The following is a 144,179-nucleotide window of genomic DNA, read 5'->3' on the forward strand; positions in this document are numbered from 1 at the left end:
ACTGATAATCCAGCATCTATTTGGTACCAACGAAGCAGGATTAAAATAATCTCTTTCACTCTCTCAATAGAATTTTTTAGATTTTTTTTTTGCACAATCAAACAATCTTGAATAGTAACTATACAATTATGTATTAGAATTATTACAGCTCATTTAATGTGGGTACAGTATATGACGCATGAAAACAAAAAAGTAAAATAAAGGGAACAATATAGTTACTCCACTTCATCATTCTTCACATGTTGTCATTGACAATATAGTGTAGATTGAATACTAAGGACTTTGGACTAGTGGTATATTGTGTGACATCATCTGTATTCATCTGCAAAATATACCCTCCTATGGCCTTGCAATGTCATTACCATACTAATTTTGTTATGTTATAAAAGTGAAAAGTATTTTTTCAAAGTACCGTCAGGGTATTTTAACACCCAGCACTTTTTAGGAAAAGTTTTTTATGATATTTATTTTTAGAGTTTTCTACAAGTTTTTTCTATATATATATATATATTATGTTTTTTTTTCACAAAAACAAAAAAACCTTGGGACCAGGTGCTATGTAAAGGTCTTTAGTAAACTATTTTCTTTGTGATATTTTCTGATGTTTTATTGTGGGAATGATAGCCTATGTGGAATTTTTCTATTGGATTCTTCAGTACATAGGATTTTAAACAAAAACACCAGGACAAGGATGTGTTACACGTGTAATAAATAGAAAACAAAACTCCACCAAAAATTGAATTCTTAACATTTTTCTGAAAAGCAAATAATTGCGTCTTCATGATGAATATCAATGGATTTTGGAGAACAAACAATAAATGATTATGCTGTAGCAATAAAACTCAATCTAAAAAGATTTTTTAAAAGATTCTATGATAAGAATGAAATTACACACCGCATTTTGCTCTGTTTATTATGGCTTCTTCATTGACAAAGTTCAAGTTTTTCTGTTTTAAAATGCTGAGACTAGCTAGGGTAAAGTCTATGATAAAATATTGAAAAATCTGCTTTGTATTTATAGTGTCTACTTATCTATCTATAAGAAATCTACGACTGTCTATCCACCTATTTGTTAACAGTATCCTTTAAAGTATCATCTATCTGCCTGTCTACTATATATATATATATATATATATATATATATATATATATATATATATATGTATTATCTATCTATCTTACTATGCTGCTTGAAAAAGGTTCTTGTAGAGAATCGGCGGTTGCAGTTTCAAATTTGATTGCATAAAGCCCTGTTCACACTAATCTCTTGAGTGCTGCGGTGAATCATTTTTCCATTTATCTATCATCTATCTCATATCTATCAGTTAGTCTGGTATTTCTATCTGTGTATGACTGTGTATCTTGTGGTCATTTTTAAATAATATGACATAAATAGAAGCTGCTAGGAGCTGTACTGCAGATTATTGGACGGCCATAGACAACTGCTGTATATAAATCAATTGTTTCATTACTTTGAGGACATTGAAAATCTTGAGTCGGTCTACCTTTGTACCAATGACATAAACTTAAAGGGGTTGTCCAGCGAAAATGTTTTTCTTTCAAATCAACTGATATCAGAAAGTTATAAAGATTTGCAATTTACTTCTATTTAAAAATCTCAAGCCTTCCCGTACGTATTAGCTACTAAATGTCCTGCAGGAAATGTTGTTTTATTTTCAGTCTGACACAGTGCTCTCTGCTGCCACCTCTGGCAGAGACAGGAACTCTGTCTCAGTTTTCTATGAATCCCCATAGAAAACCTCTCCTGCTCTGGACAGTTCCTGTCTCGGCCAGAGATGTCAGCAGAGAGCACTGTGTCAAACTGAAAATAAAACAACATTTCCTGCATGACATTTAGTAGCTGATAAGTATGGGAAGACTTGAAAATGTTTAATAGAAGCAAATTACAAATCTATATAACTTACTGACACCAGTTGATTTGAAAGAAAAACATTTTCTCTGGACAACCCCTTTAAGAAATTTCACATCAGGGCAACCTTTGTCTAAACGCTTTCTTGGAGCATACAAACATTATAGAGTGTTCCTTTATCATAAAGTACAAAAAGCCACGGACAAGCATTCCGCTACTCCTAGCCGTCACAGAGCTATAATCAGTGCAGGCTATTTAACCATTTAAATGCCTCTGACTACAGCATTGAAATGGCCTTTACATACCAAAATGTGATTTTGCTAATTTTGGGGGGTTTCTGTGTTTACATAATGCACTTTACAGTAAAACTGACATTTTATCTTTATTCTTTACGTCAGTCTGAATACAACGATAGCCATGCTTACATAGCTTTTCTAATGTTTCATTATTTTACTTTTTTGCAAATAATTATGATTAAAATGGCTGTATTGTGACTCTAATAACAATTATAGTTTTTTTTTTACCTCTGTTTGGGTCATTTTTATTTGCCCCATTGTCACTAATTTTTATTGGTATGAGATTTATGTTGATCAGACTTTTTGATCACTTTTTGTTAATATATATATATATATATATATATATATATATATATATATATATATATATATATGTCATTAGGGATGGTCCGAACCTGATTCGGTTCGGCTTCGTACAAACACGAACTCTCGGAAATGATTACCGCTCTCTGCCCGCTCCGTGGAGAGGGTGCATACAGCGAGAGGACCGCCTGGAAAACTGGAATACAGCCATAACCATAGGCTGTATTCCAGTTTTCCAGGCGGACCTCCCGCTGTATCCACCCGCTGCATGGAGAGGGCAGACGGCGGGAATCTGATGCCGAGCGTTCGAACCCGAACCTGATGCCGAGCGTTCGGACCATCCCCACATGTCATGTAAAATGGTGTTTTTTTCCTTTTTTTATTTACGCTATTTGCCAAGTGGGATCGGACAATTAAGCACACTACAATATATAATATGTTTATTTAATAATTTTTATATGTTTTATTTGTAAAATGGGAAGGGGGGGTAATTTAACATTTTATTGGGGGAAGGGTTTTGTCATATTTTTAAAAACTTCCTTCCTTCCTCCCTCCCCCTAGGGCACTATTGCCAGCAATCACTCGATTGCTAACACTGGTCAATGCTATGACATTGCACAGCATTGACCAGTGTTATCTGCAATCTTCCCATAGAGTCTACCTAAAGCACTTTATGAGGAGATCAATGATTGGACCGCTTGGAGGTAAGTATTTTACCTCCGGCATCAAGGGAAAATGATCAGGACTCCCTCAGTGACACTTCAGAGGGTCCATATCAGACAATGACAGGAGCCGCTCCTGTTATTTACACTTGCATTTTAGGGGTTAATGACGGCCAGCAGCGCAATTGCTCCTGCCCGTTATTGATGGTGAGGGCTTGGCTGCCATATTGTTGTAATCATACACTTTCCATGGATTGGTAAATATCATCATGCAGTAATGATGTTTCCAGGAGTGAGAGAAAGAGAGAGAGAAAATCAGATTCCACCTTTCATTTTTCAAAGAATCTGTGAGGAATGAAAGGTGGAATCTGATTGGTTGCTAGGGGCAACTGAGCCAGCACTACTTTACACCAGTTTGATAAATCTCTACCGAAGTGTATTAAATAAAGGACGTCAAATTAATGATGATGACAGTTATTTGAGGACATTATTTTGCAAACAAAGAACTTTTTTTACTTGTTCACACACATTTTATTTTTCACCGTCCTCTCACTGTCTTTACTACAATTTTCAATGGACCTTCAAAAATTAAGCACACCCAAAAGGACCTGAACTAGAATAATGTACCAACAGGCGCCCAATGTAATGACAGACATCATTTTGTACTCAGAATGACGGACGTCATTTTTTTGGGGGAAAAATGGACATAAAAAACGTCATGTGAATATAACCTGAAGTACACTCCATCCTAGTAAAAGGTCTCATAATGACCCTATTCTTCTGTATCCAGTTTAACCCCTTGAGGACCAGGCTAATTTTTGTTTTTGCGTTTTCAATTTTTCCTCCTTGTGCTTAAAAGGCCATAGCAAGTGCATTTTTACCCCTACAGACCCACATGAGCCCTTATTTTTTGCGTCACTAATTTTACTTTGCAATGACAGGCTGAATTTTTGCATAAAATATGCTGTGAAACCAGAAAAAAATTATTTGCGCGGTGAAATTGGGGGGGCTTCGTTTTTACACCGTGTGTCCTATGGAAAAGCCGACATGTTATATATGTTCCTCAAGTCGTCCTGATTACAACGATTTATAACATAACTATATATATAACTTTTATTGTATCTGAGTGCCTGTAAAAAATTCAAACCATTGTTAATATATATATGTTCCTTAAAATCGCTCCATTCCCAGGCTTATAGTGCTTTTATCCTTTGGTCTATGGGGCTGTGTGAGGTGTCTTTTTTGCGCAATGATGTGTTCTTTCTATCGGTACCTTGATTGCACATATGCGACTTTTTGATAGCTTTTTATTACAATTTTTCTGGATTTGATGAGACCAAAAATGCACAATTTTGCACTTTGGGATTTTTTTGCACGTACACCATTTACCGTACAAGATCTGGAATGTGATAAATTAATATTTTGGGCGATTACGCATGCGGTGGTACCAAACAAGTTTATTTATTTATTTTTATTTATAACATGAGAAAAAGGGGGGGGGGATTCTGACTTTTATTAGGGGAGGGGGCTTTTTTATTAATAACACCTTTTTTTTACACTTATACTAGAAGCCCCCATGGGGACTTCTAGTATAAGCACTTTGATCTCTCATACAGATCTATGCTGCATAGATATGCAGCATAGATCGATGAGATAGGCACTCGATTGCTTCCGGCTGCTGCAATCGGAATCAACCGAATGCCGAGCCGGGATCAGTGCCATTACGGCGCAGACCTCAGCCGGCACCAGTCACGTCACAGTCACGACAACGTCACGGGGGAGCGATCTCCCCACTAGACACCAGGGAAAAGCTGCTCTGAAGTCTTCAGATGCAGCTGTCAACTTTGACAGCTGCATCTGAAGACTTAATTAGCGGGCACGAAGATCGAACCGCGCCCAATAATAGCCACAGCCCCGGGCTACAGGCGGCACCCGCAGCCCCGCTCTGAACGCCCCCTCGTCCTCATGCGGGAAAGGGTTAAGGTTATGGGCCTAACATTAAAAAAAAATTACATCCTATACTTTAGTTTTTATTTTTCCATAACTCTGGCTATACCTGGAATATAAAACTTTTTGACCAATCACGTATTATAGTATATCAAATTGTTTTACATTGTACAATCATGCCGATTACTGAGATCATTAGGAGAAAGTAATGACTTAAACTACAGAACACAACATATGTTCAAACAGAGAGAAAAAAGATTTGTCATCCCCTTACCCAAACAATAGTGAGTAATGTTTTGAAGGTGCAAAATATAAAACAATAAGTTTCTTACACTTCTCTGCAGGTGTGGAAGCCTGTGCACACATGGTACATCAAAGCATTTCTCTGCAGACATTTACATTACTGCTGAATGAGGCCTGAATATGTAACGTATTAACAACAGTAAAGGTGTTGCTGGAGGCCTTTCATTTGTTCCTAGGCCACCACAAACATCTTATACCAGATGGGGTTCCTTCTCCCACACATATCATAAACATGCTAAATATGAACATGCTATATGTTTGGGGGCACTGATAACCTTACACCTCTAAAGCATAGTGGGGGGTCGGTAACATTTACCTTTAAAAAAAATGTTAATTCTTGTTAATATATAGACCAGGAAACAAAATGATTTGTTTAATTTAGTGAATTTCTCAATATCTCAGAAAGATGTTATTATGCTATATTTACTTTATTATCTTAAACTGGACTCACATTCCCACTTGGCCTTTGTAGGCTGGATGGCTGGACCACTGTAGAATTGAATTGACAAACTTTTTACTTGTAGATTATGGGCTCTTGCAAGCGGCGCCCTCACTTCTCTGTTTGACTTTATGGTTAAAAATATATCAATATACGAGTATATACCCTCAGAATTATGAAGTGTTGAGGAATATGATGGTGCTATATAAATAAAATTATTATGATGATAATGATTATTTTTATCATTTTTACCAATGTTCCCAGTGTAGCATTGGGTATAGAGGATGACTTAGAGTTGTACCTCGGCTTAAGAGTAACTTGGATTAAAAGCATTTTGCGAAACTTGCTCACAGTTTTTCAAATCTGTGACTTGGTTTAAGAGCATTGCTTTGATTTAAGAGCTCCCTGTACTGGGTGGGGGTGTAAGTGGAGGAAGGGCAGGGTGTGCATAGTGGGGTCTACAGCCCTGTACTCTGACCCAGGAAGTCTCCCTTACCTTCCAAATCATAGCAGATCCACTTCAGGCTGGGGCTTACATCAGGGGACAGGACTGTGGAGGTAATCTCTTCATAGCTGTAACCCCTCTCTCCAATGGGTCTCTTACAATGGCTCTATGCTTGCAAAATATTACACTCTTTAGAGACTGTTAAGCTCTATATGGAAAGGTATGAAATGTGTAAGTACTGTTTGGCTTTTTTCATTGCCTTTCCTACAAAATTGATAGTCACCGTTCCACAGGATTTAATGTTATTGTTTGTTAGTAGAAAGATGTCTTCAAAATATGCATTTGTCTAGAAAAACCTATTTGTCTTAAAAATTATTACACTCTTTAGCTGTAGCAATCATTTATACCATTTATTAAATATTCTGAAATGTCTTCTTTCGAGCCCTTACATTCACTTCCACTCATGAAATCTGTTTTTCATCAGACATGAGAGCCAAACAAAGACAAGTAAAAAAAACAAAACACTTTGGCTTAAAAAAGCTGTCTGGATTGACCAGTACTATGGATAGAATATTTTTTATAGCCAATCCAGTGGGAGAATACTATACAAATATTATATTGGATTAAATAAATGGCTGACACGGGTCTGTTTGCCAAAATGAATCTATGTGTAGAACAAACCTTTTAGGCAGTAAATTTGTAAAAAGTACACGTTTGGTATTTTCACATCCGTAAAGACGCTGGCAGTAAAATTATCCCATGATTTAACGCAGTTAACACAGAGAATTTTTCACAGTTTTTTTCATGAAATGTCTGCATTTTTAACAAAAAAAAAAAATCATAAGGATAAAGTGAGACTGGTCAGATTTTTAAAATGGGCCCTGGTCCTTAAAGGCGTGTCCAGGATAAATTGATAATTTAGCATCCTACCAGGACTGTCAGTAATGTATATTTACCTGTTGGCCGTTCCGCACACCTCTGTCAGTATTTTGGAAACAACCGGTAACATACTGCTCCTCCAGTCAGCATAGACAGTATAGGATCTACACTGGCTGCCCATTTCCATAGAGAGAGGCATGTCACCAGATGTTTCCAAAACACTGACATTGGCGGAGAATAGGTGGCTTGAGATTCTGCAGCCGCTGTGGGGAGCGGAACAGGTAAGTATGCATTACTGACATGTTCCATACAGCAAAAATATTATGGATAGAAATTGGTGACACTTCAAGACATAACCTGTGAGAAGCAATATGTTTTCTCAGTTCCATTCTGGATTCAACTATATCTGTATGCTTATAAACATCAAGTTGTAACGAAGCACCCATAAATCTGAGAGTAAAAATATTTAATAAATGGTAATAACATATAAAGGCAAACTGACGGTTGTGTAGAGCAATGTTTCTCAATTCCAGGCCTCAAGTAGTTTCAACAGGTCATGAATTTAGTATATCCGATACAAAGAATGCTTATAGTGATCCCTGATGCATTGGCTATAATAATATCACCTATCAAATACTAAAGAAATCCTCAAAACATGACCTCTTATGAGAAAATGAGGACCGGAGTTTAGAGGCTCATCGTTGCAATATGTGGTTCACAAACTATTAGGAAATGTAGACTCATCAATGCATTTTTCTGTAGTGCCACTGATTTTAAAGGAGGTATCTGTTCATTTGCACTTCAAATCCCAAGGTATTGTAGACTTTCAGTAAATGCTTGGAGTTGTAGTGTTTGCACCTACACCTCCCAATATAAGTGATGAGTGAATACTGTTCGATCGAATAGATATTCGATCGAATAGTGAGATATTCGAATATTCGATATTCGTACGCGAATATTCGATAAATATTCGATAAGAGTTCAAGTCCCCCAGCTTCCGGTTTCACATTCCAAATGGTCAAATAGATGTTTTTCACTAATCGAATACTTGTTCCCATAGACTTTAATGGGATCGAATATTCGATCGAATACTCAAATATTCGCGGGATATTCGTACAAATATCGAATATTCGAATATCTCACTATTCGCTCATCACTACCCAATATGCAATGAAGGTTTGCAGCTGTTATAGTTGTAGTTGGAGGGTGATAGATGCATTGTCCATTGAATGCTTTGTGGAAAACCAAAATACATAGTTCTGTGGAGGCTTACTGTGTAGAAGTGGCCCAAGAACAGCACTAAAAAGGTATATAACAAAAACAAAGCATTAAATACATTAAAAATAATAATATATATAGTCCCCATACATATCACCATATCTCCATACATATCCAGAACACCAAAACCAATTTTACCAACAATACTAGTATATAAGAAACAAACACCTTAACCACTGCCATTACCACCACATAGTGACTAATACATCCATATCATTACTAAAATTACAATGCAAAAACTAGTACAGTGGTACCTCGGTTTAAGAGTAACTTGTATTGAGAGCGTTTTGCAAGAAGAACTCACAGTTTTTTAAAATTGTAACTTGGTTTAAGAGCATTGCTTTGGTTTAAGACCTCCCTTTACTGGGTGGAAGGGAAAGTGGGGGAGGGGATGGTTGGCATAGCAAGGTACTTTGTACTGTACTGTACTCTTACCCAGGGAGTCTACCTCACCTTCCAAATTATAGAAGATGCACTTCAGGCTGGGGCTTGCATCAGGGGACAGTACTTCATAGCTGTAACCACTCTCCCCGAACAGAGAGCGCTGTATTTATGTGTTCGAATCTGCCCTGCTCATTCCTTTATGCTCCCTGCAGTCTCTGTCAGCCCCTTTGTTTCCCATCCTCTCCATTACTTTTCAGTGATAAATGCCAGCTGTGTTCCCCACTTGCCTGATGGGTATGCAGGAGGGTGCGTGGTAAGGCCTAGCGTAAATCATAGCAGAAATCTACACTTACTCCTGAGCACCTAGCGCAGGGCCGGCGGATTTACTAAGAGGTGCTTGCCAACTAGTAAATCATTCTGGGAAACCGGGGGCTGGCCTTTATATAAGACTGTGAGATGATCACTGCAATCGCCATGAGCTTCTGCCCCGAAGTATGTTGCGGAATCTGCCTTTATTAACCCCTGGACTAAAGCAGATGCCAAAACGGCCATCAGGGCATATCCAGGGTGTGCGTGGCGATCCAGGGCATACTGGTAAATATCACTGTATGAGATGTAATCCATCTTTCTGTGTATTTTGTCATTGTTTGCATAGTGCACTGGTCCTTTTATTCACACTTGGGAATTATATTCAAATATATCATATAAGATGTTATGCTATTTTAAAAAAATTCAAGCCTAGCATCAATAGCAGCTGCTGCAGAACATCTTTAGACGCAAAACTGCCAATCACCTAATTGCTGAAATAGGCTAAAGTGTAACATGAAGGGACTCATTTACGGTGCCTTCAATGCGTAATAGTTACCCTTGGGATTAATAATGAATCCAGCATTACTACAGCTGCTGCAGAACATCTTTAGAAGTGGACTTTATGTGGAATTATACAGCCGAAGGACAGCAAGAGGGGCAGGATAGAGGCAAGACATCTTCCAGCACAGAGATCATGTGGTAGATGATCATAAGACTGAAAATCAGAACCTCAGCTGCTGCAGAAACTCTCTGGAAGCGGACCTGTCAAACACCTGATAAAAGTGTAAAATGAGACAAAAAATATCTTTTTTAAAATTTTAATGAGGAATTAAAACTATCAGAGCTCAGCATGAATAGCAGCTGCTGCATACATAAACGCACTCACTCCGCTGCAGGTCTCTCTCTTTTTTCTTCTTTGTGTGCTGCCCCAGCGGTGCCTGCCCAGTAGGAGTCGGCAGAAGGGGAATCTGAGGTGCCGGGCTCCCTAGGCGGGAAGGTGGGGCTGCAGTAAACACCATCCCCGGAGCCGCGGCCGTACTATCTATTGTGTGCTATGGTTATTGGAGTGCAGGCACAGCATTCAAATTAAGAAGAAATGAAGTTCATCCAAACGATACTGCAATACGGCTGAGCATGGCAGGATTCCGCGGGGGAGAGCTCTACTGCTTTTGCTCAGTGTGAACTTGGCCTTAGGGTGTATTATTTGAGCGTATGGTCTATGTCAACTGCGAAAATAGTTGTAGACCCATTATTAGGGCACTGACAAAATGAGTTTAGGAAGGTAGCTAAAACACAGAATAAAAGGGGATATCTCTTTTACAAGTTTTTAAAATTGTTAGGTTGTCTTGCAAAATACTCTCAGACCAAGTTACTTGTAATTTTTCACAGTTTTTCAAAGTTTTCACTGTATTTACAAATTCTTACTAATTCTTTCAGCTTCATCTATTGTTTCCACTACAATGTACACATCTCTACAATGATATAAAAGGAATGTGTATTTCATGGGAACACTGTTCTCTTTTCCCTAGGAGCCACATCTTGCCTTTTGCAGTATAGCATTGAGAATTGTATTGTTTTAATACATGATAATGTAACAGACAGAGTATCGTAACTCAAGAGTCACACCTATGTTCCCACAATGTTTTTTCTTGTCCGTTTTTTTTTAATGATGTCTGTTATTTTGAGTTCAAAATAATATTCGTTATTTTGAGGTTTGGCCGTCCGTCCGTTATTGCACTGACGGGCATTACATTATTCTAGTTTAGGTAGACTGATTGGCCTTTGGCTGTGTTCACACAACGTCTTTTCATCTCCGTTTAAAATGACGTCCGTCATTTTGAGTCTAAAATAACGGACGTTATTTAGCAGCCTGACCTCCCCTTGGTGCACTGACGGCTGTTGTTACATTATTCTAGTTTTAGTTACTTGGACTTTGGGTGCGGCTTAATTGAAAAGTCCATTAAATTTAATAGTAAAAACGGAGACAGAACGGTGACAAAAGCAAAACTGTGTGTGAACTACAAATAAAAAGTGTCCGCTGTTTGCAAAAGACGTCCAAAAATAATGATCATGTTCATTGTTTTGACATCCGCCGCAAAAACATCTGTTATTTAATACGCTGTGTGCATTGGACGTCTGTCTTCCCATTGACTTTAATGCATTGCATTGCAGTCAGTTAAATCTCGGCAAAAACGGACGTTATTTTAAATATGAAAATCGGCCGCCTTTTTGATATTTGTGACGTTGTGTGAACATAGCCTTAGGGTGTTTTTAATTTAAAAAAAAAAAAACGTTCATTGAATTCAATAGTAAAGATGGTGAAAGAATGGTGAAAAAAGAAAAACTTCGTGTGAACAATTAAAAAATAACGTCCATCGTTTGCAAAGGACGTCTGAAAATAATTGTCATTAACATTATCTGACATCTCCCTCAAAAGATGTCCTTCATTTATTACACTGTGCAAATCATTAAGGTCAATTAAAATGATGTAATAACGGACATTTTTTTTTTTAAAGCAAAAAGGCCCCCCCCCCCTTTTTTTTTAACTTAGTGTGAACATAGCCTATTAGCTATTTTTAGAACATTTAATACTTCATTTTATTTTTAAATAAGTTAAAGACCTTTTTAAAGAGTTAATAGAAAAAATATAGTCATTGCACAAAAAAGATCTGGTAAGAAACAAAAATGTTAAATACTATTAAAAGTAAAAGGTATTCTTTGGCATGATTGTAAACGTAAAATTCAGCAAGGCTTCAATGCTATGCTAAACTATCATTTAGAAAGTGTATAAAAATGTCCAAACTGCTAGGACAAAAATTGAAAGTCTTGCTTTAGTTTGTTTATAGAAGCAAAGAAAAAGTACAGTGTATCCATCTGTAAACCAACATCAAAGACCTTTCACTGCTGAATTAGTATATTTGGAGTCACAGTATGACATCAGACTGTTACTGAGCCACAGGGTTGTGATTTTCTTTCTAAAAAAAAAAAATATATAAGGTAAAGGCTAATTGTGGTCCCATCACACTCTGCTTTGTATTATCACATCGTGCTTAACATATGTCTATGAATTGGATTAACGCCACATTTTTGGCAATGAACACGAGTCTCCCTGTTACAAAGGTAAATTTGGAAAATGGCAAGAAATGGTTTTCCTTTTCATTTAAAAATAATAATCTTTAGGGGATGACCATTAGTTTAAGCATAGTAACAATGTAATGTCAAATATTAACACTAATATTGGCCTTAAACTTAAAAAAGTCGATAAACTTTAATAAGTTGATTTAAACCATTCCACAGTATCACCTAGATTGCCTAGATTGCTTTTCTTTTATTGAAGTCAGATAATAAAACATACTTTTTTTTTTGCTTGATTCAGTCTGTAGATGGTCAGTTGGGAAAGCACTATACACATTTTACTGAGGACCACAGCCCTTGCAAGCTGAGGGTGCGGTTGACTAAAGTATAAGTTAGGGATGAGCTAAGCAAATCCAATTAGCAAAAATTTGCTTAGATAAGGAAGCTAATTTTTGCAAGCTTGCAAGCTAAAATTTGTTCAAGATGGGAATCATACAGTACATCTCTGATGTATCCTGCTAGCTCAGCAAATTACTCACTAAAATGGGACAGTGCCACACCAGTGATTGGCTGAGCAGGCTGTTAATCTTGTCTGCAAAGTGACGGCCTGCTCAACCAATCACTGGCCACAGCACAGTCTCTCAGTCAGTGATTGGTTGGGTGGGATTTTAACCTTGCGGGACTCTGGAGACTGAGGACACTAGGGAAACACAGACAGATAAGTAGAGATAAGAGAACCACACCAAATCAACTAAGCACCTGTATGTGTTTAGCCAGTTTAGCATAATTCTTTTAAGGTTCACACAAATTTTACTGCAAAAATTAGCGAACGTGACGGACCAAACTTTTGGAAAGTTCGCTCATCTCTAGTATAAGGTGTATGAAACCTTTAGACTTTCCTCTACTAGACTTAGGGCCCTATTAGAATACACTAAGTATGCTGTAAACCAGTGCCAATCTTGTAGATCAGTTCTCGTATACAGAGCCCATTCTACGGCTTAGTAATCACGTAGGGAGGGCTGCGCGATCGCCTCTTTCCTGCAGTCAGCCATCAAAACACAGAGGCGTGCGGCAGATGGCCAACGATCTTAAATCAGCCAATGAATAAGCATTTGCTCACTTCTTCTTCTGATTGCTGTCCCTAATACAAAAGTCAACATTTGCCTGTTTGGCTGATAATCACACAATGTAATAATGCCCCTACACAGTTACACTTAGTATCTGAAGGTTATGACCTCAAGTGTAATTTCACCAGAGATATAGTGAAATATATTAGGTTCACAGAAGAGAGGATCTACATCTGTGGATAACATACCGTATAATTCTACCTCTATAAGTGAATAGGAAAAAGCAGACCTACACATACGGTAGGTATTAAAGGTGATAAAAATGCCAATCTGAACCCTATCCAAAGTGAAATATATTTTTTAATAATATATAATTTAATAAATTACGGTATAGAGGGTTTCCTACATCTCTCTACAATGTTGTCAATGGATGACTGCACACCACTGACACACTAACATGTCATAGCACAGAGAGCCAGGCCCCTGCATAGTCATTCCTTATGCTGCCTATCTGAGGCACTGTATTCTCTCATTGATGCAGTGCTACTCGTGGTGAACCCCTCCATAATGCAGCATGCAGTAAGTCATGTCACCTTTATTTTATTCACAAATTGCAATGGAAAAACTTTTTGTATGCCTTTGTGTAATATTGGAGGTAAGGTATATGAGGGTATGTTATGGATTCACAACAGTCTATGGGAAATTTTTTGTACAAGGATGGCATATAGAACTAAGATTTATAAACTTACCAATAAAATAAAATGGATAAACAAGCAAACAAATTACATAAGACAAGCTGTGTAATATAGCAGTCTTTGGCCTTACAAGAAACAACTAACTGAAAAAACAACTCAAATTTTCGACCATTGGGTTTTTGTGTTTAAAAATCAACATATGTTTAAGGCTATGTTCACACTACGTATATGTCCGGCCGTATATTTTTGCGGCCGGACATATACGTGTTAAACTCTGGCCGGAAATTTACGCAAGTTGCGGCTGGCTACGTACGGACCGCGAGCTTACGCCCGTAGTCTACTTACGCTTCCCGAGCGCACTACGTAGCGATCTGACAGCGGTCTTTTACTTGGAAATCTTCGCCTAGCCCTGAACACCCCACATAACCTTTTGGATCGGCAAAGAAAAGTGGAAAAATTAAGAAATCGCCACTACGTACGGGACCGCATGTTACGCTACGGGCGTAAGTTACGGCATTTTCGTCCTCAAACAATGGTCTGGTTCATTTTTTACGGCGCCGCATACGATACGGGCGTAAGTTCTTACGTAGTGTGAACTGTGCAGCCGTACATCGTATACTTTCCATTGTACGCAAACTACGTAAATCTCCGGCCGCTTATTCACGGAACGCGCTACGTCCGGAGACTTATGTAGTGTGAATATAGCCTAATAGTAATGAGCGAACATGTTCGGAAATGTTTGTATGTTCATACAAACATGAAGCTAATTGTTTGTGTTCGGAATGATTCTAATGATCATTTTCGAACATATTCAAACATGCAACTGCGCAGGTTTCCTCCCACCAATTTGAAAGAGCCAATGAACATGTGGGGAAGGAAGGGCACATCAGGTAATGTAGTAGGCATGCTCACTACTGGCATTACTGTGATTGGCTGTGCGATTAGTGTCATTACATACATTAAGTACATGCTATAAAAAAGCGACACTGAGGCGAATTTTCTCACAGTCTTTCCTGATTATTGTGCCGTTCAGTAGGGAGAGTGAAACAAGCAGGCACAGCATCTGAGTTTAGTTAGGCATCAATATTCACATGGTAGTTAGTCAGTGTAGGGAGGGAGAGCTGACCGAGTAGTGCTTAGAACGTTGTGAAGTTGTCAGTGTATGGAGGGTGAGAGAATTTAGTGTTTTAGCACTATAAGGATTCATTTCTTAACCCTTTAGTTACCAGGCCTCCATCATAGTCCATCCTGTCCATTATTTTCACAATGTATTTGAGTTCTCCGAGGCCAAAAGGGAAGGCCCGCTGGGACATCTTGACTTGCTAAGCTGACTGCACACTGTGGGCTGGCTTTTCTCACGCATATTGCATGGTACATGTATGCACATCATTGTGTATATATGCAGTGGCAAATAAAAGATACACTAATGCTATGCACCTTGTAATTGCTCCACTTTTGCGCATCTTACGCTTTGCACCTGATATTCTGTACACACTGAACTGTGCTCTTCTGCTTTTCTTTGTGAATGTTTGAACATCACAATAATATTTTTTTTGATGTTCTTGTTCAGGATCCAAACCGAACATTGGAATGTTCGTTCATCACTAGGGTTTAATAGTGAGTATATATTTTTGTTTAAAAATCTGTATATGTGTGTGTTTAATAGTCAGCATATATGTGTGTGTTTATTCAGCATATATTTGAAGAGTACTGGTCTATCTTGTGTTTTGCAATAACCGATTATCTAGCTTCGCTTCAATTTATTTGGTGTTATATGTATTTCTGACTGACTCTTGAATGCAACATCATTTTGTCTACCCATGCACTACTAATCCCATGTTATTCGCTTGCAATCTGCGTCTAAGCTCACTTTGAAGAACCTTTTCAACCGTGAAAGATCACTTAAAACCAAGCACGGTGTTTTGAGAACAGTGAAATGCTTACAGAGCAAACAGAAGAGAAACGAGAAACGGTTCATCCTTGCCTATCTGATTTTTCTTCTTATGATGACAAAGAAGATGATTTGATAATATTCCCTTTAGTGACGCTTTTAAAAACTTTGTACTATTTTATTTTCAGTTCTGTTTTAGGTGAACGTTCATCTGCCATCGTCATGTCGTTTTTGGATTCATCATTCTGTGCTGATTCATTTCTAAATTGATCTCCCAAGCAGTCAGAGCTCCAATTCTTTGAAGTCTTCACGTCCTGCTCAGCAAATCAGTGCGCTGCGGCGGGGCAGCGCACTGATTGGCCAAGCGTTAGCGTGGAGAAGGGGATGTATACGTTCCGGCAACTGGGGGTTAATGGGGCGGCCTGCAGACATACTCACAGAGGGATTTCCATCCCACTACGAGTTTGTCTGCCTATAGAGTGTACAGGGCAGGGAATTCGCAGCGAGATCCGCTGCAGATCCATTACATGTGAAGGCACCCTAAAAGAGATAGTTACCCAGATGCAATCACAGACAGAATAAACATCTATTAAAAAGAATCTGTCTGCTTTCCTATCAGGTCTATTTTAGTAAATACCTGTATCCTTCACAAAATAATAATTCTTATGCTGCGTTTACACGTAACGATCGAACGATAATCGTACGTGTAAACGCAGCGAACGATCAAACAACGAGCGAGAAATCGTTCATTTTGATCTTTGAACATGTTCTCAAATCGTCGTTGATCATTCGCAAAAAATTTGCAGATTGTTCCATGTGAACAGTCGTTCACCGATTTAATTAATGTATGAGATAGGCTTAAGCGATCGCAAAATGATCGCAAAACTAATTTTCAGTATGATATATCGTACCGTCTAAATGCTGATCGTTATAAAAAAAAAACCCACTTTATTTCGACATTGTTAATCGTATGATCGGGCCAATTATCGTTTCGTGTAAACGCAGCATTAATTATAACTATATCATTATCAGTATACTGTACTGGCAGGGCCGCATGCAGGGGGAAAATGCTGCACAACCATCAAATTACTTGCGGATATAGCAGAGCAGCTGCAGCTACAGTATCCCCTCGCTGCGGCTTCTGCCTATCAGAGGGAAGCTGTATTGCTGAGGTTTATGACAGGAAAACAATTGTGTGCTCACCTGAAATGGTTACCCTTCCACACCATGGGTCCATACTGAGATTGTTACCCCAACACACTAGGGGGCCACACAGAGATGGTTGCCTCACCACACTAGTGGGCCATGCCAAGATGGTTACCCCACCGTACTAGGGGGCCATACCAAAATGGTCCATATTAGAAGGTCATACAGAGATGGTTACCCCTTCACACAAGGGGGCTATACCAAGATGGGTACCTCTCCATAAATGGCGGCCATAACCACACAGTTACTCGATCATACCGGGGGGGCCATACAGACATGGTTACCCCTCCACACCAAGGGGTCATATCTGAGATGGTTAGTCCTATATAACAGGTAACCATACTAAGAGGGTTACCCTTGCATACCAGGAAACCATACCTCCAGTGACCCATAAGCCATACAGTATTAGGCTATGTTCACACTACACAAGTTTAAGCACAGATGTTGTTGCCGATTTGCAACATACGGCTGTGATTAATATGAAACTTACATTGTGCTGCTGTCTATGGAATCACGGCCAGAGTGTATACACATAGTGGGAGATTTATTAAAGAGTGTAAAATTTAGACTGGTGTAAACTGCCCATGATAACCAATGAAAGCTGAGCTGTGATTGGTTGCTGTGGGCAGTTTGCACCAGTCTAAATTTGATAAATCTCCCCCATAGTATACACTTCGTACGGGTTTGCTAGCAGCCACGCAAAAAACGGTCATGTCAGTTTTCTGCGGCTGCTATTCAATTGAGTTGGGGCAAACTCCAGATATTAATTCAGCCTACACCCTAGTATATGCCCCCCCCCCCCCCAACTGTTAATTCTAAGGTATATGATGTCAACAAGGACCTAGCATCATAAATTGTAGATATTGCAGAAAAGACTTGAGCAACCTTTTGCCCATAATTATGAACTGCCAGCTGTCATTAAAAATTACCTATGTCCATTCTGCAGGTGGTCCACATGATTGTTACAATCTCCAGTGTGTTGCAGTTTGTTTTATATCTGCAGTAAAAATTAAGCTATAGATATCACACGCATCTAATAAAAATCTGTTATTGTAAAGAATGTTTTTTATTTCATTAACAGTGGGGAAAAAATGCTTTTTACAGCAAAATAGTTTGAAGTTGCCATAAATTACAGTAATTTTCAATAAAATGTCAGATTGCGCACACTAAATAATGGTTTAAATATTATCAATATTCAATTTAAACAAGAAAATGCAGCCCAGTATGATAAATAGCAGTAAGAAGCTTGAGACCACACAGTGAAAATGTACGGCCATACGTGTGAAAACCCTTTATCAGAGAAGTAATTGTCAGCTATTAGCATGAGGTGTTTTCTTTCTCCATCTGTATTCACATGTCCAGCAGAGGGGTAATAATCCTGTACAATTATCATAATAAACCCTAAATTATTTTCAGAACAAGTCTGTTTCAAACACGCTAAACTGCCCAAAACTCCCTTTGTAGTTTGTGACCATTGGAGCATAATGGAATGTATTTATGTATTATGATGAGTATGAGTTTTCTTATCATTATTACTTTTCTTAGGGTGTTTGCTATACATATTACTATGTATTAGAACTAACTTTAGTGGTACCTCAGTTTCCGAACGCTTCCGGGTTCGAACTTTTTGGCGTTCGACCAAAAATTGACTTGGTAGTTACGTTCAGAAATCAAGCTTTGCTCGGTATGTGAACACCGGCAGATGCTTGGGTCAAAAGGTAGCGATGAGTGAACTATCTGAATGTGTGAGCTTGTTCCCTCATTAACAGTGTTGCGCATTTTCATGTACTGCTTGTCTTATCCTTCCTCCACCTGGTGTCCTGACTCCTCCTGTCCCCCTCTAGTGTGTCCCCATCCCCCTGAAGTGTGGCAAAAGTGTAATTTTTCCGGGCATGGATCCTGGGTGAGTTTAGCACTGGTGAGTCCTACCATACAGTCCAGGGCTATGTTCACACTACGTAAAAGTACAGCCATACTTTTTGCGGAGCGCAACATAACCTTATCTGATCTGGGATCCTGGCCGGAGCGTATACACATCGTATACGCTCCGGACGGGATCCCATAAGGGGCCGCAAATAACTGGCATGTCAGTTTTTTGCGGCCGGAATTCAGTGAATTCCAGCCGCAGAAAGCCCTGTCAGTTCACACAGTGAAGCGAGCGGCTCCGGCTGCTTGCTTCACTGCGCGCTATGGGAAGCTCTGATGCGGGCGCGTGCTGATGCGCCTGCATCAGACAGTGGCGGATTATAATTTGGGCGGCCGCCCGGGGCCCAAGGCTCCGGGGGGGGCCCGCGCCGCCCACATTAAGATCTTACATAGCAGGCCAATGGGCCCCCGAGTGATGTTCTGCTGTGTCGCGCTATTGTCGGAGTCCGCCGCGGCACCGCCCCCTCTCTCCTTGCCGTCTTTGCGGTGCCTGTACTTCTCTCCTGGCGGCGTGATGACGTCACATCATGCGCGCCGCCAAGCAGAGAAGTTCGGGCACCGCGGGGCTGCACTGTGAGCTTCAGGCCTGCGTGACAGGCTCTCCGGAAGCTCACCCTGGCTCCCTGCTGCCCGACTATACCCCCTGCCGCCCGGCTGTACCCCTTGCCCTTTAGCTGCTCTCCATGCCGCCCCATCTTCTCCCCCTGCTGCTACCCCCATCATTTTCTCCCCCTGCTGCTACCCCCATCATCTTCTCCCCCTGCTGCCACCCCCATCATCTTCTCCCCCTGCTGCTACCCCCATCATCTTCTCCCCCTGCTGCTACCCCCATCATCTTCTCCCCCTGCTGCTACCCCCATCTTCTTCTCCCCCTGCTGCGACCCCCATCATCTTCTCCCCCTGCTGATACCCCCATCATCTCCCCCTGCTGCCACCCCCATCATCTTCTCCCCCTGCTGCCACCCCATCATCTTCTCCCCCTGCTGCCACCCCCATCATCTTCTACTCCTGCCTCCACCCCCATCATCTTCTACTCCTGCTGCCACCCCCATCATCTTCTCCCCCTGCTGCCACCCCCATCATCTTCTCCCCCTGCTGCTACCCCCATTATCTTCTACTCCTGCTGCCACCCCCATCATCTTCTCCCCCTGCTGCCACCCCCATCATCTTCTCCCTCTGCTGCCACCCCCATCATCTTCTCCCCCTGCTGCCACCCCCATCATCTTCTCCCTCTGCTGCCACCCCCATCATCTTCTCCCCCTGTTCCCACCCTCATCATCATCTCCCCCTGCTGCCACCCCCATCATCATCTCCCCCTGCTGCTACCCTTCATCATCTTCTCCCCCTGCTGCCACCCCCATCATCTTCTCCCCCTGCTGCTACCCTTCATCATCTGCTGCTACCCCCATCATCTTCTCCCCCTGCTGCTACCCTTCATCATCTTCTCCCCCTGCTGCCACCCCCATCATCTTCTCCCCCTGCTGCTACCCTTCATCATCTGCTGCCACCCCCATCATCTTCTCCCCCTGCTGCCACCCCATCATCTTCTCCCCCTGCTGCCACCCCCATCATCTTCTACTCCTGCTGCCACCCCCATCATCTTCTCCCCCTGCTGCCACCCCCATCATCTTCTCCCCCTGCTGCTACCCCCATCATCTTCTACTCCTGCTGCCACCCCCATCATCTTCTCCCCCTGCTGCCACCCCCATCATCTTCTCCCTCTGCTGCCACCCCCATCATCTTCTCCCCCTGCTGCCACCCCCATCATCTTCTCCCTCTGCTGCCACCCCCATCATCTTCTCCCCCTGTTGCCACCCTCATCATCATCTCCCCCTGCTGCCACCCCCATCATCATCTCCCCCTGCTGCCACCCCCATCATCTTCTCCCCCTGCTGCTATCCTTCATCATCTTCTCCCCCTGCTGCCACCCCCATCATCTTCTCCCCCTGCTGCTACCCTTCCTCATCTGCTTCTACCCCCATCATCTTCTCCCCCTGCTGCTACCCTTCATCATCTTCTCCCCCTGCTGCCACCCCCATCATCTTCTCCCCCTGCTGCTACCCTTCATCATCTGCTGCCACCCCCATCATCTTCTCCCCCTGCTGCTACCCCCATCATCTTCTCCCCCTGCTGCTACCCCATCATCTTCTACTCCTGCTGCCACCCCCATCATCTTCTCCCCCTGCTGCCACCCCCATCATCTTCTCCCTCTGCTTCCACCCCCATCATCTTCTCCCCCTGTTGCCACCCTCATCATCATCTCCCCCTGCTGCCACCCCCATCATCATCTCCCCCTGCTGCCACCCCCATCATCTTCTCCCCCTGCTGCTACCCTTCATCATCTTCTCCCCCTGCTGCCACCCCCATCATCTTCTCCCCCTGCTGCTACCCTTCATCATCTTCTCCCCCTGCTGCTACCCTTCATCATCTTCTCCCCCTGCTGCTACCACCATCATTTTCTCCCCCTGCTGCTACCCTTCATCATCTTCTCCCCCTGCTGCCACCCCCATCATCTTCTCCCCCTGCTGCTACCCTTCATCATCTTCTCCCCCTGCTGCTACCACCATCATTTTCTCCCCCTGCTGCTACCCTTCATCATCTTCTCCCCCTTGCTAACACCCCCATCATCTTCTCCCCACGCTGCCACCCCCATCATTTTCTCCCCCTGCTGCTACCCCCATCATCTTCTCTCCCTGCTGCTACCCCCATCATCTTCTCCCCCTGCTGCTAACCCCATCATGTTCACCCCCTGCTGCTTCCCTGCCTTCCCAGCTTCCCCCCCCCCCCCGGCCTCTGTCGCCCCAGCTTCTCCCCCTGTCGCCCCAGCTGCCTCCCTTCCCCAGTCACCCCCAGCTCCCCGCCTGCAGATGAGTTGGGGTCGGAGAAGTCTTCATGATGCTGTGCCAAATAGAGAAGAAAGGAAAAAGTGAGCGACGGCAATCGGAGAAGACGTCACTTGTGAGTCATTAGTAACTGCACTGTAATCAATTATAGGCTGGGTTCACACACAGTATTTTTCAGTCAGTATTGTGGTCCTCATGTTAGGTCCTCATAGCAACCAAAACCAGGAGTGGATGGAAAACACAGAAAGGATCTTTTCACACAATGGTGTAATTGAGTGGATGGCCGCCATTTAATGGCAAATATTTGCTGTTATCTTAAAACAACGGCCATTATATTGAAATAATGGAAGTTATTTACCATTATATGGCGGCCATCCACTCAATTACAACATTGTGTGAACAGATCCTTTCTGTGTTTTCCATCCACTCCTGGTTTTGGTTGCTATGAGGACCACAATACTGACTGAAATATACTGTGTGTGAACCCAGCCCTATAGTGTGCAGAGCCTGTGTACCATTGGGGTCTAAATGGGTCAGTGTATTGTTTGCGGTAGTGTACTAAAAAACTAGAAGGGGTATACACTTAAAAATTAACCTTTACTGATTTCTATTAAAACTTTAATCCCCACATGACACAACACAAACAAGTTATATACATAGGGTTGCCTCAAATCCACCAAAACTAATAACGTCACTGCAATAATCAAAAACCATCAGGGGTTAAATAAACAAATGATGCAAGGTATTATCTCACCCATCTGATGTCTTGTTCAAGCGATGTTGCTATTGAGTAGCTTGCAGGGGTAGAGAGAGTCCAGCATCCAGGTGTTAGAGAGCCACTGCTTCCATAGTGTCCTGGCTTGATCATCCACATGTACCCCTATAGGCACGGACACCATACCGGAGCCTTATTGGTAGTTTATTTTGATAGATTTTTTATTTTCCCTGTGTGCCTTGCTTCCTTGATAACCCCAGTACACCTGGCAGAAACGCGTCGGAAGGTGGGGGACCTGCACGTTAGGAAGGGAAAGTTAGGGTTTTCTTTACAAAGGGGTAGTTCGGGGTAGGGGTCGCCCTTTTTAGGGCGAGTGCCCCGCTGTTCCCTGTGCGAGCAGGGGTAGTACGGCCTATAATCCATCTAGGGCATAGTAGGGCCAGCAGGTCTCTAACACCTGGATGCTGGACTCTCTACCCCTGCAAGCTACTCAATAGCAACATCGCTTGAACAAGACATCAGATGGGTGAGATAATACCTTGCATCATTTGTTTATTTAACCCCTGATGGTTTTTGATTATTGCAGTGACGTTAATAGTTTTGGTGGATTTGAGGCCACCCTATGTATATAACTTGTTTGTGTTGTGTCATGTGGGGATTAAAGTTTTAATAGAAATCAGTAAAGGTTAATTTTTAAGTGTATACCCCTTCTAGTTTTTTGTTTGATTCGCGGAGGTATAGCCCACTAATATTAGCACTATCTGACTAATTTCTGATTGTTGCCGTAGTGTACTGACACAGCCCCGGGGTCACTACAGTACACTAGCGAAAACTTTTAAACTACAACCCAACTACAACTGCAGGCACTACAACTCCCAGCATATTATGAGGGCTGCAGACTGTCGGTACATGCTGGGAGTTGTAGTGCCTGCAGCTGTTGTAGTTGGGTCCTAGGTGCATTATACACTGGATGCTTTGTGGCATATAAGAATACATAGATCTGTGGGGGCTCAGTGCTGGGAAGTGACCCCAGAACAGCACTAATAGGGGATAGAATAAAAACATCTCCCCTTATCCCCTATTAGTGATGTTCTGGGGTCACTTCTATATACTGATCCCCCACAGACCTCTGTATTCTTATATACCCCACACAGCCTGCTGGGGTGGCTGGGGGGGCCCAGGTTGGGTGGACAGCCCGGGGCCCAGGGTACATTTAATCCGCCACTGGCATCAGAGCTTTGCGGCCGGACGGATCATCCAGCCGCGATGATCCGGGCACAGACGATGATCCGGCGGCGATGATCCGGGCACGGACCGGCCGGGGTCACGGAACGGCCGGTGTAATACATTGTGTGAACATAGCCCAGTACTGTATAAGATTGCTAGAAGGCTTTCCAATGCTAGAACTTAGGTGCTGGAACCATATGAACACATTTGCATTCCCCCATATACCTGCTTTGTTTTAATCACTCTTGGTTGTGACCCACAAGGTGGGCCAGGCATGCTCAGTTCAACTGCAATCTCCAGGAACCACAGGCAGTTGGTCTCAACTTAGCCTTCAAGCAAGAGGGATTGTGGGAAACCATGTACAATGTAGCATGGCAACAGCAGAGTTGGTTCAGAGAGAAAAACACAAATTGCTTAAAGAGACTCTGTCAGCAGGTTTTTGCTGTCCTATCTAAGGGTAACATAAACGAGTATCAAAGAAGCTAAACAGAATGATGTATAACTTACACTGTTCTGTACAGCTGATCCAGAGAGATCCTCCTGAATAACATGGACAATAAGTAGTCCTTTCCATTATATGCATGAGCCCAGTAGTCCTCGATAATAATGAGAAGCAGGAAACTCCGCCCACCAGCTGCTGATTGACAGTTATCTATCCATGCTGTGTATAGGCAGTCAACTGTCAATCAGCAGCTTCAGGGTGGAGAATAGTATTCTCCTGCATATTAGGTGAATGGTGTAAGTAATAGACCGATCTGTTCAGCATTTCTGTCACTAGTTTATGCTGCCCTCATTTAAAGCAGAATAAACCTAGTGAAAGAGTCCCTTTAAATTCATGGGGGAGAAAAACAATACAGTCATATAGGTTACATGACTTAAAACAGCACATTTGTACTCATGTACAAATTTTTATATATATGGTACACATTTGATTTTACCAACTTGACTTCATGACACCATCCCTTTAACAGTTGTACATGTTTAAAGCTCAGGATCAAACACTGTACTTTTATGATGTATGGTCATTAACAGGTTAATGAACATGGCTACAGGTTCCGCTTAAAGTCCCACTTCACGATAATCAGATTTACAGCTCTAAAGCAGTCTTCTTCTTTCAGATGCTTTTAAAAACTGCTTAGTAGCTTTCTTTCTGCATTTATATTGTCTTTTTTATACATAATTCCAGTGTCATTATCAAAAACCATAAAATGCACATCAAGTTGTAAGACCTACGGATACAGTCCTTGACATCTTTTATGAATAACAAAAGTAACGGCTGAGGGAGAGAATAGATAATAAAGGGCAGACTCAATTAGCAATATTACTTTGTGAATGGTTTTACCTGGCACTCCAAATGAATAAACACTGACTGATGTAATTTTGTTTTAAAGAGCATTTATATTATATTACATAGCATTAAACTGGGGATTTGGCACCTTAAGCGAAAAGACATCCATTATGACAAAGCCTTTGTAACAATTTGCATAAATTAACTAATGATAGTTTGTAATTTTTACCGTTTAACCATTACCCTTGGCGGTCTTGTAAAAATATATATCACCTATGTCAAAGAAGATATCAAAATCTACCTGTGAAAAAAAATGATATTTCTCAAAAAGTGCTTTGTGGTTTTGAGAAATATATATATATTTTTTTTTATTAAAGCCTTTACGTATGTATATGTTATGTTTATTTATATGCCAATTGCATGCTTATAATAATATCTTTTTTTATCACATAGAAAAAATGAACCATTGTCCCCTTGCCCACCATGTGCCATGTCTATGACCGGTGTGTTTTCATGTGGCTCCCGTATGGAATTAAGTTAAAGGGGTTGTCAATGAATTTTCAATAATATAACATTGCATTGGCCTCTGTGGGTGTTGTATATTCTATATATACTTTCATTATTTATTTCTAGCTCTTCTTGTGTTCTCAGGCTCAGTCACATGACCACTCTGACCACTCCCTTTCATTTCATGCTGCCCTTTCTGTTATAGCTTCTACTGCGTTCCAATATTAGCTCCGCCTACATGGGCAGGGAAAAAAATTTGCAATTTTAGCCAGCCCATGGAAAGTACCCATGCCCCACCCAACTTATGACTCTACTTGTTATAGTGTTCAGTGGAAGGAAAAGGAAACAGAGAAGTCCCTTTAAAGTGTCACTGTCGTTATAACTTTAAAAATCTACATCAATTTACATTCTTTCTTTTTTTTTTTCTAGTTACCATGGAAAACACTTTCAAAGAGTCAGAAAACAGGTGTTTCCCAGGCTAAGTTATAACGACAGGTACACCTTAAAAATTTGTTCTCACCAGCTATGAAACAAGCTCAGCTCCTAAACTTGCTTCATAGCATTATAGCATATAATGACGTATGTGTATGGCATGGGTCTTCTGGTCTTCTAGGCTCCCATGCTGTACCCATACGGCATTGGTCGTCTAGGGGTTAATCTCCCAATTAAATATAAATTTACACCAACTTACCAGTTTGAAGAGTTCAGTGCTTGGATCAGCACTTAGCTTAGTGTGTACATAGAGTCCACCAAGAAACACACTGATCCAGCACTTGCAGAAATCCAAGATTTATTCCATCATGCAATAAATAAATAAATAAATATACAATACCAATGTGCAACTATTTTTACTGGAAACCAGACGCTTTGTTAGCGCATGAGCACAGTGATCAAGAGTGTGCATACTCTCGAAACGTGTCTAATATTCTGTGGGGTCTTTGCATGTTGGAATAAATCTTGGATTTCTGCAAGTGCTAGATCACAGTGTCTGATGGACATTATTTTGATGTGAAAGACTTTTTGTTACCCTTATTTTTTTTTTTCTTTTGATGTGGTTTATAATAAATGAATAAACATATGGGTAGGGTTTAAATACTTGAAAATAGGGTTGAAATAAGGTTGAAAATAGGCTTGAAATACTGTCCTAGGGTTAAAGCTGAAAGTGTCACTGTCGTTAAAAACTTTCAAAATTTAAACCAACAGTGGAAGTGATATAAAGCAAGTTTTCAATTTACATTCTCTTTTTTATTTATTTTTTATTTTATATATATATATATATATATATATATATATATATATATATATCATGGAGAACAAGGCACTTCCTGTTTTCTGACTCTTTTTTTCTAAAAAAAAAAAAACAGGAAACAGTCAGAAAGCAGGAAGTCATGTGTATCCCAGGCCATCTGAGAAGGCAGTCATGTTACTGATGGACACATTGAGCCGTGACTTTCTGTACTGGCCGGAATTCCTGTGTTTAGTCTGTTTTTTACACCCAGCTCAATTCAGAAAATCTTCCTTCAGGAGACTGGACCTGGGTGTCTGGTAAGTACAGCTTTGTTTTACAAATGATAACATGATAACAACAACAAAAATAATGAATGTATAAGGCAAACTTGCCTTATATCATATTTACTATAGATTTAGAAAGTTATAACAGTGACACTTGTAGCATGCACAAGCTTATTCCTGCTGTTATATATTTTGTATTTAACATGGACAACAGTATTACTAGCTTTAAAAATTATCAGTGAACATAGCTGACTATAAACATACAGCTTGCCGAAGTATGAACATTAACAGTTAATATAATTTAAGTTAAAGGTCTCGAAAATTGAGCAGGTAGTAATGCGAAATGACTTCAAAGTGACCTCCCTTAAAGGATCAATTTTTGTCATTTAGACCTTACAAATTCAAGAATTTTATCGACTGCCAGATATTGATAAAATATATGGAATGCAATAACTACCACTTCTGCAACCTGTTAAAGGGAAATTTTAATATTTTACAATATTAATTAAGTACAAAAAATCCACAAACTAATGGGAAAAATGAGAAATCCAGTCAAGTGCATTTAGAGGGAATTGATGTAGAATAATGGAACGTGTAAAACTAATTTTTCCACTTGTGAACTATGTTTTGGCAGAACTGCCTCTTCAGCATCAGTCACAGCGGCAAGAACCACTCTGCCTTGTGCTGAGCACTTGTTTCATGTGTCATAAATATACTAGAAATAATCTAAAGCATAATGTAGTTCAGAATATGAGAAGTTGAGGTTCATATGCAGGACTACAACATATTTTATTTATTATTATTTTTTAATTATATAGCACCAACAGATTCTGCCGCAATTTACAATTCTGGGGGTACATACACAGACAAAAATCAGACATTACAGAGATATACATATAATTATCCATACACGAGGAGTGAGTGCCCTGCTCACAAGAGCTTACCGACTATTGGGAGGTAGTTTTAGACAAAAGGCAGAAGGCCAAAGTGCTTCATTGATACTATTGTCTTGGCATCTTTATATTTTGGGCAGGGCAGGTAAGGGTGGGTGAACCAATCACCAACCAATGCCTGCATGCTACAGGTCTAAGTGCTTATATAATTGGCCCGCGTGTGTAGCGGTCAATGTAAAGAACTTGATAAGCCTGCTTGAAAAGATGCATTTTGAGGGCATGTTTGAAGCTGTGGGTATTAGCGGTGAGTCTGACAGTCTTGGGTAATGCCTTCCATAGAACTGGAGCACAGGAAGACAGGAGTGAGAGATGTGGATTAAGGAGGATGTTAGGTGTAGGTTATTAGCGGAGCGTAAAGCATGGGTAGGACAGTAGGGAGATGTAGGGAGGTGCAGCACTGTGGAGAGCTTTATGGCTTAGCAGGAGGAGTTTATATTGCATCCTGTGTTTAATAGGGAGCCAATGTAGTGAATGGCACAAGGGGGAGGCATCAGTATAGCACATGGACAGAGAGATTAGCCTAGCAGCTGTATTAAAGGGGTTATCCAGCGCTACAAAAACATGGCCACTTTCCCCCTACTGTTGTCTCCAGTTTGGGTGGGGTTTTGAAACTCGGTTTCAGTGAAGTAAATGGAGCTTAAATGCAAACCACACCTGAACTGGAGACAACAGTAGGGGGAAAAGTGGCCATGTTTTTGTAGGGCTGCATAACCCCTTTAAGAATGGACTGAAGAGGGGAAAGTTTAGAGGATGGAAGGACGAATTTGGAGCACTATCCTGCCCCTAGAGCACCTATCCGGCCAGCCTGCTCCACTGATAATCATTAGAAGGGGTGGTCTGGCCGAGGGCGGAATGGCGCTCTGGGGCAGTGCTCCAAATGGCCTTACTGGACACAGGATTGCATTAAAACTGAATAGGAACAGAGCGGATGATGAAGCTAAGAGACAGCAGGTTGAATTCGTCTTTAACTCATAAAAGTATTTATAGTTAGCATGAAAATGAAAGTAAATGCTTTTTTTTCTAATAAAGCTTTGCAACATACGACATTGGCACGTTAATTTAGTTAGCAATAGATTAAGTGGAAGCGAGTGGACTCTTGACTGAGTCACATGAAGCAGGAATGTGAATTAGAGTATCCGTTTTCTTAATAGTCACATTAGGCCTATGACTAGGGTAAACTGAAGGGCAGGGGACCCTTTAATGTTTAACCTCAGCCCCCAGGACTGGCAATTATTATATTCCCCTACTCTATGCCAACAGAAAAATACCTGATGAGCTCTTAAGCTGCAATCTAAATGACTTAATACAAATGCGGCCTAAAGGACTCCAGATATCAAGTTCACTCATTGATTAAGTGCTTAAGAGGAGCATTCATTTTGGCTGCTCAGCAGACTAAATATGTTTAGCCCGTTCAGGAAAATCTACAAGGAGAGGAGAGATTCTTATAAATCAGAAGAATGAGCAAGACAAGAGCCTGCACAAAGTGGTAATAAGAGCTTGCTAAATTAATCTGGCTTTAATGCACCAGGATGTCTATATTATCTAGAAGAACATATAGGATTAACTGTTGTATCTGTGGGTTAAACATGACAGTGTTCATATATATTTCAAGGTATTTTAACTAAAAGAATATTGGTATCATGTAGTGTGGTCAAGCTTTATATATTTAAAGGGTCTGCAATGTCAAAACCATGCACAGCGCGGACAGAATGGCGTTGTACCGGTGGTGGTGTAGGAGCCAATTGTCCACTCTGTAACTGTTCTGTAGATTTTTAAGGGAAAAGTTATCCATTTTAAACTGGAAACTGAGATCCCGGACCTCAGGAATAACTCTGAATGTTCATGCAATCTCTGTGTTGTCCTAGGAAAACACTCTTACAGGTTAGCAAGAAAGGGGTCAGACTGAGTACAGTTACACATCACTGACCACAGCGTCTACAGGGTTAAGCTGCAGAAACTGACACCAGTTCAGTCTCTGCAGTACCAGTGAGAACATGGCTGTGCTTGATAGCTGGTTCCCATTGCTGTTCAGGTGGGCTCTGCTTCTGATCTCACCCAATTGCCAGGATGTACTAACCAGACCAAAAAATGTAAAATACCTGAATCTGTTAAAGAGGTTACCCAGGCTTAGAAAAACATGGTCGCTTATTTCTAGAAACAGCATCCCTCTTGTCTCTAGTTTGGATGTGGTTTTGTAGCTCATTTCCATTAAAGTGAATAGAGTTTAATTGTAATACCACACACAACCTGAGGAAAGGGGTGGTACTGACTCCCCTAGAGCCTTAAGCAAAGGGGGACATGTTTTTAGAAGGGGGGATCTAGAGCCACCACAGTCTTGCCTGTACAATGATATACACTTAAGCACAGGTGGTTCTGTCTGCTTTAAAAGGGAGGAGTATATGCCTAGTGTAAAACTATGAGGATGGTGGGGTATAGTAAAAGATATAGCTTCCTGTCTGGACTCTCCCTTCCTCTCTCTTACAAGAAGATCTGGAGAAAAACATCCCCCCCCCCCACACACACACACACACACTTTTTTTTAAACCCCTTCAGGACCAGAAAAAAAATATTTCTGCACTTTTTCCTCCTTGTGTTTAAAAGGCTATAGCGTTCGCATTTTTTCACAACAGACCCTCTGTGCCACTAATTGTACTTTGCAATGTCAGGCTTACCTTTTGCCGTTTGCCCTGGGGTAAAACTGACTTGTTATGCATGTTCCTCAAGTTGTTACGATTACAACGATATGTAACATATATAACGTTTATTTTTTTTTATGGCTTTTAAAAAATAAAAACTTTTTAAATAAATTAATGTTTCTTTTAAAATCGCTCTATTACCATGCTTATAGCGCTTTTATCCTTTGGACTGTGGGGCTGTGTGAGTTTTTTTTGCGCCATGATCTGTACTTTCTATTGATACCTTGATTGCGTGTTTGCGACTTTTTGATAGCTTTTTATTACAAATTTTCTGGATTTGATGCGACCAAAAATGCGCAATTTTGCACTTTGGATTTTTTTTGTGATAATTTAATAGTTCGGACGATTACACACGCAGTGATACCAAACATGTTTGTTTACTTATTTATTTTTATTTATAAAATGGGGAAAGGGGGGTGAAAAGAACCTTTATTAGGGGAAGGTTTTTTTTTATTAATAAAAAAAAAACATTTATTTAATTTTTTACACACATTCTAGAAGTCCCCCTGCCTGCTCTGATCTCTCATAGAGATCTATGCAATATAGATATACTGCATAGATCCATGAGATGGGTACTCTATTGCTATCGGCTGCTGCCGATAGAATGCCGAGCCAGGATCAGCGCCATTATGCCGCAGACCCCGGCCGATACCAGAAGCGGGAATCGCTCCTCCTCGACAACATCGCGGAGGGGTGATCCCCCCACTAGACACCAGGGAAGTGGCCAAGCAGCATTTTAAATGCAGCTGTCAGCTGATCCAGTATAAAGTGTTGTAATGCCAGTTGCAAGTCGCTGGCTATTAGTTGTTTCTAGTCCCAGCTCCCCTGCTCCTTTCCCAGCATTCCCTGTCCTAATCCCCTTGCTATTGCTCTACCCGTATTCTGACCTCTTGCCTGACATTTGACTATCCGCTCTCCTTCTGATTTTGCACTGCATTGTCTGTTTGGTTTTGACCCTGCTAGTTGACTATCCTCTATTGTGTTTTGTTTGTCTGTCTACGTTTTGTGTATTCACCTACGCAGTGTAGGGACCGACTCCGTGGTTGTCCGCGACCGTTTAGGGTCGACCGAGGCAATTAGGCAGGGTTAGTGGTGGGTTCAGATTCAGGGCCCACTGTCTCTGTCCTGTCTGTTCTAGCCTGTCTTGACATCTATACTCTACAACTGATTCTTTTTTGTCTACTGCAATAATACATGTGTTATTGTAAATCTTATCTGTTTGTTTATGCAATGACAAAATCACTTTTATTTTAATTTGATTAGTTACAGTTTTGCATTTACCCTCTAGGTCCAAATGATGGGAAATCCTTCAGCCATGGTTCCCTAGAGGTTTCCTCCACAGGGGCTTTTTCCCCTCCTGAGTGCTGGAGGATGACTGTTTAAGAGCTGGAGATTAGATAGTTTTTGCCTAGACTTGCAGTTCTGAGTTATAAATTCATGACATTAAATTAGGTGTGTGTGTGTGTGTATATATATACATATATATATAAATCTTCTTCAGTAGAGTCTTTGGTGCCCTTAAAGCGGCTCTGTACCCACAATCTGACCCCCCCAAACCGCTTGTACCTTCGGATAGTTGCTTTTAATCCAAGATCTGTCTTGTGGTCCGTTTGGCAGGTGATGCAATTATTGTCATAAAAAAGTTATTTCAAAATTGCAGCCCAGTGCCTTACGGGCGTATCTGTGCCCTAACTTTGCACCACCCCCTCCGTCCCTCCTCCCCACCCTCTTCATTATTAGGAATGCTCTAGGCAGATTGCCTATTATTCACCACCTGTGTTACCACAGCTCATGGGCTGGATCATTAAGACACCTGTGCAATGTTCAAACAGAAGTAAAGGTTCCAGTGGCATTCCTAATGATGAAGAGGGTGGGGAGGACGGACGGAGGGGTGGTGCAAAGTTAGGGCACAGATTCGCCCGTAGGGCACGGGGCTGCAATTTTAAAATAACTTTTTTAATGACAATAACTGCATCATCTGCCAAACGGACCACAGGACAGATCTTGGATTAAAAGCAGCTATCCAAAGGGACAAGTGGTTTGGGGGGTCAGATTGTGGGTACAGAGTCGCTTTAAAGTCTACTGGCTCCGCCAGAACGTGCCTCCCCTTTATTGCTGTCCGGTTGGTTTCTGTATGTCAGACAGCTGGGGATCTCACTGTATCTGTGAATCCCAGTGACCTAGCACTTCACCTAACTCCAAAAAATGCATTTTCTGCAGTCATTTCATAGTCTGTGTTTATTGTGGTTGGAGTTGTTTCAAGGGGAAGCGAAGGTCCGTCCCATATCCAAAAGTCCAAAAGTGGCTGTTTTTTCTATTCCTGCATAATCTCTTAATCTTCTAAGTGGCCCTGTAAAAGTTAGTGAAACTTTAGGGGTGCTACCAATCCATCTAATCTATGTACTTACAATTTTTCTTTTAAAGTGACCTCTCTAGTGCTAATATTAAATATTTGCTTGCAAATAAAAAAAAAAGAAAAAAAAGAAAAATAAAAACCGTATGATGAGCATATATATCCTTCACTGGTAAAAAAAAAATATTTTTCTTTGTCAAGAAGCAATTAAACTAACAGAGCTGTATGGCATCTCACACCATGATAGCCAAAAATATATATAATTACCACCATATCACATTAACCATGCAGTAAAAAGAAGCAGCTTCTATATTTTTAATATGGATAGCAATATAACCATGTAATTAAAACGTAATACACCAGTGTGACAGAGTCGTTAGCATCTCTAAATGAAGATGCGCTCAGATCTACATGTCGTCTAATATTTTGTTGTGATTAAATTGCTGTTCATAAAAATTCAGATTTTTTTTAAGAACAAATAAAATTCTAAGTCTCAGAGCAAATGAATGTCATGGAATGGCACAGGATTTTAAACACATAAATGGCTCAGTTGCTAAGGGTGAAATTTAAATAAACACAAATAATGTTAGGCTGTGTTCACACATGGCGTTTATTTTCCGTAACCAATGCAAATGTTGCAGTTGTGGTAGAAGTAGTGCAAATTTTCCTGTGATTTTGATAGAATTGCAGCAAAAAAAATATGCTTTGTTATCACAGCAAAATAGCATCAATAGTTGCCCTCCCCAAGCAGTGAGGTAAAGAACTTAAAGGGGTATGCCAGCAAAAAAAAAAAAAAAAAATCTTTTAAATTTGTATTTTTATTTTTTTATTTTTTTGCCTGTCAGCTTTAGTGTTTACTCTTATTTTGTTGATAAATTTTCAAGGACAGACATTTTCAAAGATAGAAAATATAGCAAAACATGAAGCCTTCACAAACTGAGGCTAATGACATTGCACTCAAATCAGAATTGCTAATAACAAAGTATAACCACCAGAACTAGTATAAGTACAGAACAAGTAAAGTTACAAAAATAGCGCATTACTTCTATTAAAAAAATCTCAATTCAAGTACTTATCAGCTGATGCAGGATGCAGGAAGTGGTGTTTTCTTTCCAGTCTGACACAGTGCTCTCTGCTGCCACCTCTGTCCATGTCAGGAACTATCCAGAGCAGTAGCAAATCCCTATAGAAAACCTTTCCTGCTCTCCAGACTGGAAAAAATATACCACTTCTTGCAGCAAGACATACAGCAGCTGATAAGTACTGGAAAACTTAAATAAAAAAAAAAAATAGAAGTAAATTACACTTTCTGACACCAGTTGATTTAAAAGAATTTATTTATTCGACTTTACAGTGGGTTGTTGGCTGTATATTACACTCACTAGTAATGGCACAGGTATAGCTCCCTCACTCACATAATCACTGTAGTAGTAAGTATACCATTTACAGAATACAAAATAAGATAGTGTAATACTCACGGATTGATGAGCCTGTAAAAAGAATCAGAGGCCAATTGGGAAGTGCATTGTTAATGCTATTAAATATTACTTAGTCTGCTGCCTGCTGCATGTTCAACAATTTAAATTTTAATTGCCAGCTGATGCAGCCTTAAAGCGGAATATATGTAAATCCTGTTGAAAGTTAATGTCACTTTCAATGCTACAAGAATTAGCTGCAGCCTCCACAATTACCAGCATCTGCATTTGAGATTATGATAGATCCACATACAGGTTTAGGTAAAAAACAAAAAACAATAAATTATAACAATACAAAAAAACTTAACACTTAACTTTACACTTAAAGGAGACCTGTCACCCCCCGTGCTGGGGTGACAGGCTCCCGACCCCCCGTTACAGCCACCTATACTAATCCTGTTCCCTCCGGGTCTCACTTTTGGATCCGGTCGGGTCACGGAGATATCAGCTCCCGAAGCCCGGCGCGCGCGTCGACAGGAGAGTCCGATGCCCATAGAGAATGACGGAGCATCGGACTCCCCATTCATTCTCTATAAGCGTCGGACTCTCCTGTCAGTGCGCGCGCCGGGCTTCGGGAGCTGATATCTCCGTGACACAACCGGATCAAAAAGCGGGACCCAGCGGGATCAGGTGAGTATAGGGGGCAGTAACGGGGGGTCGGGAGCCTGTCTCCCTGGCACGGGGGGTGACAGGTCCTCTTTAATAAGCTCATCATATAAATAAGTCCTTATTTTCACGTTCTGTGATGATGTGCTACAAAATGGAATTCAGAGCTCCTGGCATCGTCATTCATTATAATGCCAGGAGCTCTGAAACTGTTTAAGCGTCACGCTACTGTACTGACACAGCATGTTAGGAGCTCCGAACTCCATTCCACCATAGCACATTGTCCATCCATGGAACATGGGAATAAGGCTTAACATTGGGAATACTGATGGATATTAACTATGCAATATACCAACTTTGTAAAAATAACCTACAATAATGTTACCTTTGTACAGGTGAAACAGAGCTGGCACCACTATGCTGACAGTGCTGACCCCACTGGAATGGAGGAGAATATGACAGCCACTATTGGAGGTGCTCCCAATCAGAAAAACAGACAATGCAATCTCGGTGGAAGGTAAAGGATGGGGCACTCACCAAGTCTTCTGGCTTGTTTCACTATATTCCAAACATCCAAAGGAAGGGAGGACAGGTGGATTAGCGGGTGCGGGAGTGCATGCCCACTAGTCCACCTGTCCTCCCCTCCTTTGGATGTTTGGAATACAGTGAATCAATCCAGAAGACTTGGTGAGTGCCCCATTCTTTACCTTTCACCAAGTTGTCTATTCAGATCAGAAGCTTGAGCCCACAATGCTCTGGGACACACTAGTAAAGACATTCTAAACAATTCAATCCTTCCATGTGTCCTTCCGAGAGCAGTTCTCTAAGGCACTGAATGCAAAGTGTGGCTCACCTGGACCAGGTGAGTAGAGAAAAACGTAACCTCCTATGAACAAGCTCATATGACCAACCATTTCTTGGAGGGAAAGTGGCGGTTACAAAGAGCTTAAGGGTTACAGTGAGCCTTCCTCAGGAAGGCCGAGAAGGCTTGTTGTGACCCTCAAGCTGAAATGCGTTGCTTTTACAAATAAAGAATTTCTACATTGGTGGCACAGCCTCTGTGTTCTTGTCCAGCCTGGTTCACATAGATGCGGCTTTTGAGCTGGTTGATCATATGCGCTTCTTCTCTACTCACCTGGTCGATTGCATTGCTACGCCTCGGGATACTGGTGGTGATCCTTCACTGCATTGCTACAGCTGTAAGAAAAAGTGACCTCCTTTGAATTACCAGAATTATATTAGTACAATTCAAGCTACAAATCACAGTTATAGAGAATGATCAGGATTAAGGTAAAACTATTAGCAATTAGTAGAATAAGCCATCTGTAGTGGGGGCAGCATAGTGTACATAGAGATGAATCTAAATAAAGAACACAAAGATGTTACCAGTTAAACTCACTATGTAGTTCCCTACAGTTCCACACTTAGGGGGGTATTTATCAATCGTTTTGTGCCATTATTTTGGCGAAAAAAGTGTTTTTGCGCACAGTGTATTTTTTTCACAGAATTAATTAATCTGTTTGCACTATTTTTAAGAAGTAGTGCCAGCTGCGCAGTTGTTGAATTTTTTTTTCACTTGGAGGGGACGTGGCTTTATGTTAGCTACTTTTTAAGCCAGATTTATCATGTACGATTTTTTGGTTTGGGACAAACTAATTGCAAAAATATTAATCACAAAAAAGGAAAGAGTGTAGCTCACTAATACCTAGCATAATTGCAAAAATATTGATCAGCCGGTCATTGATTGGCTAAGCAGGCTGTCACTCTCATCTCGGAAGTGACAGCCTTCCCAGCCAATAACTGACTGGCTGGACATGACATTGTCATGGCCAGCGATTGGCTAAGCAGGATATCACTCGTGAAAGAAGGGTGACAGCCCACTCAGCCAATCACTGAGACAATGCCATGGCACCCTCATGCTGATACACAATAATCAGCATGAGGGAGACCATGTAGTTCTATAGTATGGTTAGAGAGTGATCCTCCACAATACAGGCTGTAACACCTACTGCGCAATATTTTCTGTGCTCCCTCCCTTCCCATAGCAACATAGAATTACACAAATTTAATTTTTATTAAATATTTTAAATAATTTTTCCTCCCTATTTTCCTCCTTTGAAACCTTGGTGCATCATATTATTAGGTACGTCTTATAAAACGCAAAATACGGTTATTTAACCATCCTTCCTAGGCTGTCTATATTACAGGGTGGATGAAGAGACCTCCTACATCTATACAACACGTTGGAAGTATTTTTTCTTAACTTATTTTATACATTAAATGATAAATGCAATGAATTTTATGTTTCTTTAAAAAGGACTCACAAAGAGTTACAACAATGCCATGAAAATTAAATCAGTTGTGAGTTTTAGATAAGATATTATGGTTTTATGTAATGATTATATGTTGTATTATCACAATGATATAATGTCCAGCATGCAAAGTTCCCATTTACTCAATTCATTTTCTGCTGTTTTATTCATGCAGACGAACAATATTAAGTGATGATGAACAATCCTACTGTAGGTCAATGTACTTTGAGTCATTTACTGCTTATTCTGCATATTATTTTATCATATAGATTAACCAAACCATAGCATTCTGGGAAAGGGTGTTGATAGGAAATAGGAAATGTGTTGTAATGGAAGCTGATCAATGAAATTGAAATGTGAAGGTCTTTTAAAATATACACGGAAGATTATAGGATGATGAAATCCAAGAATTCATAAGGTCGACCTATAGTGCTTTCAATGTGCTGAAAGACAATGGGAGATATATTTAACAAAGTCAATGACATTACACAAAGCAACTGCTCAGATGGTATAAACACAGACCATTTTATTTTTTTTGCAATAAATGTTATGCCCATTTATTGTACCCACAGACATTAATCCCTTCAGGTCACAATGAAGCAATGTTCCTCAGAGCATCCTAAGGGCCATAAGGCTCTTATTGTTCCACCTACAGAGCTGGTTGGGACTCATTGTTTGCGTCACGATCATATAAGTGTCAATGGAAATGTTTGATTTTTTTCCTCTTGTTTTCACTGTTCTTCGTTTGGGATGTGAGAAAAATATTGGTATATTTTAATAGATTTTGCACACTATAATGACAAATATGTTAATTTATTTTTACATACTATTTGTATAATGGGAAAGGGGTGATTTAAACTTTTATTTATTTTTACACATTATAAGTCCCCCTAGGGGCCTTTTATAAGCAATCATTAGATTGCATATACTGATCAATGCTATGCCATTGCATAGCATTGCTCAGTATTATCAGTGCTCTTCTCACAGTCTGGAAAAGTGATTGGGACGCCCCAAGGTCACGCTGAGAGGGTCCCGATCAGTCAGTGACAGGTACTTCTGTCACTGACTCCCTTAAATAGTGTGATAGCTATAGGTCAAAGGAAGCCTGTCACCCCGGTGGAGCCCCTTATACTTACCCCTTACCGGTCCCAGACCCCGTCCTGACGCTGAGAAATCCCTGTCGGAAGCTATGCGTGCGCTTACCAGAGATGAGTCCGACGTCCATAGAGAATGACTGCTCAGTCATTCTCTATGGGCGTCTGACTCATCTCTGGTGAGCGTGCGCATGACTTCCGACAGGGATTTCTTGGCGGCGGAATGGGGTCCGGTACTAGAGGGGAATAAGCATAAGGGGCTCCACAGGGGGTCAGACGGGGTGACAGGTCCCCTTTAAAGTCAGGCAACTGCATAATTGTGGCTGCCTATCATTACCCCTGGCTCCTGGCACATTAGTGTGTGTGTGGGGCTGATTACACTGAAGCAGCCCTGCGCATATTAAACACCTTACATGTTCCTACTGCACAGGGCATTGGCAGAACAAGCGTATATAGCCAGATGGCTGAAGTGAAAGGGGTAAAAGATTAAAAATGCCTTTAAAAATAAAATTATAGATTACAGGCCACATACACCGTTAGCCTTGAATGACCCTGGGTTTCACCTTTCTATCTTCTTCCTTTTATTGCAAGATGTATGGTCTGAGCTGCTCATTGTTTGTGCCCCTCCGATTGCAGTGAATCTACTGCTCAGTGAAACACTGACTTGAAGGGATACCCCTTTGCCTTAGTGGCGTGAGAGCTATTTGCATATCTTTTCTTCCTATAGTATATAGAACACCTTGAAAATTGCAATTGAGAGACATAATGCATAAATTAACGGCAATCATAAGTCAATTTCACAAAATATGAACATTGCCTAGCCTTTTACTTTAAAAACAGAGAACACAGGACAGGAAACACCGAGGATCTTACAAGCTGTTATTGAAATGAAACATTGATTTTTTATTTCCACATGTGCACCATACTATAACAACTGACCATAGAAACCAAACTGTCTGAAACAGATGAACATTACGTTAATTCCACAGTATTGTCAGCAATGGTTACTCTGTATCTGGCAAATGGGATAATTTGAAGAATAAAAATAAACACTTGCTGTAGACTAAAGGCTATTGATAACATGTCTTTCTCACATCAATGGAACTGTAATTGTTACTCAGACCCGGAGCTTGCCAGCTGGCAGCGGAGCTCTCGTAATATTAAGAAAATGTTACATTAAGCTCTGTGGTGTGTTAATTAGGAAAAGCCACATGTTATGAATAATATTTTACACTCACTTTACACATTAATGATAACACTTTGTTCAGCCATCAAAGATTGTAGGAAAATGAGATTTTATAGTTAATGTTAATGACAATGATTTAATGATAATGATATAGGGGTTTTAAATCTGCATTTGTGTCTAAAAGGCGTAGATGAGCAGTTTTTCCATTTTCCAAGTTCCAATTCTAAAAATATGTGGCCTAAATGTTGTAGCTGTTTATTTTATTTACTTGATGGCCATATTAGAGACAAACACTTTCTTCTTGTGTGATATGTGGGCTCTTCTGTTTTCATAGGGGCTGGTGCTGTCCTAGAAATAAAAAAGAAGTTATAAAAACCTTCCCTATTATCTGTGTTAGAAAGGAATACGGAGATTCTGATTATCTAGAACTAGGTACCATCAGGATAGCAGTGCATGTGGTAAGGCAGTTTGCATGTAGACATATTTATCCAATGTGGTTAGCCCTTGACATCACTGGAGGATAGAAACTTGTAATATAAAGTTGGCATTAGAAACTCTGTCTCCACTCCTCTGGCTTTTTCCTTTTTTTCTGAGACAGGGGTCACACGATCTTTGTCTCTTCACCTCAGTAACTCAAGCCGCCACTGACATTACACATACTGATCACCTAGCCAGGAACGGGGAAAAAACAGCCTCTCCTGAGTAATATAGGGGAAAGGAAACACTGTTGCTTCATCTCTCTTACACTTATTCTCAAATCTATCAAGATAGATAGATACTGTGTTTACTGTGCAAAGCAGAAACAGATCGAGCCAGTGATGGGCAGATACTGCAAAACAGGGACGTTGGTTCTGAGGTGCAGTACATGCTGGGAGATGCAGTTTCCCAGCCAGTTTCCTTGATATAAAACTGGGATCATCTTTAAAAGTTTGAATCTGGGGCTATAATATATGGGACTTAATATATATATATATATATATATATATATATATATATATATATATATATTAGTGGGGGAAAAAAGTATTTAGTCAGTCACCAATAGTACAAGTTCTCCCACTTAAAAAGATGAGAGGCGTTTGTAATTTACATCGTAGGTAGACCTCAACTATAAGAGACAAAATGAGAAAACAAATCCCGAAAATCACATTGTCTGACTTTGTAAGAATTTATTTGCAAATTATGGTGGAAAATAAGTATTTGGTCACCTACAAACAATCAAGATTTCTGGCTCTCACAGACCTGTAACTTGTTCTTTAAGAGTCTCCTCTTTCCTCCACTCATTACCTGTAGTAATGGCACCTGTTTAAACTTGTTATCAGTATAAAAAGACACCTGTGCACACCCTCAAACAGTCAGACTCCAAACTCCACTATGAAGGAGAGGAGATCTGCATAGAGGAATGGGCCAACATACCAACAACAGTGTGTGCCAACCTTGTGAAAACTTACAGAAAACGTTTGACCTCTGTCATTGCCAACAAAGGATATATAACAAAGTATTGAGATGAAATTTTGTTACTGACCAAATGCTTATTTTCCACCATAATTTGCAAATAAATTCTTACAAAATCAGACAATGTGATTTTCTGGATTTGTTTTCTCATTTTGTCTCCCATAGTTGAGGTCTACATATGGTGTCAATTACAGACGCCTCTCTCATCTTTTTAAGTGGTGGAACTTGCACTATTGGTGACTGACTAAATACTTTTTTTCCCCACTGTATATAGTTCATTTTGTACTTCTTAGTGGAAAAATAAGGCATTCCCTCAAAATAAGACATAGTGCAGTGCTTCTTTGGGAGCAAAAATTTATATAAGACACTGTCTTATTTTTTTTTTTGGGGGGGGGGTAAATTGCATAAATTGCATAAAAATTGTAAAAATTGGTGAAGCCTTTTATTCTCTATCTGTGACTTTTTCATTTCCGTTAGCGACCCTCTATTCAAGCAGTATGCTGGGAGTTTTAGTTCCACAACAGCTGGTGAGCCTTAGTTTGAAGCCACTGATTTATATGGATAAAGCTGATAAGCTTTCTGAAACATTTCCTGTGATAAATAAAGCACAAAAATTCTGCGACATTCTGCCATTCGGCTGCTGTAAAGTGACTTAGCTGCTCCTCAATGTCATGGATCATGCAGCTTGTCTAGCTATTGACATGTTAACGTTTTCCTGACGAGTATCATGCAATGATAATTTGTTACTGTGAAACCCATAATGACTTTTAATTGTGACTTCTAATATCATATGCTGTCATTTAAATCTCAATGCCTGTCACTTGCTTGTTCTCGCTGTGAAAATATACAGCTCATCTCTCCTTCAAACATCTGCATTAGCACATGGTTTATTTCTTCCATGAGCTTTCAGAGGGCTCTGTGACTCACCAAGTGCAAGATTTAGTTGCTTAAAATTTCACATTAGACTTTAGATTTTTATGTTTAAAATATTTGTATATACTCTGTTTCTATTATTATCTTTTATATCCAGTGCCATTAATTTATTTCTTTGTATGCTTAAAGGGGAACAATCAGCAGTTTAGACACATCTAACCTGCTAATAGCCCCCAATGAGCACGGAGTGCAGAGGAGAAAGGTATGTCTCTTATATTCTACCTCTACACCGTTCCCATGCTGTTAGTTGTTGAATCCTCGACCTGGAGCACCATTAGGAGCACTGCCTCGCCCCCATAGTGCAGAGCTGGCCCGCCCACTCAATTGTTAATCATTAGAAGGGGTGGGCAGGCACGGTGCTCTGTGGGGCCATGGCATTGCTCCTAGCTGTGCTCCAGGGTTGAGGATTCAACTACTAACAGCATGGGAATGGCGCTGAGGAGGAAGGTAAGAGACATACCTTCCTCCTCAGCATCCCATGCACGTCCCATGAATTTTTGGTGTTTTTTTTCTAATTTTCCATTATATTATCTAAGTGAATTTTTAGTGGGTTTTTTTTTCTCATTTTCAATTATACTACCTGTGTTAATGTGAAATCTTCTTAAAAAACAACAATCCAGACAAAATGGCAGCGCCCATAATAATGAAAATAAAAAATGACAATCATAAAATAAAAACATCAGCAAAAAACATTTAGGTGATGCATTCCCTTTAAGGCTGGGTTCACACTACGTATATTTCAGTCAGTATTGTGGTCCTCATATTGCAACCAAAACCAGGAGTGGATTAAAAACACAGAAAGGATCTGTTCACACAATGTTGAAATTGAGTGGATGGCCACCATATAACAGTAAATAACGGCCATTATTTCAATATAACAGCCATTGTTTTAAAATAATAGCAAATATTTGCCATTAAATGGCGGCCATCCACTCAATTTCAACATTGTGTGAACAGATCCTTTCTGTGTTTTTAATCCACTCCTGGTTTTGGTTGCAATATGAGGACCACAATACTGACTGAAATATACGTAGTGTGAACCCAGCCTAAGGCTATGTTCACACTGCGTATGATTTTGTCCATAGTTCGTGAAACTACGGGCGTGGGAAAAATCGACATGCGGCCGGATGCGTACGAACCGAGAACATACGCCCGTAGTACAGTTATGCTTCCCTAGCTTGATTCGAAGCGATCTGAGGCAGGTCATTTACTTGGAAATCTTCGCCCAGCCCAATAAAACTTACAGAACCTTTTGGATCGAAAAATCAAGTTTAATTTGACTGAAATAAGTACTTTGTACGGGGCCGCAAGTAAATCCATGGCCGTGAGTTGGAACATTTCCGTCCTCAAACAATGGTCTTGTTCATTTTTCACGGCGCCGTATACGATCCAGCCGTAAGCTCATACGTAGTGTGCATTGTGCGGGCGTATATTGTATACTTTCAAGCGAACGCATCAACCTCAAAACTACGTGCGTACATTCGCGGTTCGCACTACGGACGGAATCATACGCAGTGTTTACATAGCCTAAAGCTGGTAAAACACATAGAGGACATTTACGAAAACTGCGCCCCTGCTATACGCCAGGGAGAAGGTGCTGAATTGCCCTTTTTCTCTGGCATACGCCAGCTGTATCCCCTGCTCACCTCCTACCACCCCTAATTTACCATGATTTACACCTGCTCGCAGGTGCCCTTTCCTGTTCTTTGTCCTACTACACAAGAAATAAACACATAAACCCAGACTGGTGCAGCCAGTGATTCAGCAGCTTTCTGTTGGATGTAGAACAGGAGGCTCTGAGCAGTGGGAATGCGCCACTTAAAGGAGACATCCGGCAAAATTTTTATTAAAGTATTGTATTGCCCCCTAAAAAGTTATACATCACTAATATACACTTATTACAGAAAATGCTCATAAAGTGCTTTTTTCCCTGCACTTACTACTACATCAAGGCTTCACCTCCTGGATAAAATGGTGATTTCACGAGCAGACTCCTGTTGAGCTGTCTCCTGAAAAAAGCACTTTATGTGTAATAAGTAAATATTGGGGATTTGTATAACTTTTGGGGGGCAATAAAATACTTTAATAAAAATTTTCACTGAACTCCTCCTTTAAACACCAGCATGAACTCCAGAACCTGTTTTTCTTTTTCTCTTATTGTCAACAGTACTTCTATGGCTAAATAATTGGTCTAAGTTCTATTTATAAACCAGTATTCGACAGGCAAATATTTTTTAGATGCAATTTTTTTAATTTCTGCTGTTTTGAGTATTCACCCACAAATTGGCATAGTCCAGGATTTGCGCCAAATTTATCATTTGCACATTAAAAAAAAATAAAAAAAAATTGCACAAACAGGTGCAGGCCTACCAGGGGAATTTTTTGTATTTTGAGAATATTCTATTCACAACTTCCTGGATATTTTGTTATTCATCCCTCAATAACCAATATTATTTGACCTCAAATGACAGACATCCACAAAAACGGCTGTCAAACGGCCGAAAAAAGATGTGTGAATCTAGCCTTAGTAAAAATCAGTTATGACCATTACTCTCTACAGTGTTTGCACTACCGGACAATTTCCCATTGACTTCAGTAGGGCGCATTATTCCATTGAAAATACTACCATATTTTAACCACAAAATTACGGCCATATTTTACATTTACTTTACGGTCTATGAACATAACCTAGAAAGTGAACATTTTCACCACATAATTCTTTTAAAACATCCATGGTAGAAACATTGTTTTAAATTTAAATTAAAATTGTTCCAATGAAGAAAATCTGAGTTCCGGTATTGGAGCATCTATTGCAGTACATTTATGTTGTTGTACAGCTGTCAGCATATTACTTTCGCTGTCTATAGTTATGCCAAGAAATATTCCGATCAGATGTCAGGATCATTTTATGCAAATGGCGCACTGTAGTTAACAAATAAAGTTTGGTTAAATGTCTATAAAGAGAGATGCCATAGCATTTAAAATGAAATGTGAGCTTTTTTCTATGAACTTTCCTGAGTTTTTTAGGAAGCTGAAAATGTATTGCATATAGTCGAGTTATAAAACCTCATTGAATGCTCACTGCATAATTTCCATTCTACTGACATATGGAAGAAATTTCAGAACTGCCGCCCTGGTTAAGGAACAAACTCCATTTAAGATTTGGACAAACTCCAAAGCTGATCTAGACTATCCTAAAGACAGCTGAGCTACTTTTAAACATCAGCTTGTCTCTGACTGATGGGTGGGGGAATGGCAAATAAACTGGCAATCGACTTACACTGACATCAGTTGTAAAACATCTGCCTTGCTTATCAGGAACACGTCTACATATTCATGCACAGTTTCCTCAGGACTCAGGAGACCATCTGAGACACAGAACAAGTGGAGGACCCCGATTCTATGAGTTATTTCCATAATAAGAAGGCTGCATATACTAAGTGTCTCAGTGCACACACTTAACACTACAAAAAGGTTTGTGAACTGCTGGGGGTCTCAGCAAGAGGTGCATGCCATCCACTGGTGATCAGTTGCCCAGCACATGGTCACAGAAAATACTACAATGTTTTTACAAATTGCATGTTCCGCTATATTCACACAATGTCTTTTTTGACTGTTAAATAAAGAATGTTTTTGTATAAAGGACAGTCGTCATTATGAAATAAGGGCCGTTTTTTTACTCAAACGGCCAAAAGAAGACGTTGTGGGAACATAGGTTAAGATTTATCAAACATGGTGTAAAGTGACACTGGCTCAGTCGCCTCAGTACGGAATCCACGCAGCAGACTGCGAAGTTCCGCATGTCCCATTGATTCAATAGGATGTCTCACATGCACTCCACCCTCCGCCCAAATAAGTGAGTTCAGTTTTTTTTCCTAAAAACACTCACTTCCTGAACCTTATTTAGTCCTTTAACATAGTTAGAGGTTTCGATCATGTCCCCTCTTACCCTTCTTTCTCTAGACTATACACATTTAAATCTTTAAGTTATTTCTGGCATGTTTTATGCCTCACACCCGCCACGCAAGTCCTTATGGCTATATTGACAAAAAATAAAGTTATAGCTCTTAGGCTATGTTGACACAACGTCAAAAATAGAGAAAAGGCGGCCGATTTTCTTATTTAAAATAACTTCCATTTTTGCCGCGATTTTACTGATTGCAATGGCAATGCATTGGAGTTAATGGGAAGACGGACGTCCAATTCACACAATGCATTGAATAACAGACGTTTTTGCCGCGGACGTCAAAATAATGAACATGAACATTCTTTTCGGACTTTTTTTGCAAACAGCGGATGTTTTTTATTAGTTGTTCATACACAGTTCTTCTTTTGTAACCGTTCTTTCTCCGTTTTTACTATTAAATTCAATGGACTTTTAAATTAAGACACACCCAAAAGGCAATCAGTATACCCTAAATTAAATTAATGTGCAAACATCATTAATTGCACTAAGGGGAGGCAGGCTGCTAAAAACGTCCATTATTTTAGACTCAAAATAACGGACGTCATTTTAAACAGAGCTGAAAAAAACATTGTGTGAACATAGCCTTATAGTGCAATGATGAAAAAAAAAAAAAAGTTAAACAATGATTTTGATAATGCAGAATTTGAAAGGCTTGGATTCCCATTAGCCTTTGGTGTACCATTGTCTGTATAAAAAAAAAATATTTATAGTGCTAGTTCATATAAAATTTTGGATTCCTCAAAATAATAATACTTTTTTTAAAAAAATCCAATCATGCAACGTTACAAATCATAAAACAATTCATCTTGTTACTCAATTTGTTTCTGAACCAATTACCTCGCACCCTAAGTAGGAGAGAGAAGACACAAAAGAGAGGGAGGGAAAAATAAATAAATATTAGAAATATTATAGATATTTATATTTTACAAGCAGTTTCAATGCAGTTGCCGGCGGCTTAGATATCAGACGTGCTTTGCCAATGCTAACAGCACTTTTCGCGAGCCTGTGCCAGATGTGTTTTTAGATATTGATGAACCAAATTAATGTTCTGCTGGCATTAAAATGACCACAGACTGATGCATTGAGCTGCGGCTGCTGGAATGGAATGGATGGCATATTAATAAACAGGGTGTCGTGTTCATCTTAATGGAGGCGGAAAGGTTTCTGATAAAAACATAATGAATTTGATATCAGACACAAGCTGTTACAACAAACTGCCAATATAATTAATGATCTTTAGATGCTAATGACAAATATTGCAGAGCAGGAAAGGAGAGAGAATGTAATGCAGACGAAACTTATTTAACAGTTACTGCTGACAGAGTTCTTGCTGAGTCATATTTGTACAGATGGAACAGAGTTAACAGTCAGCGTTGAGATGTCTTATCTAGACAGGAGCGAGCCGAGTCTTCTAGACCCAGACTCGTTGTGAACTTTTGGGTTGTTGCCGAACCAAACTTTTTTCAAAATTCAGAACAAGTTTGTGAAGATATCGGCCGCACATTTAAAAAAAAACAATAATAATAAAGATATTCTCACCTTTACACACTCCACCTGTATCTACTTGGTGGTCTTTGGGGTCTTCAGCCTCCTGGGGAGTAAAGGCCGGCTGAGGACAGGACAGCACCACAGCCACCATGATTGGCTGAACGAGCTGTCAACAACAAAGACGAGACAAGACAGAAGGAGACAGACACCTGGGAAGCGCGGACAGGCATATACTGTATGATGAGCAAACTTTCGGAACTGCAGTAAGACAGCTAGATGTCTGCAATTGTTACGCTGTTTTAGTGTGGTTCATTTAAAGTTTGTTTCGGACAAACCCAAATTTTACATTAAAGTTTAGCGAAAAGGTCAATCTCTAGTGTTAAAACATTTAGTCAACATATTATGACTCTGACTTCTAATTCTGCTACATCTGTAAATCACTTCAATAACTAAAAGTGATTCCTTACCCAGGAAAAAAAAATCCTTAAGTGTCTCACATCCCTGTCTTACTTTTACATGCTGTTCACTGCTTGTTGTTGGGGTCACTCTGTCTCTGGTAACAGAAACACCAAGACAGAATATAGGAAGTGGAGGTAGGGCTTTGTCTGAGCTGTGTACCCGCAGTCTGTTAGCAAATCTGCCTTCAGATAAGTCCACGCTGTACATGGAATAAACTCCTTATCTTTCAACACATATTAAAGGAGAAGTCTGGCGAAAAATTTTATTATAGCATTCTCTTGCCCCCCAAAAGTTTTACAAATCACCAATATACACTTATTACGGGAAATGCTTATAAAGTGCTTTTTTCCCTGCACTTACTACTGCATCAAGGCTTCACTTCCTGGATAAAATGGTGATGTCACGACCCGACTTTCAGAGCTGTGCGGGCTGTCGCTGCTGAAGAGGATGATGGCAGGGGGACACTAAGGGATACAGGGCACTGGAGGGACACTGAGCATCCCCTGCCATCATCCTCTCCAGCAGCCACAGCAGATACAGTTCTGGGAGTCGGGTCGTGACATCACCATTTTTTCCAGGAAGTGAAGCCTTGATGCAGTAGTAAGTGCAAGAAAAAAACACTTTATAAGTATTTCCTGAAATAAATGTTTATTGGTGATTTGTATAACTTTTGGGGGACAATACAATACTTTAATAAAAAATTTCGCTGGACTTCTCCTTTAAGTTCTGGCCAGCTTTTTCTTGTTTAAATTCAGGCTTATCATTAATGTCATCATTATTATCATCAGCAGCAGTTTGGTGCTTAGTGTAACCTCTTCCTTGCTGTGTTTCTCTTTTTTTCTGCTCACATTCCTTTTAAACCCAGTACCACCTGTGGTAACGTACTGTAAATAACTCTGCTAGCATGTTCAATTTAGTGCAATTTCATCAACACTATGTCATGGCATTGCAAAAAGGTGCAGGTGCTGTCCTATGTTGGCCAGAAAAGTTAAGTAAAGGAGTCCCTGTGTGAATACTACTGGAAAACAGTTCAGCTTTTGTTCTGTGTACCATAGACCAGGGATTCAATAACAGCACTAAAATTTCTTTCTCATCACTCTGAAGGGTTAATGTAGAAAAATCTTGCAGACTTTTTAAAAACATTTTTTGAAAGGACAGATACTCTTTATTAATAAAATAACTTTTTTATGTCATTTAACCTAAGGCTAAATAACTAACATTATAGTAAGATTGTCATGTATCATGGTGATTGCAGTGTTTCATGATTTTTGCTTTGGGAAAAATATTCCACCACCGTTACTTAAAAGGGTTTTTTTTTAATCCATGTAGCGCTAGCTTTACATAGGCCCAATCATTGGATAAAATAATAGGAATGGAAACTGTTCTACAGAGGAAATGATGGCTCTAGCATCAAGTTAAAAGATTTCAGTAAATATTTTAGATGTCGCACAGTAAGGAGAGCCCTCCGATCACTAGCTATAGCTGGGGGAAATGCATCATAGTGTCTATACTGCCTTTAGTTAAAGAATGGGGTATCCAATGGATCTGCTTTTCCCCCAGAAGCACAAAAAAAAAATTGGTGTAGTGCTACTTTTAACTGTAAACAAGTCTAACTGGCTAATGACAAGCTTGCAGTTAAAGTGTAACTATCATTCTTCACTGGCGTCAGGATACGCTGTCAAAATCCTGTTGGTGCACAACAGAGACGGGATTCTTCCGGCATCGCTGTGGACTGATGTCAGAAGAATTCCGTCCCTGACGCATGTGGTGGCAGCATTTCCTCCCACCAGTGAAGGATGATAGCACTCAATTGAAAGCGTTGATGGAGCCATTACTTTCTTGCCCCATCACTCAGCCGTGTGGCCACAGGGAGTATTTTTCTTCCTAACTTCTGCAGAGGTGCACATGTTGACATTACTCATCATGATTCTGCAGAGCAAGGAAGGAGGAAACGTCACTGGTGTACTGTGCAAGAGCCAGGAGTCAAGGTAAGGTAAGTATGAGTTTTATTTTTTTAATGAAAAGGAGTACCTGTGTAATACAGGAAACTGCCCACCAGGGGTACTAACTAGATAATAGGGGAAACTACCAACAGGGGTAATCTACCTAATGAGGAAAAACTAAAAACTACCTACAGGGGCCACCTATCTAAGGCAAAAATTCCTAAATGGGAAAACTACCTACCTAATGGGTGAACCTCTCTACATAAATAGGAAACTTCCTAATGGGGAGCCTATCTAGCTACTGGAGTGACCTAATGGGGGGTACTTACTCCTCACCTTACCCACCTACCCCCTCCCCTGGATTAGGGGATTAAAATTATTCAGGAATACCCCAAAATATCCTTTATAGGGTGAAATTGCAATAATTTTTTTTTTTTTGGGGGGGGGGGGGGTTCCATGTTTACATAATGCACTTTATGGTAAAACTGACATGATATCTTTCTGTAGATAAGTCTGAATACAGTGATATGCATGTTCATATAGCTTTTCTAATGTTTTAGTATTATTTTTTTTTTACAGTAAAAGTTTTTTTTTTTCAAATAGTTATGATTACAATGGCTCTTGGAGTTTATCTAGATATGTCAGACGGCACATGGTAGTTGAGTTTAGCCCGGGTTTATACATTACATAGTGGTTTAGTGTGGAAATAAAGGCTATACTGCAATGTGATCATTAAATTGCTCACATTGCTTTTATTTGCACCCAAACCAGAGTGATATTTTACACAGAATGCATCATTATTAACAGCTGTTGGAACCCTTGTACCCCCACGTAAACTTTGTGGGTGTGCCCTTGGTGACTTCCCTCCATAGTAACAAAGCGCTAAGCAATTATCATATATATATATATATATATATATATATATATTCTTTTTTTTTATGGTACATTTTTGTAATTATCCAAAAACACATATACTCATTCCATCTGGTTTCGACATTTTTAATGGAGACAATATAATGCATAAAGGCTGAGGCAGACATATAATCTGTTTCCCAACGCTTGAAGTGATAACAATATATTTCAAAGAAACTGGGGCGGGTGCGTATCCGATAGCGGACATACTGCTCTGCCGGAGAGCCATGGTGGAGGAACACCTCCGCACCAGTCAACTACAGGTGGACTTTTATAACCAACTATAACCAACCAAACTGAACTGACGTACAGACATACACCCTGATCACTCCCCCTCCCTTTTTGCGATATGTAAGGTCTTCTGTTCCTTTCTATTTGAGCAGCATTGTCCAGAGATGGAAAAACATTGGGAATGTATCATTTTCAGCTATTTCATTCAATGCATTTATGCAAAATTCTGCCAGGACCTAAAGAGAAAGCTTGTATATCTTGCTTCCCCATCTACACAAAGCTTCTCAATAGGGCTCCATATATAAACTCATACAGTAAATTGTGTATATTATTGTATGTGAGTGTGCGTAAACAGCATTAATTAGTTATCACAAGAGAATACTGAATGGAATTATGTATATAGAAAACCTTATATATCCTAGAACTTAGACTCTTCCCCTTATATTAAATGTAATGTGGTGTTTATTTATCTTAGCAGAGGAGATCTGACAGATCCACATTTACTGCCCATCTACATGAGTAGTTACAACACCGTTTTTTTGTTCCAATCCATGATAATAATTTGAGACTGGTCACTGTCTGCCATTTCTTGCACCTAATTTTATTGCACCTATTTTGCCATTTTACCTTTTTCTAACTTTATTATATATTACTATTTAAGGCTATGTTCACACGTTTTCTATGCTCCATTTAAAATGACGGCTGTTGGTACTTTATTCTAGTTTGGGGTTACTAATTGGCCTTTGGATGTGTCTTAATTGAAAAGTCCATTGAATTTAATAGCCAAAACGGAGAGAGAACGGTGACAAAAGAAAAATGTGTGTGAACAATGAATAAAAAACGTGGGCTGTTTCCAAAAGACGTCTGAAAATAGTGATCATGTTCATGTCCATTATTGAATAAATTTTGAGCATTGGACGTCAGTCTTTCTATTGACTTCAATGCACTGCCATTGCAGTTAGTTAAATCGCTGCAAAAACGGACGTTATTTTAAATTGCAAAAGCGGCCGACTCTTCTCTATTTTTGACGTTGTGTGAACATAGCCATATAGTGAAACCTAGAATTACAAGTAACTTGTGTCGAGAGTGTTTTTTTAGACAAGCTAAGAATTAAAAAAAATTGTAACTCGGTAAACAAGCAAAAATTGTTAATTCGAGTGTCCCTTCTTTACTGATATAATGTTCTTTATTGATACAAAACACTTTACCTACCTTATTTGTGTTTCAGTCATTTTCTTTTAGGAAATTTGTGTGAGATTTGGATTAAAAGCACGTTCTCAGAACAAATTTTACTCATAATTCAAAGTTTCACTGTATTTGTTTAGTATAATATGTGTGATATTAAAGATGATCGTTCTGCAACATTTTAAAAAAGAGAAAAAAAAATACAAGGCTTACCAATTATATTTAAAGGAAACACTAAGGCTAGGGCCACATTAGCTTTTTGCAGTCTGTTTTTTTTATCCGTTTTTGCAAAAAAATGGATGGTAAAACAAATAGAAAAAGGAGGTCAATGTGTACGATCCATTTTTCCATTGACTTCCATTAAAAAATAAATAAAAAAGGAATGTGTTTTTTTAGGGTACACAAAAATTTGGTCAACCACATTTTTGTGTACGCTTAAAAAACATTTTTTTTTCTAATGGTAGTCAATGGAAAAAGGCATCAAAACAGGTTGCACACAATTGCATCTGTTTTTTTGCAAAAGCAGATTAAAAAAAACTGACTGCAAAAGTGTAGTGTGAACCAAGGCTTACACCATTTTCTTTCTCAGACAATACTACTCAAGTAAATAGGTCTGCACTGAATAAAGTTTGATTAAAATGATATAGCAGTTTTTAAATAAAATAAAAAAATTAAGAGAAAAATACAGTTTAGTCCGATTGTAACTGGTCATTGTATGTTTCCATTACTTTTTATTTAACCTATCCAATTTACTATAAATGCATTTGCAGCATATTAAATTTATTATTATTCATAATGTAAATATAATGAGAAGAAGTTATAAGCAAATTCAGGAACAATTGAGTACAATTCGCTTTTAGATGAATACAGTGACTGTGATAAATTTGTGCATACATGCCTGAAAGCCTAAAAAAATGGAAAAGATAAAAGGAAAGGAGACACGGTATAGTGCCTTTCTGTTTATTTTAATAAGTGCTGAATGTAAATGGAACGCGGTGTTACTAATGTCAGCTTTACAAGCTAAATATCTACATTGCCGATCTGTGCTTGCATCTTGTGGAATAATTTCTTCCGCTAATCGGTAAATTTCACTGTTACAACATTAGAAATTTGTAAATAAATTATTGAGCAAATGTTAAAAATTATTCCTGACATACGGTATTTCCTTCAGTAGTTTTACTGATTCTTGTCCAATAGATGTGGGTGCCATCTCTTAGACCTGCACCTTACTTGACTCCTGACTCTCCGGGTGCGATGGTCACCTCTGTCCCAAAGCCCGTAATCTATAAGAGTTATGGAGATAGCAAATCTTAGAATACAGGAGAGAGGAGGACACTTATTTTATATATTTCTTTCTATTTACTTTAATAGATATTAGGGCTAAAACTCACAACAATCCTACCTTATTTGTTGTTGTGTCTTCATACAAAAATTGATTTTTGCTTGATCACTTACACTATTAGCCTATGTTCACACAACGTTTTTCAGCTGTCATTTTGAGTCTAAAATAGCGGACGTCATTTAGCTCTCTGGGCTTCCATTAGTGCAATGACGGCTGTTGGTACATTATTCTAGGGTGGGTTAGTAATTGGCCTTTGGTTGTGTCTTTAATTAAGAAGTCCATTGAATTTAATAGTAAAAACTGAGAACAAATAAAAATTGTGTGTGAACAACTAATAAAAAATGTCCATTGTTTGCAAAAGACGTCCAAAAATAATGATCATGTTCATTATTTTGACGTCCGTGGCAAAAACGTCTGTTATTCAATACACTGTGTGCATCGGATGTCCGTCTTCCCATTCACTTTAACGCATTGCCATTGCAGTCAGTTAAATTGCGGCAAAAACTAACAGTAAGCTGACTAATTAATCAGGGCTGGCAAATGCTTTTAATTAGCAAAGTGTCTTATGCTGCGTTTACACGGAACGATAATTCAAACGATTTCAAAGTAACGATTTTTTTTTAATAACGATCAGCATTTAGATGGAACGATTTATCGTATGGAAAATTCGTTTTGCGATCGTTTTGCGATCGCTTAAGCCGATCTTGCACATAGGTAAAATTGGTGAACGACTGTTTATACGGAACGATCTGCGAATTTTTTGCGAACGACGATTTAAGAACATGTTCAAAGATCAAAATGAACGATTTCTCGCTCGTTGTTCGATCGTTCGCTGCGTTTACACGTACGATTATCGTTCCAATTCAATCGTTATCGTGCAATTCGCACGATAATTGTTCCGTGTAAATGCAGCATTACATTTGCTGTTATTACCTGTATTGTTTACAGCTCATTGCCTAGATTACTGACCACCTTTCTCTATGAGCATTGCCAAGACTGCTGATATCACAAGGAACCTTGGGAGTGCACTTTGGATGGTAAGTAATCTCAGACAGCTTCTGTGACTCCCAATCAGATCACAGATGGCTCCAAGGCTTGTGGACTGTCCCTGGAGCCATATGTGATCTCAGTGAGAGGCACAACGATACAGAGCTGATTCAGCTCACCATTGATGCGTCCCGTTCACACTCTCTCATCGACCTACCGCCAAACCAGGAAGCAAGAGGGAGATTACCCCTAAATTTGTTTTGTCCTTAAGGGGTTAATGTGCCAAAATGTACCGAGGGACACAGTAAACCATAACAGAAAAGGTTTATGCACAAAATCAACTACAGATTATTGCACCAAAAAAATGTTCAAAACCATCTAAAGGAGCAATAAAAGTTTACCCAAAATAAGGCAAACAACGTAAAAAATATTGAAAAGGCGGCTGCTTTTCATATAAAAAAGGCTACCATTTTGGTTCTGCAGAAACCAGTCATTTGACCTGCAGAGCAGTCTTCTGGTTCTCTTGTAAATGAAGTGGCGTCCATCCATCACATGATATGCGCCTATGTCATTATGCTGGCACTATTGTACATAATGCCACTGTTTTCTTCCCAGCCCTCCTAAAGCCTTGATACTGGTCTGTAGTATCACTTATTAATCCCCACCCACGGGTCGCTTAACCCCTTGCTACAATATGATGTTCCGGGAACATCATGTAATGCAGGTAGTTCCTGTAAAATGACGTTCCCAGAACATCATCTTTCCCCCTGCCTCCCCCCGCTGTCCCTAGCGGCTATCGGGCATTGGGAGGAGGCTGTCTCACACAGCCTCCTCCCGCTACCACTGCCCGGAGGCGGAGAGATCTGCTCCCTCCGACCCCCTCTTCAACCCCCCCCCCCCCCCGAGCCATGCCAGTGATTGCACGGCTTTAGGGGGTAACCATAGCAACCCAGATGCTGCCCAATGCACAGGCAGGGGTCTGATCGTTTGAATGAGCTGTCAGCTTTAATGCTGACAGTTAATTTACTGGAAAATGCAGTACAGCACAGATCATGTGCTGTAATGCATTTTATATATGAAAAAGTTAAAGTAAAAAAAACACAAATGCATTAAATAAAGTAAAATTAACTAACTAATTAATTAAATAAATAATTAATTAATGATCCCCTATAAATATGATACATATATTTGGTATTGCCGCATCCGTAATGACCCTGTCTATTAACCCGTTACATTAACTATCCCGCCCGATTAATGCCGCAAAAAAATAAAAAATAATCGAATTTATATTTTTTTGTTAAACCCACCCCCTAAAAAATATAGAAAAAAAATATCACACATGTACCCAAAAGGTGTAGCACTAAGGGTATAAACCCACACACCGTATACACAGCGTATTTACTGCTGCGATACGCAGCGAATACACAGCAAAAACGCAACAAAAACTCAACAAAAACGCAGCAGATTAGATCTAAATAACTGAACTCAGCATTAAATCTTCACCATCAAACTGCTGTGTATTTGCTGCGTATTTGTTGCGTATTTGTTGCGTATTTGCTGCGTATACGGTGTGTGGGTTTGTACCCTAAAAGTGTTAGCTTATGCCGCAAAAAAAAGCCCTGACATAACTCCATTGGCGAAAAAATATTACAAATAAAAATAAAACTTACAATATGCAAGACACAAACAATATTTATAGTATAAATGCATAAACTATAACAAAATCTATATAAAATGGATATTGCTGTAATTGTAGCGACCTGACGAATAAAGATAACATGTCATATGTAAGGTATAGTAAACAGTGTACATAAAAATGATGAAAAATAGCTGCTAAATTGTGTTTTTAATGTGTAACACCTTATTACAGGGTGTTACATGTCCCCTGAACCGATACCAATGGAAGCGTCAACTTGTCTTGCACAAATATGTTGGCACTGCAAGGCTTCTTTGACATGGTAAAATGGTTAAAAAAAACTGAAATAAAAAAAGGCCCCAAAATTCACCAGGTCTCGGTCATGTCTGAGGCCTGTGGTCAGGTGATGCACTGCGGCCACATATGGGGGATTTCTAGAAACATTGGAATAAGGGGAATCAATAGTGAGTGGTATTTCTCACTTAGTATTTGCTGTGTTAGAGGAAAAAATTGATTAGAATAGAATAGTTTCCCAAAAAAATAAAAATTTTAAATTTCCCCTTCAACTTGCTTAAGTTTCTGCAAAACACCTAAAGGATTAATAAACTTATGAAATGTTACTTTGAATACTTTGAGGGGTGCAGTTTTTACAGTGGAGGGATTTATGGGGGTAACTAACATACAGGCCTCACAAATTCACTTCAGAACTGAACTGGTCCCTAATAAAATCAGAAAAAAGTAAAAGGACGTTCACCTAATGATGTCACCATAAAGTAGACATGTTGTAGATGTTCCATTAATAATTAGTTTATGTGGCATGACTATCTTTCTTAGGAAAATAGAATTTTGAATATAAAGAAATGTACATTTTTAAAATTTTTGCGCAAATGTGTTTGTTTGTTTTTTACAAAAAGCTACTGAGTGTATCAACCAAAAGTATACCACAAACATAAAGAAAAATATGTCACAAAAAAACAATCTCAGAATACCCGCGAAAAAGCATTGCAGAGTTATAACTACATAAAAAAAGATAGATCAGATTTGAAAAATAGGCCCCGGGCATTAAGGCCAAAACAGTCTGCGGAGGCTAAGGGGTTAATAACAACACATGTGGTTGAGTCACGCTAAATATCTGCCCACAACCTGCTGCATAACAGTTCATACTATTGTAGTGCGATTTAGTAAAATCTCTATAAATGGTGCTATTTTTTAGCCATTATACGAATTGCAGAAACAGGCATAGTTTTACTAAGATCTTCACAATCTCAGTAGAAAATCAGTACATTTTTTGTTGGGATTTTTTATTGTGGTTTTAAGTATGTCCCTCTAAAAATACTCTCTTGCCCATTGTTTAGAAAATCTATGGCAAGATGTAGGTCTACACTACGTAGTATGACTGGCTAAGCAACTGTACAACCCCCCGTGATTCCATGTACAAATCTATTTTTTATTTAGAAGGTACATGGAACTAACTAGGTGTTGTATGGTTGCCTTGTCAACCTGACCAATGAGTGTGGACCTTCACTCTCCACAGTCTCAAGAATGGGAGGGAGTTACGCTGTTCAGGTATACTTTATGTAAAAAAAAAAAGTATTCAAAAGCCTACATAAACTGTTTGTTTTGGTTGTATTTTGGAGATCTGTGGTGTTTTTTCTTTTGAAAAGTCATCATGCGCTTGGTATTTTTTTTTTCTCTGTATAGGATTTGAGAGAAACAAAAAAACAAGGGGTATTCCACTCAAAAATTATTTTTAGATGTTGCTGCCAATATGGATAACATAACAAGCAGCCTATTCTTACCTTTCCACACTCCCCCGGGGTTCTGCTATGGCATGTTCGGGTCCCGGCCAAGACGATCCTGCTCCACTTCCGAGATGGACTCATCTTTTGAGATTTAATTAAAATAATAGCTATTTTTTAGACCATGGCTTGCTTCTCTCTATCAACGTCTTCACAGCCAGTATATCTTAAGAGAGGATTCCAACAAATGCATGTTTGACAGATTCTGTATATTATGAGGATGTTAATAACACTGAATCTCATCTGAAGTGTGGAACTTTATTTTGCAACAAACTGTCATAAGTGAAGCCTAAAAGGACTCTGAGACTATGAGTTGACACCTTGTGTTATTGAGAAGAATGGGCTGGGTGACAGAACTGTAAAGTATTGGGGCGGCATCTCAGTACACCATTTATGTGAGTGTTAACACATGGTGTCCCTTACAGAGGTTGTGTATGAAACTCAGCTGGTAGGGTGACAGAGATGTTGTTGCTGTCTACACACACTTCATTAAAATACCAGCTGGATTCCAAGTTTCAAATCCCACAGTTGTGTTACTTGAGAAATCTCAATTGCTGCTAATTGCATCTACAGCCTCTTAGAAATAATATTATTGTTATCATTAGCCGCTCTTTGACAATGGAGACCTGTAACAGAAGTGGTCACTATCAAACATCTTATAATATGATAAGCTAGTGAAGAATGTCCTTAAATTAATGAAAACAGGAAAAACAGCATTTACATATAATATTTTTACATATAATAAAATTTAGCAATTGCAATAAATAGGAAGTATCTGCTGAATCTGATAAAAGAACAATAAAAATAAAATACACTTTTCCGTTACAATGTATAACATGCAGACACATCCTGCTGCGGGTGGGGAGGTTCAGAGATGAAAGACAGTCAGTATCATCTCCAACTGGAAGCCTAATAAAGGATGGCAATGCCAGGGGGCACTTGAGCAAATTTCTCCAACCCTGGATTCAAAGTAGAAAGTAGAAGCTTGTTGATCATATTCTCACAGTATGAACTGGAAAATAGTAACTACGTTAAGCTAAAGACTCCATTACTTGTTAATCTGTAAAATGGCCAAGTGCATAGGGTCCAAAAATATAAATACAGTGGTCCCTCAACATATGATATTAATTGGTTGTGGAGCGACCATTGTATGTTAAAACTCTATGGAAAACTGGTAATTGGTTCTGAACCCCAGAAATGTCATCCCAAAATAAGAAAAAAAATGTAATTTCAAGGAAAATAAGCAGCTAACTAATATGGATAAAGCAAGTCCTTATATACAAGTCAGAAAGAGTGACTGGAAGCTGTAAATCACTTTCTTTGTAGAAGACGGGAGCGCGTACAGATTTCATAGGGTTCCAAAAAAATAAAATAAAGCCGCCCAAAGGAGCAACTCATCCTGGCGCAGGTAAAGAAGCAGTACAAGACATGTAGTATCACACTGTACTGTAGGGAGGAGATACTCGACAGCCAGTCACTGCATCCGCTTCAGTAATACTGGGATTTTACCAGTGAAATGGCCACTTTCATTGGTCGATCATTTAGTTTTTTTACATGAGCCACAGATCCTGACTGTCTGTAGCATTGTATGTTGAGTCCAGTCTCATGTTACGATGGCCTAAAAAGGATCTTGAAAATATTGTATCTTGAGGCCATTGTAAGTTGCGGGACCACTGTATGTGTCTATAAAATTTATGTAACTACTACATAATAAACATGCTCGGTTTGACTTTATTCATGCCATACAGCTCCCTGGCACATATCGCACACACTGAGCTGAAAAATCTATTTTAGTCTCATTCAGTGAATCTTGAGGCATTTGACTAAGTGCTCTTATTGTCATATCATAGTTTCTCTAATAAAGATTTAGTTCTGAAGTTCTGAAGTAATCCCTCAGGATTGTTTTAAAAGAAGCACCATCGTTCAGAAAGCTTTTAGCTAGGTGAAGCCTAATGGCTGCGCCGTACATTAGGAATATAAAATAACTATGTTTATGTTTCATTGACAGACCCAATATGTCTATATTATTGAACATATTGTGAATCAAAGGAACAATTCTTAATGTAAAATAATCCGTAGCCTTCTGTGATCTCAGCATTAAATATTAAGATATTAAAAAGTAGAGTTGCTGTTAACTTCTCACATTAAAACTTTAGCTTATCGGTGGCATATTAGCTCAATTGTTATCCGTTTTTTATACTTCAAAGCTCATATAACTATTTGTATATGGGAATAAAGGAAACTGTTGTGACCTGACTTCATTTAGAACAGGGATTGGGAACCTTTGGCCTTCCAGCTGTTGCATAACTACAATTCCCATTATGCCTGGACAGCCAAAGCCAACTTTGGCTGTCCAGACATGATGGGAATTGTACTTTTTCAACAGCTGGAGGGTTGAAGGTTCCCAATCCCTGATTTAGAATGTGTCCAGAATAGTATGGCGACATAGTATAGTCTTATCCCTTATGCACTTTTTAGCTACTAACTGGCATTGTATATTGCTTAGTGATCCCCGGTTCATGGAGCAGGTAACTTCTTTAATTTAATCAATAGTTTCTTTAAAATAGGAATTATTACAGTTCACCTTAGAACGATGATATTGAGCCAGGCTCCTTGTACAGGAAATATTTGGAATATGTATTTTATCATTATAATCACTTCTTTTAAAAAGCATAGTGTCCTGAAAATAAGTAAAGCACTTTCTATTAAAGAATTAGAGTTTCAGGGAATAGTTAAAGGGGTTTTCTCATCACAACAACTAAAATCTAAAACAGTAGGTAATTAAAAGTTAGGAAACAATGCAATTGGTTCTATTCACCTTTTCAGCTTTGTCTCTCTGTTAGGCACTCTGAGCCTCTGAGCTGTATGTCATGTTTACAGTTGTTGTCGAGGTTTCTGACACTATTCTGCTGGACTGATGACTTACAGCACTCTGCTCTGAGCAGGCCTTCCCTGCTCCCCCACCTCTCTGTAGTAATACATCTTCATGCTTTCAGCTTCCAGCCCTGTAAAGCTATCAGGAAGGGGACTTTGGCATAGCAGAGCTGTACACAGAACAGCAGAGCTGAACACAGAATAACCCAATGCAGAGAAGAGGAACAAAGTGTTAAACATGTGAGTTTCCACAGTGGGTAGGTAGTTTCCCTCGTTAGGTAGATATGTGACTCAACTAGGTAAGCAGGTCATTCCCCCATTAGGAAGGTGACCCCAGTAGGCCATTTACTCATTAGCTTGGTACCCCAGTAAGTCATTCTTCCCTATTACTAGGTCCACCAGTAGGTAATCTCCATCTTTAGGCAGAGCCCCCAGTTTTTTCCATTATCCAGGTCCCCTGTATGTCATAAGCCATGCCCCGCAGTAGGTAGTTTCCCCTATTAGACAATAACCCATAGTAGGTAGTTTACCCTATTAAAAAGTTACCTTCAGTAGATAGTTTTCCCCAGTAGAAAGCCCCCCCCCCCAGTAGTTAGTTTTTCCTAATAGACAGCCCCCCAGTTGGTAGTTTCTCCCATTAGCCAAGTCCCCTGTATGTCATTTCCCCATTAACCATGTCCCTCAGTAGGTAGTTTCCCCCAGTAGCTCGGTACCTTATAAAATAGTTTCCCCCATCAGACAGGTCCCCTCTAATAGTTAGTTTTTCCTATTAGTCAGACCCCGAGTAGGTAGCTTTTTCTATTAAAAAGCCCCCTACTAGCCAAGATTTAGAAAAAAAGAGAACAAATAAAGCAAACAATATTCATCTTCCCCTGGGCTCTAAGTTTCCAAACAAGATTAGCACTCATTTGTCTTCACAAAGTTTAATAAAATGTGTGGTCCGGCTGCACAAACAATAGCTGGATCATTATTGTGGCCATAGTAAGGGAGATGTGCAGCTAAAATTGATAATTTTTATGGCCACACAAAATAATTAATCAGCTGATAAACGAAGAATGCTTAATATCGTTAATCAGCTTGTGTAAAAAGGACTCTTAGTTATGCAGATATAACAGTAATGCGTTGTATATGTGCCGCAGCAATATAAATTGTCCTTTTCTGCATTACACATAGAAAGTCATAGAACGTCTCATAGACCGCCATGGCTTAGAAGCTATTTGAGGAGGGCTGAGCAGAAAGGAAGGAGTACTTCTAGGAGGTGGGAGTCTAAGCACCTAGACCCCCATGGATCAAAATTTCAGATCTTTCTCTATGACATGTCAGATATTTGTAAAAACGACAAGCACCCTTTAAACACACTTACAGGTCTCTCTTACTCTTGTTGTCTTGCTTGCATGTCTTGGCTCCCTCCACAATCTCCAATCTCTTTTCAGTCTGACACAGTGCTCTCTGCGGCCACCTCTGTCTATGTTAGGTACTGTCTGGAGCAGGAGAGGGTTTTCTATGGGGATTTTTAACTTCTCTAGACAATTCCTGAGAGGGGCAGAGGTAGCAGCAGAGAGTACTGTGTCAGACTGGAGATTTTTTTTAAGAAATAAAAAATGTTCTGACACCAGTTAATTTGAAGCAAAACAGTACTCCTTTAACACAGCAGCTTAGACAGCAGCTGATCAGCTCAACCACATGACTACAAGCATGCCACCAGGAAATCACAAATTTTCTAGGCTTAAAGGGGTTGTCCAGCGAAAATCTTTTTCTTTCAAATTAACTGGTGTCCGAAAGTTATATAGATTTGTAATTTACATCTATTAAAAAATCTCAAGTCTTCCCATACCTGTTAGATCCTATATATCATGCAGGAAATGTTGTTTTATTTTCAGTCTGACACAGTGCTCTTTGCTGACATCTCTGGCCGAGACAGGAACTGTCCAGAGCAGGAGAGGTTTTCTATGGGGATTCATAGAAAACTGAGACAGAGTTCCTGTCTCGGCCAGAGATGTCAGCAGAGAGCACTGTGTCAGACTGAAAATCAGTTGATTTGAAAGAAAAAGGTTTTAGCTGGACAACCCCTTTAAACAACTTCAAAATGTTGCAATGCAGCACATCCTCCCTATGGTCTCCTACAGAGTTTTCTATACTGGCTGCCCTGTCTACAACCCAGCAGTAGGGTGCATGAAAGTGGTAATTCCACCATGTTGGCAATCTCATGTCAAAGGCAGGGAAACAATCTAAACCAAAGTGAACAGCAAATTCAACAGACAACACACATAAAGCCAAGAGCAAAGCGATATAAACTGTAGAAATAAAGTTAAACTCTGCTTGTCCTACTTCTGAAAAGGTAACTAATTCTACATTTTAACTTTCTTAAAGGTACAGTGACTCCAAGTCATATCACCATATGGGATATATATATATATATAGTTAATGGAATACTGTATATAATAGTGTATAGGTACAGGAACTCCATGTCATGTCACCATATGGGATATATATCAGTATGGTTAATGGAATATATGCTGTATATAATAGTGTGTTATGTAGCCATTATTGTCTATGAAATTGTGAGCAGCTAGACAACATTTATTAGACTTTATTCTATGAGAACATTTTTTGTACATTTGCAATATAAGAGAAAAAATTAACAAGCTCTCATTATTGACACATTATGGAGATTAGCAGAAAATTAAGTGTCAACCAAATACCATTATATTTGCGTATTTGTAATGGATTCCGCTCAGTGGTTAATCAACATAGTAATTTATCGCTTAAAGTGGTGTCTCCTGCATTTCACAGATCAATAACATGTTCATTACCTCCAGGTACAAATCGCTGTCTTGTGTCACCCAAGGTGTTTATTATTGATTAATGTAAGTAGAGATGTGCCTGCTGAGGTCAGCAGAAAGAAATGCCCCTTGCCATTAAAGGTGGATCATTTCACAGATAGTAACGGCAGATGCCAAGTGCCTTAAGTGAAAAAAAAAAAAAAGTATAGAAGAAACTACTTTTCATGAGCTGGAAAGGGGAGAATAAAGTGGATCAGCACAAGCTGAAATCAATAAAAAAACATAGATTTTTTTCAAGTGAATTAAATGCTCGTGAAAGGTGTTGAATTGATAACAACTGGGGCAGAACACTCCATTTGTACGTAGAGAAAGAACATCTTAATCTGAACCTGGACAAGATTACAGTGACTCTGAATCAACCACCCATTTATAAAGAAAACATGTATATCATCCTTATTGCTGGGAGATTCTTAAACTGCTTATCTGTAGCTGATGCTCTGTGTCCAAAGCAATAATTCAGCCTAGCGTGCAGAATGGATGCATGCAAGAACCAGCTCAGCTAGAAATAGTCATAAAGTAAGGCTAATAGATTATTATTGCTTATGGATGTTCTATATGTTTTTTATAAATCGATATATATCAGACCAGTAAGCGTGTTCTTCGTATATTTGCATGGGTTTCTTCTGGCATGTCTTATTTCCTTCCAAAACATACTACTGGCGTGGGTTATCAGCAACCGGGGCAAGGCAAAGTAATGAACCCCCACTGACTCCTGTGTATGCATCACTCCTTACTACCATGTTTCATGGAAAATAAAACACCCTCCTAAAATAAGACACCCCAGCTGCCCTACCCTTTAGCCTAAAGTAAGGCATCCCCTCAAAAATAAGGCACCCCCTACTCTAAACTAGGGCACGTCCTGAAAGTAAGGCAACCCCCGAAAGTAAGGTCGGCCATTGCTACCCACCGCCACCTAGGACTCACCTAATCCTCTTGTTGACCTCCAAAGCTGATGCTGTAGGCAGTTTGGGCCATAGCCCCCACGTCCTCTTCACGTCCTAACGCATGCCAATGCGCATCACGTCACACACTGCCGTATGCTTGACGCACATCCCACCGCATGCCTGATTCATGTCCCGCTGGGAAGTCCGGCTTCTGATGCACTCTTGGTCCAGGGGTGAGTATTCCAGGGAGGTCCGGGGAGGATTTCTTATTTCTCTCCCCCCAGCCGGGAAACACAGTAAAGGTCTACATATAGTTTTAAGGAATGGGGAAGGATAAGAACAACTTATTACCACTGTAGTGACTAAATAATACCATCATACTGTTATGAAATAAAAACCACTATTTATAGACCAATATTACCAATAACCCTACTGTACAACGGTTAAATAATGCTGCCGAACTATGCTACCACCACATAGTGACTGATTGATACCACCATACTGATAATTACTGTACACAGCCTCTGCAGACCAAAGAAGTGATTACAGTGCATTTACAGCCAGTGGCTAGCGTCTTCTTGGATTTATTCTCTTTTCTTTTCTTCTTTATTCGGCAAAGACTGCCATGACGAGTTCTTCCAACTGTGACTCATCTCTACAGAATTTGCCAGATCTTAGGCTCTGCTCTTTTCCAGCACATTCATCACCTTTTCCATAACTTCAATACCCCCAAAAAGTCTCCCTTGGTGCTCTGCATAGTGCAAGTGAGTAGGTAAGTGGGTTGTGAGAAGGGGGTAAAGGGATTGGGTGTGGACAGGTATGTGGGTCCCCGGTAGATAGATAATCACTAGGTAAATACCTCTTATTAGGTAGGTATCTACCAAGTAGGTAGATATTCCCCTCCACCAATAGGCTATGTTCACACAACATACAACGTACAACGGCCATGATTATTACGAAGATATACGTTACCTCTACATCTAAGGGATCCCGGCCAGAGCGTATACACATGGTATACGCTCCGACCGGGATCCCTAGCAGCGCTGAAAAACTACTGACATGTCAGTTTTCTGCAGCAACTATTCATTGAATAGCGGCCGCAGAAAACCATGTCAGTGCACACTATAGTGTGCTGTGGGGAGTTCTGATGTGGCCGCGCACGAATGCGCCCACATCAGAACCCTGTGGCCGAAAAGATCATCAGGCTGGTACTGCAGTACCGACCGGGATGATCTTTTTAGAGACCAGCCGTTCCGTGACCTGGCGGGTCACGGAACAGCCAGTCTCTTACATAGTCGGAACATAGCTATAAAGTAGAAGCCCAGTAGGTAGGTCATTTTCCCATTAAGGTAGATGCCCAGTAGATTCTTTCTGCTGAAGACACTGAAAACTGCATGCGAGCGTTTTCTCTGTCTCCCCTTCACCTTTCTTAGATGGCTCATGTAAACAGTGTCCCTGGCCGACTGTTTCTGCAATCTGGGATGAAGGGACGATTAATAACAGTGAAGTCACAAGTAACTTGACCGTACATTACCTTCCTAACTTCACAAAGAGCAGAGATAGATGGCCAGGGGCACTATTTGCATAAGCCATTGGAAGGGAGATAACAGCTCAGACACAGTTTTCTGTATCTTTAGCAGAAAGCCGCAGGGTCAGAACTGGGGGAAGGAGACAATGTAATAATACCATGAATAGAATTAAGTATTAGTCTCCAGTAGGGGGGATAATTAAATATGTATGTTTCCTAACCGGATAACCCCTTTAAGTTATAGAATGTAATATAAAAAATGTAGCCCTTGTATTCTCACATAAACCAGCCAGATTGTACAGTAGCTATGATGGTACCCATGTAATAGTACCAACCGCTAGTTCACTTAATAGTAGTAGTGCTGGTGCTCATATATTACTAGCCACAGTGGCCTCATAGTGTCAGTATATGCTTTGAGGCGGCATGTATAGACAAGCTCTAAAATATGTTCCATTTGCCTCTGGCTAAGGTACAAGGACAGTAATAAGGCTTCTTTTTATCAGCCGCTTATGATTTATGAATTATCTGTAATTGATACTAAAACAAGCACAACTATAGGGGCATCCAGTATAATGTACAGAATATAACAGAATTCATTGAGACTCTTGTGAGATGAGACAGCTGGAAATGAATCTCAGTATCTTTCCCATATGAGACTATGGCACAGGTGAAGATAAATCCCACGCCTACAGAGTGATTCTTCACATTTCTTAACCTCAGACTTAATTTGTTTTATTATAACCCCTGACTGCTGTTCCTTTTAATGGAATAAGAATTTACAAGTTCTCACTGCGTAATCACTTGCACAAACTGGCAGGGATGAATTCGATTTATCAGCAATTTTTTTTTTCTCTTTTAATGGATGCCCTTCAAGGACAGCACCCAGGTCAATGCAGTAAAGGTAGGTGCATTAATCATCTGTCCTGTGAAAAATAACAAAAAAGAAATAAATAAAGGGCATTAGCACATGATCAACTATGCTGCGGTGATTACAGGTCACACCCATGGTACAAATAATCTTCAAGCTGCCAAGAGCAATATCATGTACCTTGTAGTCAAGCATTTTATAAGGGAAGCAGGTAACCTTTTACACTATAGGAAGGCTATTAATAAATGTAACTTGGTGCGTTCATATAGTGAATGAATATTTTAGAGCATACTACTAGCGATGCTGTATACCATCCCAAATACCCAATATACTACCCCATATATATGTGTGTGTGTGTGTGTGTAAAGATAGATAGAATGGAAGAGAGTGAGGGAGATTAGAAAAAGGAAACTAAGCTACAGAAGAAAGAGTTTGTTGTATTCTAGTAGTTGGTTAGTAAAGAGATGGAATTGTAGACAGTGAGATGACTCCATCCAAAGTACACTCATTCTTTATTTATTTTTTTTCTTACAGGCTATAGCTACGTTCACACTGTGTAAAAAAAAGAGAAAGACAGAGGGTTTTTGTGTGTGTGTGTTTTCTTTAATAACCTTTTTTAGTACCGAAATGTATTTGAAGTCAATGGAATGACGACCACCCAATAATGTTTTTCTTTTTTTTACACGTAGTGTATTGAATAAGGGACATCGTTCACGAAGACATCAAATTATTGTTGGGGACATTATTTTTGTTGTTCACACACTTTGTTTTTTTTGACTGTCCTTTCACCTTCTTTACTACTAAATTCAATAGACCTTCAAAAAAGAACCACACGCAAGAGGGCCTGAACTAGAATAATGTACCAACGGCCGTCATTTTAATGCCGTCATTTAAAAAAAAAAAAAAAAACGGACATCATTTGGCACACAAAATGACCGATCACATTTTGAGAAAAAAATTAATGGAAAGAAAAAAAACAACTCATGTAAACATAGGCTATGGATACCTTTGAATGCATTTTCAATTCTTGCTTTGTACTTATTGTGGTGCAAAAAAAAACTATTTCTTCATAATTGAAATGCAGACAATTGGTTCCATACCGCCAAAATAATGTTTTTTTTTAATTCTGAAAAACATGTAGAACAGTTTGTAGGTACAGAATGCAACTGGAGATCCCCATAATGCAGTAGTGTCGTACAACAGGCTAGAAAAGACAAGCAGGGCTGCCGTCAGAGGTCTGTGTGGTCATATGACAACAATGGGGAAGGGGTGTGTGTTCAGCATGGACCAATCAGGAAGTGAGAATCACAGAGCTGTGCAGGAGGACAGTAAAAGAAACTTTTCTATACAGCTGTGTAAATAGCTGAATGTAAGTGCAGGCACATTATAACCGCTGTGTGTATAGCTGAGTGCAAGTGTCGGCACATTATAGCAGCAGTGTTTATAGCTGAGTGTGAGTGCAGGCACATTATAGCAGCAATGGAGAGGATGGAAGACACAAGGACTGACAGAGACTGCAGGGAGCATGAAGAAATGAGCAGGGCAGGTGTGGGCACATACATGCAGCACTCTGTCTGGGGAGAAAGGGGTTACAGCTATGAAGAGATTACCTCTACAGTCCTGTACCCTGATGCAAGCCCCAGCCTGAAGTGGATCTGCTTTTATTTGGAAGGTAAGGGAGACTTCCTGGGTTAGAGTACAGTGCTGTAGACCCCGCTATGCAGACCATTTTCCTCCCCCCTCCCCCTCCCACCCAGTACCAGGAGCTCTTAAACCAAAGCAAAGCTCTCAACCCAAGCTACAATTTTTAAAAACTGTGAGCTCTTCTTGCAAAACGTTCTCAATCCAAGTTACTCTTAAACCAAGGTACCACTGTATTTGGATTTATATATATATACACACACACACACACACATGCAAAGCCCAGGTAATTGAAAAAAAGTATGTAAAAGTATTGGTATTGACAATCATGAGAACATAAGAAGCATTTATTAACATGAAAAAATACACTATAAAAAAAGTTTTATCTTAGCACTACAAATGTTCTGTTCAATTCTGTTTGCACATATGCCAGCATATCATCAAATATAGACGCCACAGTTTCGGGGCTATATTATCTCATTATCTTGTGGCTGGTGGAAGAGTCCTTGATGTGTTGTGCAAATTAATACATTTAGCTAGTGTTGTGGTGAACAGATTTGTCTTGTTTTTTTTTTGGGGGGGGGGGTGATCGTGGCTGTAACTATGTTTCTGAAAAGGTCAGGAAAAAATGTTGGGACTTGCCAATAAAACAGGTCAAAATAAATAAATATATTATATATCGTAGCATGCCTAATTGTCCAATCTATTAAAGTATAACAATATTGTTCCCACACAGTGAACAGCGTAAAAGAAAAGAGGGGAAAAAATTGCCAGGATTGCTGATTTATGCTGTTACATTATATATATATATATATATATATATATATATATATATATATATATAAAAAGCTATGAAAACAGGCATATTGTTGTGTCCAGACTGATGTATAGAATAAAGATATAGGCTATGTTCACACAACGTCAAAAATATTGAAAAGGCAGACGATTTCCATATTTAATAAACATCCGTTTTTGCCGCAATTTAACTGACTGCAATGGCAATGCATTGAAGTCAATGGGAAGACTGACGTCCAATGGACACAGTGCATGATCTTTATTTCCGGACGTCTTTTGCATACAGCTGACGTTTTTTATTAGTAGTTCACACACAATTTTGCTTTTGTTTTTCTTTCTCCGTTTTTACTATCAAATTCGATGGACTTTTCAATTAAGCCCCACGCAAAGGCTAATTAGTAATCCCAAACTAAAATAATATGCAAAATAATCCCAAAATAATATGCAAACACCAGTTTTTGCACTAAAGGGAGGCCAGACTGCTAAATGACATCCTTTATTTTAGACTCAAAATAACGGACGTCATTTTAAACAGAGCAGAAAAAACGTTGTGTGAACATAGCCTAATGTCAGTTTCCCCATAAAGTGCATTACGTAGACATGTAAAGCCCCCAAAATTGTGTTTTTTTTCCAATTTCACCCCATAAATAATATTTATGGGTTCCGTTATACATTTTATGGTAGACTAAAAAATGTGCCATTACAAAGTACACCTGTTCCTGAAAAAACAAGCTCTAACAGGGCCCTGTAGCTGGAGGAATAAAAGTGCTACAACTTAGAAAGCGAGAAGGAAAAAACTAAAATGCAAAAATGAAAATTTCCATGTTTAGGCCATTTTGGACTGGGTCATGAAGGAGTTAAAAAAATATATCATAGAAACACCAGTCTGAGATGTGGCTGGGTTTCCTTCTTTAAATAGATATATTTTTATTGACAATTTTGCAAAGTGTTATTTTCTTGCAGAAAACCAGAGGCCAAAGTTAGTAAAAATAACCAGATATTAACTGGAGGATATGGTTTTACTTCAACCTCTGCTAAGTGAATTAGGAAACTAAGAGAGAAAAGAGAGAGAAGAGAATATAGGAGAGATAATAAAGAGAAGAACTAGAGAGGGAGGAGAAGATATAGGAGGGATAATAGAGAGAAGAACTAAAGAGGAAGGAGAAAATATACAAGGGGTAATAGAGAGAAGAACTAAAGAGGGCGGAGAAAATATAGGAGGGATAAGAAAAAGAAGAACTAAAAAGGGAGGAGAAAATATAGGAGGGATAATAGGGAGGAGAAATATAGGAGACATAACAGAGAGAAGAACTCAAGAGGGAGGAGAAAATATAGGAAAGATGATAGAAGAAAAAGAGAGGGAGGAGAAAATATAGGAGGGATAAGAGAAAGAAGAACTAAATAGGGAGGAGAAAATGTAGGAGGGATAATAGAGAGAAGAATCAGAGAGGGAGAAGAAAATATAGGAGCGATAATAGAAGAACTAGAGAGGGAGGAGGAAATATAGGAGAGATAATAGAAGAAATACAGTGGGTGGAGAATATATAGGAGACATATAGGACCCAGATTTATCAAACTGTGGCCCATATTTATCAAAGTGTGTAAAAAGAAAAACTGGCCATAGCAACCAATCACTTGTCAGCTTACATTACCTTATAGTGGAGCTGAATATATAATAACATCTGATTGTTCTGACTTCTTGTTTGAAAGCGGTTGTCTCCATGAGACTACTCCTTTAAGATATCACGACGGTATAAAAAGATTCCTTCAAACATCACATAAAATTGCTGGTTTATATAAAATCATAAGTTAAATAAAACAGAACACTTCAGTGTTGGGTAGTGCGTTTGGTAGTGCTTTAATTGTAATATAGTCAATAGCTTGAGCATTGATTATTGAGAGTGATGATTCTAATATAAGTCGTGTCTGCAGACTGTTTGCTAATTGAGTGGAATCTGCGGAATACCTTTTCTCCTGGGTACACTATTAAAGAAAACAGACTGGCTCTGCTGGAAAGGTTATGTTACTATATTAAGTATTTTGTTAATATGACACAGGCATACATCCAGACTAACCAAACTCATTTTGTCTCCGATTTCCTTGCATGTGCTATTTATCAAGTGGATGTGACAAACCATGTATGCAAATGAAATGATACAATAATGAGGTCAGTAATGTAAAGCCCAGATTCCAGAAGAGATTGCATCAATCCCAGAGATCTTAAGCACCAAGAAATTCCATCATATTTTCTAGGCATTGTTGACTTCCCAATAGATGGAATGCAATGGATATGAAAGCTTGAAGAATATTAATACTATCATTAGAATAAAATGTATACTACAGTTTTCACGATAGTTGTGATGACCATTCTATCATTAACCCCGTAATTTACGCAGCAGGATGACACAGGCGCAGGAGCTGCGCCTGTGTCATCCGCGGCGGGTCCCGGATATCAGTTATAACTGGGGACCCGCAGCAACTCTCAGCACTGGAGCCACGCTCCGGTGCTGAGAGTTAACCCTATAGATACTGCGGTCAGCACAACCGCAGCATGTATAGGGCTGCTGACAGAGAATTCTTTCTCTATAGAGGGAGAATTCTCTGTCCGGTGTCCATCAGGGCATCAGGGCAAAAAGGGAAAATTTGGCAGCACATCTATGACTCCTGCAAGGGCCTACCGTATATACTCCTCCCAGCATACACACGGTAAACACCCGCTCTGTAGATATTAAAATATGAAAAAAATAATTATATTTTAATATCTACAGAGCGGGTGTTTACCGTGTGTACGCTGGGAGGAGTATATACGGTAGGCCCTTGCACCTGTCGGTTGCTGTTGCACCTTCTGTTTTTTGTCTGTACTTAAGCCACAAGCAGCGTGCAACCTGCAGTGTGAACAGATTCATAGATGTGCTGCCAAATTTTCCCTTTTTTCTGTTAAATGTGGGGGGTGTGGCTACTTCCTGTTGGCTTGCACTCTGCCCATGTCCCAAGGCTGCTATAAAAGAGATCATTTGGCTCCTATCTGCCCAGTTGTAGGCTTATTCAGCCCAGGAGAGGCCATTGCTAGTGTAAATATGCTAGAGTAGGGACCATGTCTCGAGGACGCCTTAACGTTGGTGACATGGTACACTGTTTGATCAAATAGTTTGCTAAGATCCTCATTTTTTCCCAATTTTTTTTTTTTATATTTTAATATCTACAGAGCGGGTGTTTAACGTGTGTACGCTGGGAGGAGTAAATACGGTAGGCCCTTGCACCTGTCGGTTGCTGTTGCACCTTCTGTTTTTTGCCGGCATCAGGGCAAGTGATCGCAGAGCCCCGATGGTAGCAATGGAAATCGGAAGCCTCAGGATTCCGGTTTTCTGGCTACAGAGGCCAGCGCGGGAAGGGAGGGAAGGCTGGGGGCTCGGAGCGCGAGCCCGTGAGCTCTGCCCCCTCCTCTCTCTCTCCCCTGCCGCTGTCACAAGATTGTAACAGTGGCAGGGGACAGTGGAGAGGGGGCAGACATAAAATGACCTGGGCATTAATGCATCAATGACCCATGGTCGTGAAAGGGTTAAGTTATATTACTTTATTTTATAGCTGTATTTATTAAAAAAATGCATTTTTTTATTACATATGTACTTGCATTGACTGAAAGCAGTAAGGGGCGACACAGCCCCCTCTACTGACACTGACGTTTATATCAGGAACAGCAGGGCTATCTAAGTTGTGCAGTTCCCAATTCCCTGCTGTGATTTAGTACTGCTGCAGAGCACTATACAGAGCAGGGTTCCCCACGTCCCTCCAACCAAGTGCTGTATATTCTTATGTACAGTACACTGGGAGGAAGCTGCTTGACAAGATCCTGGTGATTGCTGTTGTATTGTATAAGCTGCTGGACATTGGGATTGTGTCAAGCAGCCTGCTTATTGTCATGGTTATTGGTGTATCAGTGCCGGGTGTCACCAAGGTGCACCTCACCTTAGAGCCCTGCCATTCCCGAAACAAACATTAGTGGCAGTATAGGGGCCGTATCGCCAAAGTACATATGTAAATAAAAAAGACTATACATTTTTACATTACATTACAGAATAATATAACTTTATTAAATCACTGTATTAGCAGGAAGAAATTGTTCAGTCTCCCGAGTACCCTTTTGGGTTTGGCATTTTTATGTGTTTTTTGTATTCTAAAGCAAAAGATTGGGTTATTTTCACAAAATTTGATGCAGGATTTGTTGCAAAAGTATCAGTTAATAGGTTTCAGCATTTTTATTTTTATTTTTTTATATACAGTAAGCATGGATTTCTGCAAGCCATATCCAAAAATGTATGCATACAAAACTACATCTAGTTATTGATAACCATTCTAATTATTTACTTACATATTTATTTCAGCGCTCTACATCACAGTTTCCTGTGTGGGAGCAATTTTTACTTGGATAATATTCTACTATCATGTTTAAGGACTCTTTAAAGTTTACCTGTAAGGATGTACGCAGTTGTTTGATAATGTCAGTCGTCAATTATGATTATGATTATTACTGACGGCCATCATTGTAAAATAATGGCCGTTGGTTTTCATAAACGATTTTCAACGACTGTTATTTACCCTACTTTGGTGTCCGCCATTGCAATGATGGCCGTTGGTACATTATTAAAGTTTATTCTGACTGATGGCTCATATGGCTGTGGCTTTTTTAAAAGGTCCATTAAATTTTGTTGAAAAGACGGTGAAAGGACGGCCAAAAAAATCTATATGTGAACAAAATAACGGCTGTTGTTTACTAAATAACAGCTGCCTATTGGTGATGAGCGAAGCTCTGCCTATCAAGCCCACAGCCTTTCTGCGCTACTCCGCTCCCTGTCACTCCTCCTAGGATGCAAGGAAAAGCTGGATCCAATCCTGGGAATTGCATCCAGGATGGGATCCACCTTTTTCTCAGGTTCCAGGGTGGAGTGGCAGGGAGCGGAGCAGCGCTGACAGGCAATTGGCATGATGAGCGGAGCATTGATCAAACAAAGCGCTCCACTTCGTTTATATGAGCGTGTTGCTCATCTCTAGTGCCAATAAATGTCCTGAACATTGATTTGATGGCAGCTATTCTATGAATTGTGTGATCATTGCTGTTTCCATAGACTTCAATGGAAATCATTGAAGACTGAAAATAATGGTCGTTATTTTGAGCATCAAATACAGTGTGTGAACGTATCCAAAGTTGTTGTGTGAACATAGCTCAGAAGTAAATGAACTCATTTTATTATTCACAGTATGGCTATGTTCCACTAGGTAAAAATAATGACAAAATAATTGCAATGGCCGTTATTTATAGACTTGAACATTAATAACATCCATTAATTTGCGTCAACAACCCTTATTTGCCCTCATTTTCACCCAGTGGAAAACTAGTCTATAGCAATTTTCCTACTTCAGGATCATAGCAGGGGAAGGCGGCCGTCTATATTACTATCATGATCATTATTAGCAGCCGTTTATATTACGAGATGGCCTTCTTCCCTCCGCTATATTCCTGAAGGGAACATTACCTATTGGAGTGCAGGGTTTACTCATTCTTTGGCTATGTTCATACAACGTTTTTTTTCTTGTCTGTTTATAATTTTTACAATGACGTCATTTTGAGTCCAAAAAGCGTCCGTTATTTTGAGGATTGGCCACCAATCAGTGCCATGACTGCCTTTGGGTGTGTTTCTAATTGAAAAGTTCATTGAATTTAATAGTAAAAATGGAGAAAGGATGGTTAAAACTGTGTTTGAACAACTAAAAAATAACGTCCGCTGTTTGCAAAAGATGTCTGAAAATAATTTACATGATCATTATTTTGAAGTCTGCGCAGTCAACGTCCGTCATTTTATACACTGTGTGCATTGGATGTCTGTCATTCTATTGACTTCAATGCATTGCATTGCAGTCAGTTAATTAGGGGCAATAATGGACGTCTTTTTAAATAGAAAAAGCAGATGCTTTTCTCTTTTCTTTTTTTTCCCCCAATGTTGTGTGAACAGTGCCTTTACATGGAATCCCTTGTTACAAACCTTGAGGTGGGCACCCAAGAAATTCATATTACCTGGTAGTGCAATATCCAATATTACCTTTTAGAAGCTGCTACTATTTTATATGGAGAAACACAGATTTTATTTTTATTTTTAGAAATCTGCACGTTTCTATTAGGGGCACACAGGGGTACAGCACGGCTCCATGGCAGTTCCTGGGTACTAAATTACATCTGTTAAAAAAAAAAATCAAACCTATTAGGCTACGTTCACAAACCGTCAAAATGACTGTGACGGACGTTTTTCATTGGAAACCAGAATTTATTATTGCCAAAATAACAATATTTGTCAATAAATGGCAGCTGTTTTGACGGTGTAAGAACACAGCCTTAATCAGCTGTGTATATTGGATCTAGGTTGAGTTTTTTTTTTTGAGTTTTTTATTTTTACTTTTTTGCCCTAATGATGAGGGGAAATCATAGTATTGAAAACTACAATAGACAAGTAAATGACTGCTAGTGGCTATGTTCACACAACGTCAAAAATGGAGAAAAGGCAGCCGATTTTTATATTTTAAAAAACGTCTGTTATTGCCGCGATTTACCTGACTTTAATGGCAATGCATTAAAGTCAATGGAAAGACGGACGTCCAATGCACACATTGAATAATGGACGTTTTTACCGCAGACGTCAAAATAATGATATAATAACATGTTCATTATTTATTTGCGTCTTTTGCAAACAGCGGACGTTTTTTATTAGTTGTTCACACACAGTTTTTCTTTTCTCACCGTTCTTTCTCCGTTTTTACTATTAAATCCAATGGACTTTTTAATTAAGCCACACCCAAAGTCCAATTAGTCCATCAGAACTAGAATAATGTACAAGCACCAGTCATTGCACTAAGGGGAGGCCAGGCTGCTAAATGACGTCCATTATTTTAGAGTCAAAATGACAGACGTAATTTTTAACTGAGCTGAAAAAACGCTGTGTGAACATAGCCAGTCTATGTTCACAAACTGTAAAATAAAAACAAAATACAGTAGAATACAATACAATAAAATAGGTATAAAATACAGTTGTATTAAGGTCTATGGAAAAACAGCCATCTGTGCACGCATTAATTTATTAATTTTTTTTTTTACATTTCTCCATAGACTTTAATGTAGCACATCATTCAAAATACGGCCGCATCTCCTACCTGTTTTATTGTCGTACTTTGCTTTTATTTTACCTTGTATGAACATAGCCCTATGACAGATATCTCCAATTTCTTAATGTACTTAAGAAGAAACAGGCTCTACTCGAACAAGGACAAGGTCTAGTCGTTCTGGAACATATTCAAAATCATAGCAGGATCAGATGGCTATGACCAAAGAGGAACAGTTAGTTGATATAATTATGAAGTAAGATTCCGCGGCATGTTCTGTTCCGGCCGTTATGCTATTGCTGTACATAGCATTTTCCGAGGCAAGCTTCAGAAATAGCACAGAAACCAGTTTTCTGCATGACTTATGCAGCAACTTAACCCCTATTTCCAGAAAGGGCATTTAAAGGCTGCAAGGAAAATGTAATAATGATTTCACATGAAGTCCTGGTCACGTGAGGTCTTTCCACCAAAGGCCCATTATTTATCTTCTTCAGTCTACCTCGGATATTCTATTTATCTTCTTTTCTGCATGGCTAGGCCTTTTGTACGGTTGTATTTTGAAGTAGAGCAATTATCTTAAAACAGTTATGGGGAGCGGAGGAGACACATAAATGTATCTTTCGCCTGTGTTCCTCAGTGATAAACATCTATCTTGCGTGACCTCTTGATTACTGAAGCCTTCCATAAATATATTCTTTGGTCTGTGACTCTATACTCTGCTGGGATGAGCTTTAAATATCACTCTCTATGATTAATTGTAAGTTAATTAAATCTATTACTGAAACAAAGGGAAGGCAATGAGCTATAGAATCACTGAAACAGTGAGCAAAATGATATGTCTTTCCATTTTGCTTATTGACAGTGATGGAGGAGTGGTTAGTCGGCCCCTGCTGCTAGGCTGCGTTTTTTGTCTGACCACACGGGCCCACTCAAGCGGAGAAACACTTTATGTAGAGTATATTGTCAAAATGGCCCTAATGGTTTTCTGGAATTCTATGTGGATCCAACCCTTTAACTCAATGCTTTGTCATTTGGTGGCATTTAAAAAAAATATATTTATGATTGGCCTTTACACATGTGCAAATATTAACCCATGTATTACTCACATAGGATGCAGGCCAGGTGGCAAGAATAACCAAAAAAAAAAGGAAAAAAAAAGAAGAAGGCGGCAATATAAAATGTATATACTGCACCAACAGTCTATATAGATAATTCAGTTAAACTCTGGTGGAAATTTTTAATTTTTTTTTTCAAACCAACTGGTACCAGAAAGATGTATAGATTTGTAAATTACTTTGATTTAAAAATCTCAAGTCTTCCAGTACTTATCGATAGGAAGGATCCTGGCACACACCAAGTAAAATTATGCTCCTTTAATCAGTGCAAAACATCACAGGGTACAGAAGGACGCGTTTCGGCATATAGCCTCCATCAGCTCCAATGATGAACACTATATGCTGAAACACATGCTCCTGTCCCCTATGATGTTTTGCACTAAATAAAGGAGCATAATTTTACTATGCGATCGGGTGTGCAGGTGGCCGGGGCGGCGATTGGGCGTGCAGGGGGGCCAGGGCGACGATCAGGCGAGCGGGGGGCCGGGGTAGCGATCGGGCGTGCGGGCGGTGCGGGGGTTTAAGGGAGCTGGGGCTGTCAGCGGCGGGTGGCCAGCGGCGGCCCAGGGGTTAAAGGGGCCGGGTCCCATGCAGGCAGCGGATTCGCTGCGTGTATGGGACCCATTGAGCTTCACAGTACAGGATCCACAGCTGATTTCGCTGCAAACTCGCAGCATGAAAATCCACAAAGCATTACTGAGGGTGATATGCTTCTATTTTTGGAAAATACGTATTCATCTCTGCAGCTAGGTTGGAGATTCATTTTTTTGGCCATTATCCAGGACTGGAATTTCAACTAACGTAAACCAGTGGTAATGCCTGTGAATGTCTGAGTATGAGCGAGGAAATTTGGCACTAATACTAGACTGTTTTAATTCCAAATTAAATATATATATATATATATATATATATATATATATATATATATAAATAGTTTCTTAGTTTGAATCCAAGTCTTTATAATCCACTTTATGTAGTCTGGGCTATATAAAGAGAGGTCCTTTAACAGAACTATAGTAAAGTAACAATGTTACTACTATATGGCTCAAAAAGCTAAGGGCTGTATTACACAGCCTGATTCGCTATGTAAGCGAGTGACAATCTTCTAGATCGGTGCTCGCTTGCCGAGCCTATTACATGGCTCAATCATGGTTAACCCCTTAGTGACTGCCGCACGCATATTCACGGCTGCCACTAATGGGCTTTATTCCGATGCGTACGCCTTTTAACGGCGGGCGCATCGGAATAAATACCGCCCGGCTGCGGCAGCAGAGCGGGTGATCAGCGGTCAGTGTGACCACTGACACCCTCCTGTAACTGCCCGGAGCGGAGGATTCTCCGCTCCGAGCAGTTTAACCTGTTAAATGCCGCTGTCAAACCATGACAGCGGCATCTAACGGGTGCCGGTGTGTCCCAGTCTGCGCCGCGGGTCACTTACGCGATCGCGATGTCCCGAGGCGCCGTCCGGTGTCCTGGTGGTCTCCATGGTGATCCGGGGTCCTAATGAAGGTCCCCGGGGTCACCATGGAGATGCCTCATGCTGACAGGGGTGGCCGTGGCTATTGCCTATCAGCATGAGGCATGATACAATACACTGCAGTACATCAGGTACTGCAATGTATTGTATCAGTGATCTAAGTATTTTACACTAGTGTACAGTAATGTACACTAGTGTAAAATTAGAAAAAAAAAGTGAAAAAAGTGTGTACCAAACACAACACAGCCCCCCCAATAATAAAAATGCATTACATTCCCCATACACAATAAAAGTTGACATAAAAGTGATCAAAACACAAAACATATACATATTTGGTATCGTTACCTCCGTAACAACCCAATCTATAAAACTATATCAATAATTACACCGCACGACACACGCTTTAAAAAAAACAAAAAAAAAAAGTACCAGAATAGCAGTATTTTATCAATCTGCTTTAGAAAATACATTATAAAAGAGATCAAAAAGTCATGTACATATAAAACTTGGTATCAATAGAAACTACAGATCTTCCCGAAATTAAGCCCAAAACCAGCTCTGTTGCACAAAAGATAAGAACGCTATGGACAGGGGCGTAGCTAGGATTCATGGGGCCCCATAGCAAAAAACTGTATGGGGCCCCGTGAATCCTGCACGCTCCCCTACCCCCCCCCCCCCCCCCGCCAAACACAGACTATGACGCACATATATACACACAGAGGCACCATTAACATATATACAGAATACAGATATGCCACTGACATACACACATTCACACTAGAATTTGATTACACTAGTGCTGATGTATACACCATGAGTAGACTGTACACAGGGAAATCATCTCAGTGTAATAAGAAATACTGAACTAGAAATAATATCTTCTGTATTTTCTTTTAATGGTGGGTTCTTTTATTAGAGCCCAGCATTAATAGAAGCTGCTGCAGAACATCTTTGGGAGCAAACCTGTCAATCACTTGAGACACTACTGACATACACAAACACACACATATACACCAGTGTTACAGACATTACTTACATATACACCAGTGTTACAGACATTACTTACATATACACCCATATACACCAGTGTTACAGACATTACTTACATATACACACATATACACCAGTGTTACAGACATTACTTACATATACACCAGTGTTACAGACATTACTTACATATACACACACATATACACCAGTCACAGACACTACTGACATATACACACACAAAAATACATAGCTACAGTAGATACACTCATTAACATATACATATTTAGCTACAGATACATGCATACACACACACACTCACGGATACACATACATACACAGACTCAGCACTTACAGCTCCCAGGCTTCCCCCTCCTCCTCCTGTAGTCGGCTGATCTTCACACAGAAGTATTGAGGACCTTTGGGTCATGTGATAAGGTCCTTCGTCCTTTCCTTCTGTGCTGTGCAGGACCTGGCAGGTCCTCCTGCTCTTTTCCTTTCCTGATGTGTAGCCCGCTCACCCTGAAATACAGTGAGCGGGGTGAAGAGTTCAATGCCGGATCCCTCTTCCTCTCCAGGCCCCTGGGGGAAGCGGTAGTCGGCTGTCTGTGGCATATCTACCATGAAGGCAGAGCAGGCTTTCTGGGGCCCCTTTCCTGCAAGGGCCCCATAGCAGTTGCCTTCCCTGCCTTCATGGTAGCTACGCCCCTGGCTATGGATCTTGCAATGTGGCGGGTTTTTGCTAGGAAGATAGTTTCTATTGCACCAAAGCGGTAATAGTTTAAAAAAAACTACACAAATGTGGTATTGCCATAACCGTAGTGACCCAGAGAATACATGTATTATTTTATTAGTGACCGCCGATACGGATTTTTACGGCGATCACTAATGGGCGATGGCGCAGAATAGTGCAGCGGCGCCGGTAATGCCCGCATCCACCTCCTCTCAGCTATCGGAGGTAGCTGAGGGGTTGGGGTAAAATTACCTGTAACCACCCCAGATTGCCCGTCACCGCACCAGATTGCCTGTAACCACCACAGATTGCCCGTAACCATCGCAGACAGCCCGTCGCCACCCCAGATTGCCCGTCACCACCCCAGATTGCCGGTCGCCACCCCAGATCACCAGTGAACACCACCAGATTGCTCGTCACCACCCCAGATCGCCAGTGAACACTCCCAGATAGCCAATAAACACCCCCAGATAGCCAGTAAACACCCGCAGATTGCCCGAAACCACCCCAGATAGCCAGTAAACACCCCCAGATTGCCCGTATCCCCCCATATAGCCAGTAAACACCCCCAGATTGCCCGTAACCACCCCAGATTGCCCATAACCACACCAGATTCCCTTTCGCAACCTCAGATAGCCAGTAAAAACCCAGAGATTGTCCATTACCACCCCAGATAGCCAGTAAACACCCATATATTGCCTGTAACTAAAATGACACTCCTTCCCTTCTGAGCCCTGCTGTGTGCCCATACAGTGGTTTATGCCCACATATGGGGTACCGTTCTACTCAGGAGGACCTGCGTTACATATATTGGGGTGAGTTTTCTCCCCTGTTCCTCGTGAAATTGAGAAATTTCAAACTAAACAAACATGTTATTGCAAAAATAATTTTTTTTCATTTTTACGGTTTAGTTTTGAATACTTTCCTCCAATACCTGTGGGGTCAAAATGGTCACCACACCCCAAGATGTATTCTTTGAGGGGTGTACTTTCCAAAATGGGGTGAGTTTTTGGGGGTTCTATTCTGCTGACACTACAGGGGTACTGCAAACGCACCTGGCGCTCAGAAACTTCTTCAGCAAAATCATGCACTGAAAATGCTAATTGGCGCTCCCTTCCTTCTGAGCCTGGCTGTGTGCCAATTCACTAAAAAAAGGAAAAAATTGGTCAGCTCTCCTAGAACACTGTTCACACTAGGCAGGAGCACGTTGCCATGGCTGAAATTGCAAACACACGAAAACACAGAAAATGCAACAGCTAACCGCAACAGCAAGATACAGACCCACCATAGACATGAAAATAATTAAAAGCAGCCCCCCCAACTGCCCAAAAAATTCCCACAAAAATAATGAGTCTCTTGGTTACTATTTGCAAACAGCGTAAACTGCCTCACCACGATAAGGTGGACTCATATCGAGGCAGACCCTACACTGTATGTACACTATGGCCTCTCCATGGCTTTGCCAATTCACTGGTTTATGCCCACATATGGGGCACCGTTCTACTCAGGAGAACCTGCGTTACATATATTGGGGTGAGTTTCTCCCCTGTTCCTCGTGAAATTGAGAAATTTCAAACTAAACAAACATGTTATTGGAAAAATTAAATTTTTTCATTTTTACGGTTTAGTTTTGAATACTTTCCTCCAATACCTGTGGGGTCAAAATGGTCACCACACCCCAAGATGTATTCTTTGAGGGGTGTACTTTCCAAAATGGGGTGACTTTTGCAGGGGTTCTATTCTGCTGACACTACAGGGGAGCTGCAAATGCACCTGGCGCTCAGAAAATTCTTCAGCAAAATCTGAACTGGAAATGCTAATTGTCGCTCCTTCCCTTCTGAGCCCCGCTGTGTGCTCATACAGTGGTTTACGCCCACATATGGGGTACCATTGTACTCAGGAGAACCTGCTTTACAAAATTAGGTGTGCATTTTCTCTCTTCTTGCTTATGAAAATGAGATACTTTAATCTTAACAAATATATTATTGGAAAATTTCTATTTTCCATTTTTTTCCGGCCTAATTGTCAATACTTTCCTTCGGCCTCTGTAGGGTAACAATGCTCGTTATACCCCTAGATTAATTCTTTAAGGTGTCTAGTTTCCAAAATGTGGTCACTTATAGGGGTTTACAATATACAAGCCTCCTAAATCAACTTAGAAAAAGAACTGGTGCTTAAAAAAAATCAGTTTTGGAAATTTCATGAAAATTTCATAATTTGCTGATACATTTCTAAGCCCCATACCACCCTAAAAAAGTGAAATATGTTTACGAAATGAAGCCATAATAAAGAGAACATATTGGTAATGTGACTTACTAACTAATTTTTGTCATGTGACTTTCTTTTTTTAGAAGCAAAGAATTTCAAAGTTCGTAAAGTGCAAATTTTTCAAATTTTTCATGATGCTTTGATGTTTTTCACAAAAAAAACACAAGACAGTGACCAAATTTTGCCACTAACATAAAATACCATATGTCACGAAAAAACAATCTCAGAATCGCTAGCATACGTTAAAGCATCACTGAGCTATAAGCTCATAAAGTGAGACAGGTCAGATTTTGAAAAATGAGCCTGGTCATTAAAGCCCAAATAGGCTTGGTCCCTAAGGGGTTAACAATGTCCCTGCAGTTCTTACAGTATATAGAAAATAATAACGTTTTACTTACCTATCTAGACTCCCCTGGTGTCCTCCTGGCTTTTCCCCGCTCAACGCAGCCATTACTGGCACTTTTAAAGCTGTCTCTGTGGTACCAGGCCACTCAGCCAATCACTGGCTGAGACAGGACAGTGATTGGTAAAGAGGTAAGAGGACCCTACGGAGGGGGACCAGGAGAGGTAAGTATAATTTTATAATTTTCTTTCATCAGGCGCCAACCCCGCACCTTCTATTACACGGACGTTCAGCACCTGATGATCTTAAAACTTGCTGAATGATAGCGATCAGCTGATCAGCTCCTCGGCTAATTGTTGTCTTTAAACTAAAACCCACTTTTTATTCATTGTCCCCCCCAAAGCAGTGAAATATTTTAAAATTACATCATGGCAATAAAATAAACAAAAGCCACATGTCACATAAACAAACAAAGTCGGAAAGTCATTGGCAGATTAGAATAACACAAGAAAATGACCAAATAACCCATGTCCGAAGCTATCTATCCATTACCTCAGAAACCAGAAGACAAGGTTGAGCACTGGCTAAAGGGGCTAGCAAAGGCTCAGTGATCCGGAGAGAAGCCAAGAATGACAAAAAATAAAACTCATTCTGTAGAAACACTGCTTCAGAACTGAAAAGCCTACAAGTTAGTATGGTTAAAGGGGAGTCTTACAAGGTTTTTGTTGGGTAATCACTACTGCATCCAAAAGTAGCTTTAGTAGATTTGTAACTTTTGAAAGCTGTTTTTTTCTAATATTTTTATTGACTTAAAAAAAGAATTGAATTGTTATGGTATTGTAGGTCCCCATTCACATTTCATTTTGCTAATACAAAGTATTGATATTATGTAAGGATAATATATTGGTATATTGTCGGGTATTTTGACATATACTTTGCTGTATTCTTGCTGGGCCCATTGTAGTCTGTGTCCATTTCCCAAATATATTTTTGTGTGTGGGCCTCAAAAACATGATCTCCATTAAACCTGATGTACATCAGAAACTTTGTCACCACTATCTCTCTGATTAACTTCATTTTTATCCTTCTCTACTATAAAATATTCAGAGAAAGGTGGTGGGTGGGGGGGAACAGGCAAAAAATATCTCTTTCCCAGAAGAAAATGGCCATCAAACAGCCATAAAAAGACAGTTTAGGAACGTAGCCTAATGATGCTTGTGATGATTTTATTAAAAACACATCAAAATAAAAGAATACATTATACGGCTATGTTCACACCGTTTTTCAAAGAGGAAAAAAAAAAGAACTTTTTTTAAAAAATAACATGTTATTTAATAGAGGTGGCTGTATATAATGTTCAGGAAAAAATTTTTACAGCAGTTTTTTACACTTTAAATAGTGTGTGAACATAGACTAAACACAAAGCTTGGTTTAAACACTAAGGGGGAGATGTATCAACATAAAAATGCATATTTTTCGTCGGAAATGGGCCCAATGGGAATACATTTTTTCGCAAATGGCCGTTTTGTGAATAAATTATTTGCATCGGGCCCATTTCCGACCGGTACGCCAGGGGGTGGAGAAGGGGTGTGGAGTGGGCAGGGAGGGGGAAGCGGGGTCCCCAAGGTCCGCTTCATTCATCACTCTTTTGCTGTAAAAATAAGTAGGAAACCTACTACAGCTCTGAGCTGGTGTAGGTTTCCTGCAGCGCGCACTGGCGCCCACGGAATTTATGTAGAGGCAGCCCGCCTCTACATAAATCTCTGTACCGTCGGAACTGCGGGGACATTTTTAGGTCCGGCGGCGAAAACGCTGGACTTAATAAATGTCCCCCTAAGTCAATCTCTGATAACACATTCCCTTTAAATTTACATTGTTATTCACTTAGCATCCTTAACCCTTTCAAGAACGAGGCCATTGATGCCCGGATGTCCTGGTCAAATTAATGTAATGTGCCTCCCCGCCTTCTAAGAGCCATAGCGCTTTTATTTTTCCACCTACAGGACTGGTTGAGGTGTCATTTATTGCGCTATGATTTCTAGTTTTTGTAATATATTGGTGTAAAAGGAAAGTTTTGATCACTTTTTATATAATGTAATATTTTAATAGATCGGACAATTCCGCACGCTACAGTATATAATATGTTTATGTATTTCTTTTTTTAATATTCTTATTTTTATAATAGGCAAGGAAGTATATTAAACTTTTATTGGGAGGGGCATTTACAAGGGTTTTTTAAAAACTTTTTTATCACACCTTTTTTTTACACTTCACACTACGTAAAAGTACGGCCGTTGTTGTCATCGGCAACAACAGACATACTTTGTACGGGTGAACAATGCCTATTGTTCTATGGGATCCTGGCCGGAGCTTGTCATTATGCTGGGCTCCCGGAACATTGATGTGTGTGGGACCGCTCTCACTGCAGCTGTCCCGCACACATCAAACCCTTCTCACAGTCAGGAACGTATATATACATTCCTACTGCATGGGGTATGTGCAGTAGGAACATGTATATACGTATTGCTGATGTGAAGGGGTTAAATTAGAAGGCTCCAACCTGTTATGTTAAGGCCGGCGACGCTGAGAATGAAGGATATTTTCTTACCTTCATCCTCAGCACCATTTTTAATAAATATTCCCTTTAGTCAATATACAAATTAGGTGGTTTGGAGCAGTGGAGGCGGCACTACTGCCCTGCACCAGTCGGTTACTTCTCTTGAATATTCTGTGATGTCAATGCAGAGCAATGCCTCCATATTCATAAGGAGGGGTGGAGCAGTTGCTAGTCCCTCCCCCATTTCACTAAACCACCTAATTTGCATGTTGAAAAAAGTTGAAATTTACTGAAACCAGCTGAAAAATTACCTTCATTCTGAGTATCCTTAGTCCTATGGGAACATAACAGCAGGCTAGGGTCTTCAGAGGAAAACACTGATATTTATGGATGACTGTATTCAGGGAATATTGACTTAATAAGCTATATTTCCAAAACAAAAATGTATGTTAGTCTAACAGTTAATAGTCATTATGTCAAGTTTTATATGAAACTTTTTCCTCATTCACCATATGTTCCCTTCAACAGGTTGTTAGACTGTTCACATTTGCATTTTGCTTTTCTGGTAATTTGACGCCAAGAATGACATAGTCCACAGTCCTGTTCTTGCCATTTTACCCAAAATTTGGGTAAAATACCTAAATCCTGAAACCTCAAAGAACTCCAATCCAACTAAAACCGTTGAGATTTGTTAGGATTCATTAAAAAAAAAGGTCTTTATTGACCCAAAAACTAAACTAACCCCAAACGAGCTAAAACTGGGATTCAGAGACTTGACTTTTATAAACTCTACGTCATCACTCTAAAGGGGGAGGTTTATCAAACATGGTGTAAAGTAGAATTGTCTTAGTTGCCCTAGCAACCAATCAGATTCCACTTTTTATTTTCTAAAGAATCTGTGAGGAATGTAAAGTGGAATCTGATCGGTTGCTAGGGGCAACTGTGTCAGTTCTACTTTACACCAGTTTGATAAATCTACCCCTTAGTCTTTTCTAGTACAATAATGGCCGTTATTTAAAACTCAAAATAATGGCCGTTATTTCCATTGAAGTCTATGGAAACAACTACCGTCAGTTCACACAATGCATTAAAAAAAACAACATTTGTTCGCAGCGGCTGTCAAATTAATGTTAAGGACATTTATTGGCGGCCGTTATTTAGCAAACAACAGCTTTTATTTTAAGTTGTAAACTCACAGATTTTTTTTTGTTGTTGTTGCCGTCCTTTTACAGTCTTTCCCAGTCCAAATTCAATGGACCTTTAATAGTAGCCACACCAAAATAGTGTTCAAAGCGGCCATCATTCAACCTAAATTTGAAGGACAATGACGGCTGCCATAGCATGTTAAATGACAGCCGTTATTGATACTCAGAATAACGGCTGTTATTTTGAGTACCAAATAATGCCCATTTAAAATCGTTGTGTGAATATCGCCTAAAGGCGAATTGCAACTTATTCACTTGGTGCCATGAGGATACCAAATCTTTATAGTGCAGATTGGCCCATTAACTTGCATTACATGTAACCAAAGGGTTAAACCCTGATTTCCGAGACCGAATCCTGTTCCGCACTGAGCTTTCTCCTCCTTAAGGGAATACCATACTAATTTATTGTATTCTTTTTATTAACTTTTAACCAACTTGTGTCAGAGTGAATGACAGTCATCTTTTGGCATGTGCCTCATTTCTCATTCTGAAGGCTCGTGAGCGGAAAAACAAAAAAAAAAAGGTTAATTTTCTCCAGCTTGCCGATGCCGACTTAATGTAACAGAAGGCAGCAAATTGTATTGATTTAGTGACATGCAACTGTCCAGAAAGAGCTATTTATACATTATTCAGGACAAACACTGTCATAATGGACAAACAGCAGCAGCATCTGGGATGTTAATGTCTACAAATAAGATTATTCTCTGAAAAGATTAGGACAAAGCATTTTGTGTAATTAGATTTCTCAGTTTCAGGAATGAATTGCCTTTTAGCAGTAAAAGCTGTCACTGAGGGAGCCATTAGCTCCTTATAACTGAATTAAATGCATAATTAGTGACATGATCACATTAGGATTTGTTTCATTTTTAACTAATCCAGAAGGGGGGCGGAATGTTTTCAGGTCAGCCCGGTCTGGATCAGCTGGGACAGGTCTCAGCTGGTGTGTGTAGAAGTTGGTAAAAGTCAGGCGTGTGTGAATGAGCACCCAGACCTTGCCACGACGACAGGCGAGCTATTCATCACTGGTTTGTGGGTGACATTGACTGATGGAACAGGCCTGAGCCTGGCACTCCACCAGTGTAAGAATCATATGAGCCAGAGAGCAGAATGACAGCTGGAGCGCTGTGTCAAGTGGTGTAGAGACCAGGGCTATTAATAATCTGTGCCACATGATCTGCACCGCTGGAAAACAATGATTTAGACATTGGTGAGAATAAAGATTTTACATCTACTTTGGGTGACAATCCCACTACTTACAAGATGGAAGCTTTCTTCAATCAACATGTATGAAAATAAGGCAATGAATATATTAAAGGTTACCGGAGGGGAGGAGCGATGAACCATCATGGAAGATGAATACCGTTAATCACTTCTTGCCTCTCGCCTGACATGCGGCTCTCGGATGCTTACTACAATGGATGCAGCAATGTTAACTAACTGTGTTTAATGTGTCCGTGTATATGCACTTACCGCGAGCAGTTGTGGTATTTTAACATTCTCGTGCAATATTTGGCCTTGTTGTGTAGAGTAAAATAATAAATATTGTGATTACATTGGAAAGTATAAAAACAATAATTTTTTGTAATATGATTTTTAAGTGCTTTTTGGAACCTGATGAATGGAGTGCGGTTAAAGGGAATCTGTCAGCCAGGGGACCGCTGCAAAACCCACCTTATCCCTGGATAATTACCCTCTTAGGGTGGGCTCACATTGAGGAATTCTCGCGGATAAACTCCGCAGAATTACGCCGTTTGTACACTCTCACGGCCGCGCACCTTTCCGCCGGCTCCATAGACACCATTTTATGGGACGGCTGATTCCGCGTTCCGCCGAAAGAATTGACATGTGAGTTCTTTCGGCGGAATGCGGAATCAGCCGGCCCATAGAATGATGTCTATGGAGCCGACGGAAAGGCGTGCATCAGTGAGCGCGTACAGCTGGCGGAATTCCGCTGAGTTTATCCACGAGAATTCCTCAATGTGAACCTACCCTTACTGTTGGTGACGATCCGGATACCAGTTCCATTGCTGAGAAGTCACTACTAGAGATGAGCGAACCTCCAGCATGCTCGAGTTAATCTGAACCTGAGTGTTCAGCATTTGATTAGCGGGGGCTGCTTAAGATGGTTAAAGCTCTAAAGTTGTCTGGAAAACGTGGATGATACAGCATGACTATATCCATGTTTTCCACATAGCCTTAGGGCTTTATCCAACTTCAGTAGCCACCGCTAATCAAATGCCAAACGCTCAGGTTCGGATGAACTTGAGCATGCTCGAGGTTCGCTCATCCCTAGTCACTGCCGCTCCTCTGCTAATGAGCAGAGATGAGTCCAATGTCCATAGGAAGTTACTGCACGATTTCTTAGCAACGGGACTGATATCCAAAGCATCATCGACAACAGAGGGTAAGTATTCAACGCTTTATCCAGGTGTAGGGTGGGTTTTGCAGCGGTCCCCTGGCTGACAGGTTCTCTTTAGGCTATATTCACACTAAGTATTGACAACGTCTGTTGTTGGACACGGTCGTGTCAAACAACGGACGCTGTCTTACCCGTTCACGCGGCCAATACTTCAGTATCAGCCAGATGAACATTATTTTCTTCTATTTGGATTGCGGGAACCATTCACCTTCAAAGGCTACAATCACACAACGATTTTTCTGCTCCATTTAAAATAACATCCGTAATTTTTTAGTCTAAAATAACGGACGTCATAACATCTGTCATTTTATGCACTGTGTGAATTGGATATCCATTGACTTCAATGCATTGCATTGCAGTCAGTTAAATCGCGGCAATAACGAACGTCTTTTTAAATAGAAAAGGTGACCGCCTTTTCTCTTTTTTTGACGTTGTGTGAACATAGCCAAACACAGTTCGCCAGCAGGAAATAATTGATAAATCAATTATTTTTACGGCCGTAGGGGAACAGCGGCTGTTATGCAATACATTGTGTGCACAGCAGCCGCTGTTTGCTGTTTTAACACAGTGTATTCTTTTTTTTTACAAGAACGGCTGCTGTTATAATCGGCAACAAGAGCAGTTCCTGTTAAAAAAATATATAAATACATTGTGTGAACATAGCCCTAAAGGAAAAGTCCGACCAATACAAAAAATACATAGCAGGCAGGGGGATGTGGGAACATAATAAAGAATTAATACTTACTGCTTCCCCAGGCTCCAGTTTCTCCCAGGTTCTGGTGTCATCACAACCCATTGAGAAGGGCCCACTAAGCCAGATAGTAACTGCAACGGTATCCTGTCCCAGTCACTGACTTAGGCTGATCAGGCATTCCTAAACTGGGTTGTTGTGACAGGAATGGGAACTGCAGGAGACTGTCGGGGGTCCTGGAGCGGTGATGCAGAGCTGTGGGGGCATGAGGGTGGGTAAGTATTGATTCTTTATTATGGATCTTTTGTTTTGTCAGGACTTCTCCTTTAAATCTACCTCCAGGTGCTCATTTCTTAACACTAAACTGTCACATAGCGAGAACTCCATTTGTAAGCCAGTGGCGTCTGTCACAGTGTAGATTTATCCAAAATTCAACTACTTGTAAAGACTAACCTACTTAGGATTACCCCAGTACTTACCACCGCCACCAACAGAACTGGGAAGAACAGGCTACAATCAGGCTTAGAGCACCAAAAATTGTAAGATTGCTCCGCTTTTCCAATGTCAGATACAAACCAAGCAGCATTAGCTTAATATCACCATAGGGAAGACCAGGGGATGTTTTTAGCTTAATAACACCAGCCTGTAGCTGCCCTAGACATGAAGTATCACTTTTTTACACTGCAGTCCTGATGTTACCTGGAATTTCCTAGAACCCCTGATGACAGTGGTTATTGGGGTAATAATACAGTATGTGTACTTGTGTTAGCACCTTTACAAGCTGACACTGGGCCCCTGGTAATGGAACTCAGCCAGACAGCTCCACTATTTTTTAAAATAAAAAGGTTATCAATCGGTAACATACTCTTCAAATTCAACAAAATGATCAAGAGAACCTGAAGAAAAAACAAAACATATTATAATAAAGAAACTAAAAGTATGCTTACTTCTTGAAATAGCATAGTCTCGGCTTACTTTTACAGGGTTTCCTAGGCAAGTTCAGAAGGTGCAGCAGAACTTTTCTTGGTGGAGAAATCCTGTTCATACCGAAGAATCATACTGAAGCAGGAGAAAGTGGCAAGTCCGACTACCAATCTGACCTGCCATTCCGGCTCAGAAGTCATACTTACAAAAAGTCATATCAAGCAACATTTTGCTGTATATTGTCAGAATCTGTACAGATTATAAGAAAAACAGATTTTAAAATTTCAGTGAGGTCTACATTCTATCCTTATAACTGTATGTGTTAAGGATTTTTCAATTTTGAAAAAAATGCAGAAATAAAATAAATAAGGAAGGGAACAATATTCCCCTCCTAAATTTTCCACAATCCAGCACTGGTACACCATGGCCCCCAAATGATATATGTTATCACATCAGTAATGGTGTTTCCTATAAGGTTGTATGCCCCAATACCTGTTTGGGGGAGGCAAGGCACTTTTAAGTCCCATGAAATTGAAAAAAGAAAAATCAAAGAAAAATCAAAGCAAAGTAAACTCACCCGTTCCCCTGCCTCCGTAGTGCACCTTCCTGGTCCCACTGATGTAATTTTTGGCTGGTGATGTACCCGGCTCTTCCAGTTGTAATGTCACAGCTCTGCTGAACGATTGGCCGCTCAGCCAGTCAGTGATTGGGGCGGTGTCCCGTCCCAGTCACTAATTGGCTGAGCAGGCAGGTGATCACATGGGTACTACAGACGGCCAACGGCTGTCAATGGGACCTGGGAATGGTGCTTTGAGGCACAGTGACAAATTTTAATACTTTGTTTATTATTTTCCTGCATCCCCCTGGCTTTTTCACTTTTTTCTGTTTCACAGGACTTCTCCTTAAATTAATGCCAAACTCACAATGTCACAGCAATGTCACAGCTAGTAGCAAGCAGGCATTGCATTGCATTGTTGAAACTATACTGCTGTTCTTGCTTGCCCCCTCAAGGCACTGGCCAATTCTGCAGTAGTAACAGTAAAGCAATGTGATAGTCTCTTACACACAGGTTCTTCTCAGCCTTCTAGTTTATGGCTAGCTTCACGTGAAACTCTATCCTCTATCCTAGCTATCTGTAGCAATGGAGCATCTTCCCAGGCATTGGCAGCAATAGGCCTCTTCTCTCTTCTAGTCTCTTCTAGATCTAGTGGTGCTCGTGCATAATCTTATCTCTTATCTCTTGCCTAATGGGACTCTAAACCTGCCTGTCACACTGTCACACACCATCTTGTAGTCGTTTGTCTCTAAAAATCACTCATTCTGCCCCTAATATTAACTAGGTTGACACCTCCCCTCCCCCCAAGAACTAAAACTAGCACCTTTATGTCTATGTGTGTAGTGTCCCAGCACAGGTGTGCCATTAAGTTCCTTATGCACCTGGGCTAAGTAACTAACTGAGGTTCTCACAAGGGGATGAAGAAGAAGTATAGTATGTGTTTTCCCCACTAGGTGTCGCTGCTGTATTTACTGTGCACTTTACTGAGCCCAGCTGAAGAAAGCATTGGGTTAACTGTTTTGTGTCACATGTTATGTTTTTCTCCTATGACAAGAGCAGGCCTTTTTCTGCTTCGTTTTTTCCGAATCCGAGCTTGTGGCATTTGATTACCGGTGGTTGCAGACGTTGGATGCAGCCTGAAAAGCATGGATACAGCGATAGGACATAGGCTACATGCATGTTTTCCAGGACTCCCTAGGACTACATCCAACTTCTGCTGCCACCGATGCCGCACGCTTAGGTTCGGACCCACTAAGCCTTCAGTTACCCAACTGGCAATGTATCACTCTAAATAGGTAATTCTGTATGTGCTTTCAATACATACAAATGCATCCAGGCCCCTATAGCATTATTGTATGCCAATTGTCCACTGCAACTATTCAATTGTAAAATTGTCTAACTTTGTATCATCTTTATTTTAAAAAATGACCACTATTATTGAATATAAAAGACAGAACAAATTGTAGGTTTGTGCATTTTGAAATGTATGTATTCATTGTGTAAAGGTACATATTAACCTTTAACCTGTGATACTGCAAAGACACAAAGGAAAATATAACTCTACTGACATAATTTCACCATATAGGATAATCCTGACAAGCTGACAAATGAGGCCTATTGGTGAGAACCTGAATCACTGTAATGTAAAGCCGGTAGGGGTCGTTTATCAAAGTTTTGGTCTACTTTCTTGTAAGAAAGGAGCAATATCATCTGTCAAGATAATACCCTCTTTAATGCTAGAAACCCATTCTGAATTAAATGGTGGTTACTTTCCCTATTTAGAAAGCTTAAAATGTGTTGTAGGTGTGCATCATGGGTTCTAGTGTATTAGCTCAATGAGAAAAAAACTATATAGTAAATCATTAAAATTCATGGCATATTAAAGGCGCTTTTCCATAATTTACTAAGTCTCTACTAAGAGCTTTAATGATGGGCATCTGACTGCCCATCAACATCTGACATCAACATTTTATCCAGGCAGTAAAGCCTGGATGCAGTAGTAAGTGCAGGGAAAAAAGCGCTTTATAATAATTTCCCGTAATAAGTGCATATTGGGGATTTGTATAACTATTGGGTGGCAATATAATACTTAAATAAAAAATTTTCTCCTTTAATCATGGCTAATCAGTCTACAAATGTGCCAGATTCATAACAGAACTACTTGTATTTTTTGGCGTATAAGACGACTGGGTGTATAAGACGACCCACAACTTTTCCAGTTAAAATCTAGAGTTTGGGATATACCCGCTGTATAAGACTACCCCTGTTCCAATGCACACCAAATAAAAATTACTAAGAAACATCAGACAGCAGCAAGATCTGAGAGGCAGAGAATGAGGTACAGGAATACCGGTAGGATAAAAGGGCGGGCCAGATGGGTAAAAGAGGTGAGCACAGGGCCACTCTACCGTATCTCTTTTTTCCATACCCCAGACCCTGCAACTTGCTCTGCCCTTCATACAGTCGTCGCATACGCTAGGGAGGGATGCGGCCATTTTTTAGCTCCCCCCACTGTATACGGCGACCGCAGATTCTCCAGTCCGGTTCCGAAGTTTTTCAGCACCCGTCCTATAAGACGATACCCGGCGTATAAGACGACCCCTGACTTTTGAGACGATTTTCCTGAGTTAAAAAGTCGTCTTATATGCAGGAAAATACTATATTTTTTTTGTCACACCCACTTTCTAATAAACCCTGCCCATTTATTAAGCAAACCGAAAAGGTGTCTTCAAAGTCTAAAATCTACTTAAAATACTGTACAAGGCAAGTTTTTGGCACCAGTTGCATCAGATTTTTGGCACAGTTTATTTATCTCCTCTATTATTTTCTAATGAATTATAGAGCTATGCTTTATTCATTCAATTATTCACTCCTTCATCTTCCTCAGTAGGTCTCATAATATTGTACAGGTGTCTAAGGTTCGATATAACAATGTTATTTCAAATAATACACTCTATTGTGTCCTACCAACTTCTGACAATATTTTTATGTATTGCTTTTAACAGATATCTTTATATTCATAGCAGCTGTGTTGTCATTTCAAACAAAAGCTGATAAAGTTCCGTTTACCCAACAAATAGGGATTTTGCTGTAGTGTGCATAATAATGAATCCTTGCTGCCTTTGCAGGAAAAAAAAAAAGCTTATTAATTCATTATTGTTATGCCCAAGAATTAGTGCCCCCTCTTAATTTAAATGTCAGAATGCGGGCTGTAAATTATTTTCAGAAATGAAAGGCAATAAAGTCAGATAAATGAAGCTGCGGTGATAAGATCTCTAGATTATATAATTTGCAACTGTAAAAAAAAAAAAAAGGCTCCGCATTAAATGAGCAATAATTCTTCCAAACTTTTGATTCAGGGATCGAGGAAGGGAGGTGCTCAATAAATATATACAAATAAACATGTCCACAACTTAAAGTGGTATTGCATATTTTATACTTTATCTTTTTCCATTCAGTCATTTGTATAGTGAGCTTAGTATAAAAAAGAATTCTTGTCCCAAAGCTGTTTTATTTTATTCTTTGTTATACAGTCATGGCCAAAGGTTTAGAGAATGACACAAATATTATATTTTCACATGATCTGCTTGCTGCCCTCTGGTTTTTATGTGTGTTTGTCACATGTTTTTATCACATACAGAAATATAATTGCAATCATATTGTAACAAAAGTTTATATTGACAGTTAGAATGAGTTAATGCAGCAAGTCAATATTTGCAGTGTTGACCCTTCTTCTTCAGGACCTCTGCAATTCTCCCTGGCATGCTCTCAATCAACTTCTGGAGCAAATTCTGACTGATAGCAGTCCATTCTTGCACAATCAATGCTTACATTTTGTCAGAATTTGTTGGGGTTTTTTTTGTCCACCCGTCTCTTGATGATTAACCACAAGTTCTCAATGGGATTAACATCTGGGGAGTTTCCAGGCCTTGGACCCAAAATCTCTATGTTTTTTCCCTGAACCATTTAGTTATCACCTTTGCTTTATGGCAAGGTGCTCCATCATGCTGGAAAAGGCATTGTTGATCGCCAAACTGCTCTTGGACGGTTGGGAGAAGTTGCTCTTGGAGGACATTCTGGAACCATTCTTTATTCATGGCTGTGTTTTTAGGCAAGACTGCGAGAGAGACGATTCTCTTGGCTGAGAAGCAACCCCACACATGAATGGTTTCAGGATGCTTTACAGTTGACATGAGACAAGAATGGTGGTAGTGCTCACCTCGTCTTCTCCGAATAAGCTGTTTTCCAGATGTCCCAAACAATCGGAAAGGGGATTCATCAGAGAAAATGACTTTACCCCAGTCCTCAGCAGTCCACTTCCTGTACCTTTTGCAGAATATCAGTCTGTCCTTAATGTTTTTTTTCTGGAGAGAAGTGGCTTCTTTGCTTCCCTCCTTGAGACCAGGCCTTGCTCCAAGAGTCTCCGCCTCACAGTGCATGCAGATGCACTCACACCTGCCTGCTGCCATTCCTGAGCAAGCTCTGCACTGCTGGTAGCCCAATCCCGCAGCTGAAACACTTTTAAGAGACGGTCCTGGCGCTTGCTGGTCTTACTTGGGAGCCCTGGAGCCTTTTTGGCAACAATGGAACCTCTCTCCTTGAAGTTTTTGATGATGTGATAGATTGTTGAAAGAGGTGCAATCTTTCTAGCTGCGATACTCTTCCCTGCTAGCTCATTTTTGTGCAGTGCAATGATGACTGCACATGTTTCTTTAGAGATAACCATGGTTAACAGAAGAGAAACAATGATGCCAAGCACCAGCCTCCTTTTAAAGTGTGCAGTGGTGTCATTCTTACCTAATTATGATAGATTGATCTCCAGCCCTGTCCTCATCAACACCCACACCTGTGTTAATGGAGCAATCACTGAAGTGATTTTAGCTGGTCCTTTTAAATCAGGGCTGCAATGTTGTTGAAATGTGTTTTGGGGCATGAAGTTTAGCTGTTAAACTGATCACTCTTTATAACTCTTCATTCATAATGAAGGAAATTAATTAAAGGAGAAGTCTCACCAAATAAAAAAAAAGGCAGGAAGGCAGAGTGTGTGTGAAAATAATAAACAAACTCAACTCACCTATCCTCTTGCTCTGTACAGCTGCTCCAGTGTCCCGATGACAGCCGCCGGTGAGCTGGAGCTCTCCAAGATGCAATGTCAAGTACTCAGCTGAGTGATTGCCCGCTCAGCCAATCACTAATTGTCTAAACGGGCAATCGCTCAGCCGGGCCATGGCGATGCAGCTGGAAGAGCCGGGTAGGTAACATACCCGGTTCCCAGCCGAAAATTACTCCCGCCATCAGTGAGATCAAGGATCAGGGAGTTTAGGTTGTTTATTATTTTCCTGCACACCCTGCCCTCCCCCCTTTAAAATTTGGTGGGGTTTCTCCTTTAAGGGCCCAATTCCCATCTATATAGCTCATGTGCATTTCCACATTTAATTTCATCGGCATACTTAAAATTGTAAATATAAAACTAGGGATGAGCGAACTTTCGATCCGGCGAACTTTCGTGAAGTTCGGATTCGTACAAACCGAACCTAAAACGAATCTTGCTATAACAGCTCAATAATGGCAGCTACAATAGTGTGAGTCTGATAGGGTATAGTTTCGTTCAGTTGCAGTTGCTATTACAATGAAAAAAGTAGAAAAAATCAAAGTGCAAAAATAGTGAAAAAAAATTAGCCAACGTGTAAGTGATTACACGGTACATAGGACCAGTGGCGGATTAAAAGTACCCTGGGCCCCGGGCTGTCCACCCAACCTGCCCCCCCCCCCCCAGTCAATTCGCCCACATTATAATCCGCTACTGCCCCCCCCCCCACGCTGTCCCCAATAAACATTGCCTGCCTCCCCTCCCTGCTGGCCCCAATAAACATAATGCTCGGTCCCTTGCTGCTACCCCCAGTAAGCATTGCCCACCCCACCTCCACTGCCCCCATTAAACATATTGCCACTTGTTCCCCCGCTGTTGCCCCCAATAAACATATTGCCACCTCACCTGGTCCCCTGATGTTGCCCCCCCCCCAAGGTCACAGCAGCACAGAGGATGTCAGGAGAGGAGGGTGCAGATCTTATAGGGGAGGTCGCAGGTTCCCACAGCATAGAGAATGTCAGGAGAGAAGGGTGCTGATCTAATAGGAGAGGTCAAAGCAGCACAGAGGATGTCAGGAGAGGAGGGGGCTGATCTTATAGGAGAGGTCACAGCAGCACAGAGGATGTCAGGAGAGGAGGGTGCTGGTCTATAGGGGAGGTCACAGCAGCACAGAGGATGTCAGGAGAGGAGGATGCTGATCTTATAGGGGAGGTCACAGGTTCCCACAGCATAGAGGATGTCAGGAGAGGAGGGTGCTGATCTTATAGGAGAGGTCAAAGCAGCACAGAGGATGTCAGGAGAGGAGGGTGCTGGTCTATAGGGGAGGTCATAGCAGCATAGAGGATGTCAGGAGAGGAGAGGGCTGATCTATAGGGGAGGTCCGAGCAGCACAGAGGATGTCAGGAGAAGAGGGTGCTGATCTATAGGAGAGGTCAGAGCAGCACAGAGGATGTCAGGAGAGGAGGGTGCTGATCTTATAGGGGAGGTCCCAGCAGCACAGAGGATGTCAAGAGAGGAGGGTGCTGATCTATAGGGGAGGTCCCAGCAGCACAGAGGATGTCAGGAGAGGAGGCTGCTAATCCTATAGGAGATGGTCCCACTTTATAGATGGTCTCCCTCTTCCCCCCCTTATAGATGGTCCCCCCTCTTTCCCCCTTATAGATGGCCCCCCTCTTTTCTTCCTTATAGATGGTCCCCCTTTGCCCTCCCTTATAGATGGTCCCCCTCTTCCCCCCCCCCTTATAGATGGTCCCCCTCTTTCCCCCCCTTATAGATGGTCCCCCTCTTTCCCCCCTTATAGATGGTCCCCCTCTTTCCCCCCTCCCTTATAGATGGTCCCCCTCTTTCCCCCCTTATAGATGGTCCCCCTCTTTCCCCCCTTTATAGATGGTTCCCCTCTCCCCCTCCCTTATAGATGGTCCCCCTCTTCCCTCCCCCCCTTATAGATGGTCCCCCTCTTTCCCCCCTTATAGATGGTCCTCCTCTTTCCCCCCTTTATAGATGGTCCCCCTCTTTCCCCCTTATAGATGGGCCTTCTCTTTCCCTCCTCCCTTATAGATGGTCCCCCTCTTTCCCCCCTTATAGATGGTCCCCCTCTTCCCCCCCCTTATAGATGGTCCCCCTCTTTCCCCCCTTATAGATGGTCCCCCTCTCCCCCCCCTTATAGTTGGTCCCCCTCTTCCCCCCCCCCTTATAGATGGTCCCCCTCTTCCCCCCCCTTATAGATGGTCCCCCTCTTTCCCCCCTCCCTTATAGATGGTCCCCCTCTTTCCCCCCCCCTTATAGATGGTCCCCCTCTTTCCCCCCTTATAGATGGTCCCCCTCTTTCCCCCCTCCCTTATAGATGGTCCCCCTCCTTACCCCCCCTTATAGATGGTCACCCTCTTTCCCCCCTTATAGATGGTCCCCCACTTTCCCCCCTTATAGATGGTCCCCCTCTTTCCCCCCTCCCTTATAGATGGTCCCCCTCTTTCCCCCCTTATAGATGGTCCCCCTCTTTCCCCCCTTTATAGATGGTTCCCCTCTCCCCCCTCCCTTATAGATGGTCCCCCTCTTCCCTCCCCCCCTTATAGATGGTCCCCCTCTTTCCCCCCTTATAGATGGTCCTCCTCTTTCCACCTCTGAGGAGGCTAAATTAAGGTCTCACCCTAACAGGGGTGACGGCACACATCTCAATATTCACAGAAAACAAGGATACAAGGGATTATAGGAGTAATAATCCCTTGTATCCTGGTCTATTCTGTGATTTTATTTGTTATTGTTATTTTAACCAAATTCGTTACGAACTTTCTCAAGGTTCGGTTCGGGGACGAACTGAACTTTTTGCAAAGTTTGTAATGAATCTGGTTCGTTATGGCTCGGTTCGCTCATCCCTATATAAATCCTATCGTGAATCCGATCTTTTAGGTTTAAATCTGTTTAAATCTTCAAGGCACTGTATGACATGGGTGTGTGGTGAATCCTGTCCATAGTACATCTTCCATGTACGGACCGTCTTTAGAGAATGTGTGAATGTGCTCTTAATCTGGAGCCTCTGTGACGACTACTTATTGGAGATGGACTACAGCCCTCATTTGAGGTAAGCGCAGGGCTATATCCTGATTTACCTAATTTACTGCCCTGAGACTGTTTACAGGACTAGTGCCTAGACCCCACCAATAACTGTACTGGTACCATGTTATTCCTATGTGGATGGCGCTCCTCTCTATTCTCCTGGGTGCTATTTAAGCACAGAAGAGAATTGTGCTTCAGTTATTCCTGCAGGCAACAAGGAAGGCCATTCCTAGACACTGGAAGACTACCACACCCAGATCCGGATTAAGGTTGGTGAAGGCCCTTAGGATTAATTTGGTTGGGGCCTCCTATTTTTTTTTTTTTCAAAAAGAAACAATACAGCAATCTATACAGATAGCTGATTACTGTATTGGATTAAGCACCTACCCCTCTTGGTTGTATGGCTCAGCATCTGCCTCTGTTCTGCTTGTGACTAGGTCACTAGAGGCTGCAGTGCAGAGGAAGATACAAGGCCATAAAGATAGGATTAGGGAGGGGTGAGAAAGGCTGCTATTGTTGAGCGAAACGTTGCACACCGGTGAATAAACAATCTATTGATTTCAAGTGCTTTCTGCTGCTGCGTTTTCTGGTTTTATAAGGATATGTTCCCACATTGTGTTTATGTTAATACCGCAATGCGAGAACACAGCCTTTTAGAGCTTTCTGTGCGCTCTTGCCCACTATGCTATCCTACACAGCTAGCATATGCACTTGTGAATTGCAGACAGAACCTGGACTTGTAAGTCTAGTTCCTGTTTGCAGTTCCCAATCACGTACACTAGGTGAAACGGGAAGCATTAAAAAGCACCCATAAAGAACTTAAAGGCTGTGTAAAATCTGTAGCGGATACCCCCTGGTTAAGTGTTTAGGCCCAGGGAGCACCAGTACACTAGTCACAAATTACTTCTATTTAAAAAAAAAAAAACTCAAGCCTTCCAGTATTTATCTTCTGGGATAACAAATTTTCAGGTGCTATGATGAAAGTCTGATACAAAAACGTGTCAGTTATCTCCTCCGTCATTCATGGAATGACGTGGGGTCGTCAGGTGACCGACAGGCGGTCATGTGACCAGAGGTATTTCCGATTTGACACCCGATTTCTAGGGAGAGGATAATGGCGCCGATTAATGTGGTGAGTGCGCTACACCTGATGTGGGGTGGGAGACTCTGCCGGGAGGATTATTTGTGATTGGCTTAGGGATGATTGAGGAGGCGATGATCAGCTGCTTAGCCAAGATGTGATTGGTATTTGGACACATAAAGGAGACAAGCGACCTGATTGCCATTACCCTTGATAAAGCTTGTACGGCGAAACGTAGCGTTGGGTGAGTGGTAGTACTAGGCAGGATAATTTTACACCCAGAGGTCTGAGGTATTATTTTGTGATACATATTTCTTCTTTATTTCTTCTTATGGTTAACTGATATTGCACTTAGCTTGCACTTTAGTCTGCACTTGCAGCATTGTATACTTAGCATTATTATCTTTAAGTACACTTTTTATTTGTGTGCACATTCTGCACCTCTGTGGGTCAAGTGATATACCATCATTTGTTTCTCTTATGGCTCTACTAGGCATTGCTCCCACCTAGCCAGAATCCTGCTCCACACTGATGAGGGGCAACACCCCGAAACAGCTGTCTGTGGATGGTTACCTAGCCTTGGTTTATCCCTTGTCATTACACTGACTTATAGGGCCACTTAATATGGTGGATTTGGTGGTTTCCTAACAGAAGCTGCCACTTGGCTGGGTCCTTCCCGGAGGGATATCTGGCTAGTCCTGTGTTTTGAGACTCCTCAATGAGGCTCCATGGACTCCTCTTTTGCATAATCATTTGTTCAGTATATAGAACATACCATATCTACTTTTTCTGCCTTGTATACCATCTGATGTATGTGTTGTATGATTTTCTGCCCCCTTTTTTAATATGTTTTTAAAATATATCTTCTGTATGTAACAATAAAGTGTTTTTTGATAAATTTAGTATCTTGTCCAGCATCTTTTAGTTGTAGGTCATATATACGTGTCAGTTACCTGTTTAACTTGTATGTGTTTTTCTTTTTGTTGTTTTTTTCATATCTGCTTTTAACCAAATGAATAAAAGACTTTAAATATTTTACAAGCACCATGGTGCTGGATATGTTCTTCATATTTCTGGACTTTGCTGTCTCCTTCAAGGGATCAGTGTACTCAAAATGTTTCTCAATCTGGTGAGCTGGAGTTTCCACCAGTTCAATGGATGTGTGTTTTATGTCCTGCAGGAAGTGGTGTATTCCTTCCAGTCTGACACAGTGCCCTCTGCTGCCACGTCTGTCCGGGACAGGAACTGTCCAAACAAGAGAGATTTTCTCTGGGGACTTGCTACTGCTGTGGACAGTTCCTGACATGGACATGACAATAGAGAGCACCATGTCAGACTGGAAAGAATACACCACTTCCTGTAGAACATACAGCAGCTGATAAGTACTGGAAGACTTGAGATTTTTAAATAGAAGTAATTTACAAATCTGTATAACTTTCTGACACCAATTTATTTAAAACTTTTTTTGTTTCCCCATAGGACCCCTTTAACCCCTTAACGACCAAGGGCGTAAGTGTTCGATCTAGCGTCCTTAAGGGCGTTCAGAGGGGGACCGCGCGGAGACCCCACTCTGTGCCGCTGCGATCCCGGGTGCTATCACCGTGTCCGATCACCATGCCCGATAATTAGCTATTTAAATGCAGCTGTCAAAGTTGACAGCTGCATTTAAAAGGCTTGTATCGCCCATCGGTGGTGCAATAGAACATAGATCTCATTGATCTATGCAGTATATCCAAACTGCATAGATCTCAATAAGAGATCAGAGTAGTGATACTAGAAGTCTCCCAGGGGGAATAATCCTAACCCCAGGGGGAATAGTCCTAAACCCAGGGAGACTTCTAATAAGTGTGTGAAAAAAAAAGTTTTTTATGTTAGTTAAAAATCCCCTCCCCTAATAAAAGTCTGAATCACCCTGCTTTCCCCATTTTATAAATAAAAGTATAAAAATATATACAAAAAATATTTGGTATCACGCGTGCGTAATCGCCCAAATTTTTCATTCATGTCATTCCTGATCTTGCAGAGTAAACAGCATAAGCGCAAAAAAATCAAAATTCAAAAATTCCAAATCCAGAAAAAGTGTAATAAAAAGTGATCAAAACGTTGCATTTACGCAAACAAGGGAATGACAGAAAGAATAGATCACGGAGCAAAAAATGACACCTCACACAGCCCCATGGACCAAAGGATAAGAGCGTTATAAGCATGGTCATAGAGCATTTTTAAGGAACATTTCTTTTTTTCGTTTTCATTTTTTTAAAAGCCATCAAATAAAATAAAAGTTATACAAGTTACATATCGTTGTAATCGTACTAACTTGAGTAACATGTATAACAAGTCAGTTTTACACTAGGGTCAACGGCGTAAACACAAAACCTCCCTAAATAAAAAAAATTTTTTATAGTTTTTTTCCCCCCAATTTTACCACACTTTTAATTTTTTTCTGGTTTCACAGCATATTTTATGTAAAAATTAAGCCTGCCATTGCAAAGAACAATAAGGGCTTATGTGGGTCTCTATGTGAAAAAATGCAAGCGCTATTGCCTTTTAAGCACAAGGAGGAAAAAACAAAGCACAAAAATGGAAATTGTCCCAGTCCTTAAGGAGTTTAAGAGTCACTGTCATTTCTAACAGCTTTTTACATGTCGTCAGACATGTCAAAAGTTATGTGTAATGACACCATCAAGTACTAATGAGCTTCAAGTACCAGTCTGTATAATTTTCTGACACCACTTGATTTAAAAAAAAAAATTCCCCTGGAGTCCGCCTTTAAATAGAGTGGAGCAAACATGAAGAGTTACACTTTTAGAATTTCCAGCAAATCTTTAAACAAATGCTTGCCCTGGCTTTACAAGGGTGATTCTCTAAAGTGTTTCCATATTTTTCTGTACAGTCTTACTTTTTAAGTACTTTTTAAGCTGCGTTCTAAAATGTATTTTAAAGAGACTATTAATTATATATTAGGAAAATGTACGATATATATATATATATATATATATATATATATATATATGTTATTTTTATGCTTTGTTTTATGTATAAAACACACTACAAAAAATAATTATTTCCTTTAATGTTTTGTATGTTAAAATCTCTTCTTCTTCTTCTTCTTCTTCTTCAGACCTCCATAGTTTGTCACAAACTTTGTCAGAATTGACGTAATCCGTACGTTTCCAGGATGCACATAAAATAGGATTTGAGTTTCAGCGTCTCATCTGCTGTACAGCGCTCTCCTCCATCAGTCACTGAAGACAAGGAGTCAGCCTAGTGATAAGCACCTGTTAGGAAACTCTACCATCTCGCAAATTTCCTTAAAGACGTCCCTTTTACCACAGCATCTTTTAACCCCTTGTGGTAGACTGGTTTTCATCAGACACCTGTCTTCCCTGTGAGCAGACTAAACAAACAGGGATACAAAAGTGGAGAGAACAGAGTGGTGTTTTTCATTTTAACTAAGGCTCCCATCTGTTAAGAAGTTATTGTCTGTGAAAATGTTCCTCAAGCTGGGGAGGTAAAGCTATTACAGCCGGGACTGCCCTCTTTTCCCTCATAAAAGTTCTCTTTAGCATTTCCTTTTATTCCCGGCTCCTTATGGTCTGATTTATTCATTGGTTTCACCTCTCCTTCCCTCCCCCTTTGGTTCATGAGGAGGGCCTCGTTTTCTTCTGTCCTTTTGGGGGTCATGTCTTTTCAGTCACTCGAACAATATCCGCCGCTGGCATCTGCTTCCAGATCCAATCAGCCATATTGTGATCACATCCTGACAGGGGATTGTTCCTCCTTTTTGCTTGGCTTTGTTGTCAATTTCATGGCATGTATTGCTTCATGTTTTGTGCTTCATGAAGCTGTCAGAGGAATAAAAGTAGCCTGACCAGGGTCGTAGTAAAAGGGGTGGGAATAGGACAACCACCGAAATGTTGGGCAGGCCACCCACAGTACACGCTCACAGGACACATACAGACATAGAAACGCCCTACCACAGGCATGCACAGACAGGGAGTGAGACCACCTCACCATAGGATTTAATTGGCATCCTGCCGAGGGGCTTTATATTCAGCTATTAAGAAGTCAACACTTTTACAAGAAGTCATTACCTCTCTTTTTAATAAAGAAATAGGGCAATTTGTCTGTCATTTACCCAAATTATCTTTGCTAAAATGTTAACAGTTTCACACCATCACTGCTTAGGTAATAGATATACAGTCAATCTACATTGCAAATGAGATTATTATAACCGGAAGTTAATATCCCTCACTGTGTTAGTGCTCTGTATTGTCCGCTTGGTTACATAATAATGAATAAGATTATTTTACTAAGACTGGGTTCACACTACGTTTTTGCAATCCGTTTTTTTTTTCCATCTGTTTTTTGAAAAAAACGGATGCATTTGTGTGCATCCAATTTGATCCATTTTTCCATTGACTTCCATTATTTAAAAAAAAACAGATCAGTTTTTTTTTTACGTACACAAAAACGTAGCTGACCCGACTTTTGTGTCCGTTTAAAAAAACGGATCAGTTTTGTTTCAATGGAAAAACTGATCAAAACGAATGAACACAAATACATCCATTTTTCATCCATTTAAAAAAAAAAAAAAAAAAAAACGATTGCAAAAACGCGGTGATAAAAAACATGTTTATTTATTTATTTATTTATTTTTATTTGTAAAATGGGAAAAGGGGATTCAGACTTTTATTAGTGGAGGGGATTTTTTATTAATAAAAACACTTTTTTTAACTTTCCCTTACAGTAATATGAAGCCCCCTGGGGGACTTCTATATACACAGAACTGATCTCCCATTGAGATCAATCCTGTGTATATAATAGAGCAATGATCCATCAGATCGGTGCTCTATTATAATGGTCTGTTGCAGACCATCTGAATAGATTGCCGAGCCGGGATCAGCGTCATTCCGACGCTGAGCCCCGGCCGGCTCATTAGAACGGATCTCCCCTCCGCGATCGCATCGCGGGGGGGAGATCCCCCACTGGACACCAGGGAGAGGGGGCACAGCTGCTATTCAAATGCAGCTGTCAGCTTTGACAGCGGCATTTGAATAGTTAATTAGCCGGCCGCGGCGATCGATACACGCGGTCCCTGGCTGCACTCAGCAAACGGGGACCGCGCGCTGCAGAGAGGGCTCACGCCGGGAGCCCTCTCTGTTTACCCTTAACGGCCGCATGACGGGTATACCCGTCATGCGTCGTTAAGAGGTTAAATGAACTGGTGTCAGAAAGGTATACAGATTTGTAAATTACTTCTATTTTAAAATCTCAAGCCTTCCAGTACTTATCAGCTGCTGCATGTCCTGCAGGAAGTGGTGTATCCTTTCCAGTCAGACACAGTGCTCTCTGCTGCCACCTCTGTCCATGTCAGGAACTACTTACAAGATAATTCCTAGCCCCATTAGTTGAATGCCCCCCTCTCCCCAAAGCATGGCTATGTTGATGAAAACATTGCGGCTCTTGGAATGCAATAATGAAAAACTAAAAAAAGTTATTGCCTATCCACAGAAAACAGTAATAAGTAATTGATTGGTGGTGGGGGCCATGCTTATTATTTATGGTGCTCTGTAATATACATATAAGAGAAGGCAATACAGTCCTGTCCGAACTCCCTGCTCTTGTACTATAGCAGGGTAGCACTTCTGCTGCGGGCAGCATGTGATTACATAATTTAATCTGGGCTGGGTTCACATTACATCTTTTCAATCCGTTTTTTTTCATCAGCTTTTGCATAAAACTCATGAAAAACGGATGCAATTGGGTGCATCTGTTTTGATCCCTTTTTCTATTGATTTCCTTATTAAGAAAAACGGATCAAAACGGATCCTTTTTTTTTGAACGGACACAAAAATGAGGTCAACTACGTTTTTGTGAAGTCAGTGGAAAGATGGACATCCAATGGACGTTTTTACCGCAGAGCCAAAAATAATGAATACCAAAAATAAAATGGTAGCGAAGAGCATGTTTACATTTCATCTGATGCATATATGACAGCTTACCCCTGCAAAATGATGCTTGGTCCACTTCTAAGCTCATATAATTTTTTTTTTTTTTTTTTTTTTTAATGAGACTCAAAAGCACACAAAGCAAAGTAACAGTTTACCCTTAGAAATATACTGAATGCAGTCACTGTTAAGGTTCCCATAAATTTTGCTTACAGCGAATTTGGCTACTGGTATAAGGTGTATGGGGTGGGGAAAGGGCCGTAATGAAAAATCCTCTTTGTTCAGAGGAAGATAAGGCACAGCAAGAGCACTCTCACTGCAGCTTACCCTTTCCCATAGAGAACACAGGAGTAATCTCCCTCATCCCTCCTCCTCTCTCCATAGGTTACACAGGATCCGACTGATGTAAAAGAGTCGAGATTTCCTGATAATGGGCAGTGAATGAGAGAGAGGAGGGGGGGGGGGGACCTGGGGAAAGTCTTTTTGAATGCAGATAATGGCATATTTGCCTAATAAACCCGATTACAAAGTTTCTTAAAATCGCCTGGACTATTGATTTCTGCAAAAAAAAAAAAAGAAAAAAAGAAAAAAAAATATGACAGTGACACTTTAATTATAACATCTTTAACCTCTTAAGGACATAGGACGTACCGGTACGTCCTATGTCCTCACTTGCACTTCAAAGCGGGGCCGCGCGGCGGCCCCGCTTTGAAGTACCGCGATCCCGGGTGCCGCGTGTAGCCCGGGACCGCCGCTATTAGCGGGCACGGTCTGATCGCCGTGCCCGCTAATTAGCTAATCGGAGGCAGCTGTCAAAGTTGACAGCTGCCTCCGATTACCGGAGGCAACGTTTCCCTGGTGTCTAGTGGGGGAGATCGCTCCTCCGGGATCTTGTCCCGGAGGAGCGATCTCCGTTACTGATGCCGGCCGGGGACGCGTCCAAGATGGCGCCGTCCTCGGCTCGGCACTCGTTTGTTTACGGCTGCAGCAGCCGAAAGCAAACGAGTGCCGATCTCATGGATCTCTGCAGCATATCTATGCTGCAGAGATCTCAATGAGAGATCACAGTGTATATACTAGAAGTCCCCCAGGGGGGCTTCTAGTATATGTGTAAAAAAAAAAAAAAAAAGTGTTGTTTATAGTAAAAAGCCCCCTCCCCTAATAAAAGTCTGAATCACCCCCCTTTTCCCAGGTTTTAAATAAAAGTAAACAAATAAATAAATAAATAAACATGTTTGCTATCGCCGCGTGCGTAATCGCCCGAACTATTAATTAATCACATTCCTGATCTCGTACGGTAAACGGCGTCAGCGCAAAAAAATCACAAAGTGCAAAATTGCGCATTTTTGGTCGCATCAAATCCAGAAAAAATTTAATAAAAAGCGATCAAAAAGACGTATATGGGCAATCAAGGTACCGATAGAAAGATCACATCATGGCGCAAAAAATGACACCTCGCACAGCCCCATAGACCAAAGGATAAAAGCGCTATAAGCCTGGGAATGGAGCGATTTTAAGGAACGTATATTGGTTAACAACGGTTTGAATTTTTTACAGGCCATCAGATACAATATAAGTTATACATGTTATATATCGTTTTAATCGTAACGACTTGAGGAACATGCATAACAAGTCAGTTTTACCCCAGGGTGAATGGCGTAAAAACACATTTCCCCCAAATAAAAGAAATGCGTTTTTTTTTCAATTTCACCACACTTTGAATTTTTTTCTGGTTTCGCAGTGTACTTTATGCAAAAATTCAGCCTGTAATTGCAAAGTACAATTAGTGACGCAAAAAATAAGGGCTCATGTGGGTTTCTAGGTGGAAAAATGCAAGTGCTATGACCTTTTAAACACAAGGAGGAAAAACCGAAAACGTAAAAACGAAAATGGGCCATGTCCTTAAAGGGTTAAAGGTTGGTACATCAAGCCTTGAATTGGCTATTTAAAGAATTGGTCAAAAAGAACCACACATGTCACATTTCCACAGGGAGTCCTGTAGAATCTGTAGACAAGTTTCCTTTACCAATATCATTTTGTATTTATAACTATGAATTCTAACAAATAATTGGCTAATAATTCAGCTGAAATTCCCAAATATTAATGGAAAAAAATCACGTTAATAATAATACTATCCAATACAAATCCTGAGCCAGTTACACTATTAAAGATCTAACAAACCTATGAGAATAAAGAAGGCGCCACACCTCCCCTCTCCAAATCTGTATATATATATATATATATATATATATATATATATATATATATATATACATTTATTATTTATCTAATACAAAGCTGCATTGATATTTAAGGAACAATGGACTGATTTATCGGGGTGTTTAAGTTTTATTTACATGTACTAGGAATGAGGCTCCTAGCGGGAGGCCAATAAAAGGCAATAAAAGACAGCTTTGTGTTCTATATGTATATGTGAGTGAGTGTATGTTAAACAATTTCACGGACATCTGTCACGCACAGTTAACTTTGCATTGTTGCATTTTAAGTTGTGGGCCCGGTCTTGGCCGGCAGTGATAAAGTAGCTGGCAGTTTACGAAAAGCCAATGGATAACAGAGCATGAATCATAAAACGCACTGCTGTGTTGCAATATCCAAGTTCATTCAATGCAAAGGAACCATGCCGAGGATCTTTATTCCCAGCTAATTATGTGGAAACGTCTAAGACAATAAAGCATCTGGTGGTCTTTCTCCCCCAATTCAATTTTTCTCAATATTGTGACAGGAGAAAGCATTGTGTCTTTCCCAGGGTAGTTACTGTGAAGAGGAGCAGAAGCAAGGGTCAGAGAAGAGCAAATAGATGAATTTATAACATTTATTTATTTGTTCCTTTTGTATTGTTCAAGATAGGACTTCTTAAACCCCTTTACTTTAGCACTGAGTTTTCAGACCACCATATCTTCTCCAGTGAAGCTGAACGTATTATTTTATCTGCTATACCACCCAAAACCCTGGTCTTTCTATTCTTTTCGGCATATTAATAGACAATACCCTTCATGGTCCTTATATAACAAATAGCTTATTCATATAACATTGTTGTTGTTTTTTTTATATCTTGACGGTACATTAGGAGTAGTTAAACTTTCTAAAGGTATTGTGATTTCATCTCAACAGATATATGATTTATACGTTTTACATTGTGTTTTTTAGGGCTTGATTTTCTATTCTATTGAACTTCTTTTTTACATGAAATAAAGTGATATAACTTTGTAATGTAACTTAAATTTAAAAATATAATATATATATATATATATATATATATATATAATTATTTATATGTATTACATTGAGTGAAACATCAACTGCTGTATGTCCTGCAGGAAGTGGTGTATTCTTTCCAGTCTGATTCTGTGCTGCCACCTCTGTCCATGACAGGAACTGTCCAGAATAGCAGCAAATCCCCATAGAAAACCTCTCCTGCTCTGGACAGTTCCTGACATGGACAGAGTTGGCAGCAGAGAGCACTGTGACTGGAAAGAATACACCACTTCCTGCGAGGCATACAGTAGCTGTTAAAGCGACTCTGTACCCACAATCTGACCCCCCCCAAACCACTTGTACCTTCGGATAGCTGCTTTTAATCCAAGATCTGTCCTCCGGTCTGTTCGCCAGGTGATGCCGTTATTGTCCTAAAAAAACAACTTTTAAACTTACAGCCCCGTGCCCTACGGGAGTATCTGTGCCCTAACTTTGCACCACCCCGCCGTCCCTCCTCCCCACCCTCTTCATCATTAGAAATGCCACTGGAACATTTTCTCCATGCTGAACATTTGCACAGGTGTCTTAACTATCCAGCCCACTTGCCATGCTGACACAGCTGACGAATAGGAGACAATTTGCTTGGAGCATTCCTATTGATGAGGAGGGCGGGGAGAAGAGAGAGAGGGTGTGCCAGTCTAATGCAAACACAATCTAGGCCACTCCCGTAGGGCACAGGGCTGCCAGTTTAAAAGTTGTTAATTAGCACAATAATTGCATCACCTGCCAAATGGAACACAGGACAGATATTGGATTAAAAGCAGCTATCTGACGGTACAAGCAGTTGTGGGGCGGGGAGGGGGTCAGATTGTGGGTACAGAGTCACTTTAAGTACTTGAGATTTATACATAGAAGAAATTTACAAATCTGTATAATTTTCTGACATCAGTTATTTAAAAAAATAATAATATATATATATTCTTCTGGAGTACCCCTTTAAGGTTACATCTGTTTTACCTCTCCAAAAAATCTAAAAATGCCTATAAGGAATGTTTTTCCATTCACATTTTGTTGAATTTAATGGGAAAATATCCCCAAGTTACAACAGTTACAAACAGACTATTTTTATGTAAGATTAAGTGTCACAGACAGTTGAGCAACTTAGATGGCAAAATAGGTCTTTACTTCGTTGACATCCCAATTGCAATTTTGGGGTTGTTGTAGCCAAATAATATATGTATATATATATATATATATATATATATATATATATATATACACATACATATACAGCATATATATTTGCCTGCAAAATTCACCCAAAATTACCCTCAAAAGCTATGTCAGAACATGGCCTTCTGCTAAACCACAATTAGATGAAAAGAGATGAAAATAAAGACTGCCTTTTTTGGAGACCAGAAAAACTCAATGTGTTTGGACGTACCCTATCAAAAGTTTTAGTGTTCAGACCCTGACCGATCAGTAGAACAAGCCAGGAGATGACTGGACAACCAGAGGCTCACTTGACATGTTCTAAGATTTTTTTTTTTTAAATGGGTATTACAAATTTTCTCATATCATTCGCAATAGACTATATAGTGGCTAAGTGATCTGCTCTGTTTACTCACAGGACTGGGTCCTCAAATCAAGTCTGACTGGAGTTTGTATATAAGGGCCTCACATTTAAGTATAGGAATATAAATGAAGATAAGTAAAGGAAGGAAAGCTCTGGGATCAAAGAGAGTGAAGAAGACCTTGAGACCAGACTATACCACCATGAGATATCATAATGTTTGCAACATACTTCGTGATATTGAATGAAAAGAAGACATTGACAGGTCTGGAGAGAAAACAGCTGGACTCCACACAAACGCTTACTCATGTATACAAGTACATTTTTATTTTAATGTTTTTATAAATCAATCACTTATACTACAATCACACCCACCTGTCTTACAACTACTTAGAGAAATCAATACCACGCAATAAGGTCACAGCGTAAGTGAAGATCAGGTAATATTAAAGGCCCTATTACACGAAGGCCGGTTATGGGCGACAGTCGTTTCATGTATTAGAAGACAATGCACAATGTCGACTGATCGTTGTCTTTTAACAGGCTGAAATGCCAATGATAAGCCTGGCAATGATCTGCTGCCGTTGCTCTGTGTTATATTGGCAAATTCCCTTTATCAAACAATTTGCCAATTTGATGAAACATTGCACCGACTCGCAATCCAGGTGGCCATTTGCAGTTTGGATGATGACCAAGTGCTGACTTTTTTCTTTAGAGAGAAATCAATGGCATTTGTACCATAGCATACCATAGCGGTAGCTTGGTGATTTGGCGGTTAGCGCTATTGACGCTCAAAAAATTAAAAATGTAAATAAAAAAATACTGAAGTTAGTCTATGAGCCCAATAGAGAAAGATGTGATAATGTCATTTATAAGGGACATTATAGTTTTTAAAATACCAATAAGAAAGATAAACACTGAGATTATTATGGTTCCATTGTTTAGCATATACCTAGAGTAGATAAACATAGTCTCAAGTGGGACTACGTTCAGTCTGCTCATCCCTGAAACCATCATCTGCCTGCAATCTATCTTATTCCCTCCAGATCCTTTTGGATATCCCATGTGTAGAGCAGGGCTTGCAATCTATTTACTATGGTCATTATCTATTCCCATCCTCATTTCATTAAATGGTGCACTCTTCAGGATGTGCAACTCTGGCAGTGATGAATTAACCTCCTGCTGTTGCTCTACGTATTGAAGCTTGATCAATAATTAAAATAATTAAAGCTATTTGTGTCATTAAAACAACACATTTTATGGAATCTCCACTTTTACACTTTACAGTTTATTTTTCATTGGGTTGGGGGGAGGGGTCGGAAGTTAAAGTGTGGTGTGCTGTCAGTGTGACGGATGGCTATAAGGCAATGTTCAGACACTCAATCATTAGCATCCAGATGACGTGCCAATGAAGTCAAAATGAGTAATAAATAAAGAGTAGGTCTGAGATACGAGAAAATTATTTCAATATTTTGTTAAATAGGGTGTAGGGTGCATCCCCCAAATGGTTCCTCCAATGCAGATGTGAACTTAGACTTATAGATTGAATAATATGAAGGTCCAACTAAAATTAGAGAAAGTTATAGGAACACGTCAGGTAGCTGGACTTACCAAACAGCATCTCAAAGTCTTAAAGGGATTATCCAGCATTAGAAAAACATGGCCATTTTCTGACAGAGACAATACCACTCTTGTCTACAGTTTAGGTGTGGTTTACAATTGAGCTCCATTCACTTCGCACCCAAACTGGAGACAAGAGTGGTGCCATCTCTGGAAGAATGTGGCCATGTTTTTCTTATGCTGGATAATCCCTTTGACAAAAGTAAGATGGAAAGTTAAGGATCCCCACAAAAAGAATGGCTAAAGCCAGTAAATTTGATATTAAAAGGGGATAAAGGAAAAATAATACAAGACTTAAAAAAAATCTTAGGTTGTGTCTTAAATGTAGAAATATTCATATATTGAACTTGTCCTGGTTAAGGTAAACAGTGCAAACATTATCGAAAGTATACTCACATCGATAAAGAGAAAAAACAGCGACCGGCACAACCTTATTCACATTGAGCGGTAAGGGCGCTTTCAATAAATAGCGTCTGGTGTTGCAAACTGTGACAACGGCCATTATTTATTGAAAAAATTTTGTGTGAACAGGGCCTAAATCATCCCCCCTCCATAACTGCATTACAAAACTATTGCACTGTTTAGAAAAATTAATATACTTTCAATAACAATCCAGAACGAAAGATGATTGAATTGTGGCACTCACCGGACTTTTCTCTTCAGGCTTTATAGTTGTTCAAAGACACATGGGGATACATCGGACAGGGATACGGGAGGGAGGATGTTCAAAGGGGCAAACAGCGACGGCCGTTCTGTGTGCCTGTTTGCACCTTTGCCCATCCTCCCTCAACTGTATCCCTGTCCGGTGTATCTCCATGTGTCCGTGTCCGGTGTATCTCCATGTGTCCATGTAACTACAATAAAGTCTGAAGAGAAGTCTGGTGAGTGCCGCAATTCAATCATCATTCATATTGGAATGTTATGGAAAGATGCATATTCATTTTTCTAAACAGTGCTATAGTTATGCAAGGCAGTTATGGAGGGGGGATGATTTAGGCCCTGTCTGCACACTGTATTTTTTCATTAAATAACAGGCATATGAAATATATACATGCTTTTTATACTCCGGACGGTTTCCATGCAGTTGCACTGAAAACTTCCATGCGACCGCTATTTATTCAATAGCGGCCACATGAAATTGACTGTGCAGACAATGTAAAGTGCGGCTCCAGACGTACTTTACATTGTCTGCAATGGTTAATTGGAATGAGGGCGATGGTTCCATAGATGAAAAAATAATGGAGTTAGGGTCTTAGAAGGCAAGGAGGAAAAACCTAAATGCATAAATATTGGATTTGTCCTTCAGGGGTTAAGAGATAATTTTCTAAAACAAACAATGGTCCTTATTCTACCAGAAAATAATTGACTAAATCGAGTTTCGACTTGAATATGTGACTTTTAGTCTGAGATTTCCAAGAAGTAGAGGACTTGCAGAATGTGATGTAAAAATCATAAAGCAAAGGTTGAAAAAAGCTGCTCCTTCACGTCAGAAGCTTTACTTAGTGCTGCTAAACTACAGAGCACTAGCAGCAGGCAAATCTCCAGCTAAATTCTCCCTGGGAAGATAGATAAAGACAAAATTACCTGCAGCGAAGCTCAAGTGTTTCTAAAGTTCTGCTGCAGTACAAAGTTCTAGTACAAACAAAAGGAATGAAACAACAAGTGAGCGACAGAAGAGAAACCCTGACAAATGTTTAAAAAACACATTATTCAAGCTTTTCAATTCAAATTCTGATGAATCTATAATTCTTAAAAGGGTATTCTGCTCAAACATAACTTTTCATATGTTGCTGCCTATGAGGAGACTAACAATTCATTACATATATGTTATTATTTAGTCTCCTACCCCCAGTTCAGCGCTGCTGCTTTCTGCTGGAGACACAAAAACTGTGTGTGAGCTGTTCTCTTCCTCTCCCCCTCCTCCTTTATCTGCATCTCTATATCTTATTTGTAATGCTGGGAGGGTTATTCTGAGGTCAAATTGCTAACGAACTCACTGCATTACAAAGTGGCTACAAAGTTGCAGATAGTGACTCGTTTACATCAGCCATCTCGGAAGGGGAGAGGATAGAGAGATGGAGAGAAAAACTCAGGCATAGTTTTTTGTGTCTTCAGCAGAAAGCAGCAGCTCAGAACTGGAGGTAGGAGGCAGAATAGTTAATAACAAGTAGAAATGAATTTGTTAGTCTCACCATGGGCAGAAACTTATGAAAAGTTATGTTTGAGCAGAATACCTCTTTTTAAAACAATAGATTCATCAGAATTTGAACGTAAAAGCTCTGAATAATATCACCTGAATCAAGCAAGACCTGAAGAACAATGTTGAAGTGTTCTATTAAGTTAATTCTCTATCCTAGACTGCTTGACTGGTTACTGCTGTATCAATTTGCTATTAATATCATTTTATTCCATTTCCGTTATTAAAAAGGGGAAGGATGTGTTGATATTTGTTCATTTTAATAGCGATTTTTACTGGGAGCAAATAGAAGCGTCACCTGACAGAAGTAACAGACACAGGGTAAAGCTTCAGTGTTTCAGTTGTTGAACAGAGAAGCCATGTTCACTGCATGTGCAATACTTCCATAGTAACACTAGGGGGGAAAAAACATAGACCATTACAATCAATACCAAGTGGAAAACATCACAGAAAAGTTAAAGAATTATTACTTATGCAACAATATAGGTAAAGTTAAAGGAGTACTTCAGTATATGTGTGTGTGTGTGTGTGTGTGTGTGTGTGTGTGTATATATATATATATATATATATATATATATAATTATTTTTTTTTTATTACTATTATTATTATTATTATTATTTTATTTTTTATTTTTCCCCAGAAAGTGCCAGGGATTTCTAATTTACTTCTATTAAAAAATCTTGTGTTCCAGTACTCATCAGCTGCTGAATGTCCTGCAAGAAGCGGTCTATTCTCTCCAGTCTGACACAGTGCTCTCTGCTGCCACCTCTGTCCATGTCAGGAACTGTCCAGAGCTGTAGCAAATCCCTATACAAAACCCCTCCTGCTCTCCAGACTGTAAATAATACACCACTTCCTACAAGATTGGAAGACTGGAGATTTTTTAATAGAGGTAATTTACAAATGACATCAGTTGATTTTAAAGAAACCATTTCCACAGGAGTATCTCTTTAAGGCAAATTTTTACTTCCTGAAATGTATCGATGAGAAATATGTTATTGTTTCATGCTATAATCCATATTATTTCGAGCTTCATAAAAATACATAAAAAGACACTAAAATATTACATTGTTTCCTTCGATGCGGGCCGCGCAACTTCATTTATGAATAATCAAGATTATGGATCGTGATAATGCAGTTAATGTAAAACGGTGCCACTTCAATGTAGTATAAGCTATTATGCAAATGCTAATAAATGGTCCGGGTGGCAGCTTTTGCACTTAAGAAATTAAAAAAAGAAAAAAAAACCTGATCATTGATTAAATCCATCCACATTGGAATAGAGCTTTAAGAATAGAACCCTAAAGATCGGTAAGCACTTCCGAATTAAATAGCCATTAAATATTCTTTAAGAAAGCGAAAGCAATATCCAATTTGTAATCATCCGTCTAATATGAACATATTTGGCTCTTTTAGCAAATGAGATCCAATTCAGTGACTTTTGCATATGCTCTGCCATAATGCTCTGTATTGATTGTTCCACGCACGTGAGCATGTAAATACTTTTTAAGAGGGAACGCATGAGAGGCCTTTCAATATACATATCATTTACATTTGTATGTAAATGCTATTTAGTTTAGTTGTGTTCGGTACACAAAGCACTTGTGACTACCTAATCTCACCAAGCTACAGGAATGAGATCTAATGGGAAGAAAGGAAAGGTTTTTAATCTGTAATGTATCTCTAGGCCATGCACATATAACCAGATAGGATTGAAACCTATCTTATTCCAAGTCCTTTGTCTTCAGCATTGGGCTGACAAGCTATTTAATGTATATGGCCATGCTTAAGGCCTTTAATACAGGCTGATAATTGGCCAAACAAACGTCCCCAATGCTACGTTTACACGGAACGATAATTCGCCCGATCGTACGATTAACGATGCCGGAGTATCGTTTTTGTTTTCATAACGATCAGCGTTTAGACGGTACGATATATTCTACGGAAATTCGTTTTGCAATTGCTTAAAGCCTATCTCACACATTGGTTAAATTGGCGTACGACTGTTCACACGGAACAATCTGCGAATTTTTTGCGAACGATCAACGACGATTTGAGAACTTGTTTGTTCGCTGCGTTTACACGTACGATTATCGTTCAAATTCGATTGTTATCGTGCGAATTCGCATGATAATCGTTCCATGTAAACGCAGCATAAGGCTATGTTCAAACTACTTAAAATAACGGCCGTTGAAAACAACGACCGTTATTTTACGTAGTGTGAACATAGCCTAAGAATGTTCATTCCCAAAGATTGAGAGATTGTCCATTGGTAAATTGCATCTTTTATGCAGCCTCTAAAATTCTCTTCTGCTCACAGCAGATCTCCCATATACAAACAGGAAATGTGTTGCTGAAGCGAATCTCCGTACGGTCGTTCACTTCTGATGTTTGACTTGTGATTTGCTATAGAACTAATCAGCCCTTGTAATGCTGCATTTACACGAAGCGATAATTCGCCCAATCAATCGTTTAACGACTTTGCATTTAGACGAATAAATCGTTAGAATAATCGTTATTGTGGTCGTTCTTAAGAACGCTTAAGCCCATCTTACACATAGGGTGAATCTTTAAAAGACTGTTTACACGAAGCGATCTGTGAATTTTTAGCGAATGATAAACGACGATTTGAGAACATGTTGAAAGATCAAAATGAACGATCTCTCGTTCCGTTGCTTGATCGTTTGCTGTGTTTACCCGGAACGATTATGGCTCAAATGAGATCGTTATTGCGAAAATTCGAACGTTAATCGTTCCGTGTAAACGCAGCATAACAGAGAATAATCTGATTGTGTTAAAGATCATCATGGCTTTCATTAAAGGGAGATACGCAGAAATGCTTATAATGAACGAGTAATTGTGTATGTCATTAAAGGGATTATCCAGTGCTACAAAAACATGGCCACTTTCTTTCAGAGACAACACGACTCTTGTCTCCAGGTCAGGTGCGGTTTGCAATTAGTCTCCATTCACTTCAATGGAACTGTGCAGCAAAACCCCGCCCAAGCTGGAGACAAGAGTGGGGCTGTCTCTGGAAGAAAGTGGCCACGTTTTTGTAGCGCTGGATAACTCCTTTAAAGGGGTATTCTGATCTAAGCCAATATAGTTATCATTACTTATGATCGTTCTTGCGGTCGTCTTGTCGTTGCTACTGTGAATGACTGAAAGACGTCTTATTCCATGTGAACAATTTGCGAACAATCAACGATAAAAATACGTCCAAATTCTATCAAACGACTGATGATTTCTCGTTGGTCGTTTAATCGTTGGCTACTATTACACAAAACGATTATCGTTCAAGTCCGAACGATCTAATGATTTTTCGAACTATAATTGTCCCGTGTAATAGGGCCCTTAGACAATGAGGGTTTAACAATGGGAGGGAAAAGAGCAGCATATCAGGAGAAGGAGGCAAGTTTTCTAAATGATTGTATTTACAAAATTATATAACTTGAAGAGCCCTACAAGTTTAACAATACTATTAACATACTATTGGTAGGTTATGCATGGACATAAAAAAGGCATCCGGTGAGGCCATTCGAATGGTCTGCCACATGCAGTCAAAAACTTTGCTGGTAAAATCTTCTAGCCATCGGCTGAGTTTGAATCTTCAGCTACATGTGGCTAGCCACCTAAGTGGCCTAATCTCAAAGTCTGCATTAGACGGCCTTGAGACGCTTAGTAAACAAACATCAATCTCATCAATTGGCATTCGTTTCCTCAGCCTATTACATAGCTTGATCATTTTATATCGTTCTGGGGTCCATTTGCTTTAATCAGCCATGGTTCACATATCCCTTATTACACAGGGAGTTGGGACAACAAGAGCTGGTTTTTAAGCATGTCAGATTTAGCAATCAGCCAATAAGTGTTTGTTAGTGTTGAGTGAGCAATTAAAGGAGAAGTTTAGCCAGGGTAAAAGAAAATTCAAACATCAGGGGCAGGGGGGAACATAAAAAACGACACCAACTCACCTCTCCCCCTGCCTCATCAGTAGGGATGGTCCGAACCGAGTTTGGTTCGGGTTCGTACAAACCCGAACTCTCGGTAATGATTCCCGATGTCTGCCCCCTCCATGCAGCTGGCGGATCCAGCGAGAGGACCGCCTGGAAAACTGGGATACAGCCATAGCCATAGGCTGTATCCCAGTTTTCCAGGCGGTCCTCCCGCTGGATCCACCCGCTCCACGGAGCGGGCAGACAGTGGGAATCTGATGCCGAGCGTTCGGGTTCATACGAACCCGAACCTCAGAGGGTTCGGACCATCCCTACTCATCAGTGCTGGATCATCGCTCCAGGACCCCCGCCGGGCTCGGGGATCTCCAGCAGAGCTGACCTGGCTGATGAACTCCCCACTTAGCCAGTCAATGACTGGGGCAGGACTCCACTCCAGTCATTTATTGGCTGAGTGGGCTGTCCATCATATGGGACCACCGTCGGAAGGCATTTTACCCGAGTTGTGATGATGCCTTCCTAGGCCCAGTCACAAGGCATATTGCGGGCACGTGGAAAAGTAAGCAATGCTTAATTGTTATTTTCTCCCCTGCCCGGCATGGGTCACATACAGTATAGGAAAAGCCAATACTTTTCCTTTAAATGCTTGAATACTTATTACTCAAGTCGAGTAACGAACCCTTTTGAAATCAATGGGAGGTTGGAGCATTTAACCAGGTGTCCACTGCTCGGTTATTTCATTTTTTTTGTTCTCATTTTTGTTTATTTCGTCCCTTGAAGGGATATTTAAACTAAGCACACAGCCAAATTCTTAAGTGTATGGCAGAAACCTATGACATTTTTCCGTTCTATTTCTAAAAACAATTCTAACAAAAAAAAATTAGAAAGGTCCGTGCTTCAAAAATATAACTTTTGCCATCAGTTATTGAAGGTGTATGGCCCCCTTTACTTATTCACTCGAGCACCACGAGGAGCTCGGTTGAGCACCCCAAAGTTTGATCGAGCACTGTGCTTAACCGAGCATGCTCGCTCAACACTAGTGTTTGTCTGTTGGCTGCTCTCTAGCCCTACAAGGAACCGATATTATCGGCCTGTTGGGCAGTTTTACCCGAGGAAACATTGCACTGTGTGATGATGGTGATTAAATAAATACAGCTGAACAATTTCCGTTACAATGTGCTCTTTTTGTTCCTATTGCATTTGAACAGGTTGGCAGAACCGTCTATGTGCAGAACAGAGGGACCCTGTGCAGACTTTAAAATTGAATCCACTTTCCATGACAGCAAGGTGTAAGAATACGTACAGTACATCTCTTCTTATCCAGTTGTATAGTCACTGAACCTTCTTCTCTGCTGAAATCTTTAACAGAGTTCAGGTGAGCTGTAGAACTGGTCCTGGGAGCAATAAAAGAAGGTAGCTTGGTCTGAATACTGAATAGTCATGTTTTGTCTATACGCATCATGTCAAACAGATAGATTCAGGATGCACTATAAGAAGAAGACAAGTTCAAGGAGGTATTGTGAGCAATGTTCTGCTGAGAAACTTGGAATTCATGTTAATGTTACTTTTATGCATACCACGTACCCAGACAGTGTTGCATGAAACTAGCAAAATGTGTCTCTGACTCTGGTTCCAAACTTCAGGGGCTTACACTACATACTTTGTCTACTAGCTTTTGAACTTTTGAACAGGGCACTCATTTTATATAGTCCCTGGGCCCTTGTGATCAGGACCCTTATGTACACAAGAGTGACTCTGCTTCACTGTTCCAGGTTGGGAACACACCAATACACCTACACGTCTCACCCAGAGGCCTTCAGACCAGGTTATTGCACAATAGGAATTGGAATAGGAAAAATGAGTTTCACTTATTGCCTCTTCCAGCTAAATAAGTAACTTTCAGAATAACTAAAAATGGTGCTACTATTTTTGGAATAAGAAGAGGTATCTGTAAGTAATCAAAAAAAGTTTAATTTAGATATTCATGCATTTTCTTGGGTTTTTAATACTAAATAATTTACTGAACCTTGAGAGTATACTTTATATCAGTGCTTCTCAATTCCAGTCCTCAGGCCTCACCAACAGGTCATGTGTTGAGGATTTCCTTGGTATTTCACAGGTGGTATAATTATACTCAGTGCATCAGGTATTATCACAGGTTTTCTTTGTATGGGATATCCTCAAAACATGACCTGTTGGTGAGGCCTGAGGACTGGATTTGAGAAGCACTTCCTTACAGAGTACTAGATGTATCTAAAGGTGATCATACACAAGAGATCAAAGTTGTCCGAAATTGACAATTTTGGTCATTTCAGCTAATCAGCTTTTAAAAATGTTATACAAAAGATCACAATGATGTAACAAATGTGATTGCTTAGGCTACATTCACACGTTGCGTAGTTTTGTCCATAATTGCGTATCCACAATTATGGACAAATGTAGGGCGCATTGATTTCAATTGAGCTGTTCACGCTCTCTGTACATTTATGAATCCGCAAAAAAATGCACCTGCATAAATTACTGACAAGCTCTGGTAGGGACCGTAATTGGGGAACAGATTGCCCCATAGAAATTTATTCATGAATCCATAAATTTTACAAATATAACATCTACAAATCTGTAAAAAAATATATAGATGAGTAATCTTTTTAAATAATTTTCACTTATGCATTACAAACAAATTTTTTGCAGATTGTAGAGGAAGATTACGGACGATTGTAGACATCATATACGGCCCTGAGAAACTACTAAACGTGTGACTGTAGCCTTGGATTGGATTCTTTTTTATCGATGTTAAAGCAAGTGTATGGCATTATCTTCTGAATAAGACTGACCAGTTTACACTTTGCACAAGCTGAGTGCGATATCAGAAAATCACATTGATCACCCAGTTTAGTCTGCTGATGGGATAATTTGTATGAACAATCCCATTGGCAGGTAGCCCCGCCCCCAGTGCTCCAAACAACCTTACCACATGCTGGATTAGGCTATGTTCACACTAGGTAAGTTATGTAATAATCATGGCCGTTGTTGCCGATTTGCAACAACGCCCGTGATTACTATGTAGCTTACTTAGTGCTGCCTTCTATGGAATCCCGGTCAGAGTGTATTCACATAGTATACACTCCGACCGAAATCCCCCAGTTTTCTGCGGCCGCTATTCATTGAATAGCAGCCGCAGAAAGCCTGTCAGTGCAAACAATGGAGTGTTTGGCTCCGGCTGCACGCTCCATTGTGTGGGGAATTCAAATGCGGGCACACACTGATGCGCCCGCATCTGAATTCAGCAGCAGTGAAGATACAGATGCAGTAGCGGCCGGGATGATCTTCTCTGACATCGGCTCTTTCGTGACACCAGCCGGGTCATGGAACGGCCGGTCTCTTACGCCATGTAAACATGGCCTTAGACTGCAAAGTGCCGGGAAACGGTGCCAAAGATGAAGGTAAGCCTACCACTAAGTAAAACGTAACTTTTAATAACTTTCAAATAGAAATAATAAGTATAAAGTTGTGCTCATTAAAATCACAGAGCTTCCATAACCTTCTACAGTGAATCAACCTATATCTGTATAGTCATAGTAGCTGCAGACTACTGACTACCTCGTAGTATAATACTATCTAACTGGGCTATGAAAGCAATGAATTTAAAATCAACCGCACAGCCCCTCAACTAGTTTCACCCACACATGGGCTTCATCAGGAGGAGGGCTTATGTGACCTCACATAAGCCCTCCTCCTGATGAAGCCCATGTGTGGGTGAAACTAGTTGAGGGGCTGTGCGGTTGATTTTAAATTAATTGCTTTCATAGCCCAGTTAGATAGTATTATACTACGAGGTAGTCAGTAGTCTGCAGCTACTATGACTATACAGATATAGGTTGATTCACTGTAGAAGGTTATGGAAGCTCTGTGATTTTAATGAGCACAACTTTATACTTATTATTTCTATTTGAAAGTTATTAAAAGTTACGTTTTACTTAGTGGTAGGTTTACTGGATGTGATCTGGGCTTTTGGCCCTTATAAATTTGTTTTGGTATTTGAACCATCCAGATTACCTACCTTTAGGGCACTTTATTTTTGGTTGTTTGATCTAAAGATGAAGGTAAGAGACTTGCCTTTATCCTCAGCGCTCCATACACTGTAGGGACATATAAAAAGGTTAGATTTCTCTAACCTGCTGATAGTTCCCCTTTACTTTATGATTCCAATAGTAAAATCCAAACAAAACAACAAATATATTTGATACAAACACACATATATGTAATATCATTTTAACATTTGTTTTATTCTTTTTTTATTTCCTATTTTCAGGATACTTATATACACGTATGTATAAAACAAAATACATATACAAAATCGCACACATTTCCAAGTGGCTATCATGCAACAAAACTGTATCTGAAGGACCCTCCATTTACCCTCTTTCCTAACTAAATGTGCACTTCATTAATGTAAATTGGGGGTTTAATGCTCTTGTTGAAATTCTGAAGAAAGTGCTGCGGCCTTGCGAAATGCTTAAGCATCATTGCAAATTAGATTAGGGACCAAGAAAGCCAGTAAAATTAGAATGATAATGGTTGATATGGCTTCCTGACAGGCATGACTATTCAGGGATCAATGGAATGAAAACAGCTTCTAGAGCCGAAAGTGAAAGGCAGGGACAAACGTCAGCCTGCAGATGTGGCTTTTGCTAGTGCTTTCAATTAGTTTCATTTGGTAAGTAAGGGGGGGGGGGGGGTGTTTAGGATATTCTGCAGCAAATGTGTCTGTTTCTCTTAATACATGAAACAGTCAAATTTTCTTTTTGTTTCTAATGAAAAGAAACAAGAATTATAAGTCTGAAAAGTTGACTTTCATTCCTAACATAATGACTTCAATGAGGATAACAAGCACAACCCTTGTGTACATTTTATGTGACCCCGTATGGGGCAAGTCCTCCATCTCTATATTATTAATCATGGGGTAAATCTAAATATTGTACTATTAAAACAGCACTGGATACAAGGGGTTAAAAGTTCAGCTAAGATGTTTTCCCTGAACCTAAATACAGATAGGAAAATGGACGTAGCTTATAGAAATAAACAAAATGTAAAAGAACAAAGAAGATGTGTATTTAGGTCACAAAATGAATGTGCTCGGACTTCTTTTAGACAGAATTCTTATGAAAAGTTCGGCAAAATTAATTAATTTTAAACACAGGTTTCAATATTGAATTTTTGTTTTTTATAAAAAAAATAAATAGATTTGGAAATAAAATAGGTTGGAAATAAAAAAATAAAGAAATTAATATATATAATAATATAAATAAAAAACAATACAGATAAATAATAATAAACAATACAGATAAATAGTAATAATAATAATAATAATGATGATAAACAATACAGATAATAAATAATAATATTATTATTTACATTTTGATTAAGTTTTCTTTAACAGACATAGGTATAAATATATTTCTATATGTATAACTGAGAGGTGTAAGTGTATTTATGTACTGTATATACTGTTAGTCATTCAATTGGGGCTATTCTAAGTATTTCATAGGGGAATGGTGATAAGTGGTTTCCAGGGACCTCTAGTGCCTCTTATCTCGCAGAAAACTATATGATTGGACAGGTTGGAATCTAACCTGTCAGATCTTTGTTCGCCCTGAAGGAGACAACTGAGGACCACAGGCAACCACCCATAGTAATTAGATTGTTGACAGGCCCCATGAAATTTCTGTCTATGGTTTTCTTTCGCATGTGCCTTGTTCACAGTATTACCCAAGATTAGTCATAGATTTACAGGCAATTCCATTGGGTATCTATAGCAACACAATGTTTGCAACCAAGTAAGATTTGATATAGAACATTCAGTAGATGGAAAAGTTGCCTCTGTAGTTGGTCTAAACACAAATAAGACAGCACGTCTGAAGAAGACAGCACATCCAAAAGGAATTCAATCTTTAACATCACACCAGGTGCGCGATGTTTCGGTTATCTCAGCCTTTTTCAAGCAGAGATAGCCAGAACATTGCGTACCTGGTGTGATATTAAAGATTGAATTTCTTTTGGACGTCCTGTCTTCTTTGCTTCATTGGATTATCTACAAAGCTGGGTGCGGTTTGGTGAGACGTTCATCCACATTCTATGTTTGTTACTTGTGCTGCTATTATCTTTGGAGGTGGGCTAAACACAAAGTGATAATTTGCCATTTGCAGTTATAATTATGCATATTACTGGCAATTAAATACAGTACACATGACACCTAAAGATATCAAATATCAGTCCAGTTGAATCAACTTTTTGGCAAATATACTGTACATTGTATAAACAAACATACTGGGCCAACCTCTTGATCATTAAATTCAGATGTTTCCTTCAGTCCCACTGCCACATGTGCATGGAATTAATTACCTTCCAGCGTATTCTGCCTTTCAGGGGTGGGTTGAGCCATGGGATAAGGTAGCATACTGTATGCTCCCTGGGGTGGGCATCCAGTAAAGGCCACATCCGCCAGTTGTGCAGTGTCTGGGCCCATAGAGGAAGGGGGGCCCATCCGGCTATGTTGGATTTATGTTCTTGATCCGGAGACGAGTGTAGCTGTTAGCTGTTTGTGCAGTTTGGGTTCTCACCTTTCCTGTTGCACTAGGACTGTGCCCAAGTGCACAAAGTAACATCAGTAAAGGCATTGTTGGGTTGGGTTGGGTTAGTTTGGTGTAGAAGAACTTACCTCACCCACATAGACTGACCCACATAGAACCCTGACCTCAATCTCATTTAACACCTTTGGCATGAACTAGAACTAAAATTGCTCATCCGACATCAGTGTCTGACCTCAGAAATGGTCTTTTGGAGGAATGGGCAAAAATTCGCACAGAAATACTCCAAAACTATTCCAGACAAGAGAAAGCTATTAAGGCTGCAAAGGGGGAACGAACTCCATATTATAACCTATAATCTCCTGAAGGTGTATGTTTAGGTGTCTAAATACTTTTGTCCAGTTTAGTTTGACAATTGTTATATATATCCACCAACAATGTGTAATCCACGAGCAAGTCCTGGAAGCTGGATGTGACAAGCACAAATGTCCTTGATGAAAAGATACAGTCCTCTCTAAAAAAAAATAAAAAAATAAAATTAAAAAATTATTTATTCCAAAAGCCATGCAATTAATTCTGCCTTTTGTATGAAAATTAGCCTATTGGTTAATGCTCATTATATCACACATTAGTAATTGATATGGCATTAACACCCTCTTCTGCATAACATCTAGGTAAAACAGTAAAATATCTCTACCATAGAATTTAAAATGACACTGTCACGCCCTTTTTGCATTATGACTTCTCTACAGAGGTGTAAAGAGTAAATTTAGTAGTTTTCATACCTTATTTTATATCATACATCATGGTGTTTGTTCCAGTAAAAAGTGGCACAGCGGCACGTAGCCCTACCCACAATACCATAGTTGCCCCCCCCACTGTGACGACATTATCACATAGACTCCGCCCCCTCAGCGGCCATTGGTATGGACCGACCCAGAGGGGGTGGGGCCTAGACTTTTAGGCTGACCTGTCCCAATGGCAGACAAGGGGCGGCAATGACATCATGGGGGGGGCAAAGGTGTCACTATGGGCGGGGCTAAGTGGTGCTTCATCCATGAAGCCCCACCCTGATAGCTCAATAAATAATATATAGCATATAATAAATGATCACTTTATACTGGAACAAGCACCATGACGTATGATATAAAATAAGGTACGAAAACTGCTATACCCTTTACACCTGTGTAGAGGAGTCATAATGCAAAAAGGGGGTAACAGTGTCACTTTAAGGTCCCCATACACTTTATGCCTATGTCGCCTGAACTCACCACTGGCGGCTTGGGGTTTAACTGTCAGTATACAGCATATGGGGGTCTCCCAAGGCTCCACAACAGATGTATTTTCATTGACAGTACTGTCTCCACCTCATAGAGAATGCAGGTGTATGAAGTGAAATAACTGACAGTTATTAAAGGTGCATGGCCACTAGAGATGAGTGAGCACCAAAATACTCAAGTGCTCATTACTAAAGCCTCATTGAAAACAATGGGAGACTTGAGTATTTCACCAGGTGCCCCCTGTTTGGCCGAGTGGAGGGTATCTGGTTAATAATTCTAAAATTGACAGTCTGGCCCCCAGAAGGATAAGTTAATCCTCTGGGGACCAGACTGCGCTCTGTTGGTGGGAAGGGGAGCGAGGAAAGTATACTTGCCGCTCCGGTCTTCTATCTGTCTTCACTACCGCTGTTCAGCCATTTAGCAGCTAAGGCAGGACACCGCTACAGTCCCATCTCAGCTGCTGATTTGTAAAGCAACAATAGTGAAGACAGATAGAAAAGCGGAATGGTATGTATACTTTTCCCGCTTCCCATGCAGTTTAAATGTAGTTATCACGATCGTCCATTCCAGATCAGCGGAGACCCGACCTTCCTGATTAACAAACGATCTGACTTCTCATCCAAAAGGTCCAATCTTGACAGGTACACTCTAAAGGGAACCAATCAGCCAATCGGCTGATTGGTTCCCTTTAAAGAGAATGTGTCACCTAAATTGTCTTTTACTGATTAGAATCAGATACTAAAACATGCTCTTTTATTCCAATCTATTTTCTGAATGTAATTTTTTTATTTCACTTTTTGCACATTGTTATGGGGGCTGCCATCTGGCCTGAACTGTTTTAACAGCACTTAGTGATATGCTTTACAGCAAGACTAATGGACATAGATGACAATAAACATACTCTGTCCCCTTGAGTTCAATGTGAACTGAGCATGCTTTGTGACCCTTGAAGCGGTCATTCCATGGGGAGCTGCTATTGTCTCCTCTATCTACTGGTGTCACATGTCACTGCAATGCTGTACAGATCGCTTTACATCTGCCGCCACTTATCACCACAGACACAACAGGAAGTCTCAGCTTCGTTTTATCCCCAGTGGTGTGAATGAAAACTGCAACATATGAGGATTGTTTTATGATATAGATATAAAAATGAAAAATTTAAAAAAGTGTCACCAAATTTTTAAAAAAAATATGTTTAACATAAAAATATTATTTAATCAATAAGTAATTTTCTGATGACACATTACCTTTAAGGCTGTGAAAATGCATTATGCTCAGCAGCCTTGTAACAAACTTTTAGAGAAGTAATCAGTACTCGCTTGCTGAGTACTATCAAGTACCCCAATACTCGAGCGAATACTATACCCGATAGAGCGTGCTCGCTCATCTCTAACGGCCACCCTTTAATCTACCAATTGTTGAATGATTGTTCAGCCATCAGCTATCTAAGAGTATGGCCAGTCTAAGGTTTATAAATGTATAGAACAATAAATAATCATATGATGTTGGTTCTGCAAGAATTATCAGATGGTGCTATTGCATGTAACACACAAGGAGAATGAGCTGAATGGGTTTTGCATGTGCATGCTTTTGTTTATCTGGTTAATGCACCTTTTATCCCAGCACTTGTTTCCTATCTGGGACTGGTTTGTTAGGTGTGTCCAGCCGTTACCCCCTCCACAGTCTCACTTTCACTTGTTCAGCTGTTAAAGCAGCTTAGACTGTCATTGGAACATTAACATTTGGGTACTAATGCTAGGATGACCTTTATTCATAAAGTGCAAATGGTTGGAAGTTGAACAGATTGGTTGGCAGCAATTGGCTTTCATGTGCAGTTAAGAGTCTTTGATTTCACTTTCCTTTCTTCCTTTAATCCAACATCTCTGACTTGAATACATTTGCAGTCTATGTAAACAGGCCAGTTCAAGCCTTCCCTTTGAAGGGATGTTGGGAGGTGACATTCTAAAAGGTTTGCATTTGTAATTAAACAAATGAAAAATGGATAAAACACTTGTGCTGGATGAGCTCTGCACAGACCTTTCATCCGAGCCTCAGTTCTTCAGTATCAGCGACTATATGTTCCAAAATGGGATCTTCGGGAAGCTAAAAAGTGCATGCGGATAAAGAAATCAGTTTCCAATCAGTAAATTCAACTTTTTGTAAGACAAAGGCTCTACACACATGCTTATATCACAGGTTACCTCTGGCCGTGTTTCCATTTAAGGTTGAAATTCTTAAAGTCGTAGGGAAACATTGACCTTCAGCATATCACGTTATATAAATAACAGGCTAGCAAAGATCACTTAAATTCCTAAGCTTAAAGAAGCAGTTCAAAAAAAATTTGTATTGCCCCCTAAGAAACGGGCTTATGATAGAGTTCTCTTTTTTTCTTACACAGAGCAGGGAGAGGACGCACTGCAGTGTGGTCTTCTGCTGACTTGTTTTCCCAATTGGTACAGATTTGAGCACTTAGTCCCTTAGTCAAAACTTTTGACATGTCTAAAGTTTTCTGAAACAATAGGTACACTTTAAATACTCAAGTGCTTGTTATTTGAGTTGAGCATTGAAAAATGCTCAACTTGAGTAACAAGCAAGTGTATTTAAGCTTGACATGAGTAAGAAACCCAGTTGAAAACAGTAAGAGACTTAAGTATTTAACCCAGTGCCCCACAACCACTCAGCAGAACCTAAAATGACTTGCCAGACTATGTTCTGATGGAAGAGAAGAGTCACAACTATTGGCAAGAGTGAAGATACGAGCTAAAAACACAGAGTGGTAAGTATAGTTTTATTTGCCCCCCCCCCCCCCCCCATCCCCTCTTGGTTTTAAGACTGTGGAAAAGCAAGCTTTTTGTTACCCAAAATACCCTTTCAAAGGGCAGTTTGGCAGGTCCACTCGACACTAGTACGTGTGCCTCAATGGGTCAAAGCTGCTTTGTGACATGAAAGTGTTTTATTTTGAATATATATATAACACACACACACAGCTGTGCCACATTAATGCCCCTATCTGACATGGTCTATGCCACAAAGACCATTTTATCATTTATAAGAATTTTTCTTGTCACTAGAGTATGACAGATGAAGACTGAAGACATAAAGATATGTCCAAAAGTTGATGTGCAAGATTAGGCCATGTTTACTCAACGTAAGTTGTGTAATAATCACTGCCGTTGTTGCCGATTTGCAACAATGGCCGTGATTAATACAAAGTTACGTTGTATAGAAGTCTGAGGGAATCCCTACCGGAGTCTATACATATAGTGTACACTCCGACGGGATCCCTTGCGGGCGCACGATAGACTGACATGTCAGTTTTGTGCGGCCGTATACATCAGCTGTTGTTGATATATTTTTACAGTCATTTATGGCAACAGAGGTGCATCATAGGGCATGCGCAAAGATAGTATTACATCCTAATAAATAAACATCCCACACCATATTACAAAGCAAAGCAGAGATTAATATGGCTAAATGATGGAAATTTATTCACTGCAGTACCGGCCGGAATAAACTTAAAATCTATTGAATTGGGATGCGGGCGGTCTCCAATGTGTGACCTGTCAGGGTTGTGCGGCCGCTACTCACTGAATAGCAGCCACTTAAAACTGACTCGTCAGTTTTTGCTGCGGCCTCTATGTGTATACACTCCAGCCGGGATCCCATTTATTTTCAATGCAATGTATTTATTGTATTAATCACGGCCGTTGTCGCAATGTGCAACAACGGCTGTAATTAATACAAAAAATATGTTGTGTGAGCATAGCGTGAAAGTACAAAATAGAAACAACAGAAAACCCAACATTCATCCTGTGTCAATGTACCCCCAGCACTTTTACTTGCAGTAGCAGGGGGGGCTCTGTTGCTAGGTGTCTGTTCTTATCAATAGAACAAATGCAGTTTACAGACCACTGATTCCTTCAGGCTTACTGTATTTATTCATTCCTTTGATCCTATGTTTGGTCTTAAAGAATATTTCTTCATTTCAACTTTTTTTTTTTTTTTTTTGCATTTCAAAGCTGATTTTATTTATGATGAAGAATGTACATAAAAACATGGGGGATAGAAAGGGGTATACAAAATAAATGAGGGAAGGTGATGGGAGGGGGGGGGTTAAAGACAATAAGACGATAACTGTTACCAGCTCAGAATCCTGGGTATATTACAGAGATGTCCATCAAAGCAGAGTTAAGCTACGGTTTTACAAATGTCCAATGGCAACGTTTCTGGTGAGCAAAGTAGGTGGTCCATCCCCAGGGGGTCCGGACCACTTTCCTAATAATAGTCCATGATGGTAGCTGATAAAATGGTCCAATATGGACCAATGATAATACATGTATAAAACAGATAGGACAGGCTCTCCCAAGATTGGTGAAAACTTAAAAATATACCTAGTAACTTGGGGGGGGGGAGAGGTTAATTCAGGGACCTCAACCTGTATTCTGGCAAATTGATAACCTCTACCCAGAGACTCCACACCTTATAGTCACAATCTGCACAGTTGCTCTTATCTGCAACCAACTCTTCCATTCTTTACATTTCTCAATCTGTTACATAGTTTTTCTTCCATTCACTGCTCTCTACTTTCTTTCTTTGTTTTTTTTTGTTTGTTTGTTCGGCGCTCGTTTACGCTCTTCATGGGGCCCTTACTGATTATCGGACCCTCAGCAGGTCTTAACATTTCTAGCTCTTTTGTTCGATGGCATTTTTATCCTCTCATGTTTGTGGCCAGGTCTAAAGTTATATCCTTGTCAACCATGTTATGTAACTGGTTAGGATGTAGCTAGATATCATGGGACATTTTATGGTCAGCTGTTTAAAACGTCTTGTAATTTAGAAGCAGGATGCTTTAGTTCTGTTATAAAAGGGGTTTCCCCATTTTCCACAGAATCCACAGCATAGGGTATAAGTTAAAAAATAGGACCCCAGCAGACAGATCCCCCCCCCCCCCTCCCTATTATCTCTTAGTAATACTTTATCTCAAGAACAGGTACCTCAATATTCTTCCTGAAAAGAGCAGCAAGTTTTTCATATGGGCCACTTCTCCATTCATTCTATATGTAGCTGTCAGAGGTAGACGAATGTAGCTTTCAGACAGGTTTCGTGGCTCTATCAAAAATTTATGGAGCTTGGCGGGCTTGGATTTCAGGTTTCTTTTTCCGTGAGTGTGAAGTGGCCCAGTTGTCAGACCCCCACACTCTTTACTTTCGCTTTATCCCATGGAGACCTTGGATAGAGCATAACTTGGAAAACCACTTTAAAGACCTTGATGGAAAGCAGGGAAGGTTTGACACCATAGCAACTTTAGGAAAAATGTATTGCCCATGAAGGAATTGAGAATTTGTCTTGTGAAGGTCATAAAACACTATACACTTTCTGATGAATACAACTTGTTATAAATCATGGAAGGGAATCAGTATCAGAGGGCAGAAGGAATCTAAAGGACTTTGCACAATAAGCATATCATATAGTATCCTCCTGATAGGACTCTAATTAGGAGCATAGATTCCATGAGGTTTAGCTTATATTGTATATTATATCACAAAGTAATACAAGTAGTATATTCAGTAATACTGCCAGTAATAGCGGCCAGTAATAGCGGCAGACAGTCCCTAATTTAAATCCCTAATTGTAACATGTCTTTGACTGTAACACGATAATTTCTCTTTTCTTATCATTGGTTATTTGTAGATGATTCATCTGTAGAGATGAGTGAGCAACAAAATACCCGAGTGCTCCTTACTAAAGTTGAGTATTTTTCAATGTTCAAGTGCTCAACTTCAGTAACAAGCCCATTACAAACTTGAAAGGGAGACTTGAGTATTAAACAAGGTGCCCCTCCCCCCACATTCGGCAGAGTACCAGGTTAAATTAAAAGTGATAGTCTGTCCTCCAGCGGCTTAGGGTCCTATTACACAGGCCAACTACGGCCCGATCATTTTAGTAAATGAGCGCCGATCTGCTAGATCGGCGCTCGTTTACTGGACCTATTATACGGCCCAATAATCAGGCAGTATCGTATGCATGGGCATCCTTAGCGATGTCCATGCAGCCCTTGCCCAAACACCTGTTACCTTACCTCTCCCTGCTCTTGGTCTTCTCTCCTGTGCTCCGCAGCTCTCTGGTCCCGGCAGCAGTGGCGTCTGCTCAGCCAGTCACAGAACGGGACTGCCGCGGCATGTATTTAACAAGGTGCCCCTCCCCCCACACTCGGCAGAGTACCAGGTTAAATTGAAAGTGATGGTTTGTCCTCCAGCGGTTTAGGGTCCCATTACACAGGCTAACTACGGCCCGATCATTTTAGTAAATGAGCGCAGCTCTGCTAGATAGGCGCTCGTTTACTGGACCTATTATACCGCCCAATAATCAGGCAGTAAGGTATGCATGGACATTTTTAGCGATGTCCATGCAGCCCTTGCCCAAACACCTGTTACCATACCTCTCCCGGCTCCTGGTCTTCTCTCCTGTGCTCCGCAGCTCTGATCCCGGCAGCAGCAGCGTCTGCTCAGCCAGTCACAGAACAGGACTGCCGCGGCGTGTCAGCTGATAGGCCGCTCAGACGCTGGACCAGTAAGCTGCAGAGCACAGGAGAGAAGACTGGGAGCGGGGAGAGGTAAGGTAACAGGTGTTTGGGTAATCATTAGCCGTCGGCCACGCATTGCTATTACACATAGTGATGCACAGTTGGCGCCCGACAATTTTAGATCCAAACCTAAAATTCGCCCTATTATCTCTCTGTGTAATAGGGCCCTTAAGTTAACCCCCTGGAGGCCAGACTGTGCTCTGTTGATGGGGAGGGGAACGGGGAAAGTATATTTACCACTCCAGCCTTCTATCAGCACACAGTACTCGCTCTAGTATGGAGTACTTTCGAGTAGCCCGATACTGAGGCGAAAACTAAACTCATTAGACTGTGTTCTCTCCGTGATCTCTATTGATCATTAAATTATTCCTGTAACAAAAATATTTCCAACATGCACTGATTAATTCTTAAATGTGTACTTACACCAAGCAATCAGTATGAATACACAATGTAAAACATGGGGGAGACCTCTCATAATACATGAGATGGATTTGAGAACATACTGGTCAATTCAATGAACAAGAGCTAAAAAAAAAAATCTGACAAACTGATTTTTGCAAAACTACAATTTCCATCATGTCTGACAGTAAAAATAAATAAATAAAGACCGCAACCTGAGATTCCTTTTTAGATTAAAATTTTAAGTTGAAAATTTGAAGAGATTCTTTGAGTTTCTCCCTCTGAATGATTTGAGGGTGTTAATAAATTCAGATTCAGCCACGCTTGTTTCTACTAGTGTTATCAAAAAGGGAAAAGCATTGTTTGCCGCTTATTTCAGCACTTTATATCAGTCAGATCAGACAAAGGCTACTGCTTTCTGGATTTATGAAGCACGCTGTAAGATGAAAATGTGCTGAACGTGTGTACATGAGTCTGCAATGCATTATGGACTTTGTCAATCACTGACCAACACTGGTATAATACCCACAAGAACAAGGGATTTAGTAAAAGCCCCTTCTGTTTAATAAAGTGATTTGTTCCAGTAACAGTCATAATAAAATTGGCCAAATGAAACGGGATTGTACAATAAGGGCTCGAATCCAATTTGCTGTGCTAGCACCATTACAATTTATCTCTGTGTTTACTCATTTGTAGAATTGCTACCAGTCTTTTTATGTGCAATTAATGGGATTAATAGAACTCTGGAGCATGGAAACAGCATGAAAGAGCAAAGTGCCTTTATTTGCATGTCAATTACATGATTCTCTTAAACACGCTGCAGTGAGTGAGATAGTGGCAGATTTTACTTCATTCTAATCTATCATGGCTAAGTGTAACATTGAATTACTTTAGGGAAAATGCTATATAATCGTTCCCTTTCTTTTATAGAAATAGTCTCATGCTTGAATTGCACATGGTGATTTGATTCTTCTTTAAAGCATAGGGTCATTGTGAACATATTTTGCAGAACCTATTGTTGAGTTGCTTAGATCTAATCACTAAAATAATATCTTTGTGTTTCAAGGCTTCCATTAGCCTCAAAATTTGCATAGCATTTTATTATTATTATTATTATTATTATTATTATTATTATTATTATTATTATTATTATTATTATTATTTTATTCAGATTTTTTCCCTTGGGTTTTTTTATTATATGTCATGGGATTCTTTTCAAAGTTTCCAAATGCAAAATAATGCACATGGGTAGAAGGAATTCTGTATTCGAGTATCATATCAGCAGCATATCTGTGTTGGCAAAGACTTCAGTAGAGAAGGATTTAGGGGCAGTGATTTCTGACAGCCTTAAAATGAGTCACCAGTGCAACCAGGCGGTAGGAAAAGTAAATTGTATGCTGGGCTATATAGCTAGAGGTATAACCAGTAGGAAGAGGGAGATTGTGATCACGCTGTATAAAGATCTAGTGAGGCCACATCTGGAATACTGTGTCCAGTTCTGGAGACCTAACCTAAAAAAGGACATTGATAAAATACAAAGGGTCAAAAGACTGGCTACAAAAATGGTGGAGGGTGTGAGGCATAAAACATATCAGGAAAGACTTAAGGATTTGAATCTGTATAGTCTGGAGGAAAGAAAGGAAAGGGGGTTATGAATGAAACCTTTATATATGATAATAGACTAAATGAAGTTAAAACAGGGAAGCGTTTTTATAAAAATAAAAATAAAAAACTGAACAGAAGAACAAGAGGACACAATTTGAAGTCATTTGGGGGAAAGATCAAAAGCGACGTGAGAAAATATTACTTTACTGAAAGAGTAGTAGATGCTTGGAACAAACTTCCAGCAGATGTGGTTGCTAAATCTACAATAACAGAATGTAAATCTGCTTGGGATAGGCATGTATCTATCCTTGGATAATAAGAAAGGAAATACTAAAAGGGCAGACTAAATGGACCAAACGCTCTTTTTCTGACACCTATCTTCTATGTTTGGCTATGTTCACACAACGCCCAAAAAAAGGAAAAAGATGTCCGCTTTTTGTTTTAAAAAAGACGTCCGCTATTGCATCATTTTAAGTGACCTTAATAAAATACATTGAAGTCTATGGCATAACAGGGTTTTTTTTTCGCACATTATATTGAATAAAGAACGTCTTTTTCCTTTTTTGGACGTTGTGTGAACATAGCCTTTCCATGTAGAATTTGTCTGGGGGAATTGCAGTAAAAAAAGAATAAGCATATAGATATGTCTTTTTCTGGTGTTTGCTCTGGCCAAACACAAAACATGCTGAGAATTTCCAAAAATGCCAAGGAACACAAAAACGCTGTGTGGGTACTGTGTTTCATATTTCTCTATTGACTGTCAACTGACATCTTCCCTAGTATTTTTAAACCAAAAAAGTGTGCCAATGCGCCAATTCTGCCATTTATTGGGTGGAATCAAATTAGACTTTTTTTTGCCTCAAAAAAAAAAAAATCGAATTTGATTCCACCCATATTCCCAGTTCGGACATTTCAAGTTTCTATGTGCTGTACTCCAGGGTGCAATCTATTGATGTTGACCGCTGTCTGGATGTCTCTTATGGAGAAACTTTAGGGAACTGAAAGCTACCTGAAAGTTCTGCAGCAAATTCAGAACACAGCTAAAATGAACAATTCTATTTATAATAAAATATATTTTTGGATCACCTGGTCTGTCTTTCTGTTTTATGACATATTAATATATGGTAGATTTGTTGTAGAAATTGTTATGGCTTGAAATCAGCTGAATAGGGTTGTTACAGTATATAGAAAAACACACGGATAACTGCAATTCTTATTCAGCTTTCCACTTCAAGACTAAGTTCACACATCATATAATTTCATTAAACAATGGCCGTAGTTGCAGTTTTGCAACCATGGTGTTATTTAATGAAAATGCAAGTTGCTTTAATTACTAAGGAAGGCCGCATTGAAAATTGACATGTCAGTGTTGTGCAGCCGCTATTCATTAAATAGCAGCTGCACACAACTGACAGAGCAGACAATGTAAAGTGCGGCCCCAGTCTGCTATGGTTAATTGATACTGCAGTACCAGCCAGGAAGAACTTCACCACCTCACCATGTCACAGAACGGCCAGTGTCATACAGCATGTGAACCAGGCCAAAATCCGAAGCATGTGAGTTCACCCTTAACCCCTTTGCGTCCCATTACAAACCTTGGACGTCATGACGGCAAAAGGGGAGCTCAGAGAGGGGTCCCACTATGGACGGCGCCACTCCTGCCTGCTGTCTGCAGCCAGGGAGCACCTCTATTAGCCAATGCGGGTCCTGTTGCCACGCTGGCTAATTAAGCATTTAAGTGCAGCCGTCAAACCTGACAGCTGCATTAAAATGCTGTGCTCCTGATGTCCCCGGTGTCTAGCAAGACGGATCTCCCCCCCGCGATGCGATTGTGCGGGAGGGGGAGATCCATTCTTCTGCTCGGGCCGGGACTCAGCGTTGCACTGATGCTGATTCCGATTCAGCAATACATTGCTCTGGTCTGTAGCAGCCCAGAGCAATGTTTCACTGATCTCATTGATCAGTGCTGTGTATATACACAGCATTGATCTCTATGAGAGATCAATGCTGTGTATATAGAAGTACCCAGGGGGACTTCTAGTTAAAGTTGAAAAAAGAAAAAAAAATATTAATATAAAATCCCTTCCCCTAATAAAAGTCTGAATCACCCCCCTTTCCCCATTTTATAAATATAAATATATAAACAAATAATCAAACATGTTTGGTATTGCTGCCTGCGTAATCCCCTGAACTATTAAATTATCACATTCCTGATCTCTCATGTGCAAATTTGCGCATTTTTTTGTTGCATCACATCCAGAAAAAAATGTAATGAAAAGTGAGCAAAAAGTTGCATATACACAAACAAGGTATCAATGGAAAGTACAGATAATGGTGCAAAAAATGACACCTCAGAGAGCCCCATAGACCAAAAAGTGTTATAAGGATGAGAAATGTGCAATTTTAAACACATTGGGGGAGATTTATCAAACTGGTGTAAAGTAGAATTGTCTTGGTTTCTAGGGGCAACTAATCAGATTACATCTTTCATTTTTCAAAGAATCTGTAAGAAATGAAAAGTGGAATCTGGTTGCTAGGGGCAACTAAGACAATTCTAATTTACACCAGTTTGATAAATGTTCCCCATTGTTTTTTTTTTTTTTTTAAGTTTTAATTTTTTAAAAGCCAAAAAATAAAATAAAAATTATACAAGTTGCATGTCCTTATAATTGTACTGATGTGAGGAACATAGATAACACGTCAGATTTACCATAGGGGGAACAGCGTAAACACGAAACTACCTGAAATGAAAAAAATTCTTTTTTTTTTTCAATTTGACAGTGCAAATGATTTTTTTCTGGTTTTGCAGAAAATTTTATGGGAAAATAAAGTCTGTCATTGCAAAGTACAATTGGTGTCGCAAAAAAATAAGGGCTCATGTGGTTCTCTAGGTGAAAGATGCAAGCGCCATGGCCTTTTAAACATAAAGTGGAAAAAGCAAAAACAAAAATTGGCTTTGACCTTAAGAGGTTAATCTCCTTGTTACAACCCACCTACCTTTAAAATATAAATCCTGTAATTACTTTAGTATTTTACAATATAATTATTTTTCTAAATTATTGTGTTAGGTAATTTTTTGTTATCCTGCATCACTGCTAAGCCAAAGTCTGTCATGTAGACTGCACATTACTAGACAGCATCCACATTGTCTTCCTAGGCTTCTATCTTTAGTTCAGGAGAGAGCACTGTAGGATCTTATAGCTGAAGAAGATAGCCCAGCAGTCAAAGCAGGATAATGTCCACTTATTATTTATTCTTAGATCGCCATCAGTTCCAGGGCGCTATACACAGGAATTCAAATGCCAAACAAGCATGCTCCTTTAAGATTAAGTCTGGCTCTGTCAGTGAAGGGAGGGGATACCGTGTACTAGGGATTCTGCGCTTGCCTCCACTGCATAAAGCGGTCCTATTTAATTATAAAGAAACAGAGGCAGGTGGCAGGAACTGGATGTTGATTTTAAAAATGTATTGAACCACCGGGATCTATGCGCCTGAGCCATCCAGGTGATGTTAAAAAAAAAAAAATTATGTAGCAAAGTGGTACATCCGCTTTAAATTAACAATATCCTACATCACATCTTTTGCTGTATTGGACTGTATTGTGTGTTTATTGGTCTTGGGATGGTCTTAGGGATGTTCTACCTATGTAAATACATGCATTACTAGCTGTGAAGGCTGCTAGGAAAAATAAAAAGCAGACCCAGGTTCCATTTGCTCTGATAATCTGTTCTATGTGCTACTGTGCATTGTGAATAAGGGCTCTTTTACACGAACAGATTATCTGACAGATTTTTTAGAGCCAAAGCCAGGAATGGATTCAAAAAGATGAGAAATCTGTCTTTCCTTTATGACCTGTTCCCTTTCTATAGTCCATTCCGGGCTTTGGCTCAAAAAAAATCTGTCAGATAATCTGTTGGTGTAATAGGGCCCTAACTGTGCTGTCTCTCACCAATGACTGCTGCCCTGCTCTCATCGCTCCTCTTGAATCTAGGCAGCTAAGGTTCCTTATTCTGCTAGATCTCAATGGCCCAGAGAATAAGTATATAATACATATATCCCCTCCCTCTGAAGAAGGTATATCTAGCACAACCAGGTTTTACTGTAGTTACAATAAAAACATATATAACATAATATTCACAAATCGAATCTTAACAAATTTCAATAAAACAGCCAAAACTATAGTAGCTACAGTACTGGGGCTATTAAAGAAGAATGAATTTGTTAATGCACATTCTTGCAAAAATTGGAAAATCACAATTTAAAAAAAATGACAATCAGCCATTCATTCAGCCAATCTAATGAAGCCGAACTTGTATAACACAGTAGGAGTGGAGTGAGAGCACTGATTATTTAAAGCGCAAACTCAGTTCACTAATGAAATCAAATTTGAATAACACAGTACGAGTGGAGTACAACCACTGGTTATATAAGGTGCATGCTCCATTCACTGATACCAGTAAATTGGTATAACTCAATATAAGTTTACAGTGGCCAGTGAGTGAATAATATGGGCTGGTCCCAGTGAATTCCTATAAGCACCCAGGGTAACCACCTTATATAGAGAGTGAGGGGGAAGTGCTGACATCACAGAGGGGCCTGCAGCTGATTGGACCGTCGCTGGGGATCATGGTTAATCCCTTTTTTCCCGGCCAGTGACACTCCATACAGCATGTGCGGCTGCCATTTTGTTCAATTTCCTTAACAAATTGGCGGGAATTCACTTTGCAGAGCAAAGCGAATTAAGGGCCTGATTAGCAGCGAATTTTAATTTGCCGGATTCACTTCGCTTATCTCTAATGTTTATTCAGAACGGAGAGCTGAATTGTCCACTTTAAAGAAGAAGTCTGGCCATTTTGAAAATCCGGCAGCCCGCAGGGGCAGGGGGTAATTTGATAACACGTACAAATTTACCTCTCCCCGTGCCCGTGTTAAGCAGTGGACCCAGCCTCAGGACTCCTGCCGAAAGGCATTTTCTCCTGAGTTGTGATGACGTCACAACTTTGAGGAAAACGCCTGTCCCGGCTGATGGCCACTCAGCCAATCACTGGAAAGGCGTCCCGCCAGAGTCACTGACTAGCTGAGCCGCCAGTCAATCATCTGGGTTGTGACGTGTCCACCCCGGAGATCTCGGAGCCCAGCGGGGGTCCCAAGGCCAGTCCCACCGCTCACTGTGGGCACAGGGAGAGGTAAGTTGGTATTTGTAATTAAATTCCCCCCTGCTGGCTGCCAGTTTTCTATAATGCTTGGACTTCGCCTTCAAGCATGGGCTACCAATACTGACAGACTTAGGCCCATTCACGTGTTCTATGTATACGTCCATGCACAAACGATGTGCTACGGTCTGGATTCACAGACCTCCCGGCATCATATATCCTAATAATGATGGGAGCTCAAAATCAGTTTAAATCTTTGCAGTACTGTACTTGCACAGCCCCATAGCAGTGTCAGCACTGCAGCACAAAGATTTAAACTGGTTTGGAGCTCCCAGCATAATAATGATACATGATGCAGGAAGGTACAATAATTCGTTCCGTGCATGAAACATGTGCATAACGCCTTACTGACCTTCAAATGACCTTCATAAACCTTTCTTGTTACCACCTTTTTATTTTTCCCTGTTCAGTACTGTTACGGTGTGCATCACATTGAACACAAAAGATCAGTGGCTTCTCTGCTCTGCAATATTAGAGAGAAAGTGCAGCTCTGACATATATTTCATGTAAAATAGTTGGTCACTTTTGCAAATTTTGGCTAGCATTAAATTAGCTTGTACCATCTACAAATCAAAAATCTGATCTTATAGTGTATTGCAAATTTACTTTACAGGATCTTACACAATTTCCTGGCATATCTCACAAAAGATGAATTTGATGTATTCAAAATTCTTTGACAATTGAATTTAATGAATAATTTTTCATGTTAGCTGGCTTTCAATATATTATAGCATCACCGTGGAATGGATTTTTAATGAAAATGCAACTTTTCTTTCACCAGAATGATAGACTTTCAACATCTGATGGTTTTTGTTTCAGCCTGTAAGAAGTGAATCCGAATATGTATGTCAGATCATTTACCTAAATTTTATTAAACTTGGCTGGAAAACTCTCATTAAAGAGCACTAATGACACAACTCAGTCATTCAGGTTAGAAAAATAGCTGCAGCAGACTACAAATCGATGTCTTTTCCATCATTAAGTGTAGTAGTAATTTACATTGAAAGCATTACATTCTCACAATTGCTTAAATTTGCAGATAAACGAATATAAGTATTATTCCTTCATATGCACTTTAAAGCCAATGGAGTGCATGTAATGAATGGTGATATTTCAAACACCTTCAAGGATATTTTTCTTCAAGAACTCCCAATAAAAAAAAGGGGTTAACCCAAGAATCATTTTCATACTAAAAGTTCTGAAATGCCGTTCATAGCAGTTTAAAAGAAATTTACAGTGTGCCTGGCACTGGTCTTTTCTATTTTTTCTGTATTCTCCTCGGTGTTGTTTTTAGTTTTGCTGCTAGGGGCAGGCTCTGGGCAGAATCAGTCTCCTTCCCATTCTGGTAGCTGACAGTATGTTGTAACATCTGTGCCCAGCTGAGCTTCAGCGTCAGCCTCTGTCTGTAAATTACGGCAGAGGAAGTACCGTTGACCCTGGTTTTGTGCATGTATTGTTTAATTATCTGAACACTGCTCAATTCCTTTCCGTGCAGTGTTAATTGAATTCCACCACACCCGTCTCTTTCTCTTCCTGACCTTGTTATGGGCTTCAGATGGTTAAGCTAGCTGTGATTGACAGATCCCTTCCCCACTTTAACACTTTCCTACTAGGCTGTGATTTGTGTGTTCTGGATGTCAGAGGATTGTTCCAATTACGCCCTGGAACAGGACTCTGACATTACATACAAATACCTCTGACCATTCTTTCAGTACTTGCTACAGCTTTATTTAGATTTGGTTGGCGTTTTACTTGTTTTGCTCTTCTGACCTCTGGTTTACTCTTTTCCAACTTCCCATTTTCCTGCTTACTTGGTACTGTATTTGCTATCTCTGCTATTGACCTATATCTGCCTGACCATTCCTTATTGTGCTTGTTTGTCTTGTTTTGTGTGTGTACTGTTGCGTAGGGAGGGACTGTCAACCAGTTAGCGCTGATGGACTATAATTTTTATCATCTTTACCATGAAGAGTTTGAAATTAATCAAATTAATTCAATATATTTGCCATTTGGGAGCCTTGCTATTGTGTTTTTCTACAAAAAAAAACGTGAAGGAGTCTGGCATATTTTAAGCAGCCATCCTACTGTTATCAAGAGCTATGATTTCAGGTTTCTACTTATACTTAATCATACCTTGGAGTCTTTAATCTATTGTATCTAACACCAAGTGGCAGCTCATTGATTCTTGTTTTTTTCTTTAAATAAAATAGATGTAATGACTGGACAGACACAAAGACAAGATGAAGCCCTGGATGAAGACAGGCTGGCTCCAACTTGAACACTGAAGGCTACACTGGATATTGTGTACACACAAGACAAGAACGGAACAAACACAACACAATATAAGAAGGGTCAGCAAGCCGTGTTGGTAACTGTCGGACAATGAAGTACAAAGTCAAACTAAGCCAAGGATCAGATATACCAGAATAGCAAAACCAGATACAGATAGCCAGCATAGGCACTCCACAAGAAGGCTTTACAGCAGGCAATGAGAGTATGGTAGGAGAAAATACTTATGGGAGCTCAAGTCCCGGCCCCAGGGCTTGATTGGGGCTGAGACTCCAGGCCCCCCCATAAACCAGAGCTGACTGGCAGTGGCAACTGCCAGTTAGCATAACTAGTGGATAGGGAACACCTGAGCGCCGCAGCCGGGGCGTGAGATGGCCACAGAGGCCTAAAGGCCTAAAAATTAAAAAAAAAAATCAAGATTATTACCCAGTAGAGATGAGCTTTTGTTCCCGGGATCCTGGGAGGAGTGGGAGCGAGAAGAGGAGCACTGAAAGACGGCGGGCTTGATGAGCGGAGTGCTGATCAATCAAAGCGCTTCACTTCGTTGAGTTCAGC

The sequence above is a fragment of the Dendropsophus ebraccatus genome, chromosome 7 (assembly GCF_027789765.1).
Source record: "Dendropsophus ebraccatus isolate aDenEbr1 chromosome 7, aDenEbr1.pat, whole genome shotgun sequence".
Classification (NCBI taxonomy): domain Eukaryota; kingdom Metazoa; phylum Chordata; class Amphibia; order Anura; family Hylidae; genus Dendropsophus; species Dendropsophus ebraccatus.